The sequence below is a fragment of the Adiantum capillus-veneris genome, chromosome 28 (genome assembly GCF_014529385.1).
Source record: "Adiantum capillus-veneris isolate H3 chromosome 28, ASM1452938v2, whole genome shotgun sequence".
Lineage (NCBI taxonomy): Eukaryota > Viridiplantae > Streptophyta > Polypodiopsida > Polypodiales > Pteridaceae > Adiantum > Adiantum capillus-veneris.
In genome coordinates this window covers 102,998,750-103,142,928 of record NC_140958.1, presented here as the reverse complement: position 1 = coordinate 103,142,928, position 144,179 = coordinate 102,998,750, and the positions used below count along the sequence as shown (strand labels likewise).

Sequence of the window (144,179 nt, the reverse complement as noted above, 5' to 3'; positions counted from 1 at the left end):
AGGCTCAAACTCAAGTTTGAGCCTAAACTGCATATGCTTGTGTATTAGTAGGTTGCAAGGCTAGCCTCATGACATCCTTGTGGCTACCAAAGGCATTGAATAACACCTTCAATAGGCGAACTCAAGTTCGAGCCTAAACTGCATATGCTTGTGTATTAGTAGGCCAGGGTGCAAGTCTGACCTCATGAAATCTTTGTGGGTGCCAAGGAGGGCAAGAATCTCAAATGTCCCCTGCATATGCTAGTACAACACTATTCTGCAAGGCTAGGCTCATGAAATCCCCATGGGCTACCAAGGGCATATAACAACACCTTTAAGTTTGAACTTAAGTTCTCCCCTTAAGAGCATATGCTAGTGTATGGCTAGCATATAGGATGGTTTTCATGACGTCCTTGTGACTACCAAAGGCAAGAGGCTTGAACTTAAGTTTGAGCCTCACATGCGTATGCTAGTGTAGCACTAACATGCAAGACTAGCTTCATGATATCCTCTTGGTTAGATTCATGACATCCTCCTAGCTACCAAGGGCACATATTAGCACATTTAGGCTTGAACTTAACTTTGAGCATACATTGGATATGCTAGTGTAGCACTAGGGTGCAATGCTAGCCTCATGACATTGTTGAGGCTGCTACCAAGGGCATAGAGCAACCGCTTTAGGCTAAAACTTAAGTATAAGCCTCGCATGCATATGCTACAAGGCACTAGACTGAAAGGCTATCCTCATGACATCCTTGTGGCTACCAACGATATAGAATAACACCTTTAGGCTCAAACTTAATTTCGAACTTCAATTGCATATGCTAGTGTAGCACTATCATGCAAGATTAGCCTCATGAAATACTTGTCACTACCAATGGTAAGAGGCTTGACTTCAATTTGAGCATTGCCTACATATGCTAGTGTAGCACTACCATGCAAGGTGAGCCTCTTGATATCCTTGTTGTTACTAGGATCATAGAACAACACATTTGGGCTCGAACTTAAGTTTCAGCCTTGTCGACATATGGTAGTGTAGCGTGCTATGGTGCAAGGCTAGCCTGATGACATCCATGTGGCTACCAAGGGCATAGAATAATACCTTTAGGCTCAAACTTAAGTTCGAGCCTCAACTACATATGCTAGTGTAGCACTAGGATGCAAAGCTAGCCTCATGGTATCCTTGTGGCTACTAATGGCAAGAGGATCGAACTTAGGTTTGAGCCTCTCCTTCCTATGCTAGTGGTCCACTAACATGCAAGGGTAGCCTCATGACATCCTTGAGTCTACTACCAAGGGCATAGAGCCACACCTTTAGGTTCAAACTTAAGTGCAAACCCTACCTACATATGTTTGTGTAGCACTAGTGTGCAAGGCTAACCTCATGAAATCCTTATGTCTATAGAGGGCATGTAGAATAACACCTTCATGCTCAAACTTAGGTTGGATCCCTAGTTGCATATGCTAATGTAGAACTACCTTGTAAGGCTAGACTCATGACATCCTTGTGGTGACAAGTGGCAAGAGGCTCGAAATCAAGTTCAAGCCTTGCCTACATATGCTAGTGTAGTACTATCACGCAAGGCTAGCACCATGACATCCTTGTGGCTACCAATGGCAAGCGGCTCATTGATCCTACCCTACATATGCTAGTGTTTCAATACCATGCAAGGAAAGCCTCATGACATATGTTAATGTATCAATAGCATGCCTACATATGCTAGTGTATCCCTACAATTCAAGGCGAGCCTCATGAAATTCTTGTTGCGACCAAGGGCATAGAAAAACACCTTTAGGCTTGAACCTAAGTTGAGCCTGGCAGGCATATGCTAGTGTAATACTAGGGTGCAAGGGTAGCCTCATGACATCCTTGAGGCTACCAGGGACATAGAATAACACTTTTAGGCTTGAGCTCAAGGTTGAGACTCAATTACATGTGCTAGTCTATCAGTAAGCTGCAAGGCTAAACTCATGATATCTTTGTGGCTACCAAGGAGAGCAAGAGGTTCACATGTCACCTTCATATGCTAGTACATCACTGTCGTGCAAGGCTAGCCTCAACATCATTGTGACTACCAAAGGCATAGAAAAACACCTTTAAGCTTGAACTTAAGTTCACACCTCAAGTGCTTACAATGGGCCTCATGAAAGCCTTGTGGCTACCAAAGACAAGAGGTTCAAACTTAAAATCTCAAGCCTTTCTTGTATGCATGAGTGTAGCACTAACATGCAAGAGTAGCTTCATGACATTCTGATTGCTAGCTTTATGACATACTTGTGGCAACAAAGGGCATAGATTAAAACCTTTAGGTTTGAACTTAATTTTGAGCCTCCATTGCATATGCTAGTGTAACACAAGGGTGCAATTCTAGTCTCATGACATCCTTGGGACAAGTACCAAGGGCTTAGAGCAACACCTTTAGGCTCAAACTTAGGTTCAATCCTTGCTTGCATATGCTAGTGTAGCAATAGGGTGCACGGCTAGCCTCATGAAAACGTTGTAGCTACCAAGGGAATAGAATAATACCTCAAGGTTGAGGCTTGAACTTAAGTTCTAGCCTCAACAACATATGATGGTGTAGCACTACCATGCAAGACTAGCCTCACTAATTCCTTGTGGCTACCAAGAGGCTCAAACTTAAGTTTGAGCCTTACATACCATACATAATAGTGTATCACTTGTTGCTACCAAGATCATAGAAAAAAATCTTTAGGCTCAAACATAAATTTCAGCCTCATCAACATATGCTAGTGTAGCACTAAGAGGCGAGGCTAGACTCATGACATCCTTGTGGCCGCCGATGGCATAGAGTAACACCTTTAGGCTCAAATTTAAGTTCAAGCCTCAAGTACATATGCAAGTGTAGCACTAAGGCGCAAGGCTAATCTCATCGTATCCTTGTGGGTACCAAGGGTAAGAGCCTCAAACTTAGGTTTCAATATCAGTTGCATATGCTAGAATACCATTATCTTACAAAGATAGCCTCATGACATCCTTGTTGCTACCAAGGGCATAGAACAATACCTTTAGACTCAAACTTAAGTTCGATCTTCAATTTCATATGGTACTGTATGGCTAGCAGCTAAGAGGAGCCTCATGATATCCTTATGGCTACCAAGGGAAAGCAAATCAAGCTTAAGCTCGAGCCTCATTTATATGCAAGGCTAGTCTCATGAAATCCTTGTGGGTACCAAGGGTATAGATTGATTGCTTTAGTGTCAAACATAAATTTGAGAATCCATTGCATATGCTAGTGAAGCATTAGTGTGCAAGGCTAGCCTTATGACATCCTTGTGGCTATTGAGGGAAAAAGAGGATCATTTTCATATGTTGGTGTAGCACTATCATGCAAGGCTAGCATCATGAGATCCTTGTGGCTACCAAGGGCATAGAGGTTTGTCTGTATATGCTAGTGTAGTAATATCACACAAGCTAATTTTATGATATCCTTGTGGCTACCAAGGGCATAGAAAAACACCTTCAGGATTAAACTTAAGTTTTAGCTTCTTCTACATATGCTAGTGTGACACTAAGATGAAAGGCTTGCCTCATGACATACTTGTGGCTACCAAGGGTAGAAAATAACACCTATACTTTTTTTGTGCTATTTGCAGGGCTTTCGCAAGGCTACGCTTCTACGTTCTTCTTTCATTCTGTGTGCCTTTTCCACCATGACGACCTCCTTGTTGCAATGCATTCCATTTACTCCCGTGCAGCAGCTGGCTCTAAGATGGGTGGATGCATGGTTGCAGGATTTGCGGCTACGTGTTTTTGCCAACCTTGATTGACAAGGGGTTCCTGTTCACCCGCAAGCCACGGCTTTGATCAAGCAGTTAGCTCTTGGTGATATGGTGCAGGTCAAAAATTAGCATATTCAGTTAACAGCTGAAAGAATTTCAAGATGTTGTTGCCTGCCGAGAGATAATGTTGTGTGCGCTTCACATGTTATTCCTGCTGCAGAGGTAGAGCTCGAGTTTGGCTTAAAAGTGAAGGGCGAATATAAGTTGTCAAGGCTCACTGTTACAGCAATAAGAGATGCATATTACTGGTTCTTGGAAGCAATTTGGTTGCAAGCCAAAACCCACACCATTTCTGCTAAAGCGCGTAATGTATTGCATTCGGCCAACTTTGGGCGATTGGCTTGGGTAGTGATCATTAGAGAATGATTGCTAGCAGAATGTCAACGAGTGGTGGGGAAAATGGGGTGTAGTACCCCAATGAATAACAAGGTCGACAGGAAACTTCTTACATTGGTGTTTCCCTTGCATGAAGTTTTTCCTCTTGGCCTTCGCCCTTTTGTGCCACTTTGAGGATGATCGATTTCTCGCACGCAACACGGCGTAGTCGGGACAGGCTCCAAGTATCGTGCCTATTGAGGGTTTTTTTGAAACACTTGCTCGAGTATTGGATGTGCCTGGTGCTTCTACTGCAGGGGTAGCCTCTAGTTCACAAGAGATGGCTACTGCAAGGACATCGAGCCAAAAGCGAGGATGAAGGAAGTCCTGCTTTTCACTCCACCTCTTGCTGCGACATCTTCTATGATCAAAATGGCAGATTGCTAGAGGATTTTGCAGTTGTGTGCTAGCGACGAAGAATGCAGGTGCGGCTATAACTTCCACTCCTGTTGGAACTAGCTCTGTGGGTGCGGACTTTCTCGCAACCAAAAAACCCTGATGTTGATAGCCGTTTTTCGGCTCTCTATGATTGCCATAGTGAGTTATCCCCCCCTATCAAATCACTCAAACACTGTGGTTACCCTCACCGTTTCACTGTATATAGGTGCGTATGACTTAGGGAACATTTCCCATATCTCCTTACTGAAATAAAAAACCCTCAATTAGCTAGTCATTGGGCTAGTTGAGCCAAAAAAAATATAAAATATAAAAAATATAAGTATATTATGGCCCATTTGTGTGTAAATATTGCATTGTATATAGGGCCTAAATAAAAATATTTCTTGTAATTATTTTGGTATTTATTTAAATATTTCTACGTAGGATGTGTTATTTATGCTATGTACATTGACTCACCATTACCATATTTTTTCTTACCATTTTGCATACTCTTTATTCCATATAAAAATAATCTCATGCAAGCTTCTCTTATTTTTGGTGTAACTCCACCCCAACAAAAATCCAAAAAAACTAGTTTTATTTATGTGTATATTTTTTCACTATGGTGATTTTTCCCTTCCTACATCTATTTTGTTTTTTTCTAAAAAATTAGAACACCAAAAATATTTATCTTTTTATGGTAGCCTCATAATGAGAGAGATTTATTTTGACCCCTTTATATTTTTTTCCACTTATATTATTTATATTTGACATGTACATATTTTTTAGACCCCTCAATATTTGATTTTCTTAGTTGTACTATTCACTTATATCATAATCTCAACAATATCTTCAATTATAGACCTACCAAATAAGGTCAAGGGTATGTGTCATGCATACATGCACTATGGAGGGCTCACTCTTGGAGGTATTCAAAAGAATCATCCAAAGAAGGACCCCACAAGGACCTTGTGCAGTGGAAACAAACGGTCGGTTTTGCTGAATTTTTAAAGTTCACTTGCTCTCCGAATTTGAAAAGGTGCTATAAACAAAAGTTGTAGCTCGTGGGCTGAACTTTTGCCTCAAATTTTTTCATATTTTTTTGAGCAACGCGTTGTGAGCTATGATTTTATTAGTGGACCCCAGTTTTCCCATGCTATGCAGCCACACTCTCTCTTCCACTTTATCATTTTCCTCTTTCACACACACTTCTCCACTCATCATCCCCACCTCTCTCACCACTCCTCTCTGCACCCTACTCACCTTCTCCTCAACCTTGAAGAATAAGAGAAACCATGGTGAACTCATACCTCCCACACACAATTCCATTCCAAAATTGACCACCTAGTCTCATTTTTCCTCCTCCAATTTACCCATATCTATCAAAAAAACCACAAAATTCAGCCTCTTCTCTTAAAAGACAGCATCATGGTGGTTGATTACTCAGCTTCAATTACCTTGTCTCTCAAGGAAGGTCAAGAGTGGAGAAAATATGTACCGTCAAAGCTAGTGGACCGTCAACAAGCGTCAAAATTGGCCCTACTCAAGACACTTGGAGCATCAACCTTGTAAGAAATCCACCTTTTCTTACCTCTTAAGAGTTTTTCTTCCTTATTGTATCCTACATGGATACTCCCATTGTAAATATCCAATTCCATTTGTAAATTAATACTAACTCTACTAACACTAACCCACTATGAAAAGTCCTATCACCTCCATTTCTCTCCTCTCTCTTTTCCCACCAACTTCTTGATAATTCCAAGCAAAAGAAATTAGATAAATTGCTGAAAATCTAACCCAACCATGGTTAGAGGAGTAACCCTAGCCTTCAAAATTGCTATAAAAGGAGGGTGTAGCTAGCACAAAAAGGGGGAGCCATAAGCAAGAGCACTATGCTATAGCTTGAGAAGCCAAGCTCAACCTCTCTAGAAGGAGCTCTTGAGTGGAAGCTCATTGTCTTATGCATGTGCATGTGTTGTAATAGGGGATTAGCAAGGGAACTCTATGCCATTGTAAGAGAGAGAGTGATCATTCAATTGAGAGTAGGAAATCTATCATTTCTCCTACTAGTGTAAGCCCAACATTTGTTGAATCAAGGAGGGTGGATTTGGACTAAGCTTGGATATTTTGTCTCCCTTTCAACGTGAAGTAATGGACAACAATGATGCGTAAGTGTCTTGGTGTTTTTTGTTAAGTTCTTGATAGCTTGTCTCTGGTGTTGTCATCAATCTAGCCATAAATCCCACATACTGTAAGAGGGCGACAGGGTGGAGAGGACTCCCCTGGCCTTAAGACAGTGATTGGGGTGGCTTTTCTTGTGATGTGTTGTGGTGAAATTTACGCAAGCTATGTTGAACAAATACTAATTTCACTTTGATTTGTCATGACAGATTTGTAAGAAAGTATTAATGCAACAAGCACCCCCTCCCCCTTTCTCTCTCTTTCTCACATATATAATTGTGTTTGCTTGATCATTGCCGATACGTTTCAAAGCAGCCCGAGCACACTCTCTCTCTCTCTCTCTCTCTCTCTCTCTCTCTCTCTCTCTCTCTCTCTCTCTCTCTCTCTCTCTCTCTCGTGTTTCAGTGTGTGAGAGTGTTCCATTGGTGTTAGGGTTAGTGTAAATTCCTTGCTTGTTTGTGGGTTGCTCTAACGATTCTCCTCTTTTGCGTCCTAGTTCGCTCTTAAACTAGGTGGTTCCCCTTGCGTAGTTGGGATTTGGCTGTGGGTTTGTTGTTTTGGTTTGTGTTGTGTTGTGCCCCAGCCCCATTGAGCAGCATGGGAGCCTTGAAGGGTGTCTAGAGGTTGCTCTTCTTGTTGGCCGCCCCGGACCTCCTCAAATTTGGTGCCCCCACGGAGGAGGGCTTGTGTATTTTTGTGTAGAATCAACCTTTAGCATAGTCAAGTAGTTTGCATGAATCACGAAAATTTGTATGATCCCTTCATTCCCATTGCAAGCCAAAAGGTACACATAATTGTTAGTACTAAGTTGCAATTTCAACGTGTCATTCGTAGAATTTTGGGTCCTCTTAGGTTGGCCGAGATAAACGCTTCAGTAAATCCTTTTATTTTGCCTCTCATTAGGTACGACCTTAGTTTGGACGTCTATATTTTTGTTTTGTTTTAAGCATTAGGTCATGCATAGACCATGGATAATGGCCCAGGAATAGAGGTTTTCCCCTTCCATTTCACTCCACACATTAGAATAAACATTGCAATTAGTAGGAAAATCCATTTTCAACAACGTATAGTGTTCATGTTTGGTGCCCAAAGAGTAGGAGAAATTCTCACATCACCAAACCCTGTCATCCTACCTCTTATTGATTATCATAGGTCGTTTGATGTGAATATCTTTATTTTGTTGTAGAATAGATTGCAAGCTAGATACATTATTGTGTAAATCTTTTTAAGAAAGAAAAACAAAAACGGGTGTCACTTTGAAATCAATTCAATGGAAAGCCAACGCCAAATGTCTGGGTATCCTCTTTTCTTTGGAGAGCCTGGAGAGGATGCTGAATTATTTTTAGCGAATTTCAAGATGTCTTGCCGTATCAAGAGGATAATAACTGATCAAGAACGTGTAGAAATGTTTGAGGTGGTCCTTAGGAAAGATGCTAGCACTTGGTTTGACTCTTTGCCTGAGGAAGTTAAGGGGAATTACACAGAAGTTTTGAATCGTTTCAAGAAGTACTTCTTTGATCCCCAAAACACTCAAAAATTATGGCAAGACATTGTTTCTCATAAGCAAAAAGACTTAGATGACTACTACTTGTACAAGCAAGAGTTTCTACGTCTTTGGGCTCTATGGATACGAAATGTTGCTAACCCTGGTGATGGTGCTGAATTTCTAAAGAAGGAGAGGTTCATAGCCGGACTCTTTCCTGACCTTAAGGTAAAAGTTGAGGTGGGTGCACCTGCTACCTTTGATGCAGCTGAAACTAGGGCTGCTGAGAAATATAGGAAACTCAAGTGCTTAAGGGGAGAGGTTCCAATAGAAGGTCTTAGACCCAAAGGTAAGTCACAAGCATCAACATCGAGGGAGCTTCCTGAGGTAACGGCGGAAGTAATTGAGAAGTTAAACGAATCTTTAAGCAGCCTGTCAATTCACCTTGCACAAGCTGTAGGTCCAAAGGGACAAGCAAAGAAGTCTGAAGAGCGAGATCCACGACCTAGGAGAGTCTTGCAATGTTGGAATTGCGGAGAGTCTGGACATGGGATGTATAATTGTCCTTGGCCCCGTGGGGAGCCAGGGAGACCTAACTTGAATTACCCAGTGATGAATGCAGGTGAAGGAACTGGTCAACAACCAAGGCTTCTACAAAGACCAAATGGACCAAGACCACCTCCACAAGGGGTAGAAGGAGTTCCACCTTTGCCAGATCCAAATGTGCATGTGGTAGAGGTGACAAACTCAAATGAGGTTGACATGGAAGCAAATGGCATTAAGCGTGGCCGAGGAAAAGGTAAAGAGAAAGAGGGTGTCCCATCACAGAGTGACCATGGACAAGGCAAGAAGGCAAAGGAGACCAAGGAAGCTAAGAGGACTCGACGTCGTATCAATCTCCAAGACTTCCCTCTTAGACATGGTATGGCTCCATACAACCTGTTGGAAGACATGCGAGGTAAGGGTCCTGATATCTCATGGCCTCAGTTTCTTGCATTATGCCCACAAGTTAGGAGGGATTTAACAAAGGCAGTTAGCACTAGGAGAAAGGTAAAAGAGAGTTTTCCTGTTGTAAAAATTGCACAAGCTGAAATGAATGAGGACATTACACCAGTGCTAGACTGTTACATCAAAGGAAGATTGGTTAGGAAAGGTCTAGTGGATGGGGGTGCACAAATTTGCATCATGACAGAGGGACTCATGCAAAAACTAGGCATGCACATCCATGAGACACCTGAAATTAAGGTCAAGATGGCAAACAATAGCAAGGCTAGGTGCGTAGGCATTTGTAAAATGTTTTTGTGGAGGCCTTTGGCATTAAGAAGGCAGTGGATTTCTATGTCATGTCTACCAAAGGAAATGGTTACCCATTTATCCTAGGGAGACCATGGCTAATGAAAATGCGAGCTTTGCAGGATTGGGAGAGTGGAAAGCTAATTTGCAGGAACGACAATCATAAGAAGGTTGTCTTTGACATGAAGGAGCAACGCCAAGAGGAGCTCCATGAAGAATCATCTCAAAGTGAGACGGAAGAAGGTTGGACCGATAGCACTTCAGAAGAATAAAGTAGCGGCAGCATTACTGAAGATGAGTCTTCCATCGAAGTCATGGGGGTAAGGTTTAAGCCAAGCAACCAAGAGACCTCTTGTCAAGGCTTGGAGGAGGTAGGTCCTCAAGAGAATGAAGGTGTTCAAGATGAAGGGATGCTGGAAGGTATGCTATCAACAACACTTACAAAGGATGAAAGAGAGGAGTTCAAATGTGTGCTAAGGAAGTTTCCTAGGCTTTTCGCTAAAGACTACACCGACGTGCGTGGGGTAGATGTTGTTCAACACAAGATTGAGTTAAAGCTTGAGGCCACACCTAAAGCTCAGAAGCTACGAAGGCTAGGAGTTATAAAGGAGCAGGCTCTACTCAAGGAGGTAAGAAAGCTTCTAGCAGCAGGTTTCATTTATCCAGTGGAGAATTCAGAGTGGGTCTCTCCTGTTGTTGTCACTCCTAAGAAAAACGGAAAGTGGAGGGTGTGTGTGGATTACCGTCCACTCAATGAGGCAACAAAAAGAGATCACTTTCCCCTCCCATTTCAGGATAAGATACTAAATGAGGTAGCTGGTCATGAGAAGTACACTATGTGTGATGGCTACTCAGGCTACTTTCAAATAGGTATCGCATTGGAAGATCAATTGAAAACAACCTTTATCACTCCTTGGGGTTGTTATGCTTTTAGAGTCATGCCATTTGGTCTGACAAATGCTCCTGCAACATTCCAACGTTTCATGAACATGGTGTTTCAAGCATTTTTTGGAAAGTCAATTAGGGTGTTCATTGATGATTTCTGCATTTATAGCTCAAAATCATTGCATCTACAAAGGGTAGAAGAAGGATTAAAGAAGCTCTATGACATGGGAGGTCAACTCAACCCCGACAAGTGCCACATAGGTGAGGATGAAGTGATCTTGCTCGGTCACAAGGGTTCCTATAAAGGCATTGAGGTGGATCCTTCAAAGGCAAAGGCTCTTATTGAGCTCCCATCACCGAAGAGTCTTAAGGAGGTCATCTCTTTCATTCAGAAGGTGAAGTATATGTCATGCTTCATTCACTTAGCCTCGGAGTTGCTTCATCCTTTGCAAAAGTTGACACAACAAGTAGAATTTGCATGGTCTGATGAGCTTGAAGAGTATTTTTATAACATTAAAGTCATTTTGTCAGAGCTACCAACACTCATGCCTCCTTGTTGGGAGTACACATTCTTTGTTAGCTCTAGTGTTGGAAGGGAAACAATTGGTGCTGTGTTGCTACAACAAGATCCCCACAGTACAAGGATGCGACCCATCTACTTTGCTAGTAGGGTCATGAATGCTTTGGAGAGAGACTACACAGAAGCAGAACTCATGATGCTTTCTCTCATGTTTGCAGTGAGAAAGTTTAGATCCCACCTGCTACCAAAACCTTTTGTAATTCTCACTGCAGAAAATTTGTTCCCTTGGGTGTCATCTCGAATGAATCTTAGTACTAGGATCTCAAAGTGGATTATGGAGTTGCAAGAGTTCCAATACTCTTTCAAGGTAGAAGATAGTGTGCGTGCACAATTGGCAGGGATTCTCACTTATAGGGTACATGAGAAGGAAATTAAGGTGCCTCAAGTAAAGACCCTACCATTGCCACCACCAAAAAGTATTCCCAATTCTTTTACCTTGTTTTTTGATGGAGCTTTTCGACGAGCCACAGGGAAAGCAGGGGGAGGGCTAGTGTTGCTCAACCCAAGTGGAGAGGTGGTCAGAAGGTCAATCTACCAGGTTCAACTAGCAACAATGAAGCAGAATACGACACACTACTTCATGGTTTGAAGATGTGCATTGGCCAGGGGATACAACACCTCATGGTAAAGGGAGATGCACTTCTCATTGTTAAACAGATTTTAGGTATTTGGGCATGCAAGAATGAAAGCTTACGGACAAAAGTTCATGCCATTCGTAGATTGTTTAATCAATTTGAAGAAGTGCAACTATATCATATTCCTAGGAAACAGAATGAAGATGCTGATTTACTTGCACAGCAAGTAGTTACATGTGTTGAGAAAGAAGTGCAGGTCATCATGGTGGCAGCAACTGTGAAGCAACCGAGGTACCAGGGATTGGAGTCATTGGCTTTCATCATTGGCTACATTTTGGAGGGTGAGTTTCCACCAGACTTCACAAAAGCTCAGAAGAGGAGACTCATGAAGAAGGCAAGCGCATATCTCTTCCTAGAAGGCTCCCTCTATCAAAGAGGAAAGGATCAAGTGTGCAGAAGAGTACCAACTATCGAGGACATTCGAGCCATTCTAAAAGGTTTGCATGAAGAGGCATGTGGTGGTCATTTTGCCCAAGAATCAACTGTGAAGAAGATTTTGCTTGCGGGGTATGTTTGGCCAAGCTTGCATGTGGATGTTCAACATTGGTGTAAAAGCTGTCACAATTGTCAGATAAATGGAAATAGAAGATTGGTGCATGGCCCAAGGCAAATAGTGCTTGCAAATGGACCCTTTGAAAAGTGGGGCATTGATGCTATGGGTCCTCTGCCTAGGACAAAAAATGGTAAACTCTACATTCTAGTGGTTGTAGACTATATGACTAGGTGGGTGGAAGCTCAAAGTGTGGCAAGAGTGAATGAGAGGACAGTTAGCAAGTTTGTGTACAATCACATTTGTTGCAGATTTTGCACACCTTTGGAGATTGTTTCTGATAATGGTCCAGGGTTTAGGAAGGGCTTGCTCACAGAAGTTTGTGAAGAACTTCACATTCTACATCGTCATAGCACACCATACTACCCACAGTCAAATGGTTTGGTGGAGAAGGCTAATGGTGTCATTGCAGGAATCATTAGAAAGATGGTGCAAAATAAGACAAAATTATGGGATGACTTCTTGGATGGTGCCTTGTGGGCATATCGAACCACATATAGGGAAGCCATGGAGTTCACACCATTTCACTTGGTCTATGGTCAAGAGGCTTTGCAGCCTATCGAACTAAACATTCCAACAATGCGACTTCATGGCAAATCAGCACAAGATGATCAAGAAGCATGGATGGATCGACTTCTTACCTTAGCTGAGCTTGAGTGGAAAAGAGAAGCAGCATACGAGTGCTATAAGAGGAAAGCCACACAGACAAAGGAGAAGCTTGACAAGAAACTGAAGGACAAAGGCATCAATGAAGGAGATCTTGTGCTAAGGTATGACAATCGACTCGATAATCGTTTTGATGCCAAATTTGAAACAAGATGGCAGGGGCCATACATAGTCAAGAAGGCTTTCAATTCAAGTTACTATCAACTTATGGACTTGAATGGGAAAGAGCACTCCAGGAAGGTAAACGGCTATCGCTTGAAGCTTTACTTGAGTCGCCTTCTACCAAAGGATCTACCACAGCAAAAGGCAACTATCTCATGTAAGTATTGTTACATGAAGGATGAGTGTAACTCTAGCCAAAATTCCAAGGGGCCAAACAATGAAGATCTTGTCAAGGACTCTGAAGCACTCTCTTTGGAAAAGATTCTTTATGATGGTACATGAATATACCATCATCCTGGGGAGGGCTAATGATAGCCGTTTTTCGGCTCTCTGTGATTGCCATAGTGAGTTATCCCCCCCTATCAAATCACTCAAACACTGTGGTTACCCTCACCCTTTCACTGTATATAGGTGCGTATGAGTTAGGGGACTTTTCCCATATCTCCTTACTGAAATAAAAAACCCTCAATTAGCTAGTCATTGGGCTAGTTGAGCCAAAAAATATATAAAATATAAAAAATATAAGTATATTATGGCCCATTTGTGTGTAAATATTGCATTGTATATAGGGCCTAAATAAAAAGATTTTTCGTAATTATTTTGGTATTTATTTAAATATTTCTAAGTAGGATGTGTTATTTATGCTATGTACATTGACTCACCATTACCATATTTTTTCTTACCATTTTGCATACTCTTTATTCCATATAAAAATAATCTCATGCAAGCTTCTCTTATTTTTGGTGTAACTCCACCCCAACAAAAATCCAAAAAAACTAGTTTTATTTATGTGTATATTTTTTCACTATGGTGATTTTTCCCTTCCTACATCTATTTTGTTTTTTTCTAAAAAATTAGAACACCAAAAATATTTATCTTTTTATGGTAGCCTCATAATGAGAGAGATTTCTTTTGACCCCTTTATATTTTTTTCCACTTATATTATTTATATTTGACATGTACATATTTTTTAGACCCCTCAATATTTGATTTTCTTAGTGGTACTATTCACTTATATCATAATCTCAACAATATCTTCAATTATAGACCTACCAAATAAGGTCAAGGGTATGTGTCATGCATACATGCACTATGGAGGGCTCTCTCTTGGAGCTATTCAAAAGAATCATCCAAAGAAGGACCCCACAAGGACCTTGTGCAGTGGAAAAAAACGGTCGGTTTTGCTGAATTTTTAAAATTCACTTGCTCTCCGAATTTGACAAAGTGATACAAACAAAAGTTGTAGCTCGTGGGCTGAACTTTTGCCTCAAATTTTTTCATATTTTTTTGAGCTACGAGCTCTGAGCTATGATTTTATTAGTGGACCCCAGTTTTCCCATGCTATGCAGCCACACTCTCTCTTCCACTTTATCATTTTCCTCTTTCACACACACTTCTCCACTCATCATCCCCACCTCTCTCACCACTCCTCTCTGCACCCTACTCACCTTCTCCTCAACCTTGAAGAATAAGAGAAACCATGGTGAACTCATACCTCCCACACACAATTCCATTCCAAAATTGACCACCTAGTCTCATTTTTCCTCCTCCAATTTACCCATATCTATCAAAAAAACCACAAAATTCAGCTTCTTCTCTTAAAAGACAGCATCATGGTGGTTGATTACTCAACTTCAATTACCTTGTCTCTCAAGGAAGGTCAAGAGTGGAGAAAATATGTACCGTCAAAGCTAGTGGACCGTCAACAAGCGTCAAAATTGGCCCTACTCAAGACACTTGGAGCATCAACCTTGTAAGAAATCCACCTTTTCTTACCTCTTAAGAGTTTTTCTTCCTTATTTGTATCCTACATGGATACTCCCATTGTAAATATCCAATTCCATTTGTAAATTAATACTAACTCTACTAACACTAACCCACTATGAAAAGTCCTATCACCTCCATTTCTCTCCTCTCTCTTTCTCCACCAACTTCTTGATAATTCCAAGCAAAAGAAATTAGATAAATTGCTGAAAATCTAACCCAACCATGGTTAGAGGAGTAACCCTAGCCTTCAAAATTGCTATAAAAGGAGGGTGTAACTAGCACAAAAAAGGGGAGCCATAAGCAAGAGCACTATGCTATAGCTTGAGAAGCCAAGCTCAACCTCTCTAGAAGGAGCTCTTGAGTGGAAGCTCATTGTCTTATGCACGTGCATGTGTTGTAATAGGGGATTAGCAAGGGAACTCTATGCCATTGTAAGAGAGAGAGTGATCATTCAATTGAGAGTAGGAAATCTATCATTTCTCCTACTAGTGTAAGCCCAACATTTGCTGAATCAAGGAGGGTGGATTTGGACTAAGCTTGGATACTTTGTCTCCCTTCCAACGTGAAGTAATGGACAACAATGATGCGTAAGTGTCTTGGTGTTTTTTGTTAAGTTCTTGATAGCTTGTCTCTGGTGTTGTCATCAATCTAGCCATAAATCCCACATACTGTAAGAGGGCGACAGGGTGGAGAGGACTCCCCTGGCTTTAAGACAGTGATTGGGGTGGCTTTTCTTGTGATGTGTTGTGGTGAAATTTACGCAAGCTATGTTGAACAAATACTAATTTCACTTTGATTTGTCATGACAGATTTGTAAGAAGGTATTAATGCAACAAGCACCCCCTCCCCCTTTCTCTCTCTTTCTTACATATATAATTGTGTTTGCTTGATCATTGCCGATACGTTTCAAAGCAGCCCGAGCACTTTCTCTCTCTCTCTCTCTCTCTCTCTCTCTCTCTCTCTCTCTCTCTCTCTCTCTCTCTCTCTCTCTCTCTCTCTCTCTCTCGTGTTTTAGTGAGAGTGTTCCATTGGTGTTAGGGTTAGTGTAAATTCCTTGCTTGTTTGTGGGTTGCTCTAACGATTCTCCTCTTTTGCGTCCTAGTTCGCTCTTAAACTAGGTGGTGCATCTTGTGTAGTTGGGATTTGGCTGTGGGTTTGTTGTTTTGGTTTGTGTTGTGTTGTGCCCCAGCCCCATTGAGCAGCACGGGAGCCTTGAAGGGTGTCTAGAGGTTGCTCTTCTTGTTGCCCGCCCCGGACCGCCTCAATGTAAATAGAGTAACGGCCAATATGGTGGAAACTAATCCAGCAGCTCTACCTTGGGAGACTCATACCGCAAATCTCTTGGATCAGCTCCAGGCGTGCGGAGCATTGCGGATTCCCTACGGTCAGTTTGGCCAACATCGGCAACTGAGGCACGAGGCATCGAGCTCAAAACGCAGGTGGCTGCCTTGCAGGCTTGCAATGCAGATCTGACAAGACAAAACTCGGCATTGGATAGTACAACCAGGCAGCAGGCTAATGAAATGCAAACTCTGAGGGTGGCTAATTCTGTGTTTGTTGCTTCTGTTCAAGACGAACTTCTTTGATTGCGAACGCAGAATAGCATGGCCAATTATTCAGCATCATATCATGTTGATGTGATGATCAATATGAATGATCTTGATGCCTTAACAGTGGAAATGTAGCAGGACCTGCACATTTTTTTGGAGGGTCAAATGCAGATCTGGAGGTCAAGGCTATCTAATGAGGTGCAACCACGGCAACCACGGCAACCAGCTCAACAACTCGTGATGAGCCAGCCTGAGCCGCCGACTAATGACAAAGGTAAGAGCATTGTACAAGAAGGTTGTAATATTTTTTATTAGGCAAAAGCTATAGAATATTGTGCTGAGGCCTAGGCCCATGTCTCTCATTTGCAGCAAGTGATTCTTCGTCTTCGTAGGGAGCAGTGTAGAGTTTGTTTTTGGGTGGAGACACTGGCTCATTCTTTTTCACTCAGTATCCCACCATGTCCACCTTTTTGGCCTACTCTAAATAGATACTTGGCCCGGTATTACCCTATTCATACCCCTCTTGCCCTTTTACCACATGCCCCTCAGTCTGTTTCCTTGCCAACTCAATTCATTCTAAGGGATCCTTGGCCAGAGCAGCCTGGAATAGATCCACCGTTGTTGGTGGAGGTTTAGAGGGCCCATCGGCAAGATTTTCAGGGATTTGGCTACATCAATATTTCCTTGTCACTAAAGCGGTAAGAGGAGCAGCAACCCGAGCCTTCGACATGGAGAGGCTAAAGTTGTGGGTTCGTACAATCCACCGTGTATGCCAGGTGTTACAGCATAAGCCGCACGTTGCAGTCTTGCGGATGTTCGAACATTGTGGACTAGGAGTTCATGCGGCTTTGGGACAGTTCTTCATAAGATATCATGGGATAGGACGGGGTTTTGCACTGTTCCCGATCTTCATTGGAGCAACGGGTGTATTTGGGGGGCATACCAGTCTTTGTGGATATCTCTCATGTAATCAATATATCATTCTCCTGCAATTCTGTGTTTTGTTACATATGAATGAAGAAGACGGTGTTCTGTTCCTAAGTATTGTCTTCTATTCTATCTTCATATACCTTGTTGTTCATATAATGTAAGAAAGTGTGAGGGTATCCATTCCCGTAGTGCTTATTGCTCCATTGCAGAGCATTAGGCATTACAATATGATCCAGTCTTGAATGACTAGATTTTGGGTGTGGTAATTGCCACAATGTCACATTGTTGGTCAGAGACGAGAGACAGGACGGTAGTCCAAATTCGACATGGTTGGATGCAGAGGAGTGGGCAGGGATTGCACAAGAGACACAAGACAATCCTGAGAGATTTTAGCAGCAAAGAGATGTAGCCAAAGCACGTTTGGAGTCTACTAGACCGTCACATCTTGGGAGTGGATGCTACGACACACTTTGGCATGAGTTTGTAAGTATTATATGTATCCTTTACATTGTCAAAATTGTATATTTTATTTGAAGATTTATCTAATTATTAAACCGTAATTTTGCAGGAAGTCATCGTGAATCGCCCTCCGACACGCCGAGAGGAGAAGTATGGATACAAGCATGGACTTGTGGCCCTTTTGCCCCATCCGCAGGAGGAAGTAGAGGCCGTCAATTGGGAGGAATCACCATGAGGGCAAAATCCTCCATATATATGTAGTTGTGGTCTTCTTGATACAGTTGTACTCATTCATTGTATACATGTATACTTTCACTCTTATGTTTATGGTTTTGTGTTTTGTTTACAATCATGTTTGTGGTATGACAATCAGGTTATGGTTATGGTTTTGCAATTATGGTATGGCACAGAGGTTATGGTTATGGTATGGCACACAGGTTATGGTTATGGTTATGGTTATGGTTTGGCAACAAGTTATGGTTATGGTTGTGCAATGATCATATGGAAATCATGTTATGGTTATGGTCTAGCAATCAGGTTATGGTTATGGTTATGGTTATGGTTATGGTTATGGTTATGGTTATGGTTTTGCAATGATGGTATGGTTGTTATGGTTATGGTATGATAAGTAGGTTATGGTTATGGTATGGCAAGTGGGTTATGTTTATGGTTTTGTTGTTATCAAGTCGACATGATGGTTATGCTTTTGAGAACTTGTCATGATTAAGCTTTTGATTTTGTGGTTTTGTTATTCTTATAGTTTTGCTAATTTGTATACACTCACTCTTTAGCGTCAAACTGTAGGTGGGAGTGTGGTTGCTTGTGCACTCTTTCTTTGGGTAGAGAGGGTTATTTTCTGCTCCTGCAGTACATGCAACATCAGTTCCCAGCCCTCTCTACCCAAAAAAAAAAAATGTAGGTTTTGTCATCGGTACAAGAATTGGTATACACGCTAGAATAAGCCTCGGTATAGGCCTTGTTATAGCAAAAATACATACCGACACGTATACCGACGTTAGGTCCATTACTTATTCCAACGGATTTAATATCACTGCATATATCAATGATACGATTTTGACGATCATTTCAATGCTTATTCTATGGCTATTCACTCTTAAAACAAGCTTTGATTTGCCAGTATCCTCGTTGATTTTTTGTGCAGCATGTTGTAGTGAATCATGAACATCGTGGCTAGCATGAATAGGAGAAGCCTTCTTGCGTATGGCAACAAGGAGGCAGGCGACATGAAGAGTAGGCACGCGACCCGTAAGATACTACACTGTGAAGCTAAGTAAAGCTTTGAAGTTTAACTACATAGCAAGTTTATGAGTACAATCTTGTTGGATTATCAATGACAATATGGAAAATTGATCAATCCCTTTTAGTGACATTATTTACGTCTGTGCATCTGTTAACCCCAATGGGATTTGGACCCATATCTCCATGTACAATACAAGAGCATAACCATTTGTGCTATGGAGTTTTAAGCATAAAAACCGAGTCACTTAGCATGAAGCGGCACATGCATGCAAACTCGGCCGACTAACACTTGTTGCATAACATATGAAGGCCGACAAATAGTGCAAGATCAACAGAAGTGGCCATAGAAACAGATCTTATTAGTTGCCAATCTCTCTGTCAAAGACCTCAAACTGACCATTTTGAGCCCACCCAGCCTCTTCTCTCTCATGGGGAGTGATGGTGCTGCCCACCCTCGACCCTCACATGCATGCCCCGCACTGTCTTCTTGCGACGAGGTCTTCCCTCATGCGCATGGAATACTACAGATCCATGGTCGGATCCAGGGTCTTGTGGCAGCCTAGGACCCATCCAACCCATGGTGTCCTACTCCTTCTTCTCCCCTGCATGGCATGCCACTCCACCCAGTATGAATTGCCACCTCAGCCAAGGACCTGGTGGCCCATGCAGGAGGCATGACCAATACCCTACTAGCCCTCCTACAACAAGTGGCCAACCATCCTCCTCAATTGCAGTGTTTGTGCATACATGCACCATGCCATCCCCTAATTTTTTTGGTATAAGTACACCCCCCCCCCCCCCAAATCCTTGACCTACTTTCAACCCTCGCCACCCGTTTACTGACCGTCCTCTGTGGCTGTGCATGCATGTCTTACCCTATTCCTTCTCTTACTCCTACTTCGGCACCCTCCCTTTTCACTTTCTCCCCCTTCTTTTGACACTTCACATCCAGCCCTCACTGCAGCACTTCTCACTCTCGATGCCTCTAGCTACCCACCAACCCCGTTGTCACCCTTTTTCTCTCTCATGCTATCATGCACAACCAGTGCCACTCCCTCTCTACTAGTGGTTCCCTCCTGTCCTTGTCTCCCATAGCGCTCACCTGCGTTCATATAATCGCTCTACCTTCTTCTTCAACCACGGGCATCTCTCTGAAGAACGGATGGATTACCCATATTTCCTCGCCTCTAATTGACACACATTGTTGACGACACCTCCACCATCGAATCTAATTTCCACAGATTCAAGCAGAAGCAAGCTGCTCTCGTAGAAGAGGAAAATTCACCTTGCCTCGCGTACGACTACGGTGTCGTGCATACCATCCCACACTTTTAGCATGCTGCATCATGGCGATTGCAATGATTCTCTTCTACTTTACCCACTCTCTATCGACCAGCAAATTGAGCTTCTTCAACAAGGTATCCAAGAGCTCCAACATCAACTTGTTGAACGTAAAAAATGTGGCCCGTGATGCCGACATTAGTGACAAGAGACTTTCCAAAATTCTCAAGGCCACCTTTGACAACCAAGACGATCATAAAGAACAATAAATCAATCATCCTGCCTTCACTTTTCTCGTTATGATGGCCACAAAGTTGGTAACATCATCCTCTCTTGGCTTAGTCAATTTAATGATTACTTTGCTGACGAAACCTTCTCCAAGAAGGACAAAATCAAGTGTGCTACGAACCACATGACCAAAAAGGCTTTGCTTTGGTGGAACGTCACCCGCAACAGTGCACAGCGCCCAACCACTTGACTCAAATTTCAAAACCAAATCAAGCACAGCTTTCTTCCACCCCAATTCCACTTGCAGACTCAACATGCATGGTCCACTTTCTCTTGGATAGAAGGCAAGATAGTGAGCTGGTACACTGAAAAATTTTGGCAATGCCTACTGCTCTTGTGCATGATTGAGGATGTTCCTGAAGATACGCTCAAGATCAAGTATGAAGATGGACTTGAACGCGGTATTCAAGCCAAGCTCCATTCTTTGAAGCCAGTCACTCTTTATAAGGTGATTTCTTATGCACATGATGTTGAAAAGGAGATCAATTCGATCACACATATGCTGAAAGTTAATCCACTGCGGCACCAACCACCTCCTTTCAACAATTTCTCCCGCTTCAACAATAATTGCAGGTATAGCCCCAATAATTATCAGACACCACACACTCGCAATTTTGCACATGCACGTGCTTTGACTGCTCCATGTAATACACCACCTCCATGTACTGTCTTTAATTTTGGTCCATGACGGCCTACATTTGGGAAAACACCTCATAATTTTGCATCTCCATCGGTTGCACCCACCACTGCACCTCGCGCAAACAATCTTCCTCGCATAGTGTGTCATCGCTGCCACAAGATTGGCCATGCCATGGCCAATTTCCCTCTCAACAGCCAACGTCCCAATCAAGTGGCTCAGCTTCATACTCTTAACATGAATACAGAAATCTACAATGACTGGACTATCGATCCCTCACCTACTTCTCTCAACGTTGCGGATGCAACAACTACTCTTATTACTATACACTCTTTATTGTGAATGACTGCTTATATACACGATATGACAGTGTCTCTTTTGCACGACGACGGCAGCACACATGATTTTATTTTTGAATGTCTTGCACACAAATTAAAATTACCTAAAATAAAATCACCCTTTAAAGTGGTGAGTGCATTCCAAGGTACACGATTTAACGGTATTTATATGGCTCATGATGTTGAAATCATTTTAGGTGCATACACCCAAAAGCGTAATTTTCTCGTTGCACCACTGCAATCCACCGACGTAATTTTAGGTATGTCTTTACGTCATGAGCATAACCCCAACATTGACTACACGACGCACACGATGTCCTTTACTTTTACCGATCAACACATCACTCTCACAGGCAACCCACAACTTGAGATGCATGCACTCCTTTCTCACACTCAAGTTAAACGTGCACTTAGGAAAGAAAACAAAGTGTATATGGTCTATGTCACAGAGGTTGAGGAAGAGCAGCAGCCCCCTCTCTCTCCTCAACAGCAATAGTTTTTGCATGCATATGATGATTGTTTTGCTCACGATCACCCACCTCACTTACCTCCCTCTTCAGGCAACATAGATCACACGATAGAAATCATCCCTGACGGTCAACCACCGCACTGTGCACCATATTGTCACAGTCCCATGCACCAACATGAAATTCATTGCCAAGTCTCTGACCTCCTAGGAAAAGTCCTTATTAGACCTAGCTCTTCTCCATTTGGTGCTCCTATCCTCCTTATCCAGAAAAAAGATAAAACGTTTGGAATGTGCATAGACTATAGGGCTCTCAATAAGGTCAATGTGAAGGATTGCTACCCTATTCCCCGCGTCTGATGACCTCCTTGACAAGTTAAAAGGTGCCTCTGTGTTTAGCAATATAGACCTCAAGTCCAGATATCATCAAATTCGAATGCACACAAATGATATTTTTAAAACCGCATTTCACACACAAATCGGACACTATGAATTTATTGTACTCCCCTTTGGTCTCACAAATGCACCAGCAATATTCTCTCGCATGATAAACAATTTTTTTTTGGAGCATCATCATTTTTTTATTGTCTTTTTTTATGATATTTTGATTTTCAGTAAGTCACCACTGAAAAATGAATAACATTTGCAAACTGTCTTTGCGCTTTAACATGACCATGATCTCTATGCTAACCCTAATAAGAGTCACTTCTTTCAGACAACAATAGAGTACTTAGGTCACATCGTCTCTAGTGCCTGTATTCACCCCGACCCCAAGAAGATAGAGACCATCCAAAATTGGCCAATCTCCAAGACTGTCCACAAACTTTGATCATTTCTAGGTGTCTCTAGTTTTTATCGTAAATTTATAAACAATTACTCTCACATTGCCCTCCGTCTCACCTTTCTCACACGTAAGTTTACCCCTTTCTCATGGGGCCAAAATCAACAAAAATCATTCGACACACTCGAGTATTTTCTCACCCATGCACCTGTTTTGCAATTTCTTGATTTTACACAACCTTTCTTTGTTAAAATTGCTGATGCTAGTGGATCTGCAATAGGTGTTGTGTTAATGAATGACCACCCCATTGCACATAAAAGTAGGAAGCTTAAACCTAGTGAATCCAACTATAGTGTCTATGATAAGGAACTCCTCGCAGTAGTTCATGCATTAGATATCTTGAAACATTATCTTATGGGCTCTGACATTCTCATTGAAACTAACCAACAAGATATCAAGCACCTCCTCTCTCAATCTACTATCTTCGATAGACACATTAAATGGGCCGGTTTTATTCAAAACTTTCACCCAGTGATACAGTACGAACCTGGAAAATCCAATGTTATAGCCGACACCCTTAGTCATAGGCCCGTAGATGATGGGCCACCCCCACACCTTCACTCTTACACGTTTGCTCACATTCAAGCAGTGTAGATTAATCATCTTTCTGTTGCTGAAATTCAATCTTTTGATGCTATGATTCTTGCTTATGAAACCAATATGGATTTTTCACATGCCTGGTCTAATTTGGTTGCCAATAATTACTTGCATGTTGGTGACTATTCTTTTGCAAATGGTTTTTGTCTTCTATTGTCAAAAGCTTTGTGTCACTGCACACTTTAAAGAACTTGCTATTCACGAAATGCATGCACCAAAGTATATGGGTCACCGTGGTATTCAAAGCACTCTATCTGCCTGCACTGACTATTTCTTTTGGCCTGACATGAAGCACGATGTTGCACAGTTTGTCTCCCACTGCATTGTTTGTCAACGTGTCAAGAGACACCATGGTAAAATTCATGGACTTCTTATGCCACAGCCTATTCCAAAGGGCCCTTGGGAAGAGATTTCCATGAATTTTATAAAAGGTTTTCCACCCACCTCTTTGCACAATGATATGATATGGATTGTTGTAGATAGGTTTAGCAAGCAAGCATACTTCATTCCCTGTAAAAAGGATCTAACTACACCTCAAGCTGCAAAAATGTTTTTGAATCTCATTTTTCCTCACCATGGTTTTCCTAAAGTATTAATTATTTATCGTGATGGTCAATTTTGCAATCATTTTGGTTTGCATTGTGCACTAATTTAGGCTCCAAATTGGACTTCACATCTGCTTTCCACCCTGAAAGTAATAGCCATACCAAAGCTATGAATAGTACTATCCTTGACCTCCTTAGGGCCTACACAATAGACAATGCAACAAATTGGGACCAACACCTTCCTCTCCTCCAATTTGCTTACAAAAACACTCCCCACTATGCCACTATCAAAGCTCCCTTTGAGATTGTCTATGGTACGAAGTTGCATGTTCCTATGACCACCCTCATTAGTAATGTTCGTGCGGCTAACACCCTTCCACAAGATCACGTTCATATTTTGCAAGAAGTCACCACAGCTATCCAAAAAGCCCAAGCATGCTACACAGCACAAGCCAACAAAAAGCGCAAGTTCACTGAGTTCATTAAGTTCACAGCTATCCAAAAATCACAAGCACACTACACAGAACAAGCCAACAAAAAGCATAAGTTCATTGAGTTCACTTTAAATGATTATATTTGGTTACGTATTGAAAAGCTTCATTTGAACAATATTGAAAAGCACCCCAAGGTCAAGTTAGCCCCTAGATTTTATGATCCCTTCCAAGATCATCGAAATCATTAACCCCAATGCATATAGGCTAAACATTCCACATCACTGGCTCATCCGCCACTCTTTTCATGTTAGTTTGTTGTGCAAATTTAAAGATACCCCATGTATTGCACCTATTTTTGAGACCCACCCTCACTCAAAGATGATGAAGAATTATTACTTCCAAAATCAATAATTGATCATGACTTCACTACTACACGCATCGGTACACGATATCATAGATATCTTGTTAAATATAAGCATCACTCTGTCAAAGAATGTCAATGGCTTCCTACAGCAGCCACTTTACGTCCCATGTACCAACAATTGATTTCTGCATACCACAATCACAGTAACGCATTTAGGCCTGACAAGGCACCTTTAGGCAATGCATAGCAACTTTGGTGGAATGGTTTGATTGTCACTAAATGGAATGGAATACAATGATTGGACTTGATTGGTACATTGGTTGGTTTTTATGGAATTGATTCAAACACATGTTAGAGCTCCTACGTCTTTGATAGGCAGGTCTCTCTCTTATGCAAGTGAGATGGAAATTATTGTTGTTATCTACATGTGTGTGAGTTCCTACGCCTAGTGAGGCAGGACTCTCCGTGATATTTACATGTGGAACTAGCCCACCACATATTATTTTGCTATTGTTATGGACACTAATATAATTTCCCTCTTATAATGCACATTTTGCATCACCATGAAGATGTTCTTTCACATGCCATATGTATATTTCCTACACTTGAGGGCCATTAAGATTCCAAATAACCTACAAATAGCCAAAAAAGGCTATTTGTTTAACATATGGAGCTTATACTTCATAGAAAGCCTAGTCACCTCTCTAACAATCTATGGGAGAGACTTGTGGTAAAGATGCAAAGTCTACTGCCTACTTGCATATTAGGTCCTCAAGTTATCACTAAAACCTCCTGTAGCAAAAAGAAAAAATACATTGACTTGACCATAATTCTCACATCAATGTTTCAAAATAATTCAAAATTTGTACACACCATACAACATACAAGCAGCTAGCCCAAGAAATCTAGAATCATTTTTATTTCAATTGCACATACATGCATACTAAGCGTGGTTACAATTTAAAATTTTCAAAATTTTGTGATTTGAGCTTCCAAAAGCTATGTTTACTTTCTATTGGTTGAACTAAATTTAGTACCATCTTCAAAATTCGTCTATAGTTCCTAAACAAGGAGAGAGCTTAAATGTTTTCTATGGTCCATGATAGGTTCTATGTCTTTCACTCCAGGCACACCAAAGAAGAATTCTATGAAGGAAAAACTCGTGGAACTACAAGCATGTCATTTAGAAGAGCAGTCGCTCAAGGAGTCCAATGTAATATGGCTTAACAAAGAACATCTGGATCAATGATCCTCTTGGTTTTGTACATAACCTTGGGAATGAATGTACTTATCGAACTTGATGTACCATTGCCCTAAGCCTTGCTTTAACCCACACAAAGCTTTCTTGAGTCTACACACCAGTTCTGCCCGTGTTGGCTTCTCAAGCTTTATCACAAAACCTAAATCTAGCCTTTTCATGTTGACATCCTCTTTAAGATCCCCATGAAGAAACTTTGTCTTTACATCCATTTGGACCAATTCCATGTCCTTCATGGCTATTAGTCCAAGCACAAGATGCAATGTAGTCATCTTCACCACAGGATAAAAGATTTCATCAAAATCCACACCTTTCATTTGCTTGAACCCTTTAGCAACCAATTTATCCTTATACTTAGCCTCAAGATCATCTCTGGTATATTCTTCTTGTATACCCATTTGCATGGCAATGCCTATTTATCCTTGGGTAATGGTGTCAATTCCCCAGTGTCGCTAGCTAAAATCAAGTTATACTCAGATTGTATAGCCTCCTCCCATTTCACACTATCATCAATTTGAATGGCCTCTTTGTAGCAAGTAAATTCACCGCAATAAGTGACTAGCAAATAGTCCAATCCTAGTTCAAAATGTTCAGGTGCACGAGGTGTACCAGTAGATCTCCGAAGTGTTTGACTACTAGGTTTTTCTCTCTCTGGAGCAATGTGTGTGTGTGTGTGTGTGTGTGTGTGTGTGTGTGTGTGTGTGTGTGTGTGTGTGTGTGTGTGTGTGTGTGTGTGTGTGTGTGTGTGTGTGTGTGTGTGTACTAGTGGAAGGTGCATCACTAGCACATCCAACATTCTGTGTAATTGGTGGTGAGATAACATCCTCAAACCGTACTCTGCGATACTCAATGTCTTTCACTGGAATTCAATGCATCTTAGACTTGTTGAATATCATCTATGAGCTGCATATAACCTTCTTAGATTTTGAATGCCAGAGATGATATCCCATCTCTCCATCCACACCATATCCAATGAAGTTGCACTTGCATGATTTGGAGTCTAGCTTTTTCGTAAGCTCTTTTGGCACATGTGAAAATGCCTCACACCCAAATACACAATGCTCATGTAAAGAGAATTTAGAGTAATCTAACATAGGGATATAACCAGAACACTGCAAGACTTTCATTCCCTTCTGATTCATATGTCCTAGCCGGCTATGCCACAACTCTATAGACGACAACTCGGCTATAGAAATAGAATTCTCTTTCACGAAACAGACATAAAGTGATTACAATGAGCCAGACTTCTGGTCTTTAAGCATGACCAGATTTCACTTCTTGATAATACAAGAACCATAAGCAAATATAGTAGTGTAACCCAAATCATCCAGTTGTCCAATTGACATCAAATCCTTTGTCAATTTGGGTACATATCTAACATTGTGCAGCATAAACTCAGTGTCATTACGCATAAAAAACTTGATGCTACCCACACTGCATGTATCAAGCTTATAAGAATTGCTTGGGATAATTTCGGCAGAGTTTCTCCTATAGCAGGAGCAGAAACTCAATTCAAAAGTAGTGGAAAATCATTGTGTAAGAATAGCCGAATGTGCCAAGAACGCATAAAATGGACTCACGAGAAAAATCCAACAGATTCTCCTATGTACGAGGAGCAAACTCTCAAACTTGATAGTACAAAAGTAAGTACATAAAGTGCTCACAACAACCAATAGGCATAAACTGCTCAAAACCATTGTTGTGTGACCGCCAATTCGACGTCTTTAACATAAGAAACCGCTCATATACATATTCTATGGTGAGGGTATCGTAAGAGGTGAACTCCAGCTACATGTATCATCGAAGATATATCAACATTTGAGAATACCCCAGCTCAAAGAAAACCTCACACAACGACCCTCCAAAGACTAAAGCAGACACAAAACGACTAGCCATAGTCTCATAAAGATCTCTCCCAGTCCGAGTCTTAGTAACGATCGAGAAAACTGCCAAAATAACCAAAAAATGGCTCCACACATAGTACAATGGGTAGTGTTTGCAACTCAATGTACATGAGTGACCGCGCTCAAACAGGCACCATTAACTGTCGTGTGCAGTAAAAAGGATCCTTGCAGAGATATCTGCTCTCAAAAGAGCTCAATAGCACTATAATGTGCTCAAACAAACATGCATCTATCAACGCATTTGTCCGCAGGGAAACTGTTGTCAAAATGATGGTCAAAATTGCCTAAAAGGTACATGTATCTGAAAACCTAGAGAAACTATGTGTAAATGGGCTCAAAAGCTCCCTCTAACTTGCATGTTGGTCTCGATATGGAAGTTGGTGGCGTTTTTTGCCGTCGATCAAAAATGCGCTAGTCGAATAGCCACCAAAGACGTCGAAGTCAAAACGGTGCCATAGAGTGTAATTGGTGCGCTCGGTGCCGATGCCGGGTGTCACTCCTCTATGGTATAGGTACCTCACATGCGCATGTCATGAGCGATGGCGTCTGTGAGGAAATGGTCGTCCACAAAAAGACCGACTTAGGGTCGGTTCTTGAAATTTGCCCGTAATGAGAGGTGTCGTCAGTGCCGAGTCGCAAGAATGCCGGAGTAAATCTCCGATGTCAAAAAGTGAAATCGATGTCGCAGTCGCTCTCGCCGATGTCTTCCCCAATATCGAGGTTGCCTCTCGCCATCGAACGGGAGTGTCCGATGCCGATGACTAGATAATGGCGTTGATGTCCTACTTGCTCTCTCTCTCTCTCTCTCTCTCTCTCCTCTCTCTCTCTCTCTCTCTCTCTTCCATTCTCGGGTGTTTAAGGGTTTGGTAGGAGGAGGAGGGGGGCGAGATTGTTGAAAGCTTTAGTGGTGTGAGCAAACCCTTGCACACATTAAAATGTGAGTCAAAGTTTGAGTTTGCCAGCGCTGCACAATTGCCTTCCTCTGTCTGTTGCTCTCAATCGGACTCTCTGATTTCCTCTGCTCGACTCTGGCTCCTCCTTGCTTGCGAGTCTTGAATCTACACAGCTTAAAAAAACTCCAAGATTCCAAATCTTCCTTGCATTTGACAACTCGACTCTCCTCGAGATGCTTTCCTGTTGCGGCCTTGCTGACCTGCTCAAGCTTTGACCTGTGTGATGCTTGCCAAGCTTGATTCTCTGCTCTCAAGCTTTCAAACCTTCAAGGATTGTTGGTAAGCTGAAGAGCTTTCAATTCACCTGTTCCACTCTCTGCAAAAGCTACCAAAGCTCCCAAAAATTCCCTCCTCTATTGAGATGCCCGATTTCTTGTGCAGAGCTTCCAACCTCTCTAGATTCCAAACCTCGACAAGGAGAGTTGCACGCGTGTTATAGGGAGGGGAAGCCCGGGGATGCATGAGCTCTGATACCACTCGTAGGAATGTCGTGTGATGAGTGCAAGAGAGGGAAGGAGGGAAGGGGGAAGGAGATGAGGAAACACAGTCACTTGGCAGAACACTAAAGAGAATAATACCCTCTACTCCTTATTGGCATTATAAACAAAAGAATAGAGTAAGTGGGTGGGCGCCCCCACAAGCCTCCATGTTTCCCCCTTGTTTACATATATAATGAGCACAAACAAGCATGGAGGCTCCATGATTTCCCCTCATTTACATACATAATGAGCATGAACAAGTATGCAGCCTCAAACTTAAGTTTGAGCCTCCATGCTTGCTAATAGGTTTAGATCCCACATGCCTCCATGCTTCCCCCTCATTTACATACATAATGAGCATGAACAAGCATGGAGGCTCAAACTTAAGTTTGAGCCTCCATGCTTGCTAATAGGTACCAATCCCATAATTGCTTGGTTTAAGTTAAGATATTATAATCTTGGCAACCACCCTCATGGGGTGGTGCTAGCTCAAAACATATTAGCAAAGGGTAGAGATCTTCTCAATTTCTCTATGTGGAGGTGCTCTTCTCTAGATGCTTCCTTCTTGACCCAATACCTATTCTTGGTATCACAAAGTTTTCTTGTCGCTATTAGAAGACTATGGTGCTGGTCTGAAATGGTGTTTTGGTGATGGCACTCGACTGATTGGTGTTGAGATAAGGTGTGCTATTAATCTAGGATATTAAGCATGAGACAATAGTGATCCCCATAAGTTGCATAGCTAGCAAAAAATAGTGCAGGGTAAAATGACCTACTACATACTAGACTAGACCAAGCTGTCACAACTCATCTTGCTATGCACTTGACCAAGCTGTCACAACTCAAAGGAGCTGCTACACAAGAAGTCTGAGAAAACCCATTTAAATGACCTTTCTCAAGAGTCCAAAAAGAATAGGGTTTAGCAATATAGAAGGGCCTCAATTTTGATGATGGTCACATGTGATGAGTGATAGCAAGTTACATTTGACAAGTTGGTGGTGGTGGTAATGTTGAAGAGATAAGGAGGATTGCAGCTGGACGAGAAGGCAGAGATAAGAAGTTGGTGGTGGTGGTAATGAAGAGATAAGGAGGATTGCAGCTAGTGCAAGTTTGGATCGAGGTCCAAAAAGTGGAGCTAAAGATCTTGGAGGCGAGGGGGAAGGTATGGGAGAGCACATGTGTGGATGAGGTAGCCCAGGCCCCACACATCCATCTTGAGGCCATGGTTGATTCCTACTCAAATAATCTCACGCGGTGCATTTGCAATGTGAAAAAATCCTGGTGGAAGCGGGCTGATGATCCGGAAGCAGCATCACATGACGAGCTGGTGGCGCCCTCCTCAACGAAAGTGGAAGCAAGGTGATGATCCGAAAGCCGCATCAGATGGAAGCAAGCTAATGATCCAGAGTAGCCTTAGGTGAAGAGCTAGCGGCGCCCTCCTCAACGAAGGCAAAGATAATGAGATTGAGCCACTACTTATCCTCAGGATGTCGTCCGCTGCTCGTGCAAGCTCATAGCCTGTGTGACCTCACCTTCACCTGAGTGTTCACACCCTCCGCGATCTCATTTGAGTGATGGCAATAGCCCCTCCATAGAGGCGGGCTGCTCCCCTCGTGGCTTGAACTTTGACGATGATCATCATTAGATGTCAGATCTCATGATGGTCGTCAGCTTGAAGGTGCTCAAAATTCAAATTAAAGTGCAGCTTGAAGGCAACTTGATCAACCTTCCCTTTTAATTTTGTCATTATTCATTTCAAACTTTGAGTTTTGTCATGTCTTATATGTTTGGAGCATGATGGCACCACCACAACTCACAATGTTTTTAAATTCTAATGAGTCACATTAGAGAAGTGGTGCTCCTCTACATTTTAGAGCCTTGTGCCTCGCCCTCAAGTTTGAGCCTTGAGCATTGGAAAAGAGCCTCAAACCACAACCCAACTCTCTATCCTTCATGTTTGACACAAGTAGTTCTCCTCTAGACTTTAAAGCCTTGTGCCTCAGCCTCAAGTTTGAGGCTTGAGCGTTGTCAAGGAGCCTCAACCCACAATAGAACACACTAACCCCCATGTTTGACACAAGCAATTCTCCTATAGATTTTAGCGCCTTGTGCCTTACCCTCAAGTTTGTGCTTGAGCATTGGCAAGGTGACTCAACCCACAACCCAACACACTAGCCTCCATGTTTGAGACAAGTAAAATAGCTAAAATCTCTAAACTCGTGCATTTGCAGCGATCTATAGCCTAGATTTTCACCCTCAAGGCAATGTTTGTTACAATCTTTGTTTTGGGAGAAGCACGGCCTCAAAAGAAATCACCCATATCCCATTCATAATTGGCAATCTTAGCTCTTTATTAGCATGCATGCAAGAGTATCCATTCCCTTCTAGATACTAGCAACCATCACATCACTGATGTAAACATCAAGAGGGAAAGCACCATAAGCCAACCATAACTTGCACACCCTCCAAGAAGACTAGCAAAGATCTGGTTACAATTTTCCTTCCCTTGCCACATCAATAGTTGTGCCGGCTTATCATCTTCACCCCCTCTAACTTTGGAGCCATCATGAATATTTTGGCAATTTATTTCCATACTTTAGACATCTCCACTTGGCATTCGAGAGTCACCATGAAAAACCGTTGTATTTTGTGCAACTTCATCCACACCATCAGCAACTAGACATGCAAGTACAACAACATCCTTCTGAGTGTAGAATCTTGCATATTAACATGATCTATCAAAAAACTTTGAATTCTTGCATCATACAACTCTGCATAAGTTGCTAAGAGCTAAGTTGAGCAACATTTGCTGAGTGTAGGACATGCTCCTCCTAGTACATTGCCTCTTTCCGTATGTCCTCTATCTCTTGCTCAATATTCACCTTTAGAGACGTCTCAACCTCAACAGTAAAGTTTTCTATTAGCATTGTATCTTCCTCCAGCTCTAGAGGTGCTATATCTAGAAGAGAATTGGGGCTTTCAATCTTCTCCCTGCATTGCAAGGATGGTAAGGCCTCAAATTCCTTGGTGATTGGCTCAGAGGTATAGTGCACGATAGCGAAGATGCCTTAGAAGGAATTCCATTCGTAGAAGAAAACTGGTGAGGACACTTTTGGAAAAAAGTTAGAGAGATTAATGATGGGAGCCTAACTCTGAAGTCAGCTCCTATAGAGGAAGTTTTCTTAGACAATCTACCTCCTCATATGGACATGGATGTACAATCCTTGTATGGGGATTGTGGATCTGAAGCTTCACGAATATCTAAACCATTGACCTTGAAAATACTACCCTCTTACTTGGGAGATAATGAAGACGGTGTAAAACCACTCAAGTAAAAAAAGCAGAACAGACCCTAGAAGTAGACAACATTCATTCAATCATGTCTACACCCATTCAATGCACTCGTACTCTAGGAGAACTGTTGAAAGTCAGACCATATCTATAGAATGATTTACACAAAATGGATAACAAAGAGATTTGATCTATTCCAATGAACAAAGTCGGAGAATACTACGAAGGGGAAGAAGGAAACACGACCCTTCTAGTGAGGTATAATGATATAGAAACCATGGCAATACTAGATAGTGGGGCACGCATAGCCATGGCCACGAAAGCAATATGGGAATCTTGGGGACAACCAGCCATTAGACAAACTTGAATGAAATTGCAATTGGATGATGGACATATCGAAAGACTCTTAGGACTACTTGAAAAAGTGATAGTTAATTCTTGTGGGATTGAATATCAACACACTTTTGCCATAGTAGACTTTGGGAAGAAAATCAATTATGAAATCATCTTGGGAAGACCTTTCACGTGACAAGTACAACTTATCAAAGATTGGGGAAACAATTATCTGTACTTAAATCAAGTGGGATCAATAACAAAAGTTAATCTAAAAGATCACACTTATAGAGATGTCATGAAAACGCCCATACAAGAATTCGATTCAGACTCCTCGGTTGAAACTAAGCTTCCATCTTGGTTGAACAAAGGCACTCTTATTTGGATGTATGGAGCCTCAAAAAATGGGAGTTTAAAATGAGAAGAATGTATCTTAGAAAGGGATTGCACAGATGAAGCCTTTGTACCTGAGCCCTTTCCAGAGCATTTGTTTGAGCAATTTGATTGGACTCAAATTTTAGTGACAATGGATGTATGTGTAAATACGTCTATGCCTACTTAATTTTGCAATGAGGACGGCTATCACATAATTTCCATACAAATGATCTCAACCCTCCACATTGAAGACAAAATTCATGAGTCCAAGGACTTGATGAAGGCTCAACAAGTCTTTTTATACCTCTACTATGATGCAACAAATAAGTTAGAAGAACACTCGGCTACCTCACATGATTCGGGGTCAGAAAAAGAACATGTGAGAGCTAAGATACTCATCAAAGGAGGGGAGGAAATTTTTTTCAACTTTCCTAACCGGAAACTGAGAAGACAAAAATGGTATAGACAAAAAAGATACACTAAAAACTTGAAAGCTAGACCTATGCCATCAGTCTCTAGTAGAACATAGTTCCTGATACAGATAGGTACACATAATTGTGTCAAGGACAAAATCACTGGTAAAACATAGTTCCTGATGCAGATAGGTATACATAATTGTGTCAAGGACAAAATCACTGGTAGATATACTTCAAAAGAAAATGCAAAAATGTCAAAAACATTGAGAAAAACAAGAAAGGAAACTCAAGTAAAACCTAAATACCACGATAAGGTTTCAACCATGACACGAGTTGAGCGAAGAAAGAAATATCAAGAGTTGAAAAAAGCTCAAAAAAAGATATACACAATTGAAATGGAAACCACAGAAGGGGATGGTAAAGAACTAATGAGTGTTTCATCCCATTACAAGAAATATACTCTCCAAGATCAAAAATTATAGTCGAACAACCTGTGAGGGAACTACGAAAATAGGGCGAGTCTTATAAAATGCAAAAAAAGATAGATCTGGCCGAACCAGGAGAAGAGCCTAAACTAGCCTACATTACAAATGACCTGAGGAAGAAGAAAAAAATCTTTTGTTAAGCTTACTGAAAGAATACCAAGATATCTTTGCTTGGTCTTATAAGGATCTCAAGGGTGTTGATCCAAAAATCTGTCAACATACTATACCCATGAGAAATGATGCAAAACAAAGTAGACAAAGGCCATACACATATAACGAACATTTTCCAGAAAGATCAAAGAAGAGATTGAAAAACTAAAACAAGCCAAATTCGTTTATGAAATTTCACACAAAGATTGGGTGTCTCCAACTGTGGTAGTGCCAAAGAAGAATGGAAAATTACGAGTGTGCGTCAACCTCAAGAAAGTGAATGCAGCTACCATTAGAGACAACTTTCCTCTTCAAATCATTGAGCATGTTTTAGAACGAGTTGCAAAAAAAGAAGCTTATAGCTTTTTAGATGGATTTTTGGGATACAGTCAACTTTTGGTTGATCCCAAAGATCATCATAAAACTGCTTTTGCAACTCAATGGGGTATTCTTGCCTATCGGGTTATGCCCTTTGGGTTAATTAATGCTCCTGTCACCTTTCAAAGATTGATGATCCATGCTTTTAAAGAATATCTTAGGAATTTCTTGAGAGTATATATGGATGATCTATGCGTACATTCATCAATCCGGGCTGATCATTTTGAACACCTCAAAAAGGTATTCAAAAAATATAAACTTTATAGGATTTTCTTAAATACTGATGCACGTTCATGGGTAGACAAGGAAAAATTCTTGGACATATAGTGTCTAAAAATGGCATAGCTACTAATGTGGATAAAATTCATGTTATTGCTGATTTGCCTAGACCGACAACAGTCAAGGGGGCTCAAGCTTTCATGGGACATTGTGGATATTACAGAGGTTTCATTTATCTGTACGCTATAATTGCAAAACCCATGTATAGCTTGATTACACATTTTGAATGGACTAAGACGTGTAAAGAATCCTTCATGAAGCTTAAGCAAGCTCTCACTTCAGCTCTAATACTGAAAGCACCATATTGGAATAAGATATTCCATGTACATGTAGATGCTTCCAATTTTGCCATCAGATGTATACTAGTTCAACCAAGAGATGGAAAAATTGATTCTCCTATTTCTTATGCTAGCCGATAGTTGAACATGGCAGAAAATAGTTATACCACCATCGAAAGGGAAGGACTAGGAATGATCTATGCCGTAAAAAAGTATAGACATAACCTATTAGCAAACAGGTTTGTGTTCTTTGTGGACCACCAAGACCTATTGGACTTGGTCAACATGCGATGCAACACAGGAAGAATAGTGAGATGGTTCATCATTCTTCTAGAATTTGATTTCACTGTAATTGTGAAAAAGGGAACCAATCATCAAAAAGCAGATCATTTATCAAGGATTGTTTCAGGGAAACCACCCAAAGGAGTAGATGATGATCTACCAGATGCATATTTGTTCTCCGTTGAAATGATACCTCGATGGTCGGAAATCATGGTATCATTGATGACCATAGCCCAAGTGGATTCGCAAATACCACTTCCTACTACAATCAAATTAATTGATCAATCGGCTATGTATCAATTACTAGCTGGAAAGCTATACAAAAGAAATCGAGATAGAATATTCCTTTTATGCATTAATCATGCGGAGAAAACCCAATAACTAAGCCAAGAACATAGTACCATAGTAGGACTTCATTTTGCGAAAGATCAAACTATGGGATAGATCTTGAGACTTGGAGTATTTTGGGCAACTATGAGGAGTGATGTTCATTCTTTTGTGAAAATTTGTCCTCAATGTCAAAAACAAGCACCCATACCTCATGTAACATTGTTCCAAATGTCGCTTGTTCCTAAGTGAAGTAGCTATTTAGTTACTTACTTATCAAGCCGAACGTTTCCTGAGGATATGAGTAAACGCCGTCAAAGAGCAATTGAAACTGAAGCAAGAGATTATGCTCTTATTTGAAAACCAATTGTATCAGAGAGGTAAGGATCAATATCTGCATCTTTGTGCAAATGAAGACGAATATATTCCCGTTATAGAACAAGCACACGTTGGATTAGGTGGAGGTCACTTTTCTAGTGAGACCATCGCAAGAGAAATCTTAATGGCAGGCATATGGTGGCCAACACTTTTTGCATATGCCAAAGAACATAATCGAAGGTGTGATGCTCGTCAGCGAGAAAAAATGCCAACCCATGTAGATAGCATGCTCTTAAGACCAATGATGGGGGCTAGAGCTTTCGCAAAATGGGGTATAGATTTTGTTGGGCCAATACAACCACCTACTTATAGAACCCAAGCTCAATATATCATTGTAGCTATGGACTATTTGACCAAGTGGACCGAGGCTAAAGCAACTCAAAAGAATGATTCCAGAACCACTACCGCATTCTTATATGAGTATGTGTTCACAAGATATAAAATGGCAATAGAAATAGTCAGTGATAGGGTAACTCATTTCCTCAATGAGGTGATCGAGTATCTGCCTAATGAATTTATGGTCATCCATAAAAAAGCGGCTCCCTATTACCCACAAGCAAATGGACAAGTTGAGCATACAAATAAAATTCTTAGCTCGGTATTGACTAAAGTGGTTAGTTCAAGAAGGACAGACTGGGAAATGAATCTCCATGCTACTCTATGAGCTTATCGAGTTTTATTCAAAACAGCTTTAAACGCTAGACCCTTTAACCTTATTTATGGCATTGATGCCATATTGCCAATAGAATTTCTATTGCCGACACTAAGGGTAGCTAAGAATCTTGAGTGGACTAGACCTGAATTGTCAGAAAGACTTGAAGATTTAGAAAAGCTTGATGAGAAAATTCTAACTGCTATAGCTCACATCTATGCACAAAAGTGGAAGCAAGATTTGTTTTTTGATTCCCATCTAATTACAAAAATCTTCAAAAAAGGGGACTTATTTTTAGTCTATTCCCTTAAGCAACACATTCCCAAGTTTAAGAAAAAGGAAAGCGGACCGCTTATCATTGAAGATGTGTCTCCAAGTGGAGCAGTTAAGTTGTCCACCCTAGATGGTGACCAATGGCTAGCTGGATTAGTGGAGTCATTTAAAAAAGTACAATTTGCCACTAACTAATGAATTTCTAGAAAGAATGCATGCAGCTAAGCAAAGAAAGATAAAACGATAGCAGGTTATGGATGAAGCCCAAGAAGAATCTCGGCTTCGAGTACTCAAAAGGAAATCTGCTCTCAAGAATCAACAAATACCTATTTCCATCAACACTCTGGAAATAGATGACTAACAATGGGAATTGTAGAAAGATACTGTGTCAACAGATGATGAATGGCTAGATGGAATGGGCCTTCCCATCAAAGGACAACTGAACAATCATAGCATAAATGCATTCATCAATGCAGGAGCTCGAGTAAATGTAGTTAGTTATTCCACATACAAGAAAGAAACAAGTCAGTCTTTGAAAGTAGGAATAGCGACTATCAAAGGATGCAACAAGAACCCAACACCCACATTGGGAGTAGTCAACTTGAATGTAATAGTACATGGATGTTCATGCCCTCATCAATTTGTATGCTTACCAGATGAACACATGAATGAGACAATGATTCTTGGAATCCCATGGATGCGGACATACAAGGCAGTACTAGATTGGGATACCGATCAACTTAAGCTATCACCTAAAGGTGGATAACTCATTGTTCCAATTGCACCAAGCAAAGAGGAATGGAAAGGAGGTTACCAACAGAGAAAACCATGAAGCAATCAATCTTCTCCATCCTATCGACAAGCAAATGCTACAAGTAGCATGCAAGGAGTCAGGAAAATTTAGGTACTAAAAGCACAGCTTAAGGACAAGCCGAATCAAATTTGGGTACCCAAAACATCATTGCCAGTACCAAAGACGGTTCCAAGGTTCAAAACACAAAGAAGAGCATCTCCGATCAAGGAATCTAACACAAAATAGATTTGGAAGAAAAAGGAGCATTTATCTTCTCTGCAAACTATAAAACCGATCGAGCAATGGAGAGTGAAGTCTCAAAAGACTCAACCACACCATTCTGCACAAAGCAAGCCAAGATCAATGGTGGATAAAAGCTCGACAACAGTCATTATTGATACTAATAGCTCAAGCAATCAGCATGCCAAAGCATCCTGATGGGACAATCAAGCAAAGAGCACACAAGCTACAAGAATTGCTCTTTGGAAGACAACATAAAAAAACCTCGACATCAGAAACCCTTGAGTTAATTACTCAAGACCCAACTCTTGCACATCATAATGGTTTGAACTGCATTGATCTTCAAAGCATGATAGAGCCAACCAAGGCTATGCATAGACACAATTGTTCAACCCATGCACACAGTCGTCCCGGAGTACACCATCTAGGAGGGGTGGAAGGGAACTAAGTCATTAAGGGAAATGTTTGAAGAGGGAGGAAAAAAGTTTAATGTTAACGTGTGATTTTCGCAAAATTACCTAATAATGATCTTACAAATCATCAACACGGGAAATTTAACTTATAATATCTCCCTGATGAGTGTAAATAGTGTATATACTATCAAAAAATCATCAAAAAATAGTCCTTTTTAGTTATTTTTCATCATTTTTTTTAACAGTGAGACTTAAAAATGAAGAAATCCAACAAAAAACAATAAAGTTGTGTTTTTCAATGGATTTTCTTAATTATTGGAATTTCATTTTGCTTTTTTAGCGTATTTTGTTATTTTCTTTCATTTTTTCAATAAACAAGTCAAAAATTAATAATAAATAACAAATGAGCTCAGATGGAAAAATTAAAGATACGTTGATGATCAAATGGAAAAGGCGGACAGACACAAAAAATTTCAATCAAATTGGCAAACAAAAGCGGGAAGCCTCAATTAGGTAAAACCTACTTTTGCAAAATTCTTGCAAAATGAGCTACAGGAATCCGATTGGAGAAATTTCTGAGTCTAACATAGATTTCACGGCCTAGTAGGACTAACAGGGGAATTTGGGGAAAAATGGTTCCAAGAAGTCCGAGTATAGATACCCAGGTATTCTAAAATCACCTCATTTCCACTTGTCGCCTTTGGAGAGAGAGCTTTTTGACCTTCTTCGCGCGCATTTTTTGGAGTCCACAGTCGCCTGTTTACAATGCCGTCTCACATGGGACATGAGGAGTAAGTTATATACTTATAAATGATCCGTTTTGTACGACCGGTAGCTAGTCTAAACCCCTACAAAAAACCCTAGAATTCGAGCAATGCACGAAGTCCTAAGACCAAAAATTGACCATAGCGGCCTGTCAGCTCATCCAAATCAAACGAGACTTGAACTGCGGCATGCCCAACATAATAGAACACTTCTATATCACCAGTTGACCATTCGACCGTGGTCGAGAGGGGTCCCAAGTAGAAAAGGTAGGTTTTTGGCAAGTGCTAGAATTGGATTCTGACTCTACAGACAGCTTATAGACTGGGTCTATACATAATGTATATGGTTGGTTTCATAAAATCAATCAACTCAAGCCCTCAAAAAGAAAAAAAACAGCTCGAAGGCTACAAAGCGTCAAATTTGACATGCGAAGTCAAATTGACTCCAAATGGGCAAAATTGGATGAGTTGCTTCAGGACTATGTAGCGAACAAGTCCATAGCCTCAAAAGTAACTAACCAACTCCACAGGCCATGTAGTCACAAAAATCGGTGATTTCAAAGTTGACAAAGCATGAAGTGATGCTGATAGCACAAAACTTTACCAAATTCAATTTAGGACTTGTTTTAGGCTAAGAAAAAAGAAACATAACTCCTCTGATGATTCGGAGAATACAAAATTTTCCTCTGAAAAGACCAAAATAAGTAGAAACAAAAGGTATGAGATGAGAAAACAGAAACAAAGGGCTGAAATTGAGGAGGAAGCAAAGAAGCTATTCCACGAAAAGGTGAAAGAAACTGGAAGTGAAATCAACGAAACCACCATGAAATCTGGAGGATCAATTTTGGTTGACAAAAATTTTGAGCCTATTAATGCAGCCTTGGAAGCTTACCAAGCGGGACTTAAAGCAGGCCAAGACATAAAAAACAAATGGAAAAACTATCCTTCTCCAGACATGGAAGCAGCTAAGCTTAAAGCTTATCAAAATTTGATAAGGATCACGCAAGAGATGCACGAAAAACAAAAATCCAAGCTCAAGAGTATGGAAAAATCTGAGGAGCTTGTGGAAGGAACCAATAATAAAAATCCAAAGTGGTGGTAGAACCCCACCTTGAAACAAAAGAGCCAGAACTTATAGTGCCGGATAGCAAAGATGCCTTAGATGGAATTCCATTCGTAGAAGAAGACTGACCACGACACTTGTGGAAAAAAGTTAGAGAGATTAATAATGGGAGCCTAACTCTGAAGTCAGCTCCTATAGAGGAAGTTTGCTTAGACAATCTTGAAGGAGTATGAGCGGAAGTGCGACACGAGAGAGAGAGTGCAAGAAGAAGAGCACGACGATATGGTGAACTCGCTCTACTGTAATGTGTAGAGCATAGTGAGTTCTTATTAGGTTTTTACAAAAGAATATGTGTACATACCTGGCGGCCCGCCCACTTACTTGGGCGACCACATTGGGCTTTATACCCCAACAACCTCCCACTTAAAGTCCAATGTGGTACTTTAAGTGTGAGAGAAGCTACTATACAAGCTAATATACAAGAGATGTAGAGAAGTGATGTACTACCCTACACCTAACTGCTTGCGAAAATGCGCAAAGCTCTCTGAGGTAAGTCCTTTTGTAAGTAGATCAGCAGGATTTTCTGTGGTGTGAACTTTGACAAGCTGAAGTTGCTTATCCTCGAGCATTTCCCTGATGAAATGATACTTCACATCCACATGCTTTGTCTTTGAGTGATAAACTGGATTGCGAGCCAATTGTATAGCACTTTGACTATCACAATATAACACAGGCATCTCTTCTTTGATTCCCAGATCTGTTACTAGTCGATTAAGCCAAATTGATTCTTTGCATGCCTCTGATGCTGCAACATATTCAGCCTCTCTAGTAGACTGAGTAACACAATCTTGTAATCTAGAACGGCATGATACTGCTCCACCAGCCAATGTAAAGACATACCCTGACGTAGACCTTCGGCTGTCTAAGTCACCTGCATAATCTGAGTCTGTAAAACCCTTTACACTTAGCTCCTGACTCCCATAGCATATACGCATACTCTTTGTAGCTTTCAGGTATCTCAATATTCCTTTCACTGCCTCCCAATGTTTCTTGCCTGGGTTTGACATGTATCGACTTACTACTCCCACTGCAAATGCAATGTCTGGGCGAGTAGAAATCATTGCATACATCAAACTACCCACTGCATACGCATATGGAATCTTATCAATTTCAGCCTGTTCTTCCTCAGACACAGGACAATCTTGTTTGCTAAGTTTCACATATGATGGCAATGGAACACTCAATGCCTTTCTCTTCTCCATATTGAAACGTTGCAAAACCTTGTCAATATACTCTGTTTGAGATAACCAAATCAACTTCTTTGATCTGTCTCTCTCAATGCGCATACCAAGTATATGACTTGCCTCACCCATGTCTTTCATGTCAAACGATTTTGCCATCTTTGACTTCAAAGCTGAAATTTCTTCCAAGTGCTTGCCAGCAATCAACATGTCATCCACATACAAAATAAGGATCAGCCAACTGCCATCCTTAGCCTTCTTTGTATATAGACAGTGATCGAACTCACTACGTTTGTAGCCTTGAGAAAGCATAAACTTGTGGAATTTATGGTACCATGCCCTCGGTGATTGTTTTAAGCCATAAAGACTCTTTAACAACTGGCATACCCAATCTTCCTTGCCTTTCTCAACAAACCCTTCTGGCTGCTGCATGTAAATTTCCACATCTAAATCACCATGCAAGAACGTTGTCTTGACATCCATTTGGTGCAACACCAAATCTAATATGGCAACCAATGCAAGAAAGCATCTTAATGTAGTCATCTTGACCACCGGAGAGAAGACTTCATCAAAGTCAATGCCTTGTTCTTGCTTAAAGCCCTTGGCAACAAGCCTTGCTTTGTACTTTGGCTGACTATCATGAGCGGTGATCTTATACCTGTAAACCCATTTACAGGGTAGAGCCTTTTTGCCTTGTGGTAATTTAACTAGCTTCCATGTCTGGTTTTTATGCAGAGATGTCATCTCTGAATGCATGGCCAATTGCCAATTCCCGGAGTCCTTCATTTGCACTGCTTCCTTGTAACATGAAGGCTCATTGCAATCAGTCAACATGACATAGTTCATAGATGGAACAAACCTATCAGGAGGTCGCATGACACATCCAGATCTACGCACAATAGGTGGCTCAGGCTTAGCCACAACCTGTGGTTCCACTCTATCCTGTCCTTGCTCCTCTTGAGCCATGACATTTTGTCTTGCACGTGAAGGTCCATCTTCTTGGAAGACAACTCTTCTAATCTCCTCAACCCTCTCTGGTTTAGAATGATATTTGGATTCATTAAAGTGAACATCATTGTTGCGGACAACCTTTCTGGATTCAGGATCCCAAAGTCTATACCCCATCTCACCAGAATTACCATAGCCTAGAAAGATGCACTTTCTACTCTTTGGCTCAAGTTTGTTCCTAAATTCCTTTGGAACGTGAGTATATGCCTCACAGCCAAAGACTCTGAGATGCTTGTATGAGGGCACCTTGCCTAACCATACCATCTCTGGCACTGAATCCTTCTGCAAAACCTTGCTAGGAGATCTATTTACAAGATGAACAGCTGTTGATACAGCTTCACCCCAAAACCCATTTGGCAGTTGTGCATTAGACAACATACTTCTGACCTTCTCTTGTATGGTCCTATTCATCCTCTCAGCAACACCATTTTGAGGAGGATTGTAAGGAGCAGTAAGTTCACGTTTTATACCTTTTGACTCACAAAAGTCCTAAAAGGCCTTTGAAACATACTCTCCACCATTGTCAGTGCGTAAGCATTTAAGCTTCTTGCCACTCTGATTCTCCACAAGTGTCACAAATGTTTTGAAAACACTAAACGCTTCATCCTTGTGCTTGAGAAAGTAAACCCATACTTTCCTCAAGTAATCATCTGTAAATGTCATAAAGTAAGAAGCTCCCCCTAGAGATAGGTTAGGCATAGGTCCACACAAATCACTATGAACAAGTGCCAACTGTGTATCTCTTCTACTGCTTCTATGCTTATGTGGCTGTTGTGTTTGCTTACCATACAGACAATGTTCACAGAATTCAAAATCATTAAATGAAAATCTAGGAAAATAACCAGAGCGAGACAAGATTTCCATTCCCTTCTTCGACATATGTCCTAACCGGCTATGCCACAAAGAAACGTTCGGCTGCTCGGTTACATTCACAAATGTTTTGAAAACACTAAACGCTTCATCCTTGTGCTTGAGAAACTAAACCATACTTTCCTCAAGTAATCATCTGTAAATGTCATAAAGTAAGAAGCTCCCCCTAGAGATAGGTTAGGCATAGGTCCACACAAATCACTATGAACAAGTGCCAACTGTGTATCTCTTCTACTGCTTCTATGCTTATGTGGCTGCTGTGTTTGCTTACCATAGAGACAATGTTCACAGAATTCAAAATCATTAAATGAAAATCCAGGAAAATAACCAGAGCGAGACAAGATTTCCATTCCCTTCTTCGACATATGTCCTAACCGGCTATGCCACAAAGAAACGTTCGGCTGCTCGGTTACATTGATTACATTTTTAGAGACATTTGATACATAAATCATGTAAAGTCCTCCAGACTTTACTCCATGTGCTATTGTCATAGAACCCTTGGATATCTTCCACATGTTCTGCCCAAAAGTGGTGACGTAGCCAGCATCATCAAGTAAACATGTGCTGATCAAGCTCTTTGTAATTGCGGCAACATGTCTCACATTCTTCAGCGTGAAAGAAGAGCCATTCTGAAACTTCAATTGAACATCTCCAACACCTAAGATCTCACATGTCTGCCCATTGCCTAGCCGAACATGATCTTTAGTGGTCACATAAGAAGTAAACCACTCCTTGTTTGGAGACACATGAAGTGATGCCCCTGAGTCTATAATCCAGTCACTCAGTGCATTTCCATCAGATGCTGTAAGAAGAGCTGAGTCCATTGTATTCTTCAAGAAGTAGATGTCTCCTGACACTAGACTGTCATCCTCTGCAACAGTGTTTGTCACATTTATTTCTTGAATCTTCACTGAGGACTTGTTCTTCTCACCATGGTCTTCAGCTTTCTCGTTGCCTTTTTCTGCTTTCCATTCTCTGCAGTCTCTTTTCATGTGACCCTTCTTGCCACAATGGTAGCATTCTATGTCACTCTTGCCTTTAGCACTACGGGACTTGCTACGAGACTGATTCCTTTTTCCACCTTTGTACTTTTCTTTGGTCCTTCCCCTGACAACTAAGGCTGTTCCTTTGCCTTTGTCCATTGTCTTTCTATTGGTTTCTTCAGTAAGCAGACTTCCTTCTACACCTGCTATGTTCAAACCATCTGGAGGTGCAGAATTACTCAAAGCTGTGCGAAAAGTGTCCCAACTTTTCGGCAATGTGATCAACAGGAACATAGCTCTAACAGGTTCATCAAATTTGACACCTTGAGCTGACAACTGACTATAGATTGTGTTGAATTCATTCAGATGATTGGACATAGGTGTCCCTTCTTTCATCTTCAAGTCAACAAGCTTCTTAAGCCAGTATACCTGTGAAGATGCACTCTGCTTCTCATAAAGATCACTCAGCTTTAACCATGCTTGATAAGCCGCCATCTCGTCTGCTACATTGAAGTAAACGCTTTCTGCCAAAGTCAGCATAATGGTAGAAAGTGTCAATTCATCCATTTTGCTCCATTCATCTTCGTCCATATCTTCTGGTTTTATCCCCTTGAGCATTATAGGTTTTATCTGCTTCTTTTGTACCAACACGTGCCAAATCTACTGCTTCCACAATGGGAAATTGGTTCCATCCAGCTTCTTGATATTGTAAAGAGCAGTGTCCTGTGATCCAGCCATAGCTACGCTTCACAGTGGTTTACTTTCCTTGGAAAAATTCGGCAGAGTTTCCCCTGTAAACTGACCTCTGAACCAATATCAACCTGTCAAATGAACCAAGAAAGCTTCAGATTCTGCATAAATTTCGGCAAAGTCTCCTTTGTAAAATGGCTCTGGTGTACTAAAAACAGACCAAAAAAACAACTCAAAAAACCATTGTCTCTCTAACACTGTAAGCTGTGGGTAAACCTGTCCTGCACCTGTACTGTCTCTGACTGTCCTGTCACTGTCCTGTAAGCATAGATTGCGACAATGCCTCAACGGCAGTAAAGCAAAGATGCAATCCCAACTGTCTAACTCACAGTCAATACATCCTAGCTGCCTATCTAAGGGTGCTCGAGGGATCGCTCCAAGACCTGTATCACCGAAAGGATCTCAACATTCGAGAATCCCCCAGCTCAATAAAACCTCACTCAACCCTCAACAAAGGCTGCAGTAAATCTGACAATACATAGGCTTCCCACAAAGTCATACATCCATAAATTTCCCACTGTATGTTGTAACCGCTGCGGCGGTTGTTTGCTGCGTGACTCACAGCCAGCAAACCCTTAACAGACATACATCATCTCTCACAATACATCCCATGTGGAAGTACCTGCAATGTCAGGATGAAATCTGGAATATCAAGCAGCAAACACAAGCTACCTGATGAACTAGTGGATGTCGCCTACAGACTGTGTGTAGATGCGCCCGTGTCGTATGTGACACGCCTCCAAGAACTGTGAGCCGTCCTTCGATGTGTAGACAGCCACAAATCAACACTCTGGGAGTGTCGATATCCTCAGCACTTGTAGTCGTAGGCCGAAAACCCCAAATTTGCAGAGTCGGATCTGCACCCGCCGAGACCACGTAGTCGAAAATGGCCTGCGCAGAACTTTGTCGAAGCCGAACGGTGGCCGAGATGACCTCAGAATGATTTGGGGCCGTGTCTTCGCCTGTCGAATTTCACTCCAATCTGAGCTGGTGACTCTAGCCTCCTGCAGTGTTTCCCCGAGCCTCGATCTGAGCTCTGATACCAGTTGAAGGAGTACGAGCGGAAGTGCGATGCCAGAGAGAGTGCGAGAAGAAGAGCACCACGATATGGTGAACTCGCTCTACTGTAATGTGTAGAGCATAGTGAGTTCTTATTAGGTTTTTACAAAATAATATGTGTACATACCTGGCGGCCCGCCCACTTACTTGGGCGACCACATTGGGCTTTATACCCCAACAAATCTACCTCCTGATATGGACATGGATGTACAATCCTTATATGGGGATTGCGGATCTGAACCTTCACGAATCTCTAAACCATTGACCTTGAAAACACTACCCTCTTACTTGGGAGATAATGAAGACAAATCCATAGTGTGTAAAACCACTCAAGTAAAAAAAGCGGAACAAACCCTAGAAGTAGACAACATTCATTCAATCATGTCTCCACCCATTCAAGGCACTCTTACTCTAGGAGAACTGTTGAAAATCAAACCATATATATAGAATGATTTACACAAAATGGATAACAAAGAGATTCGATCTATTCCAATAGGGTTAATCATTTTTTTTGGAGGAAAATGAAACATGAAATGGATAACAAAGAGATTCGATCTATTCCAATGAACAAAGTCGGAGAATACTACGAAGGGGAAGAAGGAAACACGACCCTTCCAGTGAGGTATAATGATATAGAAACCATGGCAATACTAGATTGTGGGGCAGGCATATCCATAGCCACAAAAGCAGTATGGGAATCCTGGGGACAACCAGCCATTAGACAAACTCGAATGAAATTGCAGTTGGCTTATGGACATATCGAAAGACCCTTAGGACTTCTTGAAAAAGTGAGTTAATTCATGTGGGATTCCATCTTGGTTGAACAAAGACACTCCTATTTAGATGTGTGGAGCCTCAAAAAACGGGAGTCTAAAATGAGAAGAATGTATCTTAGAAAGGGATTGCACCGATGAAGCCTATGTACCTGAGCCCTTTCCAGAGTATTTGTTTGAGCCATTTGAGTAGACTCAAATTTTAGCGACAATGGATGTAAGTGTAAATACGTCTATGCCTACTCAATTTTGCAATGAGTACGGCTATGACATAATTCCCATAAAAATGATGTCAACCCTCCACATTGAAGACGAAATTCACGAGTCCAAGGACTTGATGAAAGCTCAATAAGTCTTTTTAGACATCTACTATGATGCAGCAGATGAGTTAGAAGAACACTCAGCTATCTCAGATGATTCAGGGTCATGTGAGAGCTAAGCTACTCATGAAAGGAGGGGAGGAAAAGTTTTTTGACTTTCCTAACCAGAAACCGAGAAGACAAAAATGGTATAGACAAAAAAGAGACACTAGAAACTTGAAAGCCAGACCTATGCCATCAGTCTCCAGTAGAACATAGTTCCTGATGCAGATAGATGCACATGATTGTGTCAAGGACAAAATCACTCGTAGATATACTTCAAAAGAAAATGTCAAAATGTCAAAAACATTGAGAAAACAAGAAAGGAAACTCAAGCAAAACCTAAATACCAGGATAAGGTTTCAACCATGACACAAGTTGAGCGAAGAAAGAAATATCAAGAGTTGAAAAAAGCTCTAAAGGAGATATACACAACTGAAATGGAAACCACGGAAGAGGATGGTAAAGAAGTAATGAGTAATCCATCCCATTACAAGAAATATACTCTCCAAGATCAAAAAATTATAGTCGAACAACTTGTAAGGGAACTACAAAAACAAGGCGAGTCCTATGAAGGACCTGAAAATGCAAAAAAGATAGATCTAGCCGAACCAAGAGAAGAGCCTAGACCAACCTACATTGCAAATGACCCGATAGAAGAAGAAGAAAAGCTTTTTTTAAGCTTACTAAAATAATACCGAGATATCTTTGCTTGGTCTTATAAGGATCTCAAGGGTGTTGATCCAGAAATCTGTCAACATACCATACCCATGAGAGATGATGCAAAACCAAGTAGACAAAGGCCATACACATATAATGAAAATTTTTCTAGAAAGATCAAAGAAGAGATTAAAAAACTAAGAGAGCCAAATTCATTTATGAAATTGAACACACAGATTGGGTGTCTCCAATTGTGGTAGTGCCCAAGAAATATGGAATATAACAAGTGTGTGTCAACCTCAAGAAAGTGAATGCAGCTACCATTAGAGACAACTTTCCTCTTCAAATCATTGAGCATGTTTTAGAACGAGTTGCAGGAAAAGAAGCTTACATCTTTTTAGATGTCTTTTTTAGATACAATCAGTTTTTGGTTGATCCCAAAGATCAGCATAAAACTGCTTTTGCAACTGAATGGGATATTTTTGCCTATCGGGTTATGCCTTTTGGGTTAACTAATGCTCCTGTCACCTTTCAAAGATTGATGAGCCATGATTTTAAAGAATATCTTAGGAATTTTTTGGAAGTATATATGCATGATCTATGCGTACGTTCATCAATCCAAGCTGATCATTTTGAACACCTCAAAAAGGTATTCGAAAAATGTAGACTTTATAGGGTTTTCTTAAATCCTGAAAAGCTATACGTTCATGGGTAGACAAGGAAAAATATAGTGTCTAAAAATGGCATAGCTACTGATATGGATCAAATTCATGTTATTGCTGATTTGCCTAGACTGCCAACAATCAAGGGGGTTCAAGCCTTCATGGGACATTGTGGATATTACAGATGTTTCATTTACATGTATGCTATAATTGCAAAAACCCATGTATAGCTTGATTACACATTTTGAATGGACTGAAGCATGTGAAGCATCTTTCATGAACCTTAAGCAAGCTCTCACTTCAGCTCTAATATTGAAAGCACCATATTGGAATAAGATATACCACATACATATAGATGCTTCCTATTTTTCCATTGAATGTATACTAGTTCAATGAGATGGAAAAATTGATTCTCTTATTTCTTATGCTAGCCGACATTTGAACATGGCAGAAAATAATTATACAACCACCAAAAGGGAAGGAATAGGAATGATCTATGCCGTAAAAACGTATAGACATTACCTAATAGCAAACAAGTTTGTGTTCTTTGTGGGCCACCAAGCCCTATTGTACTTGGTCAGCAAGCCATGCAACACAAGAAGAATAGCGAGATGGTTCATCATTCTTATAAAATTTGATTTCACTATAGTTGTGAAAAAGGGAACCACTCATCAAAGAGCATATAATTTGTCAAGGATTCTTTTAGGGGAACCACCCAAAGAAGTAGATGATGATCTACCAGATGCATACTTGTTCTCCGTTGAAATGATACCTCGATGGTTGTAAAACATGGTATCATTGATGACCATAGCCCAAGTGGATTCGCAAATACCACTTCCTATTACAATCGGATTAATTAAGCAGTCGGCTATGTGTCAATTACGAGCTGGAAAGCTATACAAAAGAAATCGAGATGGAATATTTCTTTTATGCATTAATCATGCAGAGAAAACCAATAACTAATTCAAGCACATAGTACCATAGTAGGACTTCATTTTGCGAAAGATCAAACTATGCAACAGATCTTGAGACTTGGAGTATTTTGGGCAACTATGAGAAGTGATGTTCAATCTTTTGTGAAAATTTGTCCTCAATGTCAAAAACAAGCACCCATACCTCATGTAACATTGTTCCAAATATCGCATGTTCCTAAGTGGAGTAACTATTTAGTTAATTACTTATCAAGCCAAACATTTCCTGAGGATATGAGTAAAAGCCGTCAAAGAGCAATTGAAACTGAAGAAAGAGATTATGCTCTTATTGAAAACCAGTTGTATCGGAGAGGTAAGGATCAACATCTACGTCTTTGTGCAAATGAAGACAAATATATTCCCATTATAGAACAAGCACATGCTAGATTAGCTGGAGGTCGCTTTTCTAGTGAGACCACCACAAGAGAAATCTTAATGGCAGACATATGGTGGCCAACACTTTTTGCAGATTCCAAAGAACATAATCGAAGGTGTGATGCTTGTCAACGAGACAAAATGCCAACTCATGTAGATATCATGCCGTTAAGACCAATGATGGGGGCTAGAGCTTTCGCAAAATGGGTTATAGATTTTGTTGGGCCAATACAGTCACATGCTTATAGAACCCAAGCTCAATATATCATTGTAGCTACGGACTATTTGACCAAGTGGGCTGAGGCTAAAGCAACCCAAAAGAATGGTGCCAGAACCACTACCGCATTCTTATATTAGTATGTGTTCACAAGATATGGACTAGAAATAGAAATAGTTAGTGATAGGGGAACTCATTTCTTCAATGAGGTAATCCAATATCTGCCTAATGAATTTATGGTCATCCATAAAAAATCGGCTCCCTATCATCCACAAGCAAATGGACAAGCTGAGCATACAAATAAAAATTTAACGCGGTATTGACTAAAGTGGTTAGTTCAGAAAGGACAGACTGGAAAATAAATCTACATGCTTCTCTATGGGTTTATCGAGTTTTATTCAAAACAGCTTTAAACGCTACACCCTTTAACCTTGTTTATGGTCTTGATGCCATATTGCCAATAGAATTTTTGTTGCCGACACTAAGGGTAGCTAAGAATCTTGAGTGGACTGGACATAAATTGTCAAAAAGACTTGAAGATTTAGAAAAGCTTGATGAGAAAAGGCTAACTGCTGTAGCTCACATCTATGCACAAAAGTGGAAACAAAAATAGTTTTTTGATTCCCATCTAATTACAAAAATCTTCAAAAAAGGGGACTTAATTTTAGTCTATTCCCTTAAGCAACACATTCCCAAGTTTAAGAAAAAAGAAAAAGGATCATTTATCATTGAAGACGTGTCTCCAAGTGGAGCAGTTAAGTTGTCCACCCTAGATGGTGAACCAATGGCTAATTGAATTAGTGGATGTCATTTAAAAAAGTACAAATTGCCACAGTAACCAATGAATTGCTAGAAATAATGCATGCAACTAAGCAAAGAAAGATAAAACGATAGCAGGTTATGGATGAAGCCCAGAAGAAGCTCGGCTTCGAGTACTCAAAAGGAAATCTGCTCTCAAGAATAAACAAATACCTATTTCCATCAACACTCTGGAAATAGATGATCGACAATGGGAATTGCAGAAAGATGCAGTGTCAATAGATGATGAATGGTTAGATGGAATGGACCTTTGCATCAAAGTACAACTAAACAATCATAGCACAAATGCATTGGTCCATACAGTAGCTTGAGTAAACGCAATCAGTTATTCCACATACAAGAAAGCAATAAGTCAGTCTTTGACAGCAGGAATAGCGACTATGAAAGGATGCAACAAGAACCCAACACCAACATTGGGAGTAGTCAACTTGAATGTGATAGTACATGGATGCTGATGCCCTCATTAGTTTGTATGCTTACCAGATGAAAACATGAGTGAGACAATGATTCTTAGAATCTCATGGATGCGGACGTACAAGGTAGTACCGGATTGGGATACCAATCAACTCAAGCTATCACCTGAAGATGGGCAACTCATCATTCCAATTGCAGCAAGCAAAGAGGAATGGAAAGTAGGTTATCAGTAGAGCAAACCACAAAGCAATCAATCTTCTCCATCCTATCAACAAGCAAATGCTACAAGTAGCATGCAAGGAGTCATGAAAATTTGGGTACCAAAAGCACAGCTTAAGGACAAGACGATTCAAATCTGGGTGCCTAAAACATCATTTATTGTACCGAAGATGGTTCCAAGGTTAAAAACACAGAGAGGAGCATCTCCAAGCAAGCAACCTAACACGAAATGGATTTGGAAGAAAAAGTAGCACCTATCTTCTCCGCAAACTGTAAAATCAATCAAGCAATGGAGAGTAAGTCCTAGAAGACTCCACCACACCATTCTACACAAGATAAACCAAGATATGAATGGCAGGTAAGAGCTCGACAATAGTCATTATTGATACCAACAGCTCAGACAATCAGAGTGCTAAAGCATCTTGATGGTACAATCAAGCAAAGAGCACACAAGCTACAAGATTTGCTCTTTGGAAGACAGCATTAACAAACCTCGACATCAGAAACCCTTGAGTTAATTACTCAAGACCCAACTCTTGCACAACATAATGGTTTGAACTGCATTGATCTTCAAAGCATGGTAGAGCCAACCAAGGCTATGCATAGGCAAGATTGTTCAATCCATGCACACAGTCGTCCCAGAGTACGCCATCTAAGAGGGGTGGAAGGGAACTAGAGGGAACTAAGTAATTAAGGGCAATGTTTGAAGAGGGAGGAAACAATAATATCTCCCCGATGAGAGTAAATAGTGTATATACTATTAGAAAATCATCAAAAAATAGTCATTTCTAGTTATTTTTCACCATTTTTCTTGATATTGAGACTTAAAAATGGAGAACTCCAACAAACGACAATAAAGCTGTGTTTTTCAATGGATTTTCCTAATTATTGGATTTTCACTTTGCTTTTTAGCGTATTTTGTTATTTTCTTTTATTTTTTAATAAACATGTCAAAAATTAATAATAAATAGCAAATGAGCTCAAATGGAAAAATTGAAGACACGATGACGATCAGAAGGACAAGGCAGACAGACACAAAAAATTTCAACCAAATTGGCAGACGAAATTTCAACCAAATTGGCAGACGAAAGCGGGAAGCCTAAATTAGGCGGCTAGACCTACTTTTGCAGAATTCTTGCAGAATGAGCTACAGGAATCCGAATGGGGAAATTCTTGATTCTAACATAGATTACACGGCCTAGTAGGACTAATAGGGGAATTTGGGGAAAAATGGTTCGGGACGTCCGAGTATAGATACCCAAAATCACGTCATTTCCACTTGTCGCCTTTGGAGAGAGACCTTTTTGACCTTCTTTGTGTGCATTTTTTGGAGTCCACAATCGCGTGTTTACAGTGCCGTCTCGCACGAGACATGAGGGGTAAGTTCTATACTTATCAATGATCCATTCTGTACGGCCGGTAGTTAGTCTAAACCCCAGGAAAAAAACCCTAGAATTCGAGCAATGCACGAAGACCTACGACCAAAAATTGACCATAGCGGCCTGTCAGCTCATCCAAATCAGACGAGACTTGAACTGCGGCATGCCCCAACATAATAGAACACTTCTATATCATCAGCTGACCATTCGGCGAGGGGGGTCCCAAGTAGAAAAGCTAGGTTTTTGGTAGGTGCCAGAATTGAATTCCGACTCCACAGACAGCTTATAGACTGGGTCTATACACAATGTATATGGTTGGTTTCAAAAAATCAATCAAGTCAAGCCCTTGAAAAGCAAAAAATAGCTCGAAAAAGCGTCAAATTTGACATGCGAAGTCAAACTGACTCCAAATGGGCTAAAATTTGATGAGTTACTTCAGGACTATGTAGCGGACAAGTCCATAGCCTCAAAAGTGATTAACCAACTCCACAGACCATGTAGTCTCAAAAAGCGGTGATTTCAAAGTCGTCAAAGTACAAAGTGATGCCGACAAGATGAAACTTTACCAAATTTAATTTAGGACTTGTTTTGGGTGTATAGAATATGTTTAGGTTAAAATTTTTAAGTTTAGCAAAAAAATGTTGACTGCTGTAAATAATCACGATTATTTACTTTTGCAATATTTTGGCTTGAAAATGGTACATCGCCTCATCCATCAATTCTACACACTTATTACATGCCACATTTCAAGTATGAGTCAAAATAATCAATGATAACTTGGAAAAATGCCAGAAAACGCAAAGAAGTCCTTACAAACCAATTTTTGAGTTATCAGCCACATTTTTTGATTCAAATCACCTCATATCTCATACACAAGGTCTACATCATGCCTAGAGCCAATTTGCACCAAAAAATGTTCATTTTGATGAAAAAGTTAATAATTACAATTATTTACTTTTTTACCAAGATGGGAAGAAATTGCAACTTTGCTTTCATGGGACCGAACAACATGATGTCAAATAAGCGCTTAACCAAGTTTGGACAAATTTGGAGCTCAAAATCTCAAAATTCCTGTTTCAGAGATTGAAAGCCTAAATTTGGCACCATTCTCACCTTTTGCACTCAAATGAGTCCACACTTCACTCAGACTATCTAATTGATATATATTTCAAGCCCATGATGCCAAAATTGTAAATTGTTGAAAAAAATCATCAGCTGTAAATAATCATGATTATTTACTTTTGTTGCAAATTTTTGTTTGGACTTCATGATTTTGATCTTTACATGTTTTAATGCATCTATGCATGTTCAAAATTTGATTTGAAGAAAATTGGGCTAAATTTGTCAGTTATTCAGACTGTAGGACATTTCAGAGTGGAATCTACTAAATTTTCTAACTTTGCCACTCTATTCACTTAACAGGATCCATGCAAGCTGCGAAGACGACTTTCAGGTACCATTAACAGAAGACAATGAAGTGCCAACCATCCAGGTGTCAAAAGCTGAAGAAGATGCACTTAAGGAGAAGGTTTCCCAGGAGACGGATGAGCAATGGAAAGCAACGATGGATTGGGAGTTGAGAGTTCTTCATTCTGTTAATGTTACTCAACTCACTCCCAACCAAATCAATGCACAATGGCATCAACAATCACTGCCATATCCCTTGATCAAGGTAGAGTTGCTACAAATTAAGGAATGAGTATCTAAAGACATGCAAGCAGAAGGCGCAGATGAAGTCCACCCTAAAGTGGAGAAAGAGCTGGTTGAACAAGAATCCCAAATACTTGATTATGTTCACAAGAGCACCTGCAGCACTCCAGAAAGACCCAAGTTTTTGTCATGCACCAAGAGTAAGTACATGGCAAGCACATGAGGCAATGACAAAGAAGCAGCCTACATGGCTAAATTTTTCAAGATTTCCAGATCGAGAAAAGGGAACGTCGACAGAGGAATACATGGTGAAAACCCTACTGGGCGCCATGGCATTCTTGAAAAGTCTCCTTGATCTTTCATGTGCTATGCTCTACAAAATTTGCCATATGTTGCTCACATGCATTGAAGTTTTTCACGAGCCAGAGCAAGCAGGAGCATCATGGATGTCCTTCCTCGAGGAAAATATGGGTCTATGCTACGACCTAAGCAGCCAACCTTTCCAAGAAGCCCTTTATGGTTTCTATGCCCGCTGCATGTTCTTGCCATTTCATAATATGTTGGTTTTTGAGGAAGCGTTCTACACAGGGTTTTTCACTTGGCGAACGAAGATTTTTGGGCCAGTGATCAGCAACTTAACTTCCAGATTCGTAGGCTACTCAACCATCAAGCTCAAGAACAGAGTCACCATCATGCAATTTTTGCAGGTACCAGACAAAGAAAGAAAGATCAGATATGAAAAAGCTTTGCATGCACTTAAACATCACCTCGCCAGTCGTCAGCCTGAAGATTATTTCAGCCCATAAAGCTGTGTCAAGGGACGACACAGGCGAGGAGGGGGGAAATGCTAGCAGCAAGCTAACTTGAATACTATTTTCGGAGCTCTCATTGTTGTAAAAACATTTATTATTTTGATGAATCGAGAATATTGTAACTCCTATTTTCCGGATAAACTTTGTAATTGATGAGTCGGGGCTACAAGCTTCCAGACTGTATCAACCTGTTTTTACCTATCTTTAGTTAGAGCTCCCAGATTTTTAGTTTTGACCACCAAAAAAACCTTGGCTAAAGTATAAAAGCCAATTTTTGTAAGTTATTATAAAGTTTTGGATAATGAAATACACAGTGTGAACTAACGGCACTCACTTCTCTCCTTCTCACGCTTCCTACTCTCTCCCCGGTGTCACATTGCAGTCGCGTCTATTGCATTGCAACCGTCGGTAAGAGCTCTAGGCATTGATGTAAGCATTTCACGGTTTTTGGTAGCTTTTGGCGTCGCTGACCCATGGCCTAATTTCATCATAAGTAGGAATTTACACTTCAAAATCAAAAAATAAGTACAGGCGAGATATTGGGGCATCATTGCTAAGCATTTAGATGCATTCTGGGTCAAAAACAACTAGATTAAAAATCCACTGATGTTAATAATCGCGATTTTTGCACTTGACCTAAAGTGAGAATTGAGACCACAAGCATGTGTGCTTAGGTCTTATAAACATGTCCTAGGAGTTTCATTACGCTTGGATGTCATTTGATGTTGTAACAGATGTGATTTGTTTGCCGATGCCCGACTGGCTTTTGATGATTTCAGTCACTTGATTGGAGCTTGAGTTAGATGCAAGTTGTTTGTTGTTTTCCAAGAGATTGACCACCTCTTGTAGACTCTATGCACTAGTCAAGTCAGCTTCGTCCCATGGATTGACAATTTAGTCGTGGTTCTCACTACGTCTTCAATAAGATAGGAGTGAGGTTAGACACCCGTCCCACAACACCCTACTGTCCTTATTCCCTCTCCCTTGAGCTCTGATAACAATCTAAAAATGTGGGACATTGGACCATGCAACTCACCCGGGGCGGTCACTTTTTAGAATGTGTATGCTATCACGTGAGTTAACCGGAGAGGATTATTAAAAGATCAAAATGTATCAAAATGTATACATACAGAGGGGGGTGGGGGTTTTTTAAATAGGCACGTAGTGTAAACATAGTATGTATATTGAGGTATTATTAATAACCTCTTGAACGCACGTGATATAGGAAGCTTTTGATAAGTGACCGCCCCGAGGCAACTCACCACCCAACCTTGCTATGTAGAGGGAGATAGAAAGAGAGAGAGAGAGAGAGAGAGAGAGAGAGAGAGAGAGAGAGAGGGAGACCATGCATGCACCATACAAAGCCTTCTACTCCCTACTGCCCTTCTTCCCTCTCCCCTAAGCTCTGATAACAATCTTAAAACATGGGGCATTGGACCATGTAATTCACCACCCAACCTTGCTATATATAGGCTTGTAGCCATCCAAATATAGCACCCTTTGATTGCATGTCCGTCCTGGCCCTTGGCCTACCCAGTCTTACAGTAGTCATGAAATTTTCTTGTTTTGTTCTTTGCTTGCATCATGTGACACATTTAATATTTCCATTTGTAACTCCATCCATAAGGGAAATCTTGTTTTTTGTGATGTTACTAATTCTCTTTTCACGGAGGAGATTAGATGTCAATCTCTTGATACTAGTGGGCATGGTGATGCATATATGGCTAGTGATGGTCATCCTAGGCAAAGAGGTCACAGGCACCCTTTGATTGCATGTCCGTCCTGGCCCTTGGCCTACCCAGTCTTACAGTAGTCATGAAATTTTCTTGTTTTGTTCTTTGCTTGCATCATGTGACACATTTAATATTTCCATTTGTAACTCCATCCATAAGGGAAATCTTGTTTTTTGTGATGTTACTAATGCTCTTTTCACGGAGGAGATTAGATGTCAATCTGTTGATACTAGTGGGCATGGTGATGCATATATGGCTAGTGATGGTCATCCTAGGCAAAGAGGTCACCGTCATAGTCGTGGTCAATCATAGGATCGCAAGAATTCTTGTAGCAAGAGTCATGGATGTGATATGCAAAATATGGAATGCTATCATTGCACAAGAAAGGCCATTTGAAGAAAGATTGTTGCATTTTGCAATGTGAAAAGGGTAAAGACATTGTGAAGTTTGATCCTTCAAAGATCATTGTGAAGGTTGAGAAGCTCAATGTAGTTGAGTCTTCACTAATTGAGCTTGTTCCTGATGTGCCACGATTGTTAGACATCCTGATGTTCACTATTGATTTTATTCTAGATGTATTATTGGCTCTTGATGAGTTGTATGTATTATTGGCTCTTGATGAGTTTTATGCATAAAACTAGATCGTTGAGTCGGATGCCTATTTCCATGTTACTCCTAGAGGGAATGGTTCTTCAGTTATAATTCTATGCATGGTTTGGTCAAGCTTTGTAACCAGTATTAGCTTGACATTTGTGGAATTGGAGACGTGAAGTTATGCATGCATAATGACACTAAATTTATGCTTAGTGTCAAATGACTAAGAGCTTAGTGTCAACAGGTTATCTTGATGATTTGAGATATACGACAATTTTTGGCACACTGGTTTCTAGATGTTTTGCAAGGGGACTTTGATCATCTTGAAAGGACAAAAATCTGGCTCATTGTACTCTTTGTATGTCTCCTATGTGAAAGAGAATTCCACATTTAGGTTGTTAAGATGCCTTTTACTAAGTTGTGACAAAGCTAGCTTGGTGGAGTCCAAAAGGAATGAGATAACTTCAGCATTTGGGCTACTTACCTATCTTGAATTATTGTAATTCTAGTTTGTGTGAGCATTTCATTTATAGCAAAAAGAATAGGGCTACCACGTTGCCATTGAATAGAGTTAGGAAACCCTCTAAACTTGGTACACAATGATCTATGTGGGCTAAGCCACATACATCTCTAGGGGGGGCATTATATTTCCTAACATTCATAGATGACTCTACTTGAAAGGTGTGGGTCTATCTCTTGAAGAGGAAACATGGTTTTTTCTACATTTCCAAAATTCTTAGTTAGGCAAGAAGTTGAAGGCTTTGTGCACTAACACTGAGGAAGTATGTCTTCACACTGAGTTCAAGAATTTTTGTAGCAAAAGAGAATTTAATGTGCCATACACACCTGATCAAAATGGTATAGCTGAGAGTACAAATAGGAAACTTCAAGAGAGATTCATAGCCATGTTGTCTATGGAAAACTTACCTCTAGAGTTTTGGGGAGAGGCTGTAATGAAGCAGTTTACATCATCAATCATTCGCCTAGTATACCATTGAACTATAAGACCTTGTAGGAGGTGTGGACTAGCAAGAAACCAAACTATGATAAATTATGTGTATAGTCTTGCAATTAAATAGTGAGGAGACCTACACAAGTATCTTGTGCCCCTCATTGTTTTTAGCCAGGGTTAGACTATTAGTTGGTCACTCGTGTAAATAGCCTACCTACTCCCAAGAGGCTGTTTGGATGGAAGATAGCATGAAGTGAGAGGAAGAAATGCAATTGGATTATAACTCAATTATGAAAAATAAGACATGCGAAGTGACAAAGTTGTCAGAGGGCAAACAATCCTTGCTTTGCAAATGGGTGTATAAGAAGAAATACATGGCAAAAGATGCCAAGCCTAGTGTTAGGCTAGATTGGTTGCTCAAGGATTAGGGTAGAAGAAAGGTGTTGATTTTAATGAGATATTCTCTCTAGTAGTTAAGATGACTACATTGCATCTTGTGCTTGGACTAGTAGCCACTGAGGACATAAAACTTATCTAGATGGATGTGAACATGGATTTCCTTCATGGGAATCTAGAAGAAGACGTCTACATGAAATAGCCAGAGAGTTTTGAAGTTGAACCTGAAAAGCCTACAAGAGTAGAAATGGTGAGTAGATTACGTAAGATATGTTATGGCTCCTAGATATAGTAAGTAGACTCCCAAAATCTCGATGACAAAGAAGCCCCAACTACCAAAAGAAATGGTAGCTGAAAGCAAGCCCACCCATGGCCTCTAGCAAAGAAACCCTCAACTATCAACCACTCACTCCACTACTAGCCACAGGATTGCTACGCAGCCTGAGACCTACTACATGACCGTAGACCTACTACACAATCCATTGATTTGCAATGCAGCCTGGTTGTTGCATCTTAATTGTTTTTCTTCCAAAGAAATCTCTTTACTTCTTTCAAAAACTCTTTCCAATTGCATTTATCTAGATTAAGCAATGGACCATTAAAAGCTATATATGGTAGCATAAACAAATTGATAGCATTCACTCTCCTCGAGAAGGGGAGAAGCACATACTCCCATCTTCGCATCTTAATCTTGACTTGCTCCATAACCCACAAGAGCCTTTGTTTGTGAGAAATGTCCACCCCCATAGGGGCTCCTAGATGTCGGAATACCTTCCTTTTGGACACTTGGGTACCCAAGACTCCACCAAAACCAGCAAAGTCAGTCACTTAGCACAATGGTTGCGACCAGTATTTTCTTTATATATGTAGTCTCACATTACCTTGTATACTCTAGACTACAATCAATGACTAACATTTTCCACTAGTATGTGGTCCTAATTCTCGAATTGGCCTTTTTTAAGGAGAATCTTTGTAGATGCCCCATTTTCATTGAAAAAGGAAAAGAAAAGCATTGCCAAGTATGTCATGATAAGGTGCTGAGAGAAGAGGTATGGCAGGTGGCACGTGGGAAGACAATGGCCAAATGGTGGGCAAACAAAAAGACGATGCAGGTGATACAAAATCAACATAAGGCAGGTAGCAGCCCTTGGGAGTCAACACCTAGCATAGCTCCCAATGCAAGAGAGAAGGGGGGCAAGAATGCGTTTTTTTTTTTAGCACAAGGGCTTGCAAGTATGACAAGAACATGCTACCGGTGGAGTGGCTAGCATGGAAGGCCTTGTGGGAATGTTAATGTTGTGAGACCAATTTGGCATCCTTATGCATTAAGACTTTATGTTTGCAACATGCCACGAGGGCAACCTATGGGAATCTTTAAGGATTCCACCTGATGAAATGGGGAAAAAGGAGCCCATATATACCAATCAGATTATGGACACATTTTTTATTATAGGGAATCTCATTGAGATGCCATGTAGAGAAGGTAAGAAGGAAAAAGGGAAAGCTAAGGATGGTGATTGTTTAAACATACCAATGATTTGGACGCATTTTTTTATATAGGGAATCTCAGCGAGGTGCCATGTACGGATAGGGGAAGAGATATGGGGAGAAGGGGTGGTTTATTTGTGTTGGAAAAAAATAGAGTGTGAGTAAAATTGTGGGATTTGTTTATTGTGAATTTAATACATCCACTCACAACTTTATGGCAAACAAAAAAAGATTGTGGGATTTCAATTGTAAGCTATATTGTTGCTATCGTTATGCACAAAATGGAGAATATATTTACATAAAAAGAATGTGCTTTTTGGTGCATTATCTTGCCCAGTGAACTAATACCAACTACTAGTACAACGGTGCCCACCTTCGGCGGTGCTATGTATATTTTCTCAGCTTAGACATTCCAACACTATTTACATGCACATTAGGGCCAAAAACGACCCAAAAAGGGTTGTGTAAGGAATTGGTTAACTTACTAATTAGCAGAGCCGTTTATGGTCAAAACGGCTCCAAATTTGCCCGTTTTGGTCATTTGAAGCATATCTACGCAATCTAAAGCGTTTCTAGGTACATATCTCTAAATATTCAAAAAGATATCATTTTCTTCACATTCCTTTACGGCTCACCCCGAAATTTGTTCTCATTTGCTTCACTTGGTGGCAAATAGTTTTTGAATCACTCAATCTCTCTTTTTTCTCTCACCTTTTGCGAGCTTTCTCTCTTCTTCTCTAATGCCCTTGTTCTGCTACTACGTTATCTCCATTATACTTTCTATGTGTTCATTACTTACAATGAGTAATACATCTTCCATTCGTGATAACCACTACTTTCACTTGAACATTAAGCGGAGCCAAGAATATGCTACCTCTTCTTCTATGATAGCTTGTTTTCGCTTAAGCTACACTTGAGCCACCTGTAGGTCTTCTTGAAGCTTGGCAATCTATTTCTGATATTCTTCTTCCTTGTGCATAAAAATAAGTGATATTTCTCTTCTTTGCATTTTCTAGAGCTTTTTTTTTGTCTCCAAACCTTTATTTATTTTTTGCATAGCTTGATAAGCGAGGTCAAATCCTTGGAGAGTCAAGACGGTCGGATTTGTCCCTAGCATGTCTAAGACCTCTTTTTGGTCTTTTAGTCATGCTTTAGCTTGAGTCACTTGGATGTTACCAACATCTACCTGCATCTGTAGCCATTGAGCATGTGCATTAGTGTCCAAGATCATTGTATTCAATTCTTGGAGGCTTTTCTCTTGGCCCTGACTTGCTGATGTTAGCTTCCTACCAGCATGGTGAGATAAGTAAGCTCAACCATCTGCTTGTTATTTGCCTCTTGCAAGCTCTTCATTTCTGCTTGAGATTTTTTGTGAAGAGCATTGAATTCCTCATGCATATACTTCAGCCTTCATCTATTTAATGACATGGTGGGAAAACTAAGTATACTCTTTAATTGCATCCTATAAGCTCTACCTTCTCTTCTTCTTTCTGGTTTTTTGCCTTTTCAATCCTTTGACCTCTTTCTTTTGTTTAGCTTCTTCCTATTTGGTACTTTTTCTAGGATCTTTCTCTTCTTTGTCAGCTTCTAGACCTGCAGGCACTTGCTCCTCTGTCTTTTCTTCGACTTGTGTAATCTCTGGCACACCCATCTTTGTGGAACCTGGGAAGCTCTTAGGTAGCTTCTTCTTACATATTTTCTTGAGTATCTTCTTGAATAGGAGATAATAGTTTTGTAGAGGTTTGTGGGATTGGCATAGTAGTGGAAGTGCCCTCAGCTTCAGTCATGTGTCCACTTCACTTTCTTTTCTCTCTCTTTCTTCTTGGCCATATATAAACTCTAGATCAGCGAGAGGGAGATGGAAATCTTTTTCTTTCATATTGTTTGACTCTAGATTATTACAAAGACATCCATTTTTGCCTCAATACAACAAATAAAGACCAGCCAAAGTATCTCAAGCATGTTTTGTTGATTTGTTGGAGCAATATGAGGATTAATAATAAGCGTCACAAATAATGCAATCAATGCATGAATGTGTGCATCTTCCATGTCCCATCAAGATTGCTCAGCTATAAGCAAAACAACTTTAGCAACAACAGATCTCCTAGGATGTACAATATCCTTAATAGAACATGTAGCCATAGAAGGTGGACGTACAACAATGCTTTTGCACGAAATTCTAAACGCCTTTGGAAACAAGGATGTGTTTCATCATGTAAGCCCACATTAGGTGGTAATTTGTATCCATTTTTCCTCAAGAACAAACATCTTCAACACATCTTTGTTATTGTCAATCATAGCAAGTGATTGCACGTGAGATGAAAATTGCCCTAAAGAGGAATAATGTAGGAGAGACATGTGCTATATATAGCACAACCCACAGGGAACTACAAGGCGCCTCTTCTGCAAAAACTTGACATTGCTAGAGAAGTTGCACAAAAGGACAAAATTGTCTGCGCATATAGTTGCCTATGGTGAGAATGGAGGTCGTGACCAAGGAGACGCTGGCAACAGTACTAGTAAAATTATTAGAATATCTATTGACACTTGCCAAATCTCACAGAAACTAGAGGATGCGAGCGAGGGGGTGTCGTGGATAGTAAATGGAGGGTGCAACCTACTATGATACCAAGAACAATAATATTGTTGGATTAAGGGTTGCAAGACACACACAAAGCTTGGAGAAGATGAAGCTCAAGCCACACAATAAAGAGTATATCGATTACTGTACAAATAAAAAATAAGATAGCCCTAGAGTGATGGGTATATATACAATGCACGGGGGATAGAACCTTGTAATGAGGGAAAAAGTGCCCTAGCGTTCCTAGGTGTTGTCATACACATAAGTACCATGTATGTGGTAACATATGTCTCTTTCCTGCAATACTGCACTCCTCTTAACCTGGAAGAATCTTGCAATGGGATCATTGTAACAATCCTATATGCATCAGATTCACACTTGCAAGCGTGTGATATAGAACCTTGTTCACCCAAAGGAGACATGACCGCCACTTCCCCACAATCGTGCACTCCCCTTAACCTAGAAGGATCTTGCTACAATGGCAGCATTGTAACAACCCTATATGCATTTTTCACCCTTGCAAGCGTGTGATGCAAAATCATTTTCACCCAAAGGATGCATGACCAGCCTTCATCAAGAGACATGACCACCACTACCCAAGCGCGATATTGTCATCCAAATATCTGTTGTATTTAGCTTGCCATTCCCAAATCTAAATGCATAGATTTATGGCCCTACCAAATTCCTTAAAATGGGTCTTCCTAACTCTAAGACCTCAAAACTACACTAGATTTCCCCTTGCAACTTCTATTTATGCTTGCAGCCTCCCCTTTACATAGAGGGACCCCCTTTCCCAACCACAACCTTCTCACGTAAATTGATATCCCTTGCTCAAAGAATTGATCTCTTGGACGCTCAAGCAACCCTTCTAAACACTTTTGTAGAACCTAAACACAATGGGGCTCCCTTATCGCTAACTATTATTATCTTCCCATTCCCTTAATGCCTTTTACCTTTAAGTGTTCTCTTCATCAAACTATCTCTTATATGACTACCTACTTTGATAACTCTCCTCTTCACCAATTGTGGTTGCCTGAGGTAACCCTTACTTGCTATATTAAGAGCAAATGGCCTTTCCAAATAATCCTTATAACTTGTCCCTCAACTTTTAACCCCTATTTGTTCCCTTAGTAATGTTTAATCATACCTGACCTCTACACCCAATTCCCATTACACTTGCATCCATTAAGACTTTTTTTTTAATGAATGCTTTAATCGAGTAACGCCTCTAATGGAACGAAGATAATTGCAATGTCTTCAACAAAATATCCCTTTTGCTAACTTTGGATGGACTAACTAAATCTATTAATCGACTACTAGTAAAACTTTCTTGCAATATGAGTAATCTCCCCCTTCTGTTTGATTTGGTGTAAACAATCATGCTCTTTGCTAGACAATGTATGACATCCCTTGCATCCATCATGCTTAACCGTTTTAACTAGCCTTGTCCCACGTACTTTTTAAGCCCTTCTTGTGTGGAAGGTACCTAACTTCTATTTCCCTGCAAAAATACCTTAAACTCAATCTCGTTATGCTTTATCAACCTTAAAGGCGTACCTAACCACTTATTCCCTCCAAAACTATCTATATAAAAGTCATTCCTTGAAAGGGAGATTGTAATCTTGCATAGCTTTTTGAGACTTGTAGTCAAAGCACATTGGAAACTTTTTTGTGCAATCTTATCTCTCTTATGCATGTCTAACTTCCTTTTGTGGAGCCTCACACTCTCTATTTTGAGATATGGAGTACTCGCATGCTAATTCACTATTTCTTCTAGAAAACTAGATATAGAAGTATGTTTCTTACCCTCTGTAAAGACTTCTAACCAATTCTGGGTCAATTTGAACCAGTGCAATCCCAATATGAGAGAGCTCATTCTTTTTATTTTGGATTGTCCAAATAGCAAGGGAAAATGGATCTTACAATACGTTGCTGTTTGAGGTGTATGGAATGTGGTTCTTGACAAAGAAAAACTAATATCAAAAGATTAGTACAAAAGCCTCTTTAGTGCATGCACATTTACATCATTTGACATTCAAAATGCAGGGTTTATGTCCCAAGCATATGGAAATTTTCTCAAGGCACAATGTTATGCAAAATGCAAAATGACTACACTACAGTACAAACCAATGCAAAACCATAAAATTGCCAAAATCAAACTAATTTAAATGTCAAATCAAAACCAAAAGAGAATCACAAAAATGAAAAAGCAAAATCAAATCGGAGAAATGTCTCAACTACAACCAGCAAAGGCTCAACCTACGAACAAGAGCTTACAACTAAATTGCAACAAAATCAACAATGCAAAAGCCAACCTGATTGATGAAATGCATGTGACAACAAAAAGTTCTTTTGATCACTATTTGTGAGAGTGTTTTCAAATTGCTTTTAGATCTGATTTATTGGCAAGGGCGCAAATGGAAAGTGCAAAAACTACCTCTCTAGGACACCCTAATGCTATGAGTCAAACCCATCATATCCATGCAGCAAAGATAAGTAGAACTCTCCTATGAATGTGCAATGGAGAACTCAACCCGATCAAGCCATGGAATCTACTAGGTTGTCAAGCTAATAGAGAACACTATTGAATGATAGAGAAACGCGTGTAGATTGGGAATCTGCAATTTACCATCGGAGACGTGTTGGAAGCTTGCAAAAGCAAGAGGGAAACTCTGTTTGGACACAATTCTTACATTGGGTTTTTGGCTCACAACTTACAACTTGGAACTCACGCTCTAGCCCAACTTGGCTTCTTTATACACTAGAAAGAATTTACAACACTGCCATTGCAAAATAGCCATTCAAAAATGGATTTTACAAGAAATTTATGACTCCCAGCTGTTTTTCTTCTTCGAGCTTCTAAGGGTTGGATCAAGGCCTTCGACATCAATTTATACTCTCATGTGGGTAGTAGCAGTACCATTTTTGTGCAGCTCTCCTTAGGGTCTGTGGGAAACAGACTCTCCAGTCAGCTCTGGGTAGTTCCCAGGGTCCCTTCAGCTTCACGTCTTTAGTGGCCTTCCTCCCTGGATCGTTGCCAATTCTTTGTCCAGGCTGATCATTCCGATCTTCGTCTATGTCTGAAGTGTCCGTGCTCCTCAAATCCTCGAGCTCTAGAACCTCCACCTCCTAATCCACCAGTTCACCCACATGAGTTTCCTCGTCATGGTTCCCCCTTTCTTCTTATGAAGAGGTGCCGTGCTTGGACCTGTCTTCTGGTTCGCCCTTGAACTGGCCCTGACTGATTGTTTGCGTGTCCTTCCATGGACTCTTTCATTGAACTATCCCCAACAAGATCACCAATGTTGAACTCAGAAGAGTTACCTATATTGAGACAACAGTTGGATTACCTACTGAGACAATAGTTACGTCGACCCTGGTAAAAGCACTCTGGCTATACCCGTCACTCAAGGTTCCACAGACAATTCAGATGAGACAAGGCAAGAAGAATGTGCTCTAGATATTTGTATTAATCAAAGAATCAAATTACAGATGGGCCCAAACCCAAAGCTGAATACTGATGATTACCCATACAAATTATCCTCAAGGATACGAACTAGAAAGGTGCCAATGGCTCTCACACACACTCAAGGGCTCTGTTCCCAATCACGCAGCATCTCCCTTCATCCGGCGGACACTCTCCTTCTATGTATTGGTGCCCGCATCCTTGTCTTGGCCCAATGGCTTCTTGCTCTTGGTTATTACTTCACCCGTCAGTGGAATGACCTTACGACTTCACCCTTAAAACAATGGAAACTTATTTAATGTTGCAGCCAGTTAGAAAAACAGAAACAAGCATTCTTGCAAGATGCATATACAATAGAAAAGGCAACAGCCATCATGCTTACATCATCCCATATTATGTAGTTTCATACAAGAACTTCATTGCAGAGGTCCCCGAAATTTACCAGTAAGAAATGTCGGGACAAAGAAATGCATTTGATAGCTTGCAAGGTAACTCAAGCTCTCTCAATTTTTGGTATAGTAACACCTCAAAAGAGTTGTTTACATGATGAGATGGTCAAAAAATTACAATCCCAAGGCACATCAAGATATACAAGTTACACAAAAATGATGGCTCAAGGACTAGGTTACAAGATACAGCACATTGAGTCAACTATACAAACATGAGGACTCAAGGGGGTACTTGTATCCCAAAATGTCCCATCAAGGTATCTAACTTCTGAGATAATCCATCCAGTTTCTTTGTGTGTCCCAGCAATATCTCCGAGTTTCTTTTAGTCTCAAGTAAAAGACTCTCTACAGCTGAAGCTGTCACATTCACCTCCATACTCACATCCCTCAGCGAGTTCTGCATGCTGAAGCCCCAGTTTTGGACTTGAGAGAAAGATCTCTGGAAGTATTCACTCCTGAAAAATCCCCACAGTAATCTCCCTTGAAGCATCAGTACTCTGCACAACACCTCTCATTAGAACCGTGTATCAAACCTTCAGAGCCTCAAGACAAAATCTATCCATTTACCTGCAACAGGGAATTTCGAAAATACAATTCCTTATCAGCTGATCCATATTCTGAGAAAAAGTGGGCTTCAATAGCAAGGCCACCAAGCACCACACACGAATCTTTGCTAGCTGAAGTGGATGGATGCAAAACTACAATACACCACAACGAAAATCAAATTTTACATCGTGGAAAAAAAAAATCTAAACACAACTCTTGTACTCAATACTAACCTCAGTTTTCTTCTCATGGAGGTTGCATAGCAGAACCAAGAGATCTGCCTCAAGTTGCAAGACCTTGCGCATGCATTCATCAATATTTTTTGACATGGAAACCTCACAAACCACCCAATTGCAATCATTTCCCTCGTAGACTCCTTTAATCTCTGGATAAAGCTTCTCATACAACCTCCATTCAGCATAACCTTGCATCACATTAGTCATCTCCTCTGTATAAGGTAAACAACAACTATCTGTTGCTACACCCTGAACCACATCCACTGGAGAAAATCTGGTGTCAGGACAACTACCCCGCTTTCTAAGAAATTCAAGGGCTGAATATTGGGTTATCCCGACCAGATCCACTTCTGTAACAACATCATTTTTATCTCCAAAAATCCTCCTCATGGAGTAAGCTTTACTGGTTGTAGCAAGGTGCACAGGTCCACCAAAGAGTTGCCGCTGTGCCAACATCTTTGCGACTTCACTTTCTACTCCAGTTGAGCAAAAATTGGTTAACATATTTCCCAGTGAAATTACTTTCTCTGAATCAAGGCCTACACTCTCCCTTCCTCCTACATAGAAGTCAGCCTGAGACAACCTTTGATTCAACTCCTTCCCCAGAGTTTCTATTCTTTTACCTCGACTGGTTGCAAATGCATCATCCATCCTTTCACTTGTTACTTTTGACCTTCGGCTGATCAATAACTGGTAATTATGTGTCATTATTTCTGGAACACGGCAATCCTTTTTGTTGAATTTATCCAGCAATACAATTTACTTTTAGCTTTTCATGCAACAAAAGCATTAGGGCAGCAAATAGCAAACTTGCTATACATCTGTCTTATGAAATTTCCATACCAGAATAAAATCTATGACGTTCTTAGCCTTCAAGGTCTCATCTGAAGAGTGAATGGAAACAGCAAGCTCATATAGAACTCCTCCAAGGTTTAGCCAATCCAAATCAGACCACCAGTCTAATGTTTCCTTCTGAACAGACTCTACAAGGAGAGACATGAAGTAGACGACATATCATAAGCATGCATAACCACGATGTTTTTGAAACCAAAATGATACTTATCGCAATAATCATGCTAATTACGAGATTGCACTGTATGAAAAGCCAAGGAACAAGAAACACTTACTAGGCAGTTCACCAAGTAGCATAGCTGCTTTGAGATTACACACAAAAATCTCTCTTTGTGTCTTTCCAATCGTTCTTATCAAAGCAACACCATGGAAGTTGCTTCCCATATCTTCAAACAACAAATAAATTTCAGATTTTCCATTGAACTACATTACATAATGAATCATATTTAGCATGCCAATATCTCATCTCAATGATGCTATACATCAAGGACTCTATGTCCGTTCCAATAGAGGGATTATAACCAAGGTGTAAATTTACCGCACCATAGATCACATCGCCTAAAAAACAACCAGCAAAAATATTGTTTGGGATTGCCTCCAAATAAGGCCTTCGAAATTTGGGCTCCGTTACTTTGCTGTGAAGAACTACGACTCTTGATGCATTTTGGAAATCCAAGATCACAAACCTAAACAAAGAAGTTTTGTCAACAATATTAGAAAAGACATTTGCTTTTGCTATCATTAAGATAAAGTAAACTCACCTATCACTGGCAAAGCAAAAACATTGAGGGCTGATTTTGTTGTGCAACCAACCCCATCGATGTAGCTCCAAAAGCAAAGTGATAAACACCAAAAATCCCCCTTTCATCTGTTGCTTCGAGCAAACATCATGAAACTCGAAAATCCCATAGTGCACATCCTCCATGGAAAAAGTGTCATAGAGTTGAAGTAGTTGTTGGCCTTGCAAACCCTTCAACTCTTCATACACTACAATCTCCACATTAGAAACTTTTCTAATGAAAAACTTCTTCTTTCCATGCTGAATTGTGAACCTAAAAATACAACACACGCTTTAAAATATGAAAGAAGCTTCATATTTTCAACTTTTTTAATGAAATTCTTTCTCATGCTGGACTGTAACCTAAGTGCACAAAACACATCATTTTGTAATAAAATTTGAGAGAAAGACCTTACCATTCAATTTTGTTCTTGCATGGTCTTTTACACTTCTTTTTTACGTGTCAAAAGTTTTGAAGTGAGAAAATGAGAAAGTGAAAAAAATTCAACCGACTTCAGGGCTATAGGTTTAATTTACCTCTTCAAGGTATCCTTGAGCTCTTGACTCTTTTGGTATCATATTACCTGCTTAATGCCATAAAGTTCAAAGTAAGGTTCTGGTCATGTCTACCAAGATAATTTGGAATCACATAAGGATGACAAGGGGTGCGTACACAACACCCAAGTCTATAATGCATAATCCCATTTTGCATACGAAAAAGATAAGATTTTTGAAGCAAATCGATATGTGAAAAGTATGGATGAAATATATATGAAAAATCAAGCTTGCCTTGGAGAAAACTTAGGCAAAGCAAAAAAGAAAAGCTAATCGTCACCGACGTGAACTTTTGTTCTCACAGGTGATTTGGTTCCACCTAAAGAACCCAAAGCACCCACATCTACCACAAGCACTTTAGTGAACCAATCTGATTCTCCACATATTTCTAACACACATTGATGAGTCTCTCTTTAAATGTTATGGTCATGTGAAGGGTCGGAATTTTGTCAAATTGTTTGATTCAAGTAGTATGCATGATGTGATTGGCGACTCTCTTGTAGAGAGAGCCCGCTTGAAGGTTAGCCAGACAACTCCTCTCCAAGGCATCGGGCTTCGCTCCTGGTATGGACTCTCTCATTACGTAAGAGTGCCTTGATGTGTTATTCACTGTTCAGCAAGCTCCCTTCCATCGAAAATTTGTCGTGTCTCCTCTCTCACGATGTGATATGATTTTGGGCATTAGATGGTTTCGTGAGCATAACCCTCTCATTGATTGGATAGACAATACGCTCACTCTAATGCTAAAAGTGATTCTCCCATGATCATTCGTGGTGAGGAGAGTCTTCATTCTTTACCTCTCATTTCTCATGTGTAGGCAAAGCGTGAATTACGTCGAGGAGGACAAGCGGCATTCATTTATGTCTCTCCAATCACTCAGAGTCTCAAGGCTCCAGACAGGTATTCAGGTTTATTTACCAAGTATCAATACCTCTTTTTACAGAATGATCTTTCACCCCGTCTCCCTCCCGAGCCACCGGAGAACCATCGCATCGAACTCAAGGAGGAGGCACAGCCAGTCAGTAAGGCTCCCTACCGTTTAATAAGACCAAAGAAGAAGAATTAGAGCGGCAACTCAAAGAGTTGGTGGCCACAAGATTCATATGCCCTAGTGTAAGTCCTTTTGCTACTCCTCTTTTAATTGTCTGCAAGAAGGATGGTTCGTCTCGTTTGTGTGTTGATTACAAGGCTTTGAACAAGATGACAGTAAAGAACAAAATTATGATGCCTCACATTGAGTATTTCCTTGTTTGATAGGCTCAATGTGTAACAAACTGCTAACGTGTCAAAGCCCTAAAAGAATGGAGCCAACTTGCAGGTGCTGGCCGAGGGGCCTAAACCCTAAGAACAAGTTACAAAAGAAGAAGTTCTACCAACTTATAGGGACCCCGTTCGATGGGCCCCCAAGTGACAAAGGATTAGAATAAAGCAAGACATGTGCACACACATAGAAACTGATGACGTGGCAGAATTTTGAAAATTGCGCTAACATGGTGACGTGGTAGGCTATACGGATTTCTCTGATTTACGCTGGCAGCTTTTTGGCTTTGCTTTTCGACCAAATGCTTTTAAGTTTGAAGGCTTTTTACTGTAAACTGCTTTTTAGGCCAAGGGCCTTTAAATATGAAGTTAGGGCTCATTCTCTAGCATGCTTCCTGGAGAAGGTGCAAAGTCTGGAGTACCGGCTTGTACTGTGTTGGTGCAATATAAAGAAATACCGAAAGGGGCGCCAAGGTTTGGGGCCAATACTCTCTGGGGTGGATTTCCACCACTCCGTGTCGCATGTCATCTCTCTCTTTCAGTTCAGTTGTTATTGAAGTGCTAAAAAGTCTGTTCAATCTGTTAATCTGTTCTTTTCTTTTGGCACGTGGTGCCCGTCTTGTGACAGTGGTATCAGAGCATCATGCATGTGCTTTTCTGAAACCCCGGGCTTATTAGCCACCCCGACCCTTACTTCATCGCGCATCGGGCACGCTCCCGTCTTCATCACTGTGTTTTACAGGGCATAAGCCATAAAGAACCCAAGACTTGGAATTCATGGATTCAGCAGAATATTTGTAGTTTCTGCTCAACGAACTCCACGACAATCTTTCGCGGCATCCTCAGCAGAATCTTCCGATGCTGCAGAGTTTTCAACAATTTTTGAACTACATGTTACCCCCTCTGATGCCCCAGATGGTACCTCCTCCTCCGGCATCAGAAAGTACGAGAGCTTCCAATAGGCAACCTTCTCAGCCGTCTTTTTCGATCGGGGGAGTTTTCAAGAATATGGTGCAGCCATCTGACCCCGATCTAGTGCAACCGTCTTGGGAAGCTACAATGGTTGGAGCCCATATGGATACCCTTATTATCCATACCCGAGATATGCGCCTAACTAACCCAAAGATTTCAAAGATGACGGCACGACAGTTAAATTTTTCACTTTTTCCGAGGTGAAAGATCGCAAGAAAGCATTCAAATTTCTACAGCAATTCGACAACATCTATGCTTTGGGAAACTATATAGAAGAATCCAAGATTTCTCGAGCAGTGGGATTTCTTAAAGATAATGCTATGCAATGGTGAAGTTTGATCGCGACACAACTGCATGCTCCAAGGACCTTGCAAGCTTTCAAGACAGTTTTTGCACATAGTTACATGACTTCTATGTTTGAAGTACGGATTTTGGCAGAGTGGGGCAACTTGAAAATGCTTGCCACCGAAACCATGGACAAATATAACCAAAGGTTTCTCGACATGTACCTTCCCGTGTCTTTCTTTAGATCTGTTCCCTTGGAGGCCCAATGTGAGCGATACACCATTGGACTACCATCACCATTGCAGGAATATTGTCTATCCAAGCAAGTCTCCACCATGCAAGAACTTATGGACCATGCCGCAATCCGCTACAAACTGATGAAGGGAAAGCTAGAGTTTACCACAGAAGAATCTCCGGCCACTAACCACAACTCTCGGCAACAACGAACAAATTCTCGAGAATCTCGTGAAAGTCAACCACAAAGGCTTCGTTTGACACCTCAACAACGAGACACCTTACTACAAGAAGGCTGATGTTTTGGATGCTTTCAAACAGGACATAACTATTTTGATTGTCCCCAACGCACTAACAGTCCTGCGGAGCCCACTTCCGCGTCGACGGTCGACAGAAACCCAGGACCATCTCCAGCCAAACGAGCTAAACCGGCCATTGGATTAGTACCTGACATCTATGGCATACACCTTGAAAGTACAAATGAACTGTGTCGAGCATATAACAAAGTCAACGGTTTGAAATCCCTAATTTTCTTTGACCCAGGAGCTACAGAGGACTTCATCCATCCACAATTCTTGAAGCAGATGGACTTTAATTATGATGCAGAGAGTGGTGAAATTGAAGTTGAGCTAGCCACAGGGCAAACTCAGAAAGTGGTGCCACTCATTGGTGCTCTTCCACTGACTATCCAAGCTTATCATGGAAAAGACAATTTCCACATTATGAAGTTGGGCAATTGTGACGTTCTCTTAGGCATGCCTTGGCATGACAAGAATGATGCGACTCTCCAAGTTCGGAACCGAACCATCACCGTGATGCAGAAGGGCAAGTCAGTCGTCCTCAAAGTTCGGTTGTCCAAACAAAACCCTGAATGAACTCTCTAGTTGTCCTATAGTTAGATACTTTTAAGCTTTGTTTCAGAAAGTATTGTTTGAAGCTTTGTTTGAAATGTGTTTGCAATGGATGATATCTGTTTTGAACCTGTCTTGGTGCCGATTTGAATTGTTTGACTCTAGTTTTAATACTGGTTTCAATGCTTGGTGATTTTACTCCCAGGTGGAGTAGTGAGAAAAGATGTTTGAGAATGCTTGTTCATACTCATGGCCCAGACCCTTGTGGTTATTTGCGGGGGGGAGTATTGAATGATTAAAAAGTGTTGTTTTTACTCATGGCCAGGACCCTTGTGGTTATTTACGGGGGGAGTATTGTTGTTGTTACTCATGGCCCAGACCTGCATGGTTATTTACGAGGGGAGTATTAAGAAGTCTGAGCAGTGGTTACTCTCAGCACCTCCAAACGACGCAAGCTGCGGTCTGGGGGGCGTTTGGTTGTAAAAGGCCTCTATATCTCATGGCCCAGACCTTTTTAGGTTATTTGCAGGAGGAGTGATGAGGGAGTCGTTGAACAGCTCATGGCCCGGAGCTGGATGGTTATTTGCGGGGGGGGTGTTCATCGGCGGCTTTATGTTTCTATGTCTTGTAACATGCATTTGTGAGCATTTGTGTTGCATTGTGATGTGCCAATTACTGAATATTCCTAATTGGATGAGATTGCCTAGGTATGTAATTTTTTAGTGCATCAAGACACCCATGGAAGATCAATACGGTCTGGGTGTGATTGACTAATTTTACTACGCCAGAATATCAAGAGTTCCGATCTGGGCAAAAGGAGAAGCTAACTCCTTGATCAAAAGAGCAGAAAGGAGAAGCTAACTCCTTGATCAAAAGAGCATAAAGGAGAAACTAACTCCTTAATAAAAAGAGCAAACTCATTGTCCCTCGGAATGACCCTCGGAAATTTTTATGAGCTAACGTGAGTTGTTTTGCAGATATGTTGTAATCGCGGACGATTACTCTCTTTCAAGAAGGGGAGAGATAACAAACTACTGACGTGTCAAAGCCCTATAAGAATGGAGCCAACTTGCAGGTGTTGGCCGAGGGGCCTAAACCCTAAGAAGAACAAGTTACAAAAGAAGAAGTCCTACCAACTTATGGAGACCCCGTTCGATGGGGCCCCAAGTGACAAAGGATTAAAATAAAGAAGAACCTGCGCACACACATAGAAACTGATGACGTGACAGAATTTCGAAAATTGCGTTGACATGGTGACGTGGCAGGCTGTATAGATTTCCGTGTTTAGCGTTGGTTGATGACGTGGCAGGCTGTACGGATTTCCGTGATTTACGCTTGCAGCTTTTTGGATTTGCTTTTGGACCAGATGCTTTTATGTTTGAAGGCTTTTTAATGTAAACTGCTTTTTAGGCCAAGGGCCTTTAAATATGAGGTTAGTGCTCATTCTCTCGCATGCTTCCTAGAGAAGGTGCAGAGTCTGGAGTACCGGTGAGGCGGTCCGGGGCGGGCAACAAGAAGAGCAACCTCTAGATACCCTTCAAGGCTCCCGTACTGCTCAATGGGGCTGGAACGCAACACAACACAAACCAAAACAACAAACCCACAGCCAAATCCCAACTACACAAGGGGCACCACCTAGTTTAAGAGCGAACTGGGACGCAAAAGAGGAGAATCGTTAGAGCAACCCACAAACAAGCAAGGAATTTACACTAACCCTAACACCAATGGAACACTCACACACACTAAAACACGAGAGAGAGAGAGAGAGAGAGAGAGAGAGAGAGAGAGAGAGAGAGAGAGATGGTGTACAACTTAGCTTCAACTTTATATTTTGCACAAAAAAGGAACTTAGAGCTTGCGGAATCAAGTGACAAGATTTGGTTATAGCATCACTAGCACATTGTCTTAGGGTTATGGGAGCCCTCTCACCATCCACCCTCTTACAATGGTAGCCAAACAATAGCCAATGAATCACAAGCAACAAAACAACAACCTTCAATGAAACAAGTCACCTTATGAAGTTGAATGAGTTTGCCAAGCCAAATTGGAGGAGAAGCGTGAGCCTTTGGACATGAATTGCACCCAAAACTACAAATTCATTGATGTTGGGGTAGATACAACAATGGTAAGAAGAATATCTTCTACTTGCACTCACTCAAACTAGCTCAAGCTTTTCTATGCACCAAGGTGATGGTGTATAGAAAGTTTACTCTCTTTACAACCAAGATAGAACTGGCGTGTGGTACGCTCAATCTAGTGTGCAATGGTATAGTGATGTCTTTTACAAGGCGGAATGGGTTCTATTTATAGGTTTTAGAAGCCTTGATTATGATTAAGCGTAATCAATTTTATTAGGAAAGATCAAGGATTATGAATTTCAAATGATAATGGGGTCTCTCTTTTCTCTTTGAGTCACATGGATGTGGGCTCAAGTAAGAGAATTATTGATGTGGTGAAGGAGAGAAACTTCCATGGGAGTGAGTGAATTTGGTTTACTTGTGCGGTTGCCTACTCCATATGTTGATAGTGTGGGTGCATTTTTACAAGAGAAGTTAGTTGTTAGTGATAATAATCACTAGAATTGTTAGTAATACATTTACAATGGGTAGGATGAGTTGATTTGATGAAGGAAGAGGGGTGAATTAAAAGAGAATCATTGAGATGGTGAAGCTTTGAAGAAGCTTGAACTCACCCTTGTATAGATTGTGGAAAAAATGACCGCTGGTCTTCTTCTTCTTCTTCGCTTCTTTACGCCGCCGCCACGGTTGACCACCACGATGAAAAGAGGATTTGTTGATGAAAAATCCTCAATTTGCAGAAGTTATCATGGTTAAGATGCTGAATTTTAGATATTTTTAGGAGAGGTAAATGAAATTGTAACATAGAAGCAATAGAGAGAGACATGGAGAGGGTGTATGTATGTAGAGGTTCATAAAAGAACTATAGGGATGAGAGAGAAGGGTAATGGTGAAGACGGTGGGAGAAGCCATGGAAATTGCAGGTTTGAGTGAGGGAAGGAGAGGGAGGGATGTGTAAGAGTGAGTAGGTCTGTGAAAGGGTGAGAGAAGACTAAGGGCTACTTGTGAGAAAAGTGGGCAGAGTGAGATCCACTCAAACAATCATAGCTCACCGCTGGTAGCTCCAAAAATCATGAAAAAATTTGAGGTGATTATTCAGAGCGTGGGCTACATTTTCTCTTCTGACTACCGCTCCAAATTCGGAGTGGAGAAAGGTGCCAAAATTATCACCAAAAAGCCTGTTTTTATGCCTGCAAAAGTCTTTTAGTGGCCCCCTCCTTTGTTGAATTTGTACAATGCATCCAAGGGTGAGCCCCTCCTTTGTCATATTATAATACAAAGCATCCAAGTTGCCCTTGACCCATGCATGGAGGAGGATTATTGGTGAATAAAGAAATATATACATGGTGGGACTAGTGTATGGACTATTCATGGACTTTAGCTCAATGAGCACATGATGTTAGAATAATGAATAAAAATAATAATAAAAATATGGAGGAGTTATGGATATGGAAAGATATTGGAATCATATGATATGGTCCCTCCTTGAATTATTTTGGGTGAAAGAGGAAAAGGTATGCAAGTAAATAATATAATAAACGTAACCAATGAGTAGAAATCAATTTTTTGTTTTCACGAGGGTGAGGGTGAAAATGTAGGAGTGATTTGTATAAAGGAAAAATATGAGGTTAGAGTATGTACATATTGGCAAAAAATATAATTATGGTGTAAGAGGATGAAAGAAGGTGTACATAGGTTTAATAAAACACACCTAAGTAGAAATATTAAAATACCAAAATAATTATAAAAAATCCTTATATGTAGGCTATATATACAATGAAATATTTACACACAAAGAGGCCATAATATACTTTTATTTTTTTATTTTTTTTATTTTTTTGGCTCAACTAGCCCAGTGACTAGCTAGCTGAGGGTTTTTAAGAAGATATGGGAAAAGCCCCCTAACTCACACATGCCTATGTACAGTGAAATAGTAGGGTTAGCCATAGCGTTCGGGTGAATTTGGTAGGGTGGAGTAACTTACTATGGCAATTATGGAGAGCCGAAAAATGGCTATCACCGGCTTGTACTGTGTTGATGCAATAAAAAGAAATACCCAAAGGGGCGCCAAGGTTTTGGGCCAATACTCTCTGGGGTGGAATTCCGCCACTCCGTGTCGCATGTGGTCTCTCTCTTTCAGTTCAGTTGTTATTGAAGTGCTAAAATTCTGTTCAATCTATTCTTTTCTATTGGCACGTGGTGCCCGTCTTGTGAGACAATGGGGCAAAGGTTTTCAGCAAGGTTGATCTCAAAAGTGGAAGGTAAGGGTATTCAAAGGCAATATCTACAAGACTGCCTTTCGCACAGAGCGAGGTTATTGGGAGTATGCGGTTATGCATTTTGGATTGACAGGTGTCGTGGGTACATTCAACCGTCTCATGGTAGACCGTTTCGGCGATATGATTGGTATATGTGTGTTCATCTTTCTTGATGATGTTCTCATTTTCTCTGCATCGTGGAAACAACATGAAAGGATGCTTTGAAAAGGTTTAAGTCCGTTTAGATGAGTGTCAACGTACATTGCAGCTAAGAAGTCTAAGTTTTTTCTCACTGAAGTTACTTTTCTGGGTTATATCATTTCTACAGAAGGTGTCAAGCTTGATCTCGCAAAGGTGGAACAGGTTCGTAATTGGGAATTGCCCAAAACTGCATATGATGTGCGTTCTTTTCTTGGGTTATGTCAAGCATATAGTTTGCACATAAAGAATTTTGCACGCATTGCCGCACCCATGACAGAATTTTTGAAAGGGGTGAAAACTCGCCGACAGCGCGTAGTTTTGGTCGAGACAGCCGTTGAGGCTTTTTCGGCTCTCAAGGTTGCGGTGACAGAAGCGCCGTGTCTCATCCTTGGCTCTTGGGACAACCCCTTTGAGATATGGACGGATACGAGCAATGTCGCCATATGTGATGTGTTTCAACAGCATGGCTGTCCAGTTGCATTTCTCAATCGGAAGTTAAATAGTGCCGAAAAGAATTATTCAATTTATGACAAAGAAATTTCTGTTATTCACTCTCTCAAGCATTAGAAGCATTTTTAGTATGGTAGAGAGTTCACAATTCGCACAGATCATCAAGCCCTCAAGTGGCTCCAGTCTATGCCTAGTGTACATCGGAGTGATCGCCAAGCACCGTGGTCACAATTTTTTGAGCAATTTGGTGGTTGATTGAGTATGTGTCTGGCAAAGCTAAACCTGTTGCAGATGCGTTAAGTCGCAAAGGACAAATCCTGGCTCTTGAGTCAAGATCCACAATTTCTATTCAAGGTGTCTCTTTCGACAGCATGAACCAATATACAAATTCCGAGTTTGGTAAGCAATGGTTGCAGGCTCTTGCTTCCCAAGGGCCTAGCAACTATCTCATTCGTGAAGGTTTATTGTATTTTCGTCACCGTCTATGTGTATTGCCCTCTCTCAGGACAGCCATATTGCACGATGCTCGTGACTCTCTCACGGGTGGGCACAGAGGAATGAACACCACTTTGAAAAAAATCAAAAGATTCTTTTATTGGCCTAAAATGCGAAAAGATGTGTTTGGTTATGTCACACAGTGTACCATTTGTCAAAAATTAAAAGATCCTCGGGGTAAGCAGCAAGCCCTCTTGCTACCACTGCCTATTCCTTGTTACCATATACATGTGGTAGTGATGTGTGTGAACACACTAGGACCGCCGGGGCATTTTTTCCCTCTTTAGGAGGTTTTTTCCCCCGTGCATTGTATATACGCCCATCACTCTAGGGCTATCTATCTTTCCATTGCACACTAAGTAACACACTCTCTATTGTGTGTCTTGAGCTTCCTTCGTCTTCTCCAAGCTGTGTGTGTTTTTCTGCAACCCTAATTCCAACAATTGGTATCAGAGCAGGTCACGTCCTCCCGGGCTTAGTTGCCAACTGCTCCAGCACACGCCTGCTCACTTTCTCCGATTTCAGTGATCTTTGGCGAGCGTTCGCAGGTCGACAAATATTTTGGGAGAGCTCAAAGAGCATGGTCTGCTCAGAATTTTGATTTGGGCTCATTTCGGCCTCCGTTTCCACTACAGGCAGTACTGCACAGGCTATTTCGTCATTTTGTGCAGAATTTCTGTCAGTGCCGTTTTCTGCATAACATGTGCCTTATAGTCTTCTACGGTTTGTGCTATATAGCACAGGTTGTTCCCGCTCCATTTCTCCTATTTTCGGGCAGTTTTCACATCAGGTGCAACATTTACCATGGCTTACAACAACACAGATGTGTTCAAGATGTTTGCTGCTGAGGACAGGTTGGATGGGGACAACTACCCTATGTGGACTTATATGATGCAACATGTTCTTGTGTCAAAGGGTATCTGGAACATTGTGTAGGGCATTGATGTACGTCCTGGTTCTGAGGATGTAGGCGATGTTGAGGATGTTGCAGGTCTTGCTGCAAGGATTGCAGCTGTTAGAGTTGTTTTGCCTACGGCAGAACAAGCTCTTTGGGATGTTAAGGATGCGTAGGCTCATGCATTGATTGCGTTGTCTGTGAAGCGCACCATTGTTCCTCACATCCGTTCAGCAAAATCTGCAAAACAGGCTTGGGATATTCTAGCAGGTCTTTATGCAAGCCGCAATGAGACTAAAATTGCTTTGCTGCGTAAAGAGCTGGAATCGAGATTATGCATGAGGAAGATGATATGGACACTTTCTTGCTAGTGTCAAGGATATCAATGAGCAACTTATTTCTACAGGTGAAGTCATTTCAGACAGTTCCCTTGTGCAGACTGTTCTTGATGCCTTACCAGATTCCTACCAGACTTTTGCTAGTACTTGGAGACTGATGACCCAAGGAAATCCTGGAGTTGTCAAGTTTGATACATTATGCACATTGTTGTTGCAAGAGTCACTTTCTAGAAAAAACAGGACTAGGCAGCGTGCAGTTGAACAAGCTTTTATTGCTTCTCAAAGAAAGGGTGGTAACAGTAATGCAGCCACTTCTTATGGTTCTGCTACGGGTGGCAAAAATTCTGTTCCTAATGCTTCTGTTGGCAATACTTCGTCTAGCAATTCTGGTGATAAGGGCAAAAAGAAGATGCATTGCCATTATTGTAAAGCCAATGATCACTTGATCAAGTCGTGTCCTAAGTTGAAGGCCAAAGAGGCTAAGAAGAAAGAGGGTGGTTCCACTTCAAATGTTGGTTCCACTACAAATGCAGCCATTGTTGAGTCTTCTGTGAAAGGAGACTATGTTGCTGATGTTGATGCAGAATGGGCTTTTAGCGCAAAGTGCACTTACAATCCTGCTTGGCTTGTTTTATCCCAAGGGGGGATCATTGCCGCTAGACTTACATGCTTTTTCGGGCTCAGATTGGGTTGGTTGTTTTGACACGCGAGTGTCCACGAGTGGTTTTTGTTTCATGCTTGGCAGTTCATGTATATCTTGGTTGAGCAAGAAGCAACCTACTGTGGCCACTTCGAGTTGTGAGGCTGAGTACAGGGCAATCTTCACAGCTACGGTTGAGTGTGTATGGCTCAGACGCCTTATGGCTGATTTGGGTGTTGGACAGGACACTGCCAACACTATCTACAATGACAGTCAGAGCGCATTGGCAGTTGCGAGGAACCCAGTTTTTCATGCTCGCACAAAGCACATTGAGGTGCATTACCACTATGTCAGGGAGAGGCACTCAGCAGGAGAGATCAGCTTGGCTTATGTGCTAACACAGGACAACCTTGCAGATCTTTTCACAAAGGCATTGTCTCGTGAGAAGCTTGAAGCTTTCCGCAAAGCTTTGGGCTTACTCCCCTTTGTGGACTGATCATGTCCTCAGGGCATGGCACTTCCCTTTACTCATGTGCCAGCTCTCGTTCACCGCATCACTCCAGGGGGGATTTGTTACCATATACATGTAGTAGTGATGTGTGTAAACACACTAGGACCGCCGGGGCATTTTTTCCCTCTTTAAGAGGTTTTTTCCCCCGTGCATTGTATATACGCCCATCACTCTAGGGCTATCTATCTTTCCATTGCACACTAAGTAACACACTCTCTATTGTGTGCCTTGAGCTTCCTTCGTCTTCTCCAAGCTGTGTGTGTTTTTCTGCAACCCTAATTCCAACATTCCTGACGGGCCATTTCAAGATATTTCTATAGATTTTGTGGCTAGCCTTCCGCCTAGTTTGCATTCAAGGAACCCTCAACGTTTGACAATTGTTGACCGTTTCAGCAAATTTTGCATGTTGATTCCTTGTAAGGCCACAATCACTGCACAAGATGTAGCACGATTGTTCATTAAACATCAGTATTCCCTCTGTGCTTTGCCAAAGTCAATCGTTTCTGGTAGGGATGTTAAGTTCACGTCAAATTTTTGGCGTGCTCTCTTTGAAAATTTTGACACAAAGTTAAATTTTTCATTTGTTTTGCATCCAAAATCAAATGGTCAAACAAGAATTTACAATCAATTGGCTTTTGATCTTTTCAAGTCATATGTGCACGATCAACAGTCTCATTGGGAGCTCTATCTCCCATTGATCCAAGCAATTTTGAATGACTCTTATTCCTCTGTCATTGGTAGAACTCCGTATGAGGCAGCTTTTGGCCGTCCGTTCCAGTCACTTTTGACTCGATCGGTCAGTCCATTGCCTAATGCCAATGCTAAAAGTCAGTCTTTGGATGAGATTACTGAGAGTGTGAAGCTTCGACTAAGCAAGACTCAGGAGTCTTATTCACGGCAGGCTAACAAGCATCGTCAGGATGTTACTATCAATGAAGGGGATTGGATCTTTTTGAGAATCATGAAGCAACGTCTTAAGCAAGTAGGAAAGAAGTGTCCTAAGTTGTCTTTCAGAATGTATGGTCCATTTCCTGTGAATTAGAAAGATCAATGAGGTTTCTATGAAATTACAATTGCCTAACTCATGGTCAATGCACAACGTTTTCCATGTTTCTTGGTTGAAAGTGTTTCAAGGAATACCTCCAGACGACATTTTCGTAGAAGAACCAGAGATCATTGATGAAGCCAAAGTGATGGAACCGGAGTAGATATTCTGCATCGGTTTCGCCATGGCTCAAAGAAGCAAGTTAGACAGTATTTTTTGTAGTTCAAGAATCGAGGAACACACAAGGCAATGTGGTTCGATGAAGAATTTTTCAGAGATTATCTAGAGTTGTTGGTAGACTACAAGGAAGCCATGCAACTCGATACCAGTACCTCACTTTAAAAAGGAGGGGATATCACGTGCACATCTAATCCTATGTGCATGTGGACAAGCTATCTCAGGTCTAGGGTTCAAGTTAGCCTAACAAGTGTTCTCGCACCTTTGTGAGCCTGTGCGCAGGCCGTGCATGTCCACGCACTTAGATTAGTTGCATATCCTCTAAATGCACACAGCATGATCATTAACATGACATTCAGTACCCATCATGAGCATTTTATAGAGCATAGAACCCTTTTTCCCAAAATACACATTTTTCACTTATTTATTAATAAGTGACTTCTGTTGGAAAACTAAGGAGGGCAAATTGCTAAGGAAATATATAAGAAACTAAAGGGTCACTCAGTAGAAGCAAAAGAAGTATCAGAAGGAACTCAGGCAACTTGCAGTGCATCTTCTCAGTAAGACCGGCAGGAAACCATCAGCGTTTTGAGCCTCCTATACCCTACGTCAGCCAGCGTTTTCACATTAGACCAGCCAGTGTCGCTGAATTCAGCCAGCGTTTTCCAAATCAGCGAGTGTTGCAAAATTCAGCAGATCAGTCCTTTCAATTTCAGATTTCAGCCCATCCTCCTAGTCGTCGTCATAGTCGTCGCGACAACGTCGGCAAGTTCATTGCATCTAGACCATTGTACCAGATTTGTGCAATCTATAGCCTAGACCTCTCTGGCAATAGAGAGGGGGGCCCTTGGAGAGGGTTTGAGAACCGCTTGGTGTCGTGTTCTTCTCTCTCTCTCTCTCTCTCTCTCTCTCTCTCTCTCTCTCTCTCTCTCTCTCTCTCTCAGCACTTTCGTTCACAGTAGCATTCACTTTGTTTGTGATCATTACACTCTCTCTAAAGGAAACGAAAGGCTCTCCCTTCCGTAAGTAAAACGAACCTTTGAGGACAGTTCCGAGAAGTCATCTTGAGCTATAGCAACATTCATTTCCGCTACACCTTACACCCGATGGTCATGCCACGTCATCACTTTGTGAACCTTTGAGCACAGTTCTGAGCACTCATCTTGAGCTATAGCAACATTCACATCAACTGCACCTTGCACCCGGTGGTCATGCCACGTCATCACTTTGTGACATACTCCCCTCTTGAAACAATTGTAATCGCCCTCGATTACGCCTGCAAAACAGACATAAGACAGAAACTAGTTCAATAGACACTGACTCTTAAGTACTAACACACTAGACAACACCAATCCAGCACTTGCACAAAGACGACAATTACTGAACAATCATATCAACAATCATATCACTTTCCCTCAAGATCTTGGATGAGAATTAGGATCTACCGGCAATGTACTTAGCAATCACATCTAGATCTACATAGATCTCACCGATGTCTTGATTGACTAAAGTCTTGTTACACTTCATCTCTTCGGACAACCACACAGAAATGCTGCAATTCTTAAGCTATAGCAACATTCACTTCCGTTGCACCTTACACCCGGTGGCCATGCCAACGTCATCACTTTGTGACATACTACCCTCTTCAAAGAATTGTAATCGCCCTCGATTACGCCTGCAAAACAGACATAAGACAAAAACAAGAGTGCTTCGTTAGCTACATTGTAGTGTGCAGCAGATACAAAGATGACATTCTGAAGCAGATTAATACTTCTAGTTCTGTCTTAACACATTTATTGCTCAAGGGAGGGAGGAGATAGAGAGAGAGAGAGAGAGAGAGAGAGAGAGAGAGAAAGTGCGTTCCAGGAGATGACATTCTACACAAGAAGCTCGTCGAGCACTTTTCTGAGCTTCGTAAGTATTTGGTATACATGTCAACCAAGCCATTTCCAAGCACAACGTCTTTTTCCAATAGCGTGTACGTGATTGCACTTCGTGAGAGGCCATCTCTTTACATCTGCCGAAAACAACCCCGAGCTTCCTGGCCCTATCTCTATTGGGCATATTCTGCAACAATCAATGCACTCCAAGAGACGACCTTCCGGACAAGAAGAGAAGCTTCCAAAGCAAGTTTTGTGCTTTGTGAAGTACACCACATTTGGCATACATTTGGCACGCATAGGTGATTGCATCTAGACATAGGTCCTCACTTTGCATCAGCTGAAAACAGCCTAGAGCTTTCTGACCCTACTCATGTTTTGTGTATCTCGCAATCAGTGCATTCCAAGCGAACAGTAAGCTCCTCAGGCACTTTTGTTGCTTTCTAAAGTGAACCACATTTGGCATACATATCGACCAGGGCAGTGCCAAGCACGACATCTCTTTTCAATAGCCTCTGACTAACAATATCATCATGAATTTTTGTGTCTGTATCAGCATCTTGTGTAGAGACACATGCTTCAAGATGCACGCATAGGTGATTGCATCTAGAGAGCAATGTGTTCCAAGAGACTACATTCCGGACAGAAAGCTCCTCAAGCACTGTTTGTGCTTTCTCAAGCACACTACATATGGCATACATGTCGATCACTAGGGTAATCAATTTCATGTGCAAGAAACTAGTCTTAATGGGCTGCCTATGATATTCATGATCATCATCATCTTCATATGTATCCAAATCACAATATTCATCAGGATACCACCCGTCAACAACTGTCAAAATAAGAGGAGCATGATTTGACCAAGCTCCCACCAGAAACATATCAACTAAAGCACCACCAAGCACAACATCTTTCTCTAACAGTTCGTGACCAGCAATCGTAAGGTGCATTCTCTCACCCATGTCAACATCTCGCGTAAGGCCACATGCCTTCAAGGTGCCATTGTAGGTGACTCCACCTAGAGACATGCCTTCCCTACTCATGTTTTGTGTATCCCGTAATCAATGCATTCCAAGCGAAAAGTAAGCTCCTCAAGCACTTTTGGTGCTTTCTAAAGTGCACCACATTTGGCATACATATCGACCAGGGCAGTGCCAAGCACGACATCTCTTTTCAATAGCCTTTGACTAACAATATCATCATGAATTTTTGTGTCCATATCAACATCTTGTGTAGAGCCACATGCTTCAAGATGCACGCATAGGTGATTGCATCTAGAGAGCAGTGTGTTCCAAGAGACGACATTCCGAACAGAAAGCTCCTCAAGCACTTTTTGTGCTTTCTCAAGCACACTACATCTGGCATACATGTCGATCACTAGGGTAATCAATTTCATATGCAAGAAACCAGTCTTAATGGGCTGCCTATAATAGTCATGATCATCATCATCTTCATATGTATCCAAATCACAATATTCATCAGGATACCACCCATCAACAGCATTTGAAATACGAGGAGCATTATTTGACAAAGCTCCCACAAGGAACATACCAACTAAAGCACCACCAAGCACAACATCTTTCTCTAACAGTTCGTGACCAGCAATCATAAGGTGCATTCTCTCACCCATGTCAACATCTTGCATAAGGCCACATGCCTTCAAAGTGCCATTGTAGGTGACTCCACTTGGAGACGGGCCTTCCCTTTGTGGTTGAAACAAAACAATGCTCCCTTGCCACAGCCATGTTGACAATACCCTGCAATCAATAGATTCCAAGTGAAAACATTCCAAGAAGAAGTAACCCACTATTATGGAGTTGAGTGTGTATCCTACTCACTTGGTACAAATCCTTCTTCTGAGTACAGGCTTTTAGTCTCCTTTTGAGCGAGGAACCCTCATTTTGCATCTGATTAAAACAGTTGGGAGCTTCCTTGCCACAGCCATCTCCCACATATCCTGCAATCAACACACTCCAGAAGGCGACATCTCATCCATGACTTTTGTTGCTCTCATAAGGTCACCACATTTGGCATAAATATCGACCAAAGCATTGCCTACATGTTTCCCTGACTAGCAACCACATCGTGAATTCTCTCAACCATTTGAAGATCTTGTTTAAGGCCACAAGCCTTCAAGGTAAAAGCATTGCAATTGGAGGCATGCCTTCCCTTTGCATCTGGTAAAAACAGTCCATGGCTTCCTTGCCATGGCATAGGTGATTGCAACTGGAGAGAGGCCTTCCCTTCACAATTAGTGAGAAACATCACAAAGATTTCATGGCATATCCATGTCGGACATCGCATTCTTTTTGTGTTTTCATAAGGGCACCACATTTAGCATACAAACCGACCAAAACATTGCAAAGCGCGACATGTTTCTCCAACACACCCTGATTAGCAATCTCATTGTAAATTCTTTGGCCCATATTGCAAGGCTTGCCATAACCATGCTGAGCTTCTCCAGCAATCAACCCGTTTTAAGAGATGACATTTTGGACAGAAAGCTCAACAAAAACTTTGTGCTTAAAGGAAATTCATCAACCTTAAAAAGGAAATTGCAAACAATATTGTGGAGCTCAACGTCTGTCCTACTGACTTGGTACAAATGTTTGTCTAGTCTAAAAAGAAAAATCGTTGCTTTTGACTCGTCATCAAGCTCATTGCAAACAATATTGTGGCGCTCAAAGTCTGTCCTACTGACTTGGTACAAATGTTTGTCTAGTCAGAAAAAAAAAATCGTTGCTTTCGACTCGTCATCAAGCTCTTCCTGTCTATGCTTGACTTGTGCAACCATTTGTCAGTGGATCTGCCGCAGCACTGTAGATAGAAGGTTTCAAACTCAGTGACACAAGATATTTATCGCCTTCGAAAACTGAAAAACAGGACTGTGTTTGCTCGCTTGTGTGTGTGTGTGTGTGTGTGTGTGTGTGTGTGTGTGTGTGTGTGTGTCTGAGAGAGAGAGAGAGAAAGAGAGATAAAAAGCATTCAAAATAGTAGAAAAAGCTCTAACCACGTGGAGGCTTAAGAGAGAGAGAATTCAAAAGAGACTGAAAAACAGGACTGTGTTTGCGCGCTTGTGTGTGAGTGTGTGTGTGCGCGCACGTGTGTGTGTGTGTGTGTGTGTGTGTGTGTGTGTGTGTGTGTGTGTGTGTGTGTGTGTGTGTGTGTGTGTGTGTGAGAGAGAGAGAGAGAGAGAGAGAGAGCATTAAAAATAGTAGAAAAGGCTCTGACCACGTGGAGGCTTGAGAGCTCGAGAATCAAAAGAGGTTGCTATGCTAACGAAGTAACTAGTTCAATAGACACTGACTCTTAAGTACTGACGCACCAGACGACACCAATTCAACACTTGCACAAAGATGACAGTTACTGAGCGATCATATCACTTTCCGTCGAGATCTCGGATGAGAATCAAGATCTATCGGCAACATACTTAGCGATCACATCTAGATCTACACAGATCTCACCGATATCTTGATTGACTAAAGTCTTGTTACACTTCATCTCTTTGGACGACCAACAGAAATGCTACAATAAATTCCTCTTCAAACAAGCACTCTAAAACGACTCACATAAAAGAGCTCATGTACACAATCAGATCGAGAATTCCTAGTTCGAAGTACTCCTATCATAAAGTCATCCAGCAGAATACTAACCAACCGTTATGTATCCCAAAAATTCAAAAGAAAATCAATGACTTGAATCATATCTAGGTAATCTGTGACAAAGGAGTGGAGCAACTCCCCTCTTGTGCAATCCCGACTGCACCAAATTCAACCCTGCTGATCTCCATAATTTCGGGATAGACGAAGCTAGACCGAACGCTTCAAGGTAAAGTTCAAGTATCCGAGGAGTATCTGCTAGGTCCTCCTCCTCCATCCACTTCACATCCAAAGCCGGATAGTTCCAAAATCTAACCAAGAACCACCGTATCACTTTATCTTTCACCTTTCTTTCCTTGTGAGCCAGTATCTGTTCCGAAACGAGTCTCTCCTCGCCCTCTTCTACTTTAGGTTGCTCGTCAGGCTCCCTGTCGACTGGCAAGTCACCTTTGAAAGGCTTTAACAGACTCACATAAAAGCATTGTGAATCTTCCAAGTATCAGGCAGCTTCAATTTAAAGGAGATATCGTTTATCTTTTCTTGAATCTCGAGAGGGCAGTAGTAGCGCATACTCAGCTTTAAAAAAAGCCGCTCTTTCCCTTTTCGTTTTCTTAGGCGTGCCTTTTCAAACCGTAAAAGCACCCAATCATCATCCTTCAATTTCAACTCACGTCTGTGTTTATTGGCTGCCTTCTTATGTTGTGCTTGAGACTTTTCAAGGGCCTCGCGCACCTTGGCTAATGCAATGTCCAGATCACGAGTATACTGGATTGCTTCAAAAATCTTATCCTTGGTGCTTTGAAAGGGTGGCACCTTTCGAGCACCCTCGATTACTTCTAACAGTGCCTTCCCCGTCGATGAATGAATCGTGTTATTGTAGGCAAACTCCACGAAGGGCAAAAACTTTTCCCATTGAGTCTTCTGATCAGAGATGTAAGACTTCAGTAAATCCAAAACCAGTGAATTGGCTATCTCAGATTGCCCATCTGTCTGCGTGTGGAAAGAAGATGAGAACTGCAACCACGTGCCAATGTTATCCCAGATTGCCCTCCAAAACAAACTAGTGAACCGGGGATCTCTGTCCGAAACAATGGACTAAGGCATACCATGTAATCAAAAAATCTGCGAAACCAACAGTTTTGCCAGATGATCAGGCTTACCTGTCTTCTTTATCGAAACAAAGTGAGCCTGTGTACTGAATCTGTCAATGACGGTGGAGAGGAGGAATGGGGGAACACGCCCGGCACAAACACAAGGGCCTCTCTATAGCTCAGGGTATCCACAGCACCCCTGTCCTCTCGGAAAACACTTTCAAAAAACATACCTTACACTAGCAAATCACCGCCTACTCAATTTACACTGCTCACACACTCCACAAATCCGCGACACCACACACACCTACTGCCACGGCACCTACTGCCACGGCCTGTCTCCACCTGTACACATTCACAGCCGCTCAATCTCACTCTTACACAAAACATCGTCGGTCTGGGGGGGCACACACTTCCACACAACCGGCACCGAGGGGAACCATGAAAGCAGGAGAAACAGAAGGGGGGAAGGGGAAACAACAGCAAAGCCCAGCAACAGTGGCTCCATTACACTTCACCAAACATGTACATAGGTTCACACTGCCATCATCATGGCCATTTTCACAAGAGAATACAAAGGGCTTTGACACCTCTGTCAAAGAGCTCCCCTTTGCAAGCTTCAAACGGCACAAAAAGCCAAGAAAAAAGCCCCTAATTTGATTAATTTTTGACTTTTATAAGGAGGGGTCTTCAATTTGGAAATTGCCTCTTTATTGGTCCATCTGGTACCCTAATTTGGTATTTTTGGAAAGGGAGCGCACCACCTTGCTTCATCTGCTCTATCCTTCTCTTTTTTGCACTTGGGGGGGGGAGGGGGGGGGGGGGGCATTAGCACATCGCTATTGCCCCTAGACTTTTTATTATTTTTACCTTTTTTCCTCACTATTTTTTACCCCTTTGGGGTTACCCTTTGCACTGCTCTTTTGGTCTAGCTTTGACCCCTGGCCACCTTTTGTCCGGCTCCTTTGACCTACCCTTTATCAGCCTCCTCCCTCTCTTTTTTTCCTCTCTTCATGTGGCCCAGCCTTACCTTTGCTTTTGCCTTGGTCTTTGCTCAACTGGCCCTTTTGCTTTTTGCTTGGTCCACTTGGCCGCCCTCGAGCTCTCTCTTTCTCTCTCTATGCCCACTGCACGCGGGACAGCCCTCCTTGGCTATTGTTGCCTCGGCCCTTTCTTTACCTCTGTGGGATGCGACCCTTTCATGCAAGGGGGAGGCAATAGCGAGGTCGCTATTGCCCCTCCCTTATTGTCTCAAAAATTCGGCGCCCAACTGGGCCGTGAGACCCTTGTCTCCGGGCGGCCACGTCATCTCCTGCGCCGGCTACAACCATCTCACTCCCACGCGGGGGCGCGCCACCGCACCGCCTCTCACTAGGCCAAAACACTGTTGTCTCCGCCCTGCAGGGCCGCCGCCCGCCAACACAGTGCCAACAGCGCCCAACTCCATAGCTCACGAAGCTCCAAGGGAGCTCGCCTCCCTTTACACACTTCAAAAGGGGCTCACACCCTAGGTTAAATAGTCGGCATCTCTAGTACCAGGCAGCGCATGTGGGACTAAGGCGCCCACGTGGCAGCATCATGGTCCATGGCCTCAAGCCTTCAAAAAAAAAAAAAACTCCCTCTTGGGTCCTATTTTGTGCATCCATGTACTGCCTCTTTGTAAGACTACCAAGCCGCAAAGTCCGACAGAAATCTTGCATAGCCGGCAAGCTTCAGCATAATCCCCTTCGCTTTTCGACTTTTCCAGGCCCTCCCAACAAGGCCGCGAAAGACAAGAAAAGGCATCTGTCACTCCATTCTTGAGCAATGGCCCTCACATTTGAACCACTATATCTTGCTGACCGAGTGTCCGACTGACGTGCCGCCAATTTGTGCTATCTCCACATGATGCATACTATCACCGAGAACCTTGGCGAGGCCAAAATGATGCCAGATGACGCATCCTTCAATGCGGTCAAGTGGACTCAGACCCAGCCCCCGGAAAATTTTCAACTGATCATAACTTGCTATTCCGAGCTCCGATTCGCAATCCGAGAAGGCAAGCATGCTCCGTAACTCGAGCACTACACATGTATCCACCGACACCCGCCTGGGCCACCTATCCCCAACTGCCCTGTCCGTCGGGGATCTGCTACACCCTTCACCTTCAATCTGTCATATCTTTCACATCCGGGCTCCGTTTGACGAGCCGTCTGGACCAGCTTCTAGAGAACATTGAACACTACATTCCAGAGCACTGACTTGGCATTTCGGACACCTTCATCTACCATCCCCTCTGGACCATCCGGCTACACTTTTGGCCTAAAAAACCACTTCACACATACTTTTCCGCTATCCTTGGGCTGCCCAAGTCCTTGGCACCTGCCCTAGCCTTCTGCACTGCACTTAATTGCTGCCTACTAGCATAGACCATTTTCTAGCTTAGACCGACTTTGGCTACACCATCATTGCCCACCCCCTCGTTGAACATTTATGTTTAACCACACATAGGCTTACTGCACTAAAAAGCTGCACACCAAAAACAAACTCTCTATACACTGCAAAACCACCTAGTATATGTACAAAAACTGGCATCTGTCACCCGCTTTCTTTGCTCATGGGGATTGCCCAACCCCCTGCTTTATCTGTCATCAACCACATGGGTCGAACACCTTGCATTGGCCTCCTCCGTCCACTTGTAACAGCTTTACATAGTGCCACACCAAGGCACATATCCAACTGCATAGCCAAACTGCCACCAGCATGCTTTTACCACTCCAAGCATTTATTGGCAAATTGCCGCCTCGCAACCAAGCACCTCTGAGAACATCAAATGGAGCAACATCGTGCTCACTATCCAAAGACCTATCTGCATCATCACTAGTACCAAACAGACCTAACATATCTGACCCGCCCTCCCATCCATGTAAAGCTAGATCCTCATCTAGCAGATCCTGCACCTGCTCAACAGCATACTGCACAGCTGCCTTTATTAGCATTCCCTTCAACCACCACGCACAGACCTCCTTACAAAGCTTGGACACCGCCTTAGAGTCCACATCACCTGACATAGAGGGCACCAACTGCATAGGAAGCACCTCCTTCTTTGACTCTGCTCTACCCTTCTCACCTACCATGCACTCAATTCCAGCATCGTCGAGCTCCTCCTCTTCAACTGGCCCTTCAAGGTCGATAAGCACCACCTCCTTGTCTGCTGTAATCACCTTCTCTTCTATCGCTGTGTCACAAAGTGATGACGTGGCGGACAGCAGAAACCCTAATTTCTGCCAGAAACCCTAAAATTCCTGCAAACCCTAATTTTTGCCAAAAACCATAAATTCCGGAAATCGCGGAGGCGGATTATTAAAAAAAAAAAAATTTTTAAGAAAATGATGAGCGACGCGAATTTTGCTTTTGCTTTTTTTTTTTTTTTTTTAAAAGAGAAAAGACTCTCTAAGAGAGAGAGAGAGAGAACTGATGCTTTTGATTTTAAAAGCTTTTGGGGCTCTGCTTTTGGGCATCCCTTGTAACCTTTAAATTAGTGGTGAGGGCCTCACTTCTCAGAGCATCTGGACGCAGAGTCTGAGAGTGAAACCCTAACCGCTCTCTTGTACTTTGATGATTGATTAATACAAAAAGAAATACCGAAAGGGGCGCCAGTCTTTGGGGCCAATATCTCTAGGCACGGAACTCCGCGGGCCAGTGCAAATCTATTGTGATCTGTGAATTGTTTTGAAGTGGTTATTTGGTGCTGTCGCGGTTGATTCTTGACTTGGAGTGTCCAAGTTTGTTACAGTTGTATCAGAGCACGGTCGATTTCTCTTCTACGGGAAATCTGATCTCCGAATTTTTTTCCAGGGCACCTATGGCTTCAGGCAATGATCAGTCGACTCCCTCTGCATCTGGAGATGCGGACTGGGATCACAACGAAGATTCAGGCAGAGAGTATGGCCCGCCTTGGCCTACTTAGGCGGAGCGGCGAGAGATAGAGCGTCGCCAGTTGATCAGCGAGGCAACAATGATGATGCTCAATTTTGCCAAGGACCCGAAGATGGTAAAATATATGAACCAGACCTCTTTGAAAGAGGTACAGATGGAGTGGCAGAGAACCACAACACCACTCCCGAAACCCGCTCTCAAGAAACCTTCTGCCTCCAAGAAATATACGGAGAAGGAACTGGAGAACGTGGTTGATGCACGGATTGCTCAGCTTTTCGACGTGCAAAAGAAAGGCAAAAAGCACGGCAAAAAGCAGAACAAAGGTACTGACTTCCCGGGATATTTGGGTCGTCAGTCAACATTCGACAAAGCAAAGAAACGGAAGAAGCGTGTTCGATATGAAGGAGTACCCAGTTCTTCTTCTTCTTCTTCTGACAGTTCTTCTAGCTCCTCGGATTAGAGCGAAGAAGACAGAAAAAAAGCAAAAAGCGAAGCAAGACACAAAGCTTCGGAACGGGCAAGAAAAAGGCAAAGAAGGCTACATCTCGCCTAGAGACTGACAGTTCTACTGAGGACTCGTCTACAGAAAGCTCAGATTCCGATGACGGAAAGTTTTATGCGAACAAGAAGAATTTTTACAAAGCAAACCAGTATGACTTTCTCGAAGATAAAAGCAAGAAAGTCCGAGAGTTTAAGGAAGGTGGCCACTCGATCATGTTTGATACTTTTTCAGGATACTCAGATGCTTCGAAGGCTTTGTCTTTTATACAGCAGTTTGACATCGCTTTCGCGGGAGGACGCTATTCAGAGCACTCCAAGATTCGGAGAGCTGCCTCTTACTTTAAGGGGAATGCCCGTACTTGGTGGTCCACGCTTCTATTAAGCAAGACTGTGCCAGTTACATGGCTGAAATTCAAGAGGCTTTTTATTTCTTCTTGGTTGACTCAAGAGTTTGAGCGAGATATACGAGCTGCTTGGAACCATCTCCGGATGACCAAGAGCGATACAGTGAATTCTTATTGTGAAAGATTCTGGAGCTCTTTTCTACCCGCCTCTTCATTCAAGAAGATCTCGTTCAGAGAACAGATTGAGCGGTTTACCTTGGGTCTACCTACAGAGATCCGAGATCACTGCTTGGAACAGAAGTCAGCTTCTATTCAGGAGTTGATGAGTCATGCGAAGCGGGGCTTTGCCATTCACTCTGGCAGTCTGACCTACCCCACAGATGAGGCCATGACACAACGAGCCGAACAGACTTCTGGGAATGAAAGTAGAATGAAAAAGAGCAACCCAGAGAAAAAAAAAGGATGCACGACCCAAGCTTACTCCTGAGGAGACAGCTCGCTTCATCAGAGAGGGGAAGTGCTTTGGATGCGGGGAACATGGACATATTTCCGCAAAGTGCCCTGATAAGGCACAGAAAGAACAGAATGATAAAGACGACGACAGGTCTGAGAGTTCGAGAGCAGCTGAGGAATGTGGTAGAAAAGGCAGATAGAAAAGCAGAACTGGTACCACATGGCGTGGGACCTGCACCGAATCTAATGAATGAAAGTACAAACTTTGCCGCTTTCGGGGCAAAGCGAAGGATCAGGAAGCTCTTTTGAAGGAGCCAAGGCCAACTTCTTTTCACTTGGAATTGGCGGCTCGATTTGGAACTACGCCCGACAGACTGACGCCACAGGCGGAGGTAGTTCGACTGGCACCCGGATGGGATGTTGCCATTACACCGAGCATTGGCAAACTTCGTTTGCAATGACAGGGGTGTTCAGGGCACGTGAGTGACGTTCTACTCGGGATCCCTTGGTACCACAAGAACTACGCCGTGGTTGACTACCGGGCCGAGAAAGCGACTTTGATAAATGAAGGGCTTAGAGATTGTACTTGATGAACTTCAGTTTTCTTACTCATTCTTTTGGGAGAACTGAACGATGGATAAAAGTTGAATATGTTTTGACCTGAAGAAAAGAACGCCAAGATTTTTTTTCTCCACGCTCATGCAGATTGCTTTTGAGAGGGCCTGAAGATCATACCATTGATCTGATATCTGGAAGCACGCCACCGAATCGGCCACCTTATCGTGTGAGCCGAGTACAGAATGAAAAGATTATGAACTCAGTGAAAGACCTCTTGGAAAAGGGTCTTGTCCAGCTTAGTACTTCACCGTATTGCTCTCCAGTGTTGTTGGTTTTGAAGAAAGACAGATCTTGGAGAATGTGCATTGATTATAGCACTCTCAACGAAATCACCATCAAGAACAGATTTCCGATTCCTAGGATCGATGATATACTCGACAGGTTACAGGGATCCTCGTGCTTTAGCAGGATTGACTTGAAGAGTGGATATCATCAGATCAGGATAGCACCAGGAGATGTCTACAAGACAGCTTTTCGGACGACTTTTGGGTTATTTGAGTTTTTGGTGATGCCTTTTGGCTTAACCAATGCTCCTGCGACATTTAACCGGATGATGGACAGGATTTTTCGAGAGTACAGGCTATTTGTTGGCACTTTCTTTGACGACATCATTGTTTTCTCGAAGAATGAGGCAGAACACAGAGATCATCTGCTTCAAGTCTTTTAGGCATTACGAGATCACACGCTAGTGATTAATGCAAAGAAAAGTGAATTTTTTTCCTACCATGGATACACTTTTTGGGACACATTGTGTCAGCAGCACAACAGGAGTGCGAATGGACCCGGCCAAGATAGAGACTATCCGTGATTGGCCCGATTTGAGGAATGTCCATGAAGTTAGAAGCTTCTTAGGACTGTGTTCGTACTACAGGCGGTTCATACGAAAGTTTGCAGAGGTTGCTTCCCCTTTGCATATCTTGACACAGAAAGGAGTACCTTTTTCGTGGGGACCCACAGAGGTGACTGCTTTTCGGACATTGAAAGAGAAATTGACTACGGGACCAGATTTGACTTTGCCGGACTTGCAGAAGTCATTTGAAGTATATTGTTATGCTTGTGGTCGTAGTCTGGGTGCGGTCTTGATGCAAGAAGGCCATGTCATAGCTTACGAGAGCCATTTGTTCTCTAGGCCGGAGATGACAGCACAGATCTATGGGAAAGAGCTTTTGGCGGTTATCCACGCTCTTACTCAGTGGCGGCATTACCTACTCGGAGCGGAGTTCATTGTCTTTACAGACCATCAGAGTTTGCGCTACTTCTTGTCACAGAAGTAGCTTTCGGAAAAGCAGATGCGGTGGGCAAACATCTTGTCACAGTTTCACTTCCAGATTGTCCATGTGCAGGGTCAGAAGAATGTGGTGGCAGATGCTTTGTCTCGGAAACCATTGGTTCTGGCTATTTACGCGATACATCATAGGAGCTTCGAGGATATGGTCGATCAGTATGCCACAGATACAGGTTTTGCAGATATTTTCACACGGATACGGGATGGGGAGACAGTAGCTGGATACACCCTTCGGGAAGGCTACTTGATGAAAAAGACTATGTTGTGCGTTACACAACCGTTGAGGGAAAAGGTTATGACTGATTGCCACTGTCCACCTTTTACGGGTCACCGCGGCATTGCTACCACCATGAAAGGGGTAGAGAGAGATTTCTTTTGGTGGAGACTGAAGAAGGATGTGGAAGAGTTTGTGCGCAGTTGCTTGGTATGCCAGAAGGTCAAGTTTGACAGGCATAAAGCACAGGGATTGTTACAGCCTTTACCCATACCCACCCGCCCCTGGGAAAGTATTGAAATGGATTTCATTTTTTTTTAATCTCCCGAGAATACAGAATGATCACGATGATTTTCCGATTACATGGCACGCCTGAGACGATTGTCTCCGACAGAGACCCTAGATTTATGAGTTTGTTTTGGAAGGCAATTTGGGAGAACATTGGCACGCGGTTGCAGTTCTCGTCATCGTTCCACTTGCAGACTGACGGGCAATCTGAGATTGCCAATTCAGTGATTTTAGATTTATTGAAGTCTTGTATCTCGCATCAGAAGACTCAATGGGAAAAGAACTTACCTTTGGTGGAATTTGCCTACAATAACACGATACACTCTTCGACGGGGAAGACGCCATGAGAGATTGTTGAAACTGCTACGAAGGTTCCATCCTTCCTGAGCACGAAAGATTAGAAATTTGAAGCGGATGAATATTCGCGAGATTTGGATACGGCTTTTGCCAAGGTTCGCGAGACTTTACAGAAGTCTCAAGAACGACAGAAAAAGGCAGCGGATCGCCATCGTCGCGACTGGAAACTAAAGGAGGATGATTGGGTGCTCTTACTTTTGAGAAGGCACGCCTAAGAAAGAAAAAGGGAAAGGAGAGGCTTTTTCCAAAGCTTAGTATGTGATACTACGAACCTTTCCAGATTACTAACAAGATAAATGGTCTCCTTCCGATTGGAACTGCCAGATACTTGGAGGATTCACAATGCATTGCATGTGAGTCTCTTGAACCCTGTTAAGGGTGATGTGCCTGATGATGGGGAGCCTGATGAGCAACCCAAAGTGGAAGAAAACGAGGAGATCCTTGCTCCTAAACAGATTTTGGCACATAATGATACGAAGAATAAGGGTAAAGTCCGAAGGCGGTTCTTGGTTAAGTTCAAGAACTTTCCTGCATTTGATGCGAAGTGGATGGAGGAGGAGGACCTAGCAGATACTCCTCGGATTGTGAAACTTTACCTCGATGTTTTGGTTTAGCATAGTCTACTCCAAACGGAACCCAAAAACTCAGCTTGGCCGAAGATCTGGTGCAGTGGGATGCACAAGAGGAGAGTTACTCCGCTCCTTTGTCAACAGATGCCTCGATTTTGATACTGAAGTCACTGATGTCTCTTTGAGCTTCAGGGATACTGAGAGCTGACAGTATTCTGCTGGATGACTTTATGAAATGGAATTCCTGATTATGATACTGATTTGTTCTTGACTTCTTGTGAGTGCAGAAACTGATAGCCGAAATGACTGCAGCATTTTGGTCTGATTGATCTCGAATAGACATGGTTGCAATAGGGGTTAGTCAATCGGACATCGTTGAGGTCCCGATTGGACCTAGATGTGATTGCTAGCTACATTGCCGATAAATCATGGTCTAAGATCCGAATGAATGTTGAATGTCATGTGATGTCCTGTGATGTCTGGTGATGTCCTGTGATGTCGTGTGATGTGACTGTCGATTTTGTACATGTGCTAGATGTGAGTTCCTAGTACGTAGGTACTAACAGTCAGTGTCTGCTAAGACGGTTTATGGCTTTTGTGGTTTTGCAGGCGTAATCGCGGTCGATTACAATGCTTTCAAGAGAGGGGTATGTCACAAAGTGATGACGTGGCGGACAGCAGAAACCCTAATTTCTGCCAGAAACCCTACAATTCCTGCAAACCCTAATTTTTGCCAAAAACCATAAATTCCGGAAATCGCGGAGGCGGATTATTATTAAAAAAGAAAAAAAAAATTTAGAAAATGATGAGCGACGCGAATTTTGCTTTTGCTTTTTTTTTTTTTTTTTAAAAGAGAAAAGACTCTCTAAGAGAGAGAGAGAGAGAGAACTGATGCTTTTGATTTTAAAAGCTTTTGGGGCTCTGCTTTTGGGCATCCCTTGTAACCTTTAAATTAGTGGTGAGGGCATCCCTTGTAACCTTTAAATTAGTGGTGAGGGCCTCACTTCTCAGAGCATCTGGACGCAGAGTCTGAGAGTGAAACCCTAACGGCTCTCTTGTACTTTGATGATTGATTAATACAAAAAGAAATACCGAAAGGGGCGCCAGTCTTTGGGGCCAATATCTCTAGGCACGGAACTCCGCCGGGCCAGTGCAAATCTATTGTGATTTGTGAATTGTTTTGAAGTGGTTATTTGGTGCTGTCGCGGTTGATTCTTGACTTGGAGTGTCCAAGTTTGTTACACGCTGCATCATCAATCTCTGCCGAGGAAGAGAGAAACCCGTTCTCTATCACATCCTCCTCGTTCTCTTCCATAGGTACAACTGCTCTATTCCTCTTGGAAAAACTTTGCACCTGTTGCACCACTATGGCATATTCTACTGCTATCTTCATCAACATGGCCATTAGCATGACACTGCACACCAGCTTTACCTGCTCTTCACCACGTATAGGGCTAAACCACTCCACTTGGTCTTCACTAAGCACCTCGGCTTGCACTTTATGCTGCTCCTCGCACACATTTACAGCCTCTCCACTCACATGTAGGAGATCGAACTCATCATACCTGGATTGGGATGACTCAATCTCCCAACTAGTGTCTGCGTCCATAGAGCTACTGTCATTTGACTTAATCTCCTCTTCGGTTTCAAGCTCAGGAACCTCCTCTAACTTCACCGCTTCGACCTCGTCTGCAAACCGCACTCTTTGGTCTTTATCGCACTCCAATGGAACTTCTACAGCCGCACTTGAACTTGGCAGCACATCCTTTGTCCACTCTGGAACCACCTACACATCCTCCACAATTGGAACTGCTCTAGCCGACATCTTCGGCATAGGAACCACCCTGTCTCTTTGTAGCCAAAGAACTCTTGGTTCTTGCACCTGCACTTCTCTTTGCACCACTTGCCGCTCGGCTACCACCGGATTACACTGCTTTGGCATCACTGTATTTGGCAAACCCTGCCTAGCCTCGCGCTTCTTCAAAATCTTTTTGGTTCGTCCTCTTGCTAGAGCTACCGCCTCCTCGTACGACATTGGGCTATCTACCTCCACTTTATCTCGCACTTCCTCATGCAGGCAATCCATGAATTTACACAATTTCAAAAAACTGGCATTTTTTGGAACAGTTACCTTGATTAACTTCCCCCAAAGGGCTTCGATATCCCACTCGAACGCTTGAAAATCACCCTCCAAGCTTTGCTTCAAACTGTCTAACTTCCGCTTTACTTCATCCAGCTGCGCATCCGCAACAAATCTGCTTTGAAAAGCCGCCTCTAGGGCTTCACAATCAGCTTTTTCTTCTTCACCAAGGCTATCGAACCATAGCCTCGCTTTACCACGAACCAGGAGCGGGAACACCTGCACCGCACCATCTTCTCTCGATAGACCGCTTTCCAACACAAACAACCCATAGTCTTGGAGCCAAGTTTCCGCATCTTCAACCCCATTGAAAATGGGAAATCCCATCCAAGCCATCACTAGCAGCACCTGTCCTTCAAAGGCCGCACCTTTGGCATCACCAAAATCACCGCTTCGACTTCAACTAGGAGCATCAGCATACTCCTCAGTGGGGGCACCAGAAGATGGAGAGGGGGAACACGCCCGGCACAAACACAAGGGCCTCTCTATAGCTCAGGGTATCCACAACACCCCTGTCCTCTCGGAAAACACCTTCAAAAAACATACCTTACACTGGCAGATCACCGCCTGCTCAATTTACACTGCTCACACACTCCACAAATCCGCCACACCACACACACCTACTACCACGGCCTGTCTCCACCCTTACACACACTCATAGCCGCTCAATCTCACTATCACACAAAACACCGACGGTCCGGGGGGGCACACACTTCCACACAACCGGCCCCGAGGGGAAACATGAAAGCAAGAGAAAGAGAAGGGGAGAAGGGGAGAAGGGGAAACATCAGCAAAGCCCGGCAACAGTGGCTCCATTACACTTCACCAAACATGTACATAGGTTCACTGCCATCATCATGGCCATTTTCACAAGAGAATACAAAGGGCTTTGACAGGCACACTCCTCTGTCAGAGAGCTCCCCTTTGCAGGCTTCAAACTGCACAAAAAGCCAAGAAAAAAGCCCCTAATTTGATTAATTTTTGACTTTTATAAAGGGGGGTCTTCAATTTGGAAACTGCCTCTTTATTGGTCCATCTGATACCCTAATTTGGTATTTTTGGGAAGGGGGCACCGCCTTGCTTCATCTACTCTATCCTTCTCTTTTTTGCACTTGGAGGGGGGGGGGGGGGGGGGGGGGGGGGGGACGGGGTGTGTATTAGCGACATCGCTATTGCCCTTAGGCTTATTATTATTTTTATCTTTTTTCGTCACTATTTTTTACCCCTTTGGATTTACGCTTTGCATTGCTCTTTTGATCTAGCTTTGACCCCTGGTGTGAGGATTCTAGGTGCTAATCCTTAATTAAGTACTTAAACTCATGATTAAGACTTAAGAAACTTGAACTATACTCGAGACAAGACTTAGAAGACTCTGTGTTTGATTGATTGAATGTGTGATACAAGGGCTCCTTTTATAGGAGACGAAGAGACATAAATGAAAAGACACGTCTCTTGGTGAAGAGACACGACTTTAGACGTAAAGACACATCCTTTCGGTGAAGAGCTGCAACCATTGGGCAAAGAGTCGCACCCGTAGAGCGAAGGGGTGTGACCAGTCGTCGAAGGGGGGTGGCTTTTGGCGAAGAGACACGTCCTTTGGGTGAAGGGGTGTGACCATCCAAGCGCAGGGGTCCTCCTTGGCATGGCACTTCGTGTATCTGCAACTAGAAGTAGATGTATTGCTGTTAACATAGTCACAATCGTGACATTCCCTCCCATTTACAATGAGAGCCCGTGTCAAAGAAATGACTTCTGAGGTTGATAGAACTCTAGAAAAGCATTGAATCTTCAAAAATCTTCAATCTTTGAGTTATCGAAAACCTTTGTCTTGAACCTCTGCTTCTTGCAAAACCTTTTTGCTTTGATTGCTAAATCCCATGTCATTGCATTATCCAAAGACATTTTAGAGGAATCTGGCATAATCAGGTTAACTGCAACAAGAGGTTGATCTTCAAAATCCTTCGTGTGATGTAAGATTTCTGGTTCAAAATCTTCCAATAACTGTGAAATATTTGGGGAAGAGGAAATCTTCTCAAGGTACTCTTCAGATGGGGTAACTTCAACTTTAGTAATCACTAGAGAAGATTTTGGCTTGAGACTGTAATCATCTTCCAATAACGAATCCAAAAATTCTTCAGAATCATCTTCTGGAACTGTAACTTCATTACTTGTAATTGGCATATCATCATCCAATAAAGAATCAAAGAAAGCATAGTCATCTTCAGACTCAGAATCTACAACTATATCTTTATCTTTGTCTTCATCAATTGATTCAGGACAAGTTAATGAATTCAAAATTCATCGATAATAATATCTGCATCTGTATCAGAAATCATATTCTCTTCATAATCCACTGTATCATGTCGCTTGACTAGTACACGTGAGACTTGAATCACTCTTTCCGCATGAGAAAGCCCGTGTAAAGTCAATTCACGTCCATCTTTGAACAAATTAATAGTATGTCCTCGAAAGCTAATTGCTGGATCATATTGGAATAACCAATGCTGACCAAGAATCATGTCGTAATAAGATAAAGGCATGACTTCGAAATCCAATTGATCTTTATAAGTTTGAATCTCAAACTGCAACTGTCGAACTGTCTGATCACAAGTCAAAATTGATCCATCTGCTAATTCCACATCATATAAGTAAGATGTCTTCTGAGTTGGTAAACCAAGCTGTTGAACTATCTGAGTGCTGACGAAATTATTCGAGCATCCGCTGTCCACCAAAATATTGATGGAGCGACCATTGAGTAATCCAAGAAGGCTCAAAACTTGCTTTGAGAGAGGCTCGAAAACTGAAGAATTGCACTGAGCATGCTTCATAAGAATACTCGTATCTTCTGAGACACGAATCGTATTGACCACAGATTTTCCTTTATCCTTAACAGATTCTGGTTGTTCAAAATTCGATGATGTTTCCGCATTGGAATTTCTTTTCAAATTAGACGGATTTAGTCTCTTTGGACATTGATACCATGTATGGTCACCACTGCAAATTGTACATAATCCTTCCTTCTTTGAAGTCGAAGATCCATTTGACGAAGAGCCTTGCTGAGTATTGGAATGCCGATCTTGAGAAAAATCACGTTCTTTACCACGATCAAGTGGAGGAACATGTGAAGAAGATCTACTTTCAGATTGTCGATCTTGAGAATAGAACCTTGAAGTTGCATAAGGTTGCGTTGTTTGCTGTCTGAACTGAGACTAATGTTGCTAACATTGGCTATAGTTGTCTCTACGATCGCACTGTGAAAAGCGAGCACTATTTGAAGATCTGTTACCAGGGAGAAAATTCCGTGTAGGGCACCGATTATCGCCAAGACGCTCCACATAGGCAATTGCAGCATCCAAAGTGGTAGGGTTGTATTTTTTCACATAATCCTTAAGTTGGGTTCGAGTCTGTCGATAAAGCTGTGAAGTTTATCAGAGGGACTAAGGGTCTCTATCTCCAGAGTTAGTCTTTGGAACTCTGTGATGTACGCGGCCAAGGAACCTGTCTGGCTCAAGCGGCGAAGAAAGGACCGGGTATGAAAATCCGCATTGGCAGGTTTGAACGCCTTACGAATAGCACGCCGGAATTTATCCCAAGAAGGTGTGTTTACCATTAGCAACCCGTCGTTGCCACCAAAGAAATGTTGTCTTTGAGCAGAGAACTGGCAAGTGCAACTTTTTTACTCTCGACCAACTCCGTGTTCGATAAGTAAATCTCCATTTTAAACAGCCATTCGTCCAGCACGCGCTTGTCGCGGCGACCAATGTATGGTTCCGACAGTTTAACATCAAGCTTCTTCTTCTGTGCAACATTAAAAATTTTATAAAGTAATTGAAGTTCGCGATTGTCTACCTCTTCAGTTGGATCTGGTTCGTTTGGTTCGTCCACTGAAGCTTCGGAAGAATGTGTTGAAGATGCTGCATTAGTAGTTCGAGAAACAGCAGGTCGACTTCGAGAAGTGTTTTCCGTGTGCATCTCATCCAAGCGAGTGTGAAGTGATGCGAGGCTTATGGAAAGTGTGGCCATCTGCTCCTTGATAAGAGTAAGGGCATCGTTAGATTGACCACCTCGATCCTGAGAATTTGGCATGGTTACGTCTCAGAAGGAACTCGAATAAGTGCAGGTTCGGGTTCAGGAATATGTTTATGGGACTGGTGATCCGTGAGCGAAAAATCTATCTAGAATAAGTTCATGCTATGGAGCCCAGGCATTTCGCAAGGTTCAAGAGTTCAGGAGAGTAGACTAGCGATGGAATTTCCGCGGAAAAGTCCGGAACAAGAATTGGTTCGGGAATAGACGCAGGTACAGATTCTAGCAGAATAGGATTTTCAAGCAAAATATCTTCAAGCAGTTTGTTTACATAAGTCAGGTACGGAACTGACACATCATAGGTCTCATCGGCCATGTGTGAGGCTTGCACGTGTTCGAGAATTGTGCGCAGCACAGGCAGCTTTGGAGAATAATGGAACGTAGAAATTGTGCTGTTTTCGCTGGCTGTTTTGGCTTTATTTTTAAAAAAATATTTGGTACCCAATGGGTGCCCACTTAAATTAATTGGGCGACCGGCCAATGCCCTTTAAAATTTTAAAGGGTGGCCCTCTTATTAACTTCAGCGCTGGCTGTTAAAAAAAAAACGTAGGCTGCTGGTTTGAAGCGAAATACACCAGCGTGCGAAGAGATTTCAGCCTGGCGGCCTTTCAGGCCAGCGCATGGAGAAAAGGGTGCTGCCGCTTGGGAGAGATGGTCTCTCTTCGGAAGAGGTGTAGCACTAGGTGCCCAAAGGGTGTACCCGATGGTGGAGACCTTTCATGCAAAAGGGTACGAGCGGCCAAAATGCATAAGGACACGCAAATCTCCAGATACGTCGCACACACACATGTCTGTTATCTGTGACATATAATAAGTATGAATTGGACAAAACACTCAAAGTCACACACACACGTCTGTTATCTGTGACATATAATAGGTATGAATTGGACAAAACACTCAAATTACCTCATACTCAAATGTGTGTGTACTCCACCGTTCTTCTGCTGCCATACAACTCCGGGAAGGGCGGGAGAGGGTAGCGGCGAGGGTGAGAGGCTCACAACCTTCCGACCCCGGGAAAAATTTTCCTCTGATACCACTGTGAGGATTCTAGGTGCTAATCCTTAATTAAGTACTTAAACTCATGATTAAGACTTAAGAAACTTGAACTGTACTCGAGACAAGACTTAGAAGACTCTGTGTTTGATTGATTGAATGTGTGATACAAGGGCTCCTTATATAGGAGACGAAGAGACATAAATGAAAAGACACGTCTCTTGGTGAAGAGACACGACTTTAGACGTAAAGACACATCCTTTCGGCAAAGAGCTGCAACCCTTGGGCGAAGAGTCGCACCTGGGAGCGAAGGGGTGTGACCAATCGTCGAAGGAGTGTGGCTTTTAACGAAGAGACACGTCCTTTGGGTGAAGGGGTGTGACCATCCAAGCGCAAGGGTCCTCCTTGGATGGCACTTCGCGTATCTGCAACTAGGAGTAGATGTATTGCTGTTAACATAGTCACAATCGCGACACCTAGCCACCTTTTGTCCGGCTCCTTTGACCTACCCTTTATCAGCCTCCTCCCTCTCTTTTTTTCCTCTCTTCATTTGGCCCGGCCTTACCTTTGCTTTTGCCTTGGTCTTCGCTCGACTTGCCCTTTTGCTTTTTGCTTGGTCCACTTGGCCGCCCTCGAGCTCTCTCTTTCTCTCTCTATGCCCACTGCCCGCGGGACAACCCTCCTTGGCTCTTGCTACCTCGGCCCTTTCTTTACCTCTGTGGGATGCGCCCCTTTCATGCAAGAGGGAGGCAATAGCGAGGTCGCTATTGCCCCTCCCTTATTGTCTCCAAAATTCGGCCCCCAACTAGGCCGTGGGACCCTTCTCTCCAGGCGGCCACGTCAGCACCTGCACCGGCTACAGCCATCTCACTCCCACGCGGGCGCGCGCCGCCTCCCACTAGGCCAAAACACTGCTGTCTCCGCCCTACAGGGCCGCCGCCCGCCAACACAGTGCCAACAGCGCCCAACTCCATAGCTCACGAAGCTCCAAGGAAGCTCGCATCCCTTTATACACTTCAAAAGGGGCTCACGCCCTAGGTTAAATAGTCGGCATCTCCAGTACCAAGCAACGCGTGTGGAACTTAGGCACCCACGTGGCAGCCTCATGGTCCATCGCCTCAAGCCTTCAAAAGAAAAAAAAAAAAAAAACTCCCTCTTGGGTCCTATTTCCCCATGCATCCATGTACTGCCTCTTTGTCAGACTGCCAAGCCGCAAAGTCCGCCAGAAATCTTGCATAGCCGGCTTGCTTCAGCATAATCCCCTTCGCTTTTTGATTTTTCCAAGCCCTCCCAACAAGGCCACGAAAGACCAGAAAAGGCATCTATCACTGCATTCTCGAGCAATGGCCCTCACATTTGAATCACCGTATCTTGCTGACCGAGTGTCCGACTAACGTGCCGCCAATTTGTGTTATCTCCACATGATGCATACTATCACCGAGAACCTTGGCGAGGCCCAAACGATGCCAGATGGCGCATCCTTCAATGCGGTCAAGTGGGCTCAGACCCGGCCCCCGGAAAATTTTAAACTAATCATAACTTGCTATTCCGAGCTCTGATTCGCAATCTGAGAAGGCAAGCATGCTCCGTAACTTGAGCACTACACATGTATCCACCGACACCCGCCTGGGCCACCTATCCCCAGCTGCCCTGTCCGTCGGGGATCTGCTACACCCTTCACCTTCAAATTGGCATATCTTTCACATCCAGGCTCCGTTTGACGAGCCGTCTGGACCGGCTTTTAGAGCACACTGAACACTACATTCCAGAGCACTGACTTGGCATTTCGAACACCTTCATCTGCCATCTCATCTGGACCATCCGGCTGCACTTTTGGCCTAAAAAGCCACTTCAGAGATACTTTTCCGCTATCCTTGGACTGCCCACGTCCTTGGCACCTGTCCTAGCCTTCTGCACTGCACTTGACTGTTGCCTCTGCTTGGCATAGACCATTTCTTATCTTAGATTGACTTTTGCTACACCAACGGTCCAAATACCATCATGCCCACTCTGAGTCTTGGGAAGATCGAAGATAAAATCCATAGCAATGCTTTCCCAGGGACAAGAAGGAATGGGAAGAGGCTGTAACAATCCTAGTGTCTTGTGCCTGTCAAACTTGACCTTTTGGTATATCACACGAACTGCGAACAAACTCGCCCACATCCGTTCTGAGCCCCTACCAAAAGAAGTATCTCTCAACACCTTTCATGGTGGTATCAATGCCGCGATGGCCCAAGAAAGGTGGACAATGGCACTCTGTCAGAACCTTTTCCCTCAACTGTTGTGTGATGCGCAACATCGTTTTCTTTATCAAATAACCATCCCGTATGGAATAGCCTGCAACTGCTTTCCCATTCTGTAACTGGCTAAAGATGTCTACAAAATCGGGATTTGTGGCGTACTGATCGACCATATCCTCGGAGCTACGACAAGAGCTTGCAAGACAACGCGTCTGCCACCAAATTCTTATGTCCCTTCACATGGACAATCTGGAAGTGAAACTATGACAGAATGTTAGCCCATCTCATCTCCTTTCCCATCTCTCGAATGGTCTCAACTTTGGCTGGATCCATCATCACACCATCAGCTGAGACAATATGCCCCAGAAAGTGTATCTCTGGCAAGAAAAACTCGCTCTTTTTCGCATTGATGACCAACCTGTGTAACCGCAAGGCTAACATGGCAGATTGTACGTATTTCTGCGTTTTGCGTGACAGGTGCTGACATGGCAGGACTGTACGAATTTCCATGATTTGCGCTGGCTGATTTCAGCGCCAACTTTTTGGACAGTTGCTTTTGAGTTTGAAGCTTTTCATTGTAATTGCTTTTCATGCGCCAAGGACCTTCGAATATGTGGCCATGGGCTCATTCTTGGGCATGCTTCCCGGTGAAGGTGCAAAGCGTGGAGTACCGGCTTGTACTGAGTTGGAGTAATATAAAGAAATACCGAAAGAGGCGCCTGTAACAAACTTTGGCACCCCAAGTCTAGATTCTGTCGTGACACAATAGAGATTCACTTAAACGATAAAACACTTCACAATAAATGAGTCGACACGGCCCGACGTAGTTCCGTGCCAAGAGAGATTGGCCCCAAAGATTGGCTCTCCTTTCGGTATTTCTTTTTATATTAAACTTTGAGCAAAGTACAACTCCCGCGGGTCCTTGGCTCTCAGACTTTGCGTCCGGATGCCCTGAGAAGTGAGGCCCTTGGGCTCCTTATAAACTTACAAGGGATGCCAAAAGCAAAGCCCCAAAAGCAGGTAAACTCCAAAAGCACGTGCTCTCAAAAGCTAGCGCTAGTAACTGCCAAAAGCAACTAGCGCAAATTGCAGAGATCCGTACGGCATGTCAACGTGTTTTACGACCGTCCGTACAGCTATCAACACAATTTGTGGCCATTTGTACACTGCCAGGTCATCAGCTCGTTATTTTTTATGTGTGTCCTCTTGGGCCCCCCTCGGTAAGGGTACCATAAGTTGGTACAACTTGCAAACTTCAAAATCTTTGAAAATACACCTTTCGAATAGGCTTCTTTAAAATCTTTATCTGCCTTTTGTTCAGGAGTTGGCTCTCCTTCTATCTGGTTGTCACAAGACGGACACCACGTGCCAATAGAAAAGAACAGACTGAACAGACTTTTAGCACTTCAATAACAACTGAACTGAAAGAGACAAAGACGACACGCGACACGAAGTGGCGGAATTCCACCTCAGAGAGTATTGGCCCCAAACCTTGGCGTCCCTTTCGGTACTTCTTTATATTGCATCAACACTATACAAGCCGGTACTCGAGACTTTGCACCTTCTCCAAGAAGCATGCCAGAGAATGAGCCCTAACCTCATATTTAAAGGCACTTGGCCTGAAAAACAGTTACAGTGAAAAGCCTTCAAAACTCAAAAGCATCTCGTCCAAAAGCAATGCTCAAAAGCTGCCAGCGTAAATCACGAAAATCCGTACAGCCTGCCACGTCATCAGCCAATGCAAAACACGGAAATCCGTACAGCATGCCACGTCAGCGCAATTTTTGGAAATCTGCCACGTCATCGTTTTTTGCGTATGCGGGTCCTGCTTTATTTTAAATCTTTGTCACTTGGGGCCCCATCGGACAGGGTCCCCATAAGTTGGGTGGACTTCTTCTGTTACTTGTTCTTCTTAGGGTTTAGGCCCCTCGACCGGCAGTTGTAAGTTGGCTCCATTCTTTAGGCTTTGACACGTCAGCAGTTTGTTACATCTCCCCTTCTTGAAAGAGAGTAATCGTCCGCGATTACAACATATCTGCAAAACAACTCAAGTTAGCTCAAAAAAAAATTCCATGGGACATTCCGAGGGACAATCAGTTTGCTCTTTTTATTAAGGAGTTAGTTTCTCCTTTATGCTCTTTTGATCAAGGAGTTAGCTTCTCCTTTCGGCTGTTTTGATCAAGGGGTTAGCTTCTCTTTTTTGCTCTTTTGATCAAGGACTTAGCTTCTCCTTTCGTCCAATTCGGAACTCTTGATATTCCGGCGTCATAAAATTAGCCATCACACCCAGACCGTATTGATCTTCCACGGGTGTCTTGATGCACTAAAAAATTACATACCCAGGCAATCTCATCCAATTAGGAATATTCAGTAATTGGCACATCACAATACAACACAAATGCTCACATATGCATGTTACAAGACATAGAAACATAAAGCCGCGGATGAACACTCCCCCCGCAAATAACCATCCAGGTCCGGGTCATGAGCTGTTCAACAACTCCCTCATCACTCCTCCGCAAATAACCTAAAAAGGTCCGGGCCATGAGATATAGAGGCCTTTTACAACCAAACGCCCCCTAGACTGCAGCCTGCGTCGTTTGGAGGTGCTGAGAGTAACCACTGCTCAGATTTCTTAATACTCCCCCCGTAAATAATCATGCACGTCCGGGCCATGAGTAACAACAACAATACTCCCCCCGTAAATAACCACAAGGGTCTGGGCCATGAGTAAAAACAACACTTTTCAATCATTCAATACTCCCCCACAAATAACCACAAGCGTCCGGGCCATGAGTATGAACAAGCATTCTTAAACATCTTTTCTCACTACTCCACCCGGGAGTAAAGTCACCAATCATTGAAACCAGTATTAAAACCAGAGTCAAACAATTCAAATCGGCACCGAGACAGGTTCAAAACAAATACCATCCATTTCAAACAAATTCCAAACAGGATCACCAAACAAAACTCAAACTTAAAAAGCAATCTCGACATCAATCGAGCTAGAAAGTCGATTGACTTTCCATCTTGAAACCTGCACCAAAAATTAGGGTTAGGTTCCTTCCATGAGGCCGTAGCCGAGCACAGCATGGTCCATCAGCTCTTGGACTGATAGTGTTTCTTTGGCGGCGATGGTAGTCCCAAGAGATAGCAATCACACCGAACCTCCAAGGTCATCTACTCGAGAAGAGACATCTACTAGGAGATCTCGAGAAATTTCAAGTTATAATCTGCTAGGGTTTCCATGGCAAGCATTTCAATCTTGCAAGTGATCTTAATGGCTTATGACCTGTAAGACATGAGCAGTGAAGACGAGAGCGCGCCCGATGCGCAATGAAGGATGGGAGTGGCTAATAAGTACGGGTTGGAGGGCGAAGATACCTCGAATAAAATTCCAATAGCTCTGTCTGCTTTTTTGTGGGACCGGTATGCTTTCAGAAAAGCACACGCCTGATGCTCTGATACCACTGTCACAAGACGGGCACCACGTGCCAATAGAAAAGAACAGACTGAACAGACTTTTAGCACTTCAATAACAATTGAATTGAAAGAGACAGAGACGACACGCGACACGGAGTGGCGGAATTCCACCCCAGAGAGTATTAGCCCCAAACCTTGGCGCCCCTTTCGGTATTTCTTTATATTGCATCAACACAGTACAAGCCGGTACTCGAGACTCTGCACCTTCTCCAGGAAGCATGCCAGAGAATGAGCCCTAGCCTCATATTTAAAGGCGCTTGGCCTGAAAAGCAGTTACAGTGAAAAGCCTTCAAAACTCAAAAGTATATGGTCCAAAACCGATGCTCAAAAGCTACCAGTGTAAATCAAGAAAATCCATACAGCCTGCCGTGTCATCAACCAGCGCAAAACGTGAAAATCCGTACAGCACGTCATCACATCAGTGCAATTTTCGAAAATCTGCCACGTCATCGGTTTTTGCGTGTATGCAGATCCTACTTTATTTTAATCCTTTATGTCACTTGGGGCCCCATCGGACGGGGTCCCCATAAGTTGGATGGACTTCTTCTATTAATTGTTCTTCTTAGGGTTTAGGCCCCTCCGCCGACATCTATAAGTTGGCTCCATTCTTTAGGCTTTGACACATCAGCAGCTTGTTACACTGGTGGTCATCCAACGTCAACACTTTGTGACAGCGCAAGGGTTTGGGGCCAGTTGTACAGCATGTCACCGTAAAATCTGCAACACTACCGCGTCAATGATTTACAGAATTGGGCCTAGAATTAGGTTTGTGCGTTTTTAGGGTTTTAGGCCCCTCGGCCAGGGTACCATAAGTTGGGAACAACTTATATTCTTAAAGTCACTTTTAGGCCTCTCGTATAGGCTCTATAAGTTGATACAACTTAATCTGCCCTTTAGAGTTGGCTCTCTTTCTGTCCCGATGGTCATGCAACGTCAACCTCTTGTGACATAACCCCCTTTTAGAAGAATTGTAATCACCCTCCATTATGCCTGCAAAACAGAATAAGACAGAAACTAGTTCAGTAGACACTGACTCTAAGTACTGACGTACTAAACGACACAAATCCAACACTTGCACAAAGATGACAGTTTCTCACCAATCATATCAAAAATCATATCACTTTCGGTCCATATCTCGCATAAGAATCAGGATCTATCAGCAATGTACTTAGCAATCACATCTAGATCTACACAGATCTCACCGATGTCTTGATTGACTAAAGTCTTGTTACACTTCTTCTCTTCGAACAGCCAAACAAAAATGCTGCAGTCATTTCATCTTCAAACAAGCACTCTAAAACGACTCACATAAAAGAGCACATGTACACAATCAGATCAAGAATTCCCAGTTCAAAGTACTTCTATCATAAAGTCATCCAACAGAATACTAACCAACCGTTATGTATCCCTGAAATTCAAAAGAAAATGGATGACTTGAATCATATCTAGGTAATCTGTGACAAAGGAGTGGAGTAACTCCCCTCTTGTGCAATCCCAACTGCACGAGATTCAACCCTGCTGATCTCCGGGATTTTTCAGAATACACAAAGCTAGACCGAACGCTTCAAGGTAAAGTTCAAGTATCCGAGGAGTATTTGTTAGGTCCTCCTCCTCCATCCACTTCGCATCCAAAGCCGGATAGTTCTCGAATTTAACCAAGAACCGTTGTATCACTTTACCTTTCACCTTTCTTTCCTTGTGAGCCAGTATCTGTTTCTGAACGAGTATCTCCTCGCCCTCTTCTACTTCAGGTTGCTCAGCAAGCTCCCTCTCGATTGGCACATCACCTTTGAAAGGCTTTAAAAGACTCACATGAAAAGCATTGTGAATCTTCCAAGTATCAGGCACCTTCAATCTAAAGGACATATCATTTATCTTTCTTGAATCTCGAAAGGGCTGTGGTAGCACATACTGAGCTTTGGAAAAAGCCACTCTTTCCCTTTTCATTTTCTTAGGCATGCCCTTTTCAAACCGTAAAGCTACCACCCTTACTTCATCGCGCATCGAGCGCGCTCCCGTCTTTATCGCTCTGTTTACAGAGCAAAAGTCGTAAGTTATTCAAGATCACTTGCATGAGAATGATCGTCGATCTTTATTTTTTTCGAGCCGCCGTTTTTCTCAGAGGCAGTGGTACGCAGTGATGGATGTCTATAGCTACCAAGCCGCTCACTCCAAGGACTTGGCAAGCTTTCAAGAAAATTTTTACCCGAAGTTACATGACAATCAACACTTCTGGCAGCTTCTGGCAAAGTGGGGTATCCTAAAATGCTTGTCGCGGAAACCCTAGCAGATTACAACTTGAAATTTTTGGACATCTTTCAGCACGTTTCTTCTCAAGCTGATACCCTTGGAGGTCAAGTGTGATTGCTATGTCTTGGGACTACTATCCCTCCTATGAGAACACTGTCTGTCAAAGCTTTCGACCATTCAAGAGCTTATGGATCATGTTGCGGTCGGATACAAGTTGATACAAGAAAATTTGAAGCTAGACTGTATGAGACCTTTCTCTAGAAGTTCTTTTACTTGGTTCATTATATCTTCATTCTGTGCGCGGCTCACTCAATAAGGTGGCCAGTTCGGTGGTGTACTATCTGGAATCAAATCAATCATGTGATCTTCCGGACGAGAAGGAGGTAACTCACCTGGTAAGCCTTCAGAGAAACAATCAGCATGAGCGTTAAGAAAATCTTGGTTCTTTGTCAAGGTCAGAGACATTTGACCCTTTATTTTAATTTAGTTCTTGCAAAAAGATCGAGTAAACAAAAAGACAGGATTACATTAATTTTGAAACAACGAAAGGCGATACAAGTGGGATGTACTCGCCCTTCAATTTTATAGCGGGTGTATTTGGAGGACGAATTTGATGAGGCAATCGAGTAACACGTTAACCGTTTTTTGGAGAAGTTGTCGAGGAGACCCAACCGAGTCACAGACATTCCGGGCTATTTGGGCTCGTAATCTTCTTTTGCAAAAGCACGAAAGACAAAGAAGCGCGTACGCTCTAAGGGTGTTTCCAATTCATCCTCATCGTCTTCTGACAGATCCGATAGTTTTTCCTCCTCAGACTCTAGTGAAGAGGATCGAAAGAGCAAGAAGCGACGAAGATCTGACAAACGGCAAGAAAACCAAAGATTTCAAGGAAGGCGGACAAGCCCTAAAATTTGACACTTTTTTAGGGTTTCGTAACACTCAAAGCCCTCGCCTTCATTCAACAGTTTGACATAGCTTTTTCAGGAGGGCGGTATTCTGAGGTCAGAAGGGCAACCTCTTATCTGAACGAAATGCACAGACATGGTGGTCCACTTTGTTGTTACACAAGGAGACACCAACGAAGTGGCTCAAGTTTAAACGACTTTTTACTTCCTCACGGTTGACACAAGAATACGAGCGCGATGTCATTACCGCTTGGAATCACCTTCGGATGATTAAGGAAGACACTTTATATCTTTCCTGCCAGAGATTTTGGAATACTTTTCTACCAGCCTCTTCTTTTAAGAAGATCCCTTTTAAGGAACAAATTGAATAGTTTTGTTGTGGCCTACCTACTAAAATACGAGATTACTGCTTGTTGCAAAAATCCGACTCTATCCAGAGGCTTATGAAACATGCTAGGCAAGGATTTGCAATGCATGCGGGTACTTTGACGTATTCGCCTGATCAACTTTTGACGCCTCGGACTGGACAGACTCAAGACAACCAAACCGACAAAAAGGAAAGAAAAAGAAAGAAGCACGACCCGGTGCCCGAACAAGGCACCAAAAGAACGTACTAAAGATAAGCCAGAGAGTTAGAGAGCAATTGAGGAGCGCGGAAAGAAAGGAAAGCAGAAAGCAAGACTGGTACCAGATTTTGTGGGGATCGATCCAGACAAAATGAATGAAAGTACTAAACTTTGTCACGCTTGGGGTAAATGTTTCAGAAAGCCCTTAATTTCTTTGATGGCGGTGCCAAGGCCAACTTCATTTCGATTGAATTGGCGGCACGACTTGGAATTACGCTCAATGAGATGGGGCCACCGGCCGAGGCTGTTCTAGAGGCACCCGGACGGATGTTGCTATTACACCTGTCATTGGTAAACTCCGTTCACATTGTCGGGGGTATTTAGGGCACGAGGACTTCTAGTTCATGCCTATAGAAGAGTGTGATGTCCTCCTAGGAATCCCTTGGTTCCACAAGAACAACGCCGTGGTCGATTACAAGGCAAGAAAAGCCATCTTGAAAACTGAGAAGGGTAAACAGAAGGGCGAGTTTGTCACACTTGTATCGGCTTCGATCGTTTCGAAATTAATGAAATCCAATCTTTTTGTTTACTCGATCTGACAATGTAACTAGCTAATCAGGACTACAAGGCTCACAGGCCCAACCTGTTGACACCAAGGTGAAGCGACCCAAAGGCTAGTGCAGTCAAGCGTTCCAAACTGACACACAATGGACTCTTGCACAAGGTAAGGGTATGGTAAAACTATATCTGCTATCCACATCATGTTGTATAAATCCACAAGCCGAGGCCATCGGATGGCAACTACATATTTGCTGGCTATTGGAAAATATCTAGCCAACGCTGAAAGTGCGCATGTGCGGAAGCGGGGAGAGAGAGAGAGAGAGAGAGAGAGAGAGAGAGAGAGAAGACCACAAATGCTATGTGTAGGAAAGGGGGCGATCAATCCCCCCACTGACTACCAGAGCAAGAGAACCTCAATACAGATGATGTGATCTCTGTGAGATGAGAGATGTGGAAGTGGGTACTCCCCTGGCCCTATAAATAGGCGTCCAAGGGGAGGTAGGGCAAGGCCTGATGAAAATCCCCACGACCCAACAGAGAAATGATATATTAAAATATATGTGGACGCCCGGACAAAAGTGAGCGGCTGGCCCCAAACTCGGGCGGTAGGACCGGGAGGAACCTAGCCTATGGGTGGCCAGCCCGGAGACATACTAGCCGTACAAGTATGCCCTAGACCTCTGAAGCAGCAGAGTGGGGTAAGTCTAACACCCCCTCTCAGCATCGGATGCTGAACAAACCGCATGAAGCCGAAGATGTGAGGCAAATGATGAAGATGTTTGCTGTGATGTCCACTGAAGAACAATACTCCAAGAGCGTAGCAACAATCTGGGGTGTCCCAATTGCCAAGAGATCTCCATGGTAAAGTGCCGTCACGAGCATTGTAGCAACTGTTGCACTCCGCCGATATAGTGTGAAGATACTACGTGAAGGTCCCAAACAGAGTGTGAAAACAACTCCTTGTCGAAAAAGAAGTGCCAATCGATCTGCAAGTTCCTGCCCGATAGGATCCGTGGTGTCTGTAGCTTGGAGAAAATGGAGAATCCCAAGTGTAAGAGACTTGGACACTCCAAGTCAAGAATCAACCACGATAGCACCAAATAACCACTTCAAAACAGCTCACAACTCACAATACATTTGCACTAGCCCGGCGGAGTTCCGTGCCTAGAGATATTAGCCCCAAATACTAGCGCCCCTTTCGGTATTCTTTTATGTATTAATCAGTGTTCGAAGTACAAGAGTGGATCGGGTCTCACTCTCAGACTCTGCGTCCAGATGCTCTCCAAGGTGAGAGCCCAACTCACATATTTAATTTACAAGGGATGCCAAAAGCAGAGCCCCAAAAGCTTCAGATCAAAAGCAAAAGTTCTCTCTCACAAGAGAGCTTGTCCAATTCAAAATAAAGCAGAGGAGTTCTCTCCCTCTCTCTCTCTCAATTGCATAGGAAATAAGGCAAATTTTGCCGCAGCCCTGATTTTGCGCCGCAAATTACGGAATTAGGCCACGTCATCATATCAACGCTTTTTCCGGGTTCAACCTGCTGCTCTAGGGTTAGGGTTAGGGTTTCTGGCAGTTTTTAGGGTTTACAGGTTTTAGGGTTAGAGTTAGGGTTTCTAGTAGATTTTAGGGTTTACAGGTTTTAGGGTTTTCAGCAGCAGTCAAGGTTGAGGTTTCCCGCATGCTCTCGGGCAGACACGTCATCACTTTGTGACATACCCCCCTCTTGAAAGCATTGTAATCGCGCTCGATTACGCCTACAAAACAGACAGAGGCCATAAACCGTTGTCAGGAGTTTTTTGGAGCAAGGGATTGCGCATATGTACATACACATGCATGGTGCATCGAATAAAGGATTGCCCATTTTCCAGAGCCAGGTGGTTACGTGGGGCCCACATGTATACAGGTAGGACAGCATGTACATAGTGAATCGATTTTCACTATTACCAATACCAGTGTGTTTTTTCTATAATAATGAGGAGTTGGTAGCGCGTAAAAATTCTCGAGGAAGCTATCCGCGGGCCGACGACATGAGGTAAGCAGGTGCATCAGATGGAATCTAGTGGCGTCAGGAGGCCGAACGGGGTCAATACTTGCATGTGGATGAGTACGGACACAACGTGGGTGTTTTCTTGTGATAAATATGCAGAGAGGTCATCATGAGGACCATATTTTGGGGCCACTTCACGTGGTGGCGGGATGCATTATTGAAAAAAGCTGAGTGCCAGGTGTACGGAGGATGCAGCAGGGTGACAACTATGCACTGCGAGGTCAGTTTTTGGCCTGTTCGGAGTCCGTTTGAGGTCATCTAAAGGGCCAAGGGTGCCCAACTAAAAAAGCTTAGTGTGGGAACTGAAAAAACAGAGAGAAGACCAGAAAAAACGTGGAGAAGAGAGGAGGAACAGCCGCAACTGTGTTTTTGGGGTTTTTGGAGCCTGTTTTGGCCGTAAACTGCTCATCCGAGGTCGGATTTGAGCACTTTGACATTGTAGACTGGGGTTTTGGGCCGTTCCAGACGCGATGGCGCTGTCCATTTTGCCAAATTCCTCACTCTTTTTCTGTTGTTTTGGCTGTGTAAGTTTCTCCTATGAGCGAAGCTTCTGCTCCAGTTTGTGATTGTATCTGGCTTATTTTACCCATATTGTGTGAGCTATTTGCCCCATTGGTGTTGGCCCAAGCTCATTTGTATCTAAACATCAGAAATCCTCCTCTTTTGAGCTGAGTTTTTTTGGGGTGTGTGTGTGTGTCTCTGTGTGGAGTGGGCAAGTGGATAGTCTCTCTCTCCTCCCATTCCATAGGTGTGTTCCCTGTCTCGGCCATGTGGGTTGTGTAAGCCGAGTGGTGCCCCATAGTGTGTGTATCTTCCCAAGAGTGTGTGTATCTTCCCAAGAGTGTGTGTCGGGTTGTTATAGAGGCGTTCTGTGTGTTTCCATCCCGCTCACACCGTCTTAGCAGACAATGACTGTTAGTACCTACGTACTAGGAACACAGATCTAGCACATGTACCAATCGACAGTCACATCACACGACATCACAGGACGTCACTAGAAATCACAGGACATCACAAGACATTCAACATTCATTCGGATCTTAGACCATGATTTATCGCCAATGTAGCTAGCAATCGCATCTAGATCCAATCGGGAGCTCATTGATGTCCGATTGACTAACCCCTATTGCAACCATGTCTATTCGAGATAATTCAGACGAAAATGCTGCAGTCATTTCGTCTATCAGTTCCTGCACTTAACAGAAGTCAAGAGCAAGTCAGTATCATAATCAGGAATTCCATTCCTTAAAGTCATATAGCAGAAGATTGTCAGCTTTCAATATCCCTGAAGCTCAAAGAGACATCAGTGACTCTAGTATCAAAATCAAGGCATCTGTTGACAAAGGAACGAAGTAACTCTCCTCTTGTGCATCCCACTGCACCAGATCTACGGCCAAGCTGAATTCTGGGTTCCATTTGAAGTAGACTATGCTAAACCAAAAGCCTCGTGGTAAAGTTTCACAATCTGAGGAGTATCTGCTAGGTCCTCCTCCTCCATCCACTTCGCATCCAATGCAGGATAGTTCTTGAATTGAACCAAGAACCGCCTTCGGACTTTACCTTTATTCTTCGTATCCTTATGTGCCAAAATATGTTCAGGAACAAGGATCTCCTCGTTTTCTTCCACTTCGGGTTGCTCATCACGCTCCCCGTCATCAGGCACATCACCTTTAAAAGGTTTCAAGAGACTCACATGACATGCATTGTGAATCCTCCAAGTATCAGGCAGTTTCAATCGAAAGGAGACATCATTTATCTTTTCAGTGATCTGGAAAGGTCCGTAGTATCCAATACTAAGCTTTGGAAAAAGCCTCTCTTTTCCCTTTTTCTTTCTCAGGCGTGCCTTCTCAACCCATAAGAGCACCCAATCATCCTCCTTCAATTTCAAGTCGCGACGATAGCGATCCGCTGCCTTTTTCTGTCGTTCTTGAGATTTCTGCAAAGTCTCGCGAACCTTGGCAAAAGCCGTATCTAAGTCTCGCGTATATTCATCCGCTTCAAAAATCTTATCTTTCGTGCTTAGGAAGGGTGGAACCTTCGCAGCACCTTCAACAATCTCAAATGGCGCCTTCCCTGTTGAAGAGTGTATCATGTTATTGTAGGCAAATTCCACCAAAGGTAAGTACTTTTCCCATTGAGTCTACTGATCCAAGATATAAGACTTCAATAAATCTAAAACCACGGAATTGGCAATCTCAGATTGCTCATCAGTCTGTCAGACTGCCAAAGTGAATGGCAAAGCCCACTTTCGCATGACTCATCAACTCCTGAATAGAAGTTGATTTCTATTCCAAGCAGTGATCTCGGATCTCTGTAGGTAGACCCAAGGTAAACCGCTCGATAAGTTCTCTAAACGAGATCTTCTTGAAGGAAGAGGTGGGTAGAAAAGAGCTCCAGAATCTCTCACAATAAGCATCCATTGTATCTCTCTTGGTCATCCGAAGATGGTTCCAAGCAGCTCGTATATCGCGTTCATACTCTTGAGTCAACCAAGAAGAAATAAAAAGCTTCTTAAATTTCAACCATTTAACTAGCCGAGTCTTGTTTAAAAGAAGCGTGGATCAGCAAGTTCGAGCATTCCCCTTAAAATAAGAGGCAGCTCTCCGAATCTTGCAGTGCTCTGAGTAGCGTCCTCCCGCGAAAGCGATGTCAAACTGTTGTATAAAAGATAAAGCCTTCGAAGCATCTTTATATCCTCAAAAAGTGTCAAATTTGATGGACTACCCACCTTCCTTAAACTCTCGGACTTTCTTGCTTTTATCTTCCAGAAAGTCATATTGGTTGACTTTATAAAAATTCTTCGTGTTCGCATAAAAGTTGCAGTCATCGAAGTCTGAACTATCTGTAGACGAGTCCTCTGTAGAACTGTCACTCACTGGGCGAGATTTAGACTTCTTTGCCTTTTTCTTGCCCTTTCCGAAGCGTTGTTTCTTGCTTCGCTTTTTGCCTTTTCTGTCTTCTTCGCTCAAATCTGAAGAGCTAGAAGAACTATCAGAAGAAGAATTAGAAGAAGAACTAGGTACTCCTTCAAATCGAACACGCTTCTTCTGTTTCTTTGCCTTGTCAAATATCGATTGACGGCCCAAATAACCCAGGAAGTCCGTGCCTTTCTTTTGCTTTTTGCCGTGCTTTTTGGCTTTGTTCTGCGCGTCAGAAAGCTGAGCAATCCGTGCATCAACCACCTCTTCTAATTCCTTCTCTGAATATTGCTTGTGAGCAGAAAGTTTCTTGAGAGCGGGTTTCGGGGGTGGTGTTGTGGTTTTATGCCACTGCTCATGCACTTCCTGAAAATAAGTCTCGCTCGTGTATTTTGTCAATTTCAGGTCCTTCGTAAAACTGAGCATCATCTTTGTTGCATCGCCGATCAATTGACGACACTTAATCTCTCATTGCTCCGCCTGAGTAGGCCGAGGCGGGCCATACTCTCTGTCGGAATCTTCGTTGTGATCCCTGTCCGCATCTCCGGATGCAAAGGGAGTCGACTGATTCTTGCGTGAATCCATAGGTGCCACGAAAAAAAAAAATTGGGATCGGATTTCCCGTAGAAGAGAAATCGGCCGTGCTCTGATACCACTGTAACAAACTTGGACACTCCAAGTCAAGAATCAATCACGACAGCACCAAATAACCACTTCAAAACAGTTCACGGTTCATAATAGATTTGCACTGGCCCGACGGAGTTCCGTGCCTAGAGATATTGGCCCCAAAGACTGGCACCCCTTTCGGTATTTCTTTTATGTATTAATCATTGTTCAAAGTACAAGAGTGGATCGAGTCTCACTCTCAGACTCTGCGTCCAGATGCTCTCCAGAGTGAGAGCCCAACTCACATATTTAATTTACAAGGGATGCAAAAAGCAGAGCCCCAAAAGCTTCAGATCAATAGCAAAATTTCTCTCTCTCACAAGAGAGCTTGTCCAATTCAAAATAAAGCAAAGGAGTTCTCTCCCTCTCTCTCTCTCTCAATTGCGTAGGAAATAAAGCAAATTCTATAACAGCCCTTATTTTGTGCCGCAAACTACGGAATTAGGCCACGTCATCATATCAGTGCTTTTTTCGGGTTCAGCCTGCTGCCCTAGGGTTAGGGTTAGGGTTAGGGTTTCTGGCAATTTGTAGGGTTTGCAGGTTTTAGGGTTAGGGTTAGGGTTTTTGGCAGACTTTAGGGTTTGCAGGTTTTAGGGTTTTCAACAGCAGTCACGGTTAGGGTTTCCCGCATGCTCTCGGGCACACACGTCATCACTTTGCGACACCAAGAATCGTCATGAGAATGACCGAAAGCCTGTCAATACATGAACCTATAACCCAGGGTGGCAAGGTGGCTAAGCTGTGTAAAACTCCAAGAAGGCCGAATGTAGTAATCTGCATCGTACACGTCCTCCGGATCAAGGAAAGCCAAGCTAAGCAGTCTGCACTATGGAAGCTACCGTAAAGCTGCAACAGTCGCCAAGAGACAGCACGGACCACCACCGGATGGTGTCCTATCAGTAGGTAGGGTAATCCAAGATGAGGGGAAAGCCAGACTAAGCAAACTGTACCGTAATCATCCTGTAGAAGTAGGAAAGCCAGACTGAGAAGTCTGCACTGTAAAGATCCTCTGCAAGGAGGAAAGACCAGACCAATCTGTCTGCGCCATCTTGAGCTGTCTGCAACGTAATCATCCTGTAGAAGTAGGGAAGTGTCACGAGGACGTGGCAACCGCTTACCTTAGTTGTTGGTTTCTTTCCAATGGTTTTTGTTTTATTTTTGAGACCCTCTTTTTGAAGTTGCAAATGGTTGGACATTGTATGGCCAATGTGAATGGTAGTTTCACCCGCAGACGGAAAGTTGGTCGGCACTGGAACTCGTAAAGTGAAAGGATGTCTGGGATCAGTTCAAGATCATGTAGGTCCTCCCGTCGCACTTAGCAAGTTGGTGGATACTAGGAAGTGAACTCAATAAAGGTACAATGTCAAGGTGGGGTCACCAAAAGAAAATACCCGACAGTTGGACCACATTGCAGTTTTGGATGCGGTCCCAATGAAGATAGATGGTCAGAAGACCAATGGGAGCCCAACGAAAGCATCTCCTAAAATTTAGGGAACTGTTATTTTGGGCCATGAAATCTGTTCGCGTCATTAGCTTCAGAATGACAAGGGGAACATTTTATAACTCTGCTACAAAGTCAACTGATGCACTAGTTAAGAGATTTTTAAGCAGGAAGCCCAATGCGGAGAAATTGCCAATTTACCAAGCCTGGGAGAACAGAACTCGTAACTGACTTTTCGGAACAGTTTTGGAGGCTGATAACTCTGATTTTTGACCATTTCTCTCCATTTTTTAGCTTCCCATGACTTTACCTAGGACCAAGAAGCTCATTTTCAACATTGGACGGCATCAGATGCGTGTTTACAAGGCTGTTTTGCTGCGTTTTCAGCAATACGCAAGTTTTGGCAGCCATGGAAATCTTCCCCTTTTACATTGATTTGTTCACAGATGCATTAGAGGTCAAGCGCAGAAGAGGGGGCGCTCGATTTATGCTGGGGGGATGCTTCATTGAGAACCTGCCACAAGTTAAGAGCTATGGAGTGCTTCCTTTCCTCTCTATGTATAGTGTGGTGCTAGGAGTGATGACCTGCACACTACACACTGCTCTCTCCTCCCCTACGTGCAGTTATGTGATGCCCCACAAGAGGGCTCTTCATTTGACTGACGTACAGCTGTGTGGTTTCATGCTTTTGTGCTGAGGCAAGAGCCTCCTTGAGCAAGAACAGGAGTAGCTAACTGCTACTCCAAAAGCAGGCACTGGTGAGGGTCATAACCTCACCAAACATGTGCGTTTTCAGCGCTGTGTATGCGCTGTAATCTGACTGTCTTTCAGCCATATGCACGCCAGAACCATTGGGAACAGTGCCCCGCTGACAGAGGACGGTACGGGAACTGTTTAGGGCTGAAAACAGGGCAAAAACCAATAAAGACAGCGTGCTGAATTTACTGTTTTTGGGCAAAAATCAGAGGGTTTATGCCAATGGAAGTGAGTTCCAGCAGGGTAATTGGTTTCGCGCAAGTTTTGGGGCTGTTATGCTGCCGAAATTTGGCCAAAACAAGTGGTATTTAGCAGGATACAGATAAAGGATTCCCAGGACTCTACTTTGTAATTTACCCTCTCAAAGTAAAAAGAAATACCGAAAGGGGCGCCGAAGCCAAACCGAGAAGTCTGCACTGTGAAGATCCCTGCAAGGAGGAAAGGCCAGACCAATCTGTCTGCGCCATCTTGCCTGTATCTCCTGCCTCCAATCCTCCCACGTAAGCCAAACCATAATCTTGCCAACACTGCCGCTAGACCTGGCTAGGTTGGTGTGGCTCTCAAGGTGAATGAGCTGGGAGTGGCCTACTACCCAGGTCGGGGGGATAAGTCTGTTCTAAGGTTACCGAGGGTGAGTGTAAGCAACTCTGAAGGTAGCAACCCAAATGTTCAGGAGTGTAGAAGAGCAACTGCACTACCATCCAAGCCAAGCTCCGGGTGACTCTGGATGTAGTCACGGGATGCTTGATCTCCCGCATCTCACGGGTAAACTCTCCAAGAGAGTCCAGAGAACTGAAGTCCCACTCCAGTCTGCAGATCCAAGCAATAAACCTATCCAAGAAGAGATCCAAGATCCTCTCCCTAAGTCCATGTAGATGCTCTTGTGTAAGCAAGTGATCTGACGTGTCGAGGTCAAGTGGTAAGTGTCGAGGTCCACCCAAGATGGTGGTGTCCTCTCTGGGAATCCCATATGCCATGAGCATGGCCTTATCTCGTGTGAACTCCTCTGATGAGTGCATAGGTGTGCCCATAGCAAACCACAAGTCAACACCCCCTCTAGAGTGTGCAACCGCTGAATGATGGCTGGAATGAATGGATCTCCCAAGGACCATACGCCGGTAGATGATCAAGCCGATGTCGAAGATATTGTGTACTGCAAAAGTCACAGAGAGACCGCACGGACCACCACCGAATGGTGTCGTGGCAGAACGTAACTTCATCCTCTGTGAAAAACACAACCAATGTGGCTGCTGTCCACCCAAAAACACAACAACAAGATGATGAAAATGCTGCGGTCCAGCGATTTTCAGCGTGCTAATACGCTACCGGCATGGTCCGGAGCGGTGTAGAGGAGTATGGGAAGGGTGGTGAATCACTATCACTGCCCCAGATGGGCTGAAAACAGAGAAAAAAGCAAACAACACAAAGCTGAAATCTGGTCTGAATGATGACGATTGTGCCTCCGGATGCAAGGCCGGAGGGTAGAGGCAAGATCAACGAGGTAGGTGTCAGGCGCTCCCCCCATGCCTGGCTGAAAAACGCAGGCAGCACCACCAAAAAACGCAAGCCCCTTCCTGGGGCAAAAAACGCAGATGGGGTTGGGGGAATTCTTCGCGACAAAAACGTCCAAAAGTGGCTATGAAGGCCAGCGCTGGTAGCCAGCAGAAAAAACGCAAACCATGGTGATGAGATCTTGCAAAAAACGCAAGTAGCAGGACATTTCTTTGCAAGAAACCATATGATGGCGCCACCCCCTCTTGCAGAGATCGTTGGCTGTTTTGCAAAATACGCTGGCTGTTGAGATCGCTTGGGAAGATGAACCTCATGCTGAAATGCGCCTTGGAACACGGCAAAGCCTGAAGCTGCTGATACCATGTGAGAGTGCACGTGTGCGGAAGCGGTGTGTGTGTGTGTGTGTGTGTGTGTGTGTGTGTGAGAGAGAGAGAGAGAGAGAGAGAGAGAAAAAAATGTTATATTAACGTCTTCAAAAGGCCAAAGTGACCTATGAGACCAGAAAGTTACAAAGTGGTGGATCTGATACAAAGTAAGAGTCAGGGTAACGAGAGAGAGAGAGAGAGAGAGAGAGAGAGAGAGGACCACCAACGCAACAGATGATGTGATCTCTGTGAGATGAGAGATGTGGAAGTGGGTACCCCCCTCCCCCTATAAATAGGCGCCCAAGGGGAGGTAGGACAAGGGCTGATGAAAATCCCCACGACCCAACAGAGAAATGATATATGGAAATATGTGTGCACGCCCAGACAAAAGTGGCCGGCCGGCCCCAAACTCGGGCGGCTAGGAGCAACCTAGGCTATGGGTGGCCAGCCCGGAGACATACTAGCCGTACAAGTATGCCCTAGACCTGTGAAGCAGCAGAGTGGTGTAAGTCTAACAAAGGCGACTCATGGGCAACTGAAAATATATGATACTAGTGGCTTAGGGAAGCCCCTACTTACTGTGTCCACTAGCCGCCTGGCTGGCCACTGGACAGCCAGTAGCCCTAGCCCACGATTAGTCCAGGCCACTGAAAGAGAATTGTTGTCAGGTAGCTCTTGAATGCTCTAAAAGGGGTGGCCATACGATAGCCATACTTTGTATAATGAATGCTACCTCTCTGGCCTTGGTGATCCGAACCCCACCTTGGCTGGCCGATGTGCCCACAATACGCGTTGTCAATGGGCGGCCAAAGAGTGCTCGGGCGCCGAGCCAAGTATGGTCCAACTGGAAGAGAATGTCCTCTAGAGCAAGTTCACCAAGGTGGCCATGCAAGCTGAGCCCTGTATAACCCTGTAGCCCAGCCACAAATGCCTTGGTTACATGAACCATATGCAGCTTGTTGTGGTTTGATCCACAAGTGACAAAAGCCATAGCCCTAGTAAAGTATATGTGTTGTATATACTACGGGGCTATGTGACGAAAATGTACATACCATCACTTCATCATTGTACTCAATTTCACAATCTTTTCAAACATGGTTGCGCATGGTATGCTTCGCCAAGCATACTATGGGTCGCAAAGAGTGTAGCCCTACTACAAATGCCTTGGTTACATGAACCATGTGCAGCTTGTGTGGTTTGATCCACAAGTGACAAAAGCCATAGCCCTAGTATAAGTATATGTGTTGGATATACTACGAGGCTATGTGATGAAAATGTACATACCATCACTTCATCATTGTACTCAATTTCACAATCTTTTCAAACATGGTTGTGCACGATATGCTTTGCCGAGCATACTTTGGATCGCAAAGAGGGAAGTGTGCATGTATGGGTGTGTGCACTGTGTACTAGCCTCAAGTGGTGTTTCTTTTTTTCTCTTTCATTTTTTATTTTTTTTTTGGGGGGGGGGGGGGGGGGGGGGGGTGTGTCCAAGTCAACGATGCAGAAGCGTAGAGACCAAGGAGAGAGCACGAGAGAGAGAGAGAGAGAGAGAGAGAGAGAGAGAGAGAGAGAGAGAGAGTCTCTTGAGTCAACCTTGGCAATGAATAATTGATGTGTGTAATACAATGGAGGCAAGGGGTTGCATATATACCAACCTCAGTAAATTGCCCTACCCAGACTTTGACAAATAAGTAAAATGAATACCTTAAAGCCAAAATAAATAATAGGTTCACATTGGACAATTCACTTGAGATGCCAAAACTAACACCCTCTCTACACCTCATAGTGGACATAAATAGTGAGACCAAGTCGATGAAGAAGCTACCATGGACACCCCAGAAGTGGCCACCAACTGAGTATACCTCAGTTTTGCTACCCTCAACTTTGTACCTGAGCAAAATGCCATAGTGAGAATCGGTTGCCTTTTAGAAAATTTGAACTATATACACTACATCCAAGACTCCCCATTCGTGAATTGTGAACACATCACGTCCATAAAATACTCCAAGATAATGAACTGTGGTATACATCATGTCCATGATCCGACCAACAACAATGGATTGGTGCACTCATCCATAGTGTTTTAGATACGAATGATTGGTTCCCTGCCAGCTACATGTGCATCGAACTCCGACCCACGAGTTCAAACACCGGTAACTTGAACTTTAACACAAGGGTCCAAATTAATTATAGGGAGCTTTGCTTGCCCCTCTATGCCACTCACAAGACTCTCTCTGGCTGAAGCTAGTGGCGGCACTGGCACTTTCACTAGAAATCTGGTGTAGTAGCCACTGTGGCCGCCGTCGCGTGTGCCATGCCGATCTCCTCTGTCAGATACATATCACCGTTATCTCTGTCTAGCTTACCTTTGTCTTTGTCTTCCTGTGCGTTCCTGCTTTTGTCTTTGGCTTCAAACTCCCGAGCCAAACAGAGTAGAGAGGCACATTTAAATCAATGGTTGTCACACTTCGTGGGTATTGAGGCAGCTAATTGAGTACTGGTTTTGCTATCCTTGTCAAGCTTGACTTTGCCGTTGTCCTCTAGCGAACTCCTATATTTGATTTTTGCTTCAAAATCTCGAGCCAAACAAACTGTCGGTTTCCTTGAGATCGTTGCTTGTGCATAGGCCACTAACTGGAAACTGGCCGATCTGCTTTCCATAGCCGATAGTTGGTTTTGGTCGTCAATGTCGTCGCTAGCGTTCGAGCATGGGGGGCCACGTTGAAGTTGCAAGATCTCGTAATAATGCCTTCTCTCACTACAAAAGCCTCAAAATAATCCTCCGAGTCAATCCACTCGTCTGCTATCCCTAAGCGATTCCCCATACTCGTCCTCAAGCCGTGCCAAAAGAGAGCTCTTTGTCATAATTACATGGAATGGCCATTTTCAAGTCTCCGTTTCCCGTTCCTATCCCAATTCCCCGTTCTGGATCCCTGTTCCGTATTTCAAACGTGAGTATTCAGAACAGGGAATGGCATTTCATGCATGTTGTCATTTCGCGTTCCCTGTTCCAGTTTCCAGTTTCGGGTAACTATGCTCTTTGTAGCCTCCAATCTCCTCGCCTCTTCCAAGCCGCTCCACACCCTCTGCACAGAGAGCTCCACACAAAGTGAGCTCCACTCTTTGAATTCTCCCAAGCTGCTCCGCAAAAAGGTGCTTTTGCACCCCCCTCTAATGCTCCAATATCCTCGCATCCAAGTCGCCCCTTAAGCTCCTTCAAGACTCTTGCAACCCGGTTGCCCAAAGCTAATCCACAAACTTTCTCGTTCCAAGCTTCAAACTCCTCAATCAAGTCCACATGCAGTGTTATGGAACGTTCGCACAAAGATTGGGGTTAAACTAGTGAGAAAAAGGGCAGGGGGCTGCGTTTTAAAACGCTTGGGTAGTGAGGGGGGGAAATCGGCAAAGATAGCCTGGGGGATGTGTTCTGAAATGCCCGCTAGTCTACGATCGCCACCTTGAAGCAATGCCCACTGCTTATCGAAACGCTCGAGGGGGGTACCTGCTTGGACTAGCGATGGCGTTTTGAAATGCTATCAACAATGGACCAAGCGATAGGCAGCAGCTTGCTTGTGCTCTCCGGCGCCGACCGTGGCTGCGTTTTGAGATGCCGTAGGAGCCGGGAACGGTGCCGACCAAGAGAGGCTTGCCAACAAACGCTAGTGTTTTGAAACGCTAAAGACAGCCAAGGGCTCCTTGTTGGCAGCGTTTTGCAACGCACGAGACAGTGTGGAGGGAGATTGACGCCGACGACGACATAGTGTACTTTCAACTTGCCCTTCTCTGCCAAGGTTCTTCAAGCACAAAGCTCCACCAAGGGCTCTGATACCATGTCAAAGTGGACGATGCGGAAGCGTAGAGACCAAGGAGAGTGAGCACGAGAGAGAGAGAGAGAGAGAGAGAGAGAGAGAGAGAGTCTCCTGAACCCATCAACCTTTGCAATGAATTACTAAATGTGTGTAATACAATGGAGGCAAGGGTTGAATATATACCAACCTCAAAAAATTATCCTACCTAGACTTTGATAAATAAGTAAAATAAATATCTAAAAGCCAAAATAAATAATGGGTTCACATTAGACAGTTCACTTGAGATGCCAAAACTCTAACCAGAGGGAGGGAAAGACGGCAAATTAACAGGGAACGAGCGGAATGGCCCCCAAACGTATCGAAACGACGTTCCATCCAATTCAAGGCGTCGAAACGATACTGAGAACGCAAAAATGTTCCAAAACCGGAACGTGACAGCAGAATGGCGGCCAAAACGGGTCCGAAACAGGCAGGCAGATTCAAGAAATTGAGCCATTTTTTAATTTCAATTCTGCGACCATTTCCGAGAGAGAGAGAGAGAGAGAGAGAGAGAGAGAGAGAGAGGTGACTGTTTGGGAGGTTCCAAACTCTCAAGACTCACACAGGGACGGGGGGGGTCCTTTTTTCTTTAAAGGCTCACCCCTCACTTGACACGCAAGTCTCACCCTCAAGGCTCTCCATTTGGGCCCTTGGCACTTTCAAGCTCTACTATCTAGCCTCTCGCAAGCTTGAAGCCACAAGCTCCATCCTTTCATCCCTCTCTCCCTCTCTCAAGCTCCACCCCATGGATCACATGGTGAAGGCCCTCCAGATACTTGAGCCAGATGCAGACAGGTTTGAGGAAATTAGCCAGCTTTGTCGGAGCAAATGGGACTCCTATGCTTCCCCTCTCCATGGTGCGTCTTTTATGTTGGATCCAGACTACAGACTGGGAGGCTAGTAGCTCTTGTGGTCCTTGGGCCTTGACATGTTTCGATTTTGGCATCTACATGTTTCGATTTTGGCATCTATGTATTGAGCTCTTGAGTTCCTAGTGGCTAGTCTTGATTCTTGAGCCTCGACTCTTATCTTTTCTTTGAGTTCTCAGTGCTCACCTTTTTGTAGCGCCTTGGCTGGCCTTATAAGCCACGTTTGAACGTATAGTGATGGTCTTTTTGCTCCATCTTTTTGTCGATTGGACTCTTCAATCTTTGCACTTCCTAGATGATGTAATTTGTGATGCGCTTAGTATGTCATGAAGTGTCTCGTTACAATTTACATCCACGACCACTAACTCGCACAAGCGACATATTAACACTCGCTTGAACGTGATTCTAATTGTGCAACTAGATGTTAGAAGCTAGGCTTCTAGTTGTTCACTAACTTATAGGCTGTTTTGAGGCTGATTTTGGTGTTTTTTAGTGGACCGTTATGGCGTTCCTGCTCCGGTCTCCCCCTCGTCGTTCCGGTACCGTTCTGGTTCTCCGTTCTTGTTCCAAGTAACTTTGCAAGACGGCCTATGCTCTGACTATTGCAGCAATCGGCAACGCATGCCCCAACAATGGCGAAACTTCGCTATAGATGGGAGGTCGCCGAGTCGTTACAAAGCTGAACACAGAAGTGTCAACTTTCAAGGTAGGATAGGCTAAAAGCATTGAACCCAATCTCCATAGTGGTTTTTAAGTGGCTAGCTCAACGGGTCTAGAAGCTACACACTCCCGTTAAGAACTTAAAAGTATGAGGAAATGTCGAAAAAGAATCAGCGTCAGAGAGGCTCTGTACTTGAACTTGAGTGTCGCAGAAGACACGGAAGTTTGATTGTATAACGCTTAAATAAGAAGCATGCAACCGCATTGTGGCATGATGTAAGTGAAACTAAAGATTATCTTCCACTAATACCGAGTGGAAGGAGTATGGTGTCACGTGCGCACTTCACTTGCGCCACGTGGACATGCTTCTGCTATAGTCTAGCATGAGTCTTAGCTTAGGACTGAGCCTGGCACCTTTGTGAGCCTCTAGTAGGACGTGCATGTCCAGGACGGTCACACTTGCATACCCTCTCTTGCACAAGAACAATCATTTCATCATGCAGGCATTTTACCGCGTGAACCACGTCTATAAGTCATTTCATTAAAAGTGACTTTTGGAATTCTTTTTGTAAGTTTGTTGGAAAAGTAGGTAGGGCAAATTGCTAAAGATCTATAAAAGAAACCCATTGGGCACTCAGTAGAGGCAGAAGAAGCAGGGACATAAGGAGGCAAGCACCCAACAGTCAGGCAGCACCTCAGCAGGAGCCCTAGCGTTTTCTCAAGAAGAAGAAGGCCCAGATCAGTCGCGACTTTTCAGTTTTCAGCCTTGACGCCGTCATCGTCGACACCATCGTCGTCATCGACTTCGTCATCGTCATCGCAGTCCCGGACTTGACGACGACACCATCGTCGTCATCGTCACAGTCACCATCGTCGTCATCGTTGACATAGACCAGCACTACCCGTCGTCGACATCATCGTCTTCGACATAGACCCCGTCGTCGACATCACCGTCTTCGACACAGAACCGTCGTTGCCTTCACCGTCGTCGACTTCATCGTCATCGACAAAGACCCTTAGTACCTCGTCGTCGACTTCATCATCTTCGACATAGACCTCGTCGTCGACCTCCCCGTCTTCGACATAGAACCTGCAGTACCTGTCGTTGGCATCATCGTCTTCGACATAGAACCTCGGTATCCCTTCAGTACCTCAATACCCAGTACCACAGCATCAGTACCCCTTAGCATCAACATCTTAGCATCCAGTCATTGTAGTAGCATTTGTGCAAGAATAAAGAAAGTACTTGCTCTGGCAACAGAGCAAGGGGGGCGTTGAGGGTTGGGACCCGACATCCTTGTGTCGTCTCTTTTCTCTCTCTCGTCATCTCTCTCTCATCATCTCTCTTTCGTTCAGTTCAGTTCTTTCAAGTGAAGTAAAATGTCCCTTGTGTTTGTTTGCGGAGTACTAGATCCGAGCAAAATCCTTATTCTCTTCTGCTACACCTGACATTGGTATCAAAGCTCTATGCGTGCTTCAGCTTCAAGAACTCAAGGGAAGAACCATGAGGAACCTAAAGAACAACCTCAAGAACCAAGAACCCCAAGGAACCCAAGAAGAACCATCGAGCCCAAGAACCCAAGGAACCTCTCCCAAATTTTTTTCCTTGAAGAATGTTTGAGTCCCGACCATGGATTTACCAGATTCCATCTTCATTGCCATGTCTTTGAAAGAAGATCGACATCGGATACACGAGAACCCAGATCTTGAATACCAAGATCTCCTAGCTTTGTATGCGGATATGGAAGGAGTTGGAGACAAGATCCCTAACCTGTTCTGCATTGGCATTCGCATGTAGCGTGCATCCATTTCCCTCTTCATTGAACCTTTGGAAAGGACTCCGGAACCACACCACAGTCCATCTGCATTGGTAATGTTTTCACCACAGTCAGTGTTCGGGGAACAGCTATTGCTACAACAGGCAGAGTCAGCACTATATGGTATAGAGCCCAGGCTGATATCCGGCAGTGACCCTTACACGGTGTTTGCATCGCCAACAGTACAAACAGCACCCAGAGCACCCGCAGTACCATCAGACCCTGGTTTCGGAGGAATCTGCATTGGTTTGTGCATCCACGGCATCATAAGCATTCATCAATCAGCATCAGAAGTACAGAAAGAAGTTCGGCAGTTGTGCCTCACTTTTAACAGGGGATGTCACGTGCGCACTTCACTTGCGCCACGTGAACACGCTTCTGCCATAGTCTAGTATGAGTCTTAGCTTAGGACTGAGCCTGGCACCTTTGTGAGCCTCTAGTAGGACGTACATGTCCAGGCCGGTCACACTTGCATACCTCTCTTGCACAAGAACAGTCATTTCATCATGCAGGCATTTTACCGCGCGAACCACGTCTTATAAGTCATTTTATTAAAAGTGACTTTTGGAATTCTTTTTGTAAGTTTGTTGGAAAAGTAGGTAGGGCAAATTGCTAAAGATCTATAAAAGAAACCCATTGGACACTCAGTAGAGGCAGAAGAAGCAGGGACATAAGAAGGCAGGCACCCAGCAGTCAGACAGCACCTCAGCAGGAGCCCTAGCGTTTTCTCAAGAAGAAGAAGGCCCAGATCAGCCGCGCGTTTTCAGTTTTCAGCCTTGACGCCGTCATCGTCGACACCATCGTCGTCATCGACTTCGTCATCGTCATCGCAGTCCCGGAGTTGACGACGACACCATCGTCGTCATCGTCACAGTAACCATCGTCGTCATCGTCGTCGACATAGACCAGCACTACCCGTCGTCGACATCATCGTCTTTGACATAGACCCCGTCGTCGACATCACCGTCTTCGACACAGAACCGTCATCGCCTTCACCGTCTTCGACACAGCACCGTCGTCGACTTCATCGTCATCGACAAAGACCCTTAGTACCTCATCGTCGACTTTATCATCTTCTACATAGACCTCGTCGTCGACCTCCCCGTCTTCGACATAGAACCTGCAATGCCTGTCGTTGGCATCATCGTCTTCGACATAGAACCTCAGTATCCCTTCAGTACCTCAATACCCAGTACCACAGCATCAGTACCCCTTAGCATCAGCATCTTAGCATCAGCATCTTAGCATCCAGTCATTGTAGTAGCATTTGTGCAAGAATAAAGAAAGTACTTGCTCTGGCAACAGAGCAAGCGGGCCCTTGAGGGTTGGGACCCGACATCCTTGTGTTGTCACTTTTCTCTCTCTCGTCATCTCTCTTTCGTTCAGTTCAGTTCAGTTCTCTCAAGTGAAGTAAAGTGTCCCTTGTGTTTGTTTGCGGAGTACTAGATCCGAGCAAAATCCTTATTCTCTTCCGCTGCACCTGACATATGGGGTGTAGCAATCAAAGAGCTCCATCATTGAATCATTGACAAGCATTGTCTATAAGAAACCGCCGACTTGAAATCTTACTTCGTTTTAATCAAAAATCTTAGAAAAAACACTCTTAATGTGAAAATCTTATTGCAGCTGCACATCCTTCATTGGGTGACGAAGTATCCTGAACCACTGCTATAGCACATAGATCGCACTCTACTAAACAAATTAGGTAATTTTGAAGGAGAGGAAGGTAATTTGATATGTGGGCCACATGCCATTTGTCTAAACAATCCTCGAATGGAAAGAAGTAGCCACAGATTCATGCACAAAAGTAATGATGGTAAGAGAGGATGGTTGATAGGAATCTGAGTTAGCATTGTAGTCACAACCGCATTAATACACATTGATATACATCAATAGAACGAGAAACTATTTATTCACTCGATGGGGCATGGCCTGCAACAACTCCTGCGAAGCTCCGTCAAATGTCATTGATAGTTTTCCACACTCAGTACCAGCTGTATCTTGTGATAAAGATTGTTGAAATCATTTTCTGAAGCTATGAAGTATAATTGTAAACTGCAGTGCTCGGTGCTCGTTTGCAGATTCTCTCCACCACCCGTTTTTTCGCCACAGCAGTAGACACAGATGGAGGCTCGAGCTCCGCCACAGAGGGACTCGTCCGAAGCCCCCTCGCCCGACCCCGTTGAGCCCACCATTCGACTTGCTCTTTCACCGACAGAGCAAGCGAGCCTTGCCGCAAAGGTAGAGTGATTGCAGGCGCCTTCTGTCATCTGCAAGATTCTCGGCACCCAACCTAGCAGAGAAGAGCTGCGTGACCTTCTCCAAGCCTGCCTTCTCGCAGAGGTGGGTAAGATCTTGGACGTACAGATACTCGGATGAGGTTACTATCAGATCGAGTTTGAGACCTCCGAGATGGCGTTCAAGGTCATCGCCATGAGTCCTAACAAGAAAAAAAATAAAAGAACTAATATCGTCCTAACATACAGTGGATCCTGGAAGCCGTACAGCAAGCACCACGTTATCACAGGCTTAAGCACAAGAAGATTTGATATTCTATTTCAGCTTGGGGCCAAGGACTAGAGATAAGGACAGGAACCAGCGTAGATATTTGATATTGCTAGTATGTATATTGCTTGACAAAGCAATTGGTCACCCGCCATTGGTTATTAGACTACCAAAGCTTCAAATGCATGATGCTAACACCAAAGGGCCACTCAAGAGTTCAGAGGCTGCGAGTCCACTGCGTAAAGAAAAGAACAGGTCTGATTTAAACAATACTAAAATTGGTTGAAATGCTGTTTCACGAGCTGCAACCCTGAATTGAAACCCCAAAAAGCATGCTGTGTACACAAAGTATATAAAGTATAAATCTCTAATTTACAAGGTTCCAGAGTCTGAATGCACAGACGATTGCTAGTGTACACTTCATACTTCTAGGAGGATGAAAAACTCAGTAAGATCTGAAGTACATGCAGTACTGACAAGATCTGCTACAGGCATGAATGGCCTGCATATGGAAGTCAGAAGCCTTTCTTCTTGTAGCGCAAACTTCTACTGAGCTTAACGACACAAAGCGGAGCAAAGAGTGCATTATTAGCAGTCGAAATTTTCGATTCCGTCTTAAGAAAGGCACGCTGTGTTGAAAGAAAGCAAGCTCTCTCTCTCTCTCTCTCTCTCTCTCTCTCTCTCTCTCTCTCTCTCTCTCATACACACACACATGCCTGCGCGCGCGCGTACAGACCACACGTAAAAGCGACGAGATGTTGAACCTGTTTGTTAGGAAGCAGCCGCAGATTCGAGCATGAACGATGAAGCAACCTTTGCAGCGCTGAGACGTGCATCATCGCACCATGTCTGCGTAGTGACGAAGCGGAGGCGCGCCAAAATCACGAAGGCTCACCTCATGAAGGCTGGGTTCAAACTTCACACTAACGCGGCCCAAAGATGCATTTCCAGCCGGAAGAGCTTTGAAATGGACTCTTCCACCGCCCATCGGTTCACAGAGGGGTGGAAGAACCGAGTTCGATAATTTTCATATGCTGCTCGTTGTGAACACCGGAGGCTGGCGGAAGCAACACAAAAAAGGTCTTTTTTTAAAGGTTTGCTAGTTGTTAAAATGAACAACAATAAAAAAGTTTTGCCAGCAAAGATTTTTCAGTAAACGTAGAGGGTGTAGTGTTTTGGGGCGAGGAAGGGGGGGTCGGAAGAAAAACTTGCAAAGATTTCTGCGAGGTGGCAACCTTTTCGAATACTTCCACTGCGCGATGTGAACAGAGCAGGTGACATGGCGCAATTTTATTGATTGGAGGCGTGCCTGCTTTGCCTTCCGCCACCATTTATGAACCTAGCCTAAGTGACACGGGCATGGGAGGGTGGGAGGAATGTGGATCGTAAATCTCAGATGCGGGTACCCTAGATTACAAAAAGTAATCTAGGTACCCGCATTTCGAAAGTAATCTAGGGTACCCCGTTTTGCAGTCGTGGGGTTTGAGCACGTGACCTCACCTATGCAAGACACATGTCCTAACCACTTCGCCTTGCATACGCTTCTGAAGGATGCGGGCCCTGATTTACTTAAAACATGTGTGCAAGGTGACAACATTGAAAGTAATCTAGGGTACCTTATATTACTTTCGACGCCACCGCCAAGATCTACGATCCACAATCGCCTCACCGTAGATCCCACCCTCCCATGCCCGTGTCACTTAGTCTCAAGGAGAGGGGGAGGGGGGAAAAGGGGGGGTTTGGGGAGGGGGGGGGAGGGGGGCGTCTGCTAGCAGGTAAGTGGCAATAGAGATGTATGATATATCGCATGCACTATTACTGCACATTGCACATGTGTGTCTCCAATGTGAGGACAAGAGAGAGATTGCATTGTGTGTGTGTGTGTGTGTGTGTGTGTGTGTGTGAGAGAGAGAGAGAGAGAGGGAGAGCTCCCTGAGAGAGCTTTGGAGAAGCGAAAGCAATTGTAAAATTTGTGGGATGCGTGCTTGGCATTTTGCCAAGCTTTGTGTCTCCACTCGCCCCGCAACAAAAAAACACAAATCCCCCAACACTATCTTTCGTTGTTTGAAAGCCCGTTTATTTTTGGCCTAGTACCTACATAACACCTTTCAAAACCATTGATTCATGGAACTCTTCTGAGAAATCATGTACCGTCGCATAACTCTTGCGATTAGTACCACATGGCAATTTATTGATAGCTAACCTTGCTCAAGTCCCCTTCTCAACTCTACCAATTTTGGCAGAACTACCGAAACGCATCATCTTCTATCCCACCTTTCCAAATTGATGAAACTTTACATTCAAAGTTACTACCAGCAAATGGATAATATTGATGATGTGTGAAGCTATGTTGCTTGTAGTGTGTGAATTTGTTCTTATGTATGCATAGGCCACTAGAGATATTTTTCCTACATCTATAAAGTGGGACAGTTAGTAGTGGGTCACACACTTTCTAACTCATCGTTTTACGTAGGCCAGTGAGAGTTTTCACTTTGTTTCAAAGGTGGACAATCCTATCATATGTGTACTCATCACCCTGGTTCTAGCTTGAACAGGTTCTACCTCCATACCAAGAACCTCACTCACTAATACATCAATTTCCTTCGCTTGCTAATACTACAATACCTCTATTGATTGTCAGTAGTGTTCAATGTTGAAGAAAAGTGTATACCAACTTACAATGGTGTTAAGTGAAAATTCAGTAATGTCGGTGACAGCAAGAGGGATTTGAAAAAAGTCAATTTGAAATGTGAAAAAAGCATTCAAATATCTTAAGTTTCCTCTTTGAGGGACCATATAGAGGCATTGTGTATTATTACAAGAATGATTTTTCTCGAATGGTAGCCATGGGGGTATATTAATGCCCATTATGATTCTTGTTATCATATAAATAATGCCAATAGCACTCCTGCAGCTATGATCTATTATCGAATTTTTGTATATCGGGACAAAAAACTCTAAGGTTGAAATTTGTCCCATCCATCATCGTGGACATCTTTGCAATTTTGAAAGTTAAAGGCAATTAAAAAAATTAGGGTACTTGTCAAATCTAATATTAGGTTAGCTTGTTTGTCAAAGGAAAACCCTCACTACAACATGTCTTACACTAGGTGGCCAACTTTAGGCCACCTACGGTGTCGTGCTTCTTGTGCACACTCCTCTGTGCAGTTTTCACCTTGTGAAGGTACGATTGAAAGCTGAGGCTGAAATTTGTATGTAGCAAAAATTTCAGCTCAAATAGAGTTACGCAGTCACACAATGACGGCAAAACACTGACCACGTGCATCAAAAACATGGATGTAATGTAGCACAGGAGTGGGCGAGTAGAGGGCCATTGTGACGGCGAGGCTTGAAACCAAGATCGTACAATCAAGATTTGATATGAGCTCCCCTACACGCTCAGCCTCTAGTGCTAAGCTGTACTCGTTTTGAAGTAAAGCTAGTCCTATGTTGAGGGTAGGAGTGTCCCTATTTTGGAACCTGGCCTTTTATTCGCCCCCTTACCCTATCTCAATATGGTATCACTCCTCACAACCTTCACCTCCACACTTATATGCTCAAGTGCTTGGTTTGAGTTCAAATCGCAAGCCATGCTTATCAAATAAGGATGGCCCCATTAACAACTCACTCTCTCTCTCTCTCTCTCTCTCTCTCTCTCTCTCTCTCTCTCTCTCTCTCTTCGTGTGTGTGTGTGTGTGTGTGTGTGTGTGTGTGTGTGTGTGTGTGTGTGTGTGTGTGTGTGTGGCTTAATGTTGCATCAAGACATTCACTTTGACTTTGTGTAATTCCATTGTGCTAATGTCTATGTTTAGGGCTTGGTTGATCAAATGCAGCCATGGGAAGAGAAGTTAGATCTGGCGAGGGGAATAGAGGCTCTATTGTAGTGTCACCTATGAAGACCCCTACTACCGCGTTGCTCACCTTCTGTGTCATAAAATCTAATATCTAACCAACCCAAAATATTTTCTCATACTAAAATAATCATTTAATGTGGGAAATAGACGGGAACAAGGGTTAGAATATAGACATGTACTTATGGGTCTATCTCGACAAAGGGCCAATGGTAAAGGGGTCCAAATGAGAGATGATATGTCAAAAGAGCAAGGCTAGCCAGTGGAGCTTAAAGACCTTAGGGTTAGCTTCATTGAAGACCTCCAAAGGTTCGTGTAAAATTCCTTTGACCTTAGGTAAGCTAGGGTTGTGCTTGAGGTGGGAACCCGGCCCAAGCTTGAGGTGCTTGTCGTGCTTGCTGACTAAGGTGCTTGAGGTGCTTAATGACTAAGGTGTTTAATGACTAAGGTGCTAAGGTTCTCCATGACTAAGGTGCTTGTGGGTAAGGTGTTCAGAAAGTCCAATCTAATCTCTACTCATGAGGGGGCGAGCCCTAATTGTGGGGGCTAGAGAGAGAACACACACACACACTCACACAAGGCAAGCTTGGTACCAAGAAGGCAAATAGGACACATGTCAAGCTCCTCCTCATGTTACCCTCATGTTGTGCCTAAAGCCTATTGGTTGGCCTCCCAAGGGGTCCAATGATAAATTAATTAATTTAATAAATTGTTTTAGCATTTATCAAGTCCTCCCTCTCAAAGGGGTTACAGAAGTAGATCAACGCTCACAATGGGAAAAGTACTTACCTCTTATTTTAGCATTTAATAAATTAATTTAATAAATTGTTTTAGCATTTACCTCTCAAAGGGGTTACAAAAGTAGATCAACGCTCACAATGGGAAAAGTACTTACCTCTTATAGAGTATGCGTACAATAACATTGTCCATACTTCTACGAGAAAAGCACCTTTTGAAATCATAGAGGGAAGACCTAAAAGTCCCTTGATACTTAAATTACATGGGAAGATCTTCAACGTCGATGAGTATAGCCGTGACCTACAAGAATCTTTTCAAAAGATTAAGGAGGCTATAACCATCTCTCAACAAAAGCAAAAAGTTGTTGTTGACAAGCATAGAAGGGCCTTAACGTTCAAAGAAAATGATTGGGTCTTACTTAAGTTTCCCAAGGCTTGATTGAGGCAAACGACGGTCAAAAATCCTACAAGACATCAAAAGTATTATGCTAAATTAGCAAAAAGATACTATGGTCCTTTTCAAATCTTGAAGCCAATCGATTAGATGGCTTATTAACTCAAGTTGACCAACCATTGGCTCATACACGAGCCTACTTAAGCCCTACACAGGAGATCCACCAAGTGAACCAATTATTGAAGACTCTCGAAATTTTAGACCAAGAAGAGGTGCTACAACCCGAAGCTATCCTTCGGCATGAAGACAAGCTACTACGACATGGTAAGATTACCCAACGGTCTCTTATTAAATTCAAAAATTATCCTTTTGAAGATGCTAGATGGATGCAAGGAATACAGCTTAAGGATAGTATGAACCTTGTCAATGCTTACAATGCTACATTAGAGTAAGCAAATGTACAAATTTCTTTCAAATGACCAATGTTTTTGTCTTATAAGACTAGTTCTCTTTTTATTGTGCACAAATTTTAGAAGTATGCATACTTAGAATCATGTTTGTGATGACAACATCTCTTAAACACCAAGTAAAACTTGTCTTATAAGACTAGTTCTCTTTTTATTGTGCACAAATTTTAGAAGTATGCATACTTAGAATCATGTTTGTGATGACAACATCTCTCAAACACCAAGTAAAACTTGTCACTCTACTTGGGAGAATGAAATGGACCACAGAGCAGACATGACAGCTACGTCTCCCAAGCACCAAATGAATCAGTCATCCATCTTGGAATGATGTTGTAGGGTAAAAAGGGATCCTCTACCCGCTAAGAAACATTGACTAATGACTAAGGCTTTATCTCTTCTACCTCATAGTCGAGGACGACTATGATTTCAAGAGAGGGGTAATTCATAAAATCTAATATCTAACCAACCCAAATGATTTTCTCACATTAAACTGATCATTTAATGTAGGAGAATAGACGAGACCAAGGGTTAGAATATAGATATGTGCTTATGGGTCTATCTCGACACAGGGCCAATGGTAAAGGGGTCTAAATGAGAGATGATATGTCAAAGAGCAAGGCTAGCCAATGGAGCTTAAAGACCTTAGGGTTAGCTTCATTGAAGACCTCCAAAGGTTAGTGTAAAATTCATTTGACCTTAGGTAAGCTAGGTTTGTGCTTGCGGTGGGAACCTGGCCCAAGCTTGAGGTGTTTGTCATGCTTGTTGCTGACTAAGGTGCTTAATGACTAAGGTGCTTGAGGGTAAGGTGTTCAAAAAGTCAAATCTAATCCCTATTGAGGGGGCAAGCCCTAATTGTAGGGGCTAGAGAGAGAAGACACACACGCAAGGCAAGCTTGGTACCAAGAAGGCAAGTAGAACATTTGTCAAGCTCCTCCTCGTGTTTCTCTCATGATGTGCCTAAAGCCTATTGGTTGGACTCCTAAGGGGTCCAATGATAAATTAGTTATTTTAATTAATTTTTTTAGCATTTATCAAGTCCTCCCTCTCAAAGGGGAAAGGGGGACGGACACTTGTCCCAAGGCTACCCTTGTTGCTTGTTATGCATTCTACATGTGATTGGCCAGGCTTGCAGGGGTCCAATGAGCTTCCAAGTTGAACTAGAAAAGGGGGTCGACCAAAGCAAGAAGGGGGTTGCTTGGGGGGTATACTCTCCCACACACACACTCATTGTGTGAAGTGCAAAGTGCAAGAGCTCCATCTCCTTCTCCAAGCTAGTAGAGAAGTTGAGAGCCTACACCAATACTCTTGGCTATGGAATGAAAATCCAACCAACAGCAATGCTTCAATGCTTAAGCTTGCCATCTTCTCCATCTTCATTACTATGCTATTATGTATGCTAGCAAGAAGAGTGATGATAAGTGAGAAACTGTTTCTTTCTCCTATGAATGTTTATTCTTCCTCTTCCCTACCCTCATTCCCCACTAGCTCTCTCCACCTTCGAAGGTGTTCGAGGCCTTGAGACTGAGGCTTGGGATAGTTAGTGTTTTTTGCAAAGTTTATGTTATGCTCGTGATGCATGAATCTTTCCATCTTCATTGCATCACCTAGGTCACAAGGAACACAAAGATTGTATTATAGCAATTCTCTCTTGATGGGAGAATCTATAATACAAATGCCTATTGGAGGGGGGCCCTGGCTCCACATAAATCCGGTCCTCAAATGTTGTCAAGTTCTCTAAACTCTCTCTTTTCCAAAAGTATTGTTCATGCCAAGTTAATTAAGTACTATGATTATGTTGCTACCATCAATTAAGTTCACCCTCTATGTTCTCAAAGTAATCACATAAAAATGCTCTCTTTAATTCTTCTAATCCCGTTATTTTCAAATTTCATAGGCCATTTACATTACATTCCGGCCATTCTTGCCTTTTGCAAATGCTTGCTTGCCTTACCAATTGTTTCCCCTTTTTGCGGGCTACAAGCAAGTTTGAGAGTGAAACTTAGCTTGCGGCGTAGGGGGAGAGGGAGTATGTGCTCCAAATGTTTCCACAAGAGAGGAACATGAGCAGTCTAGTTGGAAGAGGATCCCTTCTCTACGCCTTGATGGATGCGAGGAGAAGGTTGCAATGGTGAAAAGGGATGTTACTTTGCAGCAGGAGGGATCAATTTGCAAAGTAAAGGGTCTGGTGATGGAGAGTGAGAGATGATGCAATAAGCAAAGGTTACTTGTGATGGCAATGCTTGTAGGCAGATGTGTAAATAGAGCTGGATAGATTATGACAACATTGGTGACTTGATGAGCAACATGGGCAATCTTTAGGAGGAGACCTTAGGTTATGATTTTTATTAATTCAAAGGCAAGTTTTTTTGCATTATCATGCACGGCCACGTGCATATCAAGTCTACACAACCATGAATTGATAGCATAGTTGATAGCTCGACACATCTATGTGTTAAATGGAGGCACATAGATGGTCTCAAGGTCGCATTGATGAAAAAACCTTCCATTAGAAGATCAATAACAAGGTCAAAACTTGTGAGAGCTTGTCCTTTTTCTTTTGTAGCTTGTTTAAGGAAAGAAGCAAGGGAGCGTATGAAAAAAGGCACATGCACAAGAAAGGAGGTGTCCATCTCTTAAAAAAAGAAGAAATATATATGCAAAGTGTTAAGTATGGAGCCTGATTTACCCTTGTAATTTTCTGTGGTAAAAGAGCACATTTGTAAGGCCCCCATTATGAGGAGAAGCCATCGTGCGTGAAGGAAAATCACTCACCGGAAACCAAAATTTTCATGCCCAAGAATCAGGGGCAACTTTTTTTTTCCCCTCGCCGGAATATTATGGCCGGACGGCGGCCAAAAAGTGGTCGGAAAACAACCGTCGGTTGGCCGGTGGTCGGAAGTCAATGGCCGGTGCCGATGGCTGAATTCAATGGCCGGTGGCCGAATTCAAAAGCGGACTTGTCTTCTCAAGGGCGGCCACACATGGGCGGATTGGAGGGTCCAATTTAGACTTATCGCACAAGGGCGGCTACACATGGCTGCCTCTCATAAGAGAGGGTAGCCCTTTTGGCCTATAAAAGGAGGCCATTTCTACACACATTTCAGAGTGTGAAGTTGATGCAACAAGGTGAGTGTGAGGTGGTGAGAGTGAAGCAAGGCGGGAGCTCCATTAAGGGTATAATCCCTTTGTAAACTACTTCTTGTTTTGAAGTACTAAAGCCATTGAGTGGTTGCTTTCCCGTGGACGTAGCCCACATTGGGTGAACCACGTATATCATGTGTACTCTCTCTTTCTCTCTCTACTCTATAATCTCGTGTATGTAAATTTGTCTCTCTCCATTAAGTAATCTACTCAATTATCTATTTAGCTACGTCTTATTTCCTAACAACTGGTATCAGAGCAAGGTTTGCTCGTAGCTAAATTATCTTAAGGAAAGGATTCCTTGAATTGAGTGGGAGTTATGGCGGAGGAAGGGAAGCTCAAGATTGAGAAGTTCAACGACAAAAACTACCAACATTGGAAGATGCAGATTGAAGACTATATCTACCAGAAGGATCTCTATTTGCCACTAGGCGGTCTTGCGAAGAAGCCCGCAACAATGGCAGATGAAGCATGGATTGTCCTTGATCTAAAGGCACTGGGAACAATCTGGTTAAGCTTGGCGTCAACGGTGGTCTTCAATGTTTCGGAGATGAAGACCACGGAGGACTTGATGAAGTCACTCGACGACTTCTACGAGAAACCATCGGCATCTAATAAGGTATTTCTTATGAAGCGCTTGTTCAATCTAAAGATGGCAGAGAATGGTTCAGTTGTAGAACACCTAAATGACTTTAACACAAACATAAGTCAACTTCGATCGGTGAAAATCAATTTCGATGGCGAAGTGCGAGCTCTCCTTATACTATCATCTCTACCGGATAGTTGGGACATCCTTGTGATGGCTGTAAGTA

The 144,179-nt window shown here is 42.8% G+C and overlaps 1 protein-coding gene across 7 annotated transcripts; it reads right to left on the bottom strand.

Annotated features, from left to right (window-relative positions):
• Positions 1-67,409: 67,409 nt before the first annotated feature.
• Positions 67,410-135,777, bottom strand: LOC147421001 (uncharacterized). Of its 7 annotated transcripts, none has more exons than XM_086504096.1 (11): positions 135,542-135,777; positions 86,745-86,863; positions 86,533-86,663; positions 70,319-70,365; positions 69,765-70,055; positions 69,547-69,689; positions 69,279-69,389; positions 68,995-69,134; positions 68,149-68,880; positions 67,937-68,067; positions 67,410-67,866 (listed from the first exon to the last, which is right to left on the bottom strand). In XM_086504096.1, exons 5-11 carry the CDS (start codon positions 69,926-69,928, stop codon positions 67,590-67,592), a joined length of 1,698 nt encoding a protein of 565 aa, XP_086360222.1. In that variant the 5' UTR covers positions 69,929-70,055; positions 70,319-70,365; positions 86,533-86,663; positions 86,745-86,863; positions 135,542-135,777; the 3' UTR covers positions 67,410-67,589. The 7 variants fall into 7 exon arrangements, with proteins under 7 accessions (XP_086360222.1, XP_086360220.1, XP_086360223.1 ...); XM_086504094.1 differs by lacking the exons at positions 86,533-86,663; positions 86,745-86,863 and adding exons at positions 84,064-84,302; positions 84,472-84,701; XM_086504097.1 differs by lacking the exon at positions 70,319-70,365.
• Between the last annotated feature and the right edge of the window lie 8,402 nt (positions 135,778-144,179).

What these genes read in the sequence shown, in the direction of transcription:
- LOC147421001 (XM_086504091.1), bottom strand. Translation starts at nt 84,089, where the DNA reads ATGACTTCTCGGAACTGTCCTCAAAG. An exon ending in TCTCGGAACTGTCCTCAAAG is followed by an intron (nt 70,056 to 84,063) that starts GTTCGTTTTACT and finishes TTGTATTTTTAG; the next exon opens with GTTCACAATTCAGCATGGAA. An exon ending in ACGTCATAGATTTTATTCTG is followed by an intron (nt 68,881 to 68,994) that starts GTATGGAAATTT and finishes TTCAACAAAAAG; the next exon opens with GATTGCCGTGTTCCAGAAAT.